Genomic DNA, 144179 nt, shown 5'->3' on the forward strand with positions numbered 1-144179 from the left:
ACCCCAGGCCTATTTCTTAGACCACGTGTTCAACCATAATTTTCAGCTTTCAAAATTGGTTCGGGTCATAGATCAGGAGACAACTCTCTTTTCACAGAACTGTTATGAATATTGTGGTTTTTCTAACCAAAGAGATATAGCAGCAGATTTTTGGGAAACAGTCAAGACATCTGACTGAGCCAAATTACGAATAACCTCCTGCCCTGAATAAAGACGTGTGACATCTACGTGGAGGGATCATTCATTCATTCATTCAGTAAATATTTTTGGTGGACACATAATGCGCAAGGCACTGTGTTGGGTGCATAAAGGAAGTGTGTTTTCAGTCCACCAGAGTGAACAGTGAAGTAAGAGACAGAAGAGAGAAAAGTAAGCAAACGCTTTACACAGATAGTTTGTAATAGGCCCAGTAGAATATAGATTCCTTCCTTCGGCAATGTTGGATATAATCCTAAAGTCTTAAAATAGTCTTCTTTATTCTGATTCCTTCTTCCTAAAATTAATAAACAGAATGCAGTTCTTGTGGCAATAGAATATTACAGATCATTTCATAAAAGGTAATAAAATTAAATTTCATCACTGTGAGTATTGCAGAAGACTGTTTAACATTTACAAGAATTTGACTTCCAAATCCTTCAAGCCCTAATCTTTGGATTTGCATAATGGGTTTCTACTTTCAGGATTTTCTAGTTGAAAGGCTTTGAAGTTCCAAGGCAAAAACTGAAATAAATTGGAAATTTGTATAATTTCAAAGTCAAAGCATGCAATATAGTGGTATAATTGGAAAGTACATGGAAGAGGAAACTCATGAAAATTTTACTACTATTTGACTTAATGCTTTGAAACTTTATAGTAGAAAGAACATATGCAAAATTCTTAATGACTATTCAAAAAGCATAAAGTAGATCTTTCTAATCAATAGTTGTTTCATCATTACATTGCTTAAGAGCAGTAGATCTTGAACTTGAACCTAAATATTTGACTCCAGGGTCCTTGCTCTTTTCACTCCTTCATGCCAACATTGACTTTTTTTTTTATTTTTGGCACACGGATGTCAGTTTATCAAAGCTACAGTGTTTCTTTGGAAATTACAAAGCTGGGAAAGCACCTTTCTATTTACTAGATGGGGTGCTGTCTGATTTCTGAATTATTGGGTAAAGCCAATTAGATCTTTTAAAAAAAAGAAATTACAAAGCTAGATTTAGTGACTAAAGTGAAATATTTATCATGGTATTGATAACGGAGATAGAACTATTTCCGTTGTCCAAGCTCAAAAACACATTCCCATAATGGGGTGGGATGAAGTCTATGTTATGTGATTGTATTAAAGTGATTGTTATATCAGCTACCAAACTGTCCAAAGTCTTACTCTCTTAGATTACATTCATGGGTTTTTATATATGAACCTGCTTGCATTTTTGTATTATTTCTTGTGGCTTTTTCTCATGATGAAGCCATCCATTCATTCATTCAACAATTGATGTACTAAATGCCTACTATATGTCAAGAACTATACTAAGTCCTAGGGGTAATATGGTGAACAGACAGAATTTCTGTGAATGTAGGAATTAAATTGATCTGGCAGTGAGGACTCCTAATAGGAGAAACTAATCTCCTCCCTCTTTTCTTTGGGCTGGTATAGGCATGGGGATATAAAGCAGCTGGCAGGCTTTGAGAACGTGGATGTCTTTTTCATGAAAGTTCAGTAGGAATTGCTAACATTTTATGTGAGGGTTCATGCAACTCTGGAGAGGCAGATTGGTTTTGAATTTAATTTTTAGTATTTTTAGAATAAAATAATAGCAATGAGTGCGTGTATGCTTCCATTACAAGTCATTGTATGTACACTGGCCTTGCTCTTTACAGAGTTGAGTTCAATTGCATTTAATAAGAGAATTTCTAGCAAATCATTACTACATATCATTGCACCTGTGGCTTCCTTCACATTTGTATTTTCTGTTTTCTGAATTTCTGAATTAGGAGAGCATAAATTTCTTAGCATGAATACAGGGCTAGAAACATGTCTGATTATAATAAGGTATCTAGTTTGGGTGTCCCATTAATTGTTCCAAAACCAATCTGTACTCCCAAAGGATACTTCTGTTGAAACATTTTGTATTGGTTTGGAATTATAAATTGTATAATTCCTGATTCCATGTTAATGAGATTTTCTGTCTCAGTCCTTGTGTTTGGGGATACAAAGAACAGTATGGCCCCAGCAGTTACAGAGCAGGCTGTAATTGGCATATTCTCCAGCCCAGTGGATTGTTTTCTTGTTTAGATGCATTGGTTTTCAATCTGTTATTTCTTCTGGTTGGACTTCCAAATATGCTTAGTTTTTTGCTGATTTTGTGGTTTGTTTTTAGCTGCTGATTTGTAGTCAGACTGTACAAGAGGGGTAACAAAAGCCTTAATTTTGCCATGTGAAAATTTTTTAGGCATTTGCTCTCAAAAGCTCTTTTTGAGTGACTTGAGATTTCTGCAGCAGCCGCAGTATCCAACTTGGAATAGCTGCATTCTCAGCAGCTTTACTGATTAAAAAAATATCCTTACATTAGCTCTTTTAGGAAGCAAGGAGACAGCTTTGCTAACAGTAATGAGTTGTGCAAACCACAGATGGTCTTCTTGTTGGAAATTACTGGAAAGGACTACAAGTGTTGGGTCTTTGGGGCACAGCCATTCACATGCATCCATGGATATATGTGTAATGTACATTTGTGTAAGTAGACAACAAGTGAATGGGCAAAAGGTGAATTTGTATAGATGCTATTGGTACTGTAGATTTCTATGGAATTTTATAAAGTGCTTTTACATAAATTAACACGTTTTATGCTCACGGTAACTCTCTTGGGTAAAGTAGGCAGATAGTACCATTATGCATTGAGACCTAGACAGTCCAGGTCCTTATCCAAAGTCCCATGACTAGTAAGGGTCAGAGCTGAAATTTATCTCTTAATTCCAATAAATACCTACCTACCTCATAGGTTTGTAGAGATCAACAAATGCAATAATGTATATATAGCATGTGGCTTATATGATGTCCATTATAAAAGCTCAATGACTGTTCATGTTTGCTTGCGTTTTGTTTAAAGCAAAAACATGTATAATACTTACTACATGTCAAGTATCCTAAGTACTTTTATAAATATTAAGTTAATCCTCATGGCAATTTTATGACATAGGTATCATTAATTCCTCCATTTTACATATGAGAAAACAGGGGCAAGGAGAGGTTAGCACATGTAATTAAGACATTGTTAAACATTTAGAAAGAGTTCTCCTTTTATGAAATTTGGAAATTGAAGGTGGCATTATCAGGTTTCCTTGTCAACCACGGCAGTCGCTTTTAGAATCTTGAAGGGAGTAATTCAGTTACCCACACAGTTCTGCTTTCTAAGAACATGCAACCTATTAGCAACATTCCAGACTCCAGCAACAGCAGTGAGAACACGATGCCCTTCAGGTCCTGATTGGGGAAGGGCAAAAAGAAGAGGGGACATTCCAAAGGGCCATTGCTGCCTGCCGTTGGCCTTAGGGGGCCAGAGCCATGTCCTTTGCTCATTCTAAAAAGGCTGTAAAAAGGACTGTGGGACACAGACATTTTGAAGTGATGTGGAACCTCATTAATTACATTATCTTAGCACATTATCAAATATAAGCCATCATATAAATTACATTATCTAGTGCTTTTCTCAAATATAAGCCATTACATAGCCCGTAACTAACCAAGTCTCCCATATGTAACTTTAGTCACTTGGATCAATTCTAAAACATGCCAATATAAAATACAAACAGTTTCAGGTGATAAAATATTCTGCTATGTGAATTTGAGATAAAACCTCTTACATTCTGAAAATAATTTTTGCCAAGGACTGGAGTGCTGTCTAAAATGGAAGTTAATGTACTTTATGTCCAAAAAATAGCAATAAAACTTGGAGGTGTGAGGATGTATGAAACTTTTTAGAAAATTGCAAATGTTCAGTTGTGAGCACCATAATTGATAAAGAAAACTGCCAACTTGTTTGCTGTAGGACAAAACAGACCCGATAAAATGATACATTGGCCTCTAGAAATACCAAGGCCCAAGAGTAATCTGGGTTTAGGGTTCAGTTACATGACAAATACCAAGTTGTGTGGCTTGAAGTACTTGAATTTAGCTCATATCATTTACCAATAATTTTTACACCAAGAAAAACATTCCCATGCGTGAGTGGGGAAAATGTTTTATGGGTAGCTTTTTGCTTTCCAAGCTAGGTCTGATGTCAGCTCTTTAGACTGTAGAAGTGGGCAGTACTTTCATTGTCACTGAGTGTCTGGAGGAACCGTGTGAGCTCCATAATTTTACAGCTGAGATGCTGTCTTAGATTACCCAGATAATCCTTTCCTTTGCTTTTCCTGGGTTGCAATTATTTATTTCTAACTAGTGTTTGACTATAGCATTGAAAAAATCCTCCTTTCAGAACCAAAAGCAATAGCCAAATGCATTATCTCTGACTCTACATTTTATTTTGCTATTATCAGAAGAACAGAGGTCCTCTATCACCTTACATTTTAATATATTTTAGTGAAACCTTTCAAAATGGTTAAGCAGAAGATTTATTTTTCCCAAACCTTTTCGAAAATATTTGAAGAATTTAAAACCCTGTGGGAAAGGTCTATAATTTCTGAATAAACCTTGTTCTATTTCAGGGCCAGACATAACCCAGTCGTTGAAAACTAAGTATGGTGGAGAGAAATGTGGAACAAGCGTATCCCTCGAATCAGCAGTCACAGCGTGTGGTGTTCTTTGCCTGTAGGTTGAAGAAAAAGTCCCAGTCGGTGGATATTACTGCTCCAGGGTTCAACCCTTTGGCTGGTGCAGGAAAGCAAATGCCACAAGCCAGTAAGCCCCCCGCACCCAAGACACCCATCATTGAAGAAGATCAGAACAGCACGGCCAATCCCCCGAAGCATCCTTCCCGAAGGAGTGAGCTGAAGAGGTTCTACACCATCGGTGAGCTCCAGCCCTTTCGTGCACGTCAGTACACCACATCTGTCTAGGCACCGCTGCTGATGGGCGGGGGACCCGTTCTTTTTCTTAAATATGGCTTTATTGATTTCCGAGAGAGGAAGGGAGAGGGAGAGAGAGAGGTGGAAACGTCGGTGATGAGAGAGTCATTGATCAGCTGCCTCCTGCACCCCCTCTGCTGGGGATCGAGCCCGCAACCTGGGCCTGGGCCCTGACCGGGAATCGAACCTTGATCTCCTGGATCCTAGGTCGATGCTCAACCCCTGAGCCTCCCCGGCCGGGCAAATGCTCCCTTCTTTATAGAATGTGCGTGTCTTTCAGATGGTTTATGTGGACTTTTCCTGATAGGTGTGGACACGGAGATGGAAAAGCACTGAAAACCTCCGGCGAGGTTAGGTAAGAGCGGGCTGGAGGACCCCTCCAGGCCTGGCCTAAGGAGAGTAGATCGTACGCGTGGTTTTCCAGCTTTTAAGCTCAGGTGCTACCCTTTGCATTTTCGCCATTCCTCAGCCAGCGCCAGTTTTGGAGTTTGGTTTTTATTATTTTCTTTTTCCCTCCTCCAGGCTCTGGAGTCCCTGGCCCTATTCTGTCAGGTCGTTGAGACAGAGGTTGATGTCAGCCTGTAACTAAGAAAATGGAAAGTTGGTACTAAGTTCTGACAGAGAACACATGGCACTGTGGGTCTGTTTGGGGCTTGCAGGGGACTTCACCTTGGACAGATGGGATCACATCCAGAGCCCATCGGGTGATAGGGGCCGTGGAAAGGGTCTTGCCGGTCAGTGTCCCTTCTTTCCCAGGGAGAGTAATAACCTGTAATTTTGAACATTAGTATTTAATTGGAGTGTTGTAGGTAATCAGTCTAAATGAGTTGAATTACCAACTTGTATGTACCAATATTTGTCAGCATGTCCTTACCCTTGCTTTTTAAGTAACAAAAACCATTTTCAGTGTCTTAGGTCTGTTTGAGACAAAAGTTGCTAAACATACCATATGGTAGCGGGTGATGCACAGAGGAGATAACTCTCCCTAGGGAGCGGAGGGGTGCTTTGGCCTTAATGTTACTTCATTTTGGAGAGATTTCGTCATATCCAAAAGCCTCAGTAGTAGAGACTGTGTCTTAATGAGTTTACCAAAGTTACATCAAACAGGTCATGTTTTATTTGGTATCTGCCACGCCTACAGCCCCAATGTGGGATGTTTGAAAGTTTTTCTGAGATATTTTAGTGTCCCTGTTTAGAAACAATAATTAGGAGGTCAGATTTCTAATTCTGATTCACACGCCAATTTTCTGTGGGATTTCAAGTCATTTTCCTATGTCTTTGGGTTAAATTAATTCCTTTCAATTTTGAAGAGATGTGGGTCTAGTAGGATTTTCCCTTTCCATGACTTTATGTATCCCCTTTTTCTATATCTACTCTCAGGCTTCGTCTTTCGAGATTAAGAAGTTTAAGTCTTGCTTTTCAACAGGCAGTGAACACAGTGTCTTTAAGGATGTCAATAGTCAAAAATGGCACAACATAAAGTCATTGCTTTTTAATGAGAATAACCCATCTTACAAGAAGTATAATAAAATTTCATTGATTTTAGTAAGTAGGTAGAAAGCTATTCCCTCTTCATGTGAAATATATGAATCTTCAGATAAATGAAAAGGAAAGTAATCACTATATCAGGACTGTGGCAAAGGAAAGAGCTTTTTCTACCCTGCCTCTGTCGTTGACGGTAGCAGCAAAATCAAGGGAAAGAGTCCTAAGTAAATGATGATGAATAGCAAAGAGCTCGTCCTCCCCATGTTTCCAGGTCAAGTTCTTGTCTCCAAATCAAAAATAAAAATGAAATCAGAGTATTGACAGAGAGCTCAGTGAGTGGTTTCCCAGGAGGTAGCCCATGTCATGAATGGTGAAACAGATGCTTTAGTAAAAGATACTAGTTTTCCATGAAATTGCATTTATCCAATTAAAGTAACTGGCCCTTTGCTCTTTTCTTATCTCCTTCCTTGAACTGACTTTTGTGAAATGATGGCACAGAATATTGGTTTGGTAGACTCTGTGTGTGTGTGTGTGTGTGTGTGTGTGTGTGTGTGTGTGTGTACAGATATTTCTTTCTCTTTTTCTTTTTTTATTAAAGTATAGTTGACATATAATATTTTATTAGTTTCAGGTGTACAACATATTGATTCTACATTTATAAACCTTACAATGTAATTACCAGAGATGGTAGACTTTGTAACCAGATTTGTCTTTTTTAATCTCCTGACTTGCCAGAATTAAGTTAATGTCCCCAAAATATTCTTTTCAAATTTTACTGGCCTGTGAAATTGTAAAATCTGAAATCCAATGATTCGTCCTTTGTCCTGCCTTTAGGATAGAATGCCTTCAGCATCCCAAGCTTAATGAAGCAAGTTATGTACAGATTTGTGTTTAGCAAATACAAATCTTACAAACCCCAGGAAGCTTACAGTTTGAAAAGAGAGCCTACAGAATTAGGGGTTCCTGGGAATTTTTCTGAGTAGTTGTCAAAATTAGAACCCTAATAACTACTTTGGAAACTCTAAAAAGAGAAAAGCAAGATGCACATTTAACTGCCTTTAAATTGCAGTATGGCAAACATTTAAAAATATCACATAACCTGCGTGCCTCTCACTTTGAAGGCAGACTTTTTAATTAGAAGAATAAAAAAGTGAAAAGACTGCAACAGGAGAGGAAAAAAAGGAAAAGACTAATCTTGCTTGAAGCTACACATTCTACAGCATAAAACTAGGTCACCACTAACCAGAGCCTTCTCTTCAAGTAAGAAGATTCTTTGGGTGAAAGCGGGAGGTCCCTGTGATTTAATCAGCAGGGCCATCTTGGCATACAGATCACTGCCTATAAGCACAGAACTGAAATGGAGAACTGCTCTTGGGGTCCAAATTAAATTATGTTCTTGAGAAAAATGGCTTTGTTTTGAAGTTTGAGCTGACAGATTGATGACTTCTTGTATTTTCTGGGTCACAAGGATGTTTAGGGAAAATGTTTCCATTGCTGAGGTCCTTCTTACGCATGGGATCTGGAGTTGCCTACATGGACGTGGGCTCTTCACACATTTTAACGACAGGGGCATGTGTACAAGTGTCATTTCTTTTCCTTTTTATGCACTTTGCATAAGAATGTGTAATTTCTGTTAAGATAGTGAATTTGAAGATCTTGAGAATTCAGGCTTAACTTTTTGTTCATTTGTACCATAAGCTGACCTTGCTCAGTAGATGAGAGTCTGGCGGGGCCTGAGAGGTACTTGATGGGATTTTTATTTTATATTTTTGTATTAATTCCAGTAAAACCTACTGTAAAACATAGGTCTAGGAAAACCCTTGGGCAGAAACCCCTTTTCAACTCTAGAATAAATATGAAACCTTTATTTCTTTCTAGAAGAATTAAATAATTTTTACTATGCAGTAGCAGTTATACTCGGAAGGAAAATGCTCAGTTGATACCTGCATAGATTGGCAGTACCCTACATAATAAGCTTGCCAACTCTAACTTTACAGGGCGAGTACTATATTTAATACATTTGCCTTACCCTGTTTTGCCCTAATTCTGGGATTGTTCTCTGTGAAAAGTCATCAACCCAGAACCAAGACACACAGCTTAATCGTGGCCGTGGTAAATGGATTAAGAAATGTCAATAACCCTGAGGTTTTCCTGAGCGACCCGTGCTGGTGCGCTGTTTGAGTTGCGCCCTAATCGTCTTACAACTTATTAAAAATAAATTATACCTGTCAATTTACTTAGTGATTTCTGAATTGCCTAATTAAACCTATACTGGTTATAATTGTGAATAATTAAAATGGACATTGTTTCATGGCTGAGAAATAATCACAGTCCTCTTTGAAATTTGCTAAGTCCCTGTTAGAATAAGTCCTTTAGCCCGGCTGGCGTGGCTCAGTGGCTGAGTGTTGACCCATGAACCAGGCCACAGTTCGATTCCCGGTCAGGGCACATGCCCGGGTTGCGGGCTCAATTCCCAGTAGGGCGCGTGCAAGAGGCAGCTGATCAATGATTCTCTCATCATTGATGTTTCTATCTCTCTTTTCCTCTCTCTGGAATCAATAAAAACAGATTTTTAAAAATACTTAAAAACAAAAATAAGTCCTTTAGCTGTGCCAGTGATCAAAACTTGCCTTTCCACCCTCAGCACATTTAGGAGTGTTCCTTTTCACTGAACCCTGGCTTGGAGAAGTTAAGAGTATTATTTTTTATTAATTTTTTTCAATTACAATTGACATTCAATACTATATTAGTTTCTGGTGTACAACATAGTGGTTAGACATTTATATAACTTAGGAAGTGATGCCCCTGATAAGTCTAGCACCCACCTGGCAACATACATACTTATTATAATATTATTGACTGTATTCCCTATGCTGTGACTATTTTGTAACTGCCAATTTGTACTTCTTAATCCCTTCACCAAAAGAAAAGATTATTTTTGAAAGACCTACTTTATTTTAAACATTTAATAATAGGATAAATGGCAGTTTGAACAGTGAGATAATACGTCCAAATTTCCCCAGTATTTTCATTTTTTAAAGGGTGTGAATTTGAAGAGCTTCTAGGATCTTGCACACACTTAGAAATAAAACTTGGTGTCTCCTGACTTTTTTTAAAGTAGGCTTTTCTTCCCAATTCATACTGAAGATATTTCTTCACAAATTAAAAAAAATTATACCTGTCAATTTTACTTGTCAAAAAGCCTTCAGGATGTATGCTCCTCAATGAAATGTGGACCATGTTCACACTCTCACCAAAAGATCACTGAGAAGAAAGTAAAAATAGTTACAAGCCAGGCACAATTGGGAGGAATGCTGCTATTGCTGTTTGTAGCCAACAGTGAATTACTTTAACTCAGTTATAAGTGTTTTGGTGTCCCGTTTAATTCTTTTTTTTTTTCTTTTTGGTCTACCTGTGTCCCTGGAGCCATGTAAGAATAAGGAATCATGATGAATATTTAATACAGAGATTCTCTGTGTACTTTGAATTCTCATGCGCAAACACATGGAGCTAGAGTGGAACTAAATAACGGAGACCAACATCAGTGCTCTTCTGTAGACACAACTCAGTCCTGCTCCACTGGGAGCCATCCCCGTGCCTCTTGCAGACCCTGAGAGTGTCCAGTTTATGAGCATCTGATGCTTCAGTAGGAGCTCAGCAGACGGTGCCCCTCCAGAGGCAGCACTGGCCCCTCCTTGAAATGCAGCCCTTTTCCTCCCCCTCCCCTTGCTGAGCTTCAGTGATTGATGGCGGACAAATCCACGGGAGGAAGAGCCTGGCAGGTCCCCACTTGGTGAGCACTGGGAGAGGGAGGACCATGAGGTCCCCACCTTGTTGTTCTCACCTGTAGTCCTTCCAAGGCAATACTTTCATGGTGTCGAATTGTTTCCTCCGGGAATGTCTCCTGCATGTGGTAAGAAGTACAGGTACAACTACGCGTCCCTGAGTTGTCACTCTGAAACAGCTGCACGCCTGATCAGGGACCTTTACTAAGGATGAGCAGGACTCCTCTGTCCTTATTAAGTAAGATGCGTTTGTTCTTACCATTGACGTTCAAAGTGAAAAGTATGTGAAAGTAAGTTTGGCACCTTATTTGAGGGCACTCAAGTCTTCTGTATCCGGTAGAAATAACTGCCCTGTCTCTTTCCTTTGGAAAACAGCCAGCACCATGCTGGTAAGGATGGACTAATGAGATCCTTGTCAGAAAGTGGTCTTCGCGGATACTTTTCCACTCCTCATGTAAGAAAAATGAATTCTGCCTATACCAGCTGTGTGTTAAACTGATAGGTTATGTCTAGATTCATTCCTATATCTGTTAAGCCAAAACAGTTGGCCAACATGTATTTTTAATGTCCCCATGACTTGAGAAAATAATTTATACATATAAATGCATAATAGATCAAGAATGGATATATCAATATATCTTTACATATCTAATAATGATATGATGTCAGTTAAATAAACTCTGAGAACTAAAGATACTTAGTAAGTTCCCTTTTCCAGAACAATCGCTTATCGCATAATGTCTAGAACTGGAATCTTGCCACAGAGTAGCTGTTGCCCTGAAAAAATTAATTGCTCTCATAAAAATGAGTTTTCACTTCAAGAGTGCATTTCACTTGAGCAGCTTTTTGATGGGAGCAAGTGTAACATGAATGCATTTGTTCACATTGTGCCTAAAATGAATACGCTCGTTATAATTAATGAGTGGTAGGCTCTGTTTTCTCAACTAATGGTAAGGAGGCTGTTTTCCAAGGTTTCAATGAAGTGGGAACTGAGGACTTTCTAGCCTCTGCTTATGACCAGCTTAATAAAACACCTTAGGACAAATTCTGACCTTAACTACAGGCTCATGTTTTGAAATAAAAGCTTTGCTACAGAGTTAGAGTTGACTATGGAGTATTGATCAGGTTGGAGATCAGTGGGATTGACAAATAATACATTTGAATGTTACATTTGCTCACCTAACAGGATACTAACTGGAGACTTACATAGTATAATTTTCTCCTTTACTTAAGGCAGTTCTAAATTATTATTTATTTTTGGCCCAAGTTCTACAAGTTCTCACCTTACTAATATGGTTCATGTATTGATTTTTAAAAAAATACAACAACATATATCTCAATGTGCTATTCCTAAGACTGGATTATTACCCCACTGAATGGAAGACATTGTTCTATGATCTTGGGGCTCCCTCAGACTAGGGTTTGCTCAACCTGCTATGTTGGAAAAGTATCTGAAGAGTCCTGCAGGAAGAAGGTGAAGTTGGCTGTAGTGTGAAGCTGTCTACATAGCTATTATAAGCGCACTTTGCCTCTGAGGAAAATTTGCAGTGTCCGCTTGGAAAGTTAGTTCCATTCAGCTGTAGTGTTAACAAAGAACAAACGCAGCAGTGGGAATGGCTAGAGAGTGCAAGGAGAAAACATGTTTTGGGCATGTTAGCAGATGCAGCAGGGGGAAATCCCCAAAGATACCAGCTCTCTTAGCCTTGCAGCAAAGTGCACCAGCAGGACCTGAGAACTCGACAAAACAAAGCAGGGGGCACGGCCCCTGCCTAGGCCCCCAGGGCCATCTTGGTAGCAGAACTGTAAAGCAGAGGGGAGGAGACGCAGGCTGGGGGAGCCAGAAGCAGCGGGTTGGACACTCACATTCCAGGCCTTTGTTCCTTGACTGTGGGCAGTTGGAAAGGTTAGTGACCAACGAGGAAGCATCACAAACCTGTTTTGCTTTGTGCTTTCATGAAAGTCTGGATTTCGGCAATTTCAAGCAGAAAGACAAACCAGGGCCCTGTGGTGTTGAAGAATACAAAGGTTTATGTTTAACACCCTGCTACCGTCTCCACATCGGAGACTGTGGGGTCTAGAGACGGGCAGAGGCACTGATAGCAGATGACGGAACCTGTGTTCAAATCCTGCCTCTGCCTCTATCATCTGTGTGAGCCGAGAGGGGTACTTGTTATCTCCCCTCATTTACTGCAGCTGCGAAACCGAGTAATAGAAGCCCCTAATTCATAGGTTCTTAGAGTTAAAGGAGATCTCATAGAAACAGCTGGGCAGAGGAAGATGTCAGCAGTCCTTGAAAAATGAAAGACACAAAGGAATTGAAAACGGACCTCAACAAAGGCTGCACAGAAGCCCTGGTGCTGCAGGGAGGACCGCCCGAGGCCGCCCGTCTTACGTAACCTGCCCTCCTGGTTATGCAAGCTGTGCCCAGCCCGGCCTGTGGATGCTTCCCCTTCCCGCTCAGCGTCCTCTCTAGTTTCCTGTTTCCTAACAGCTAGCCTGGGCTTCCTTCCCTAGCCCCAGGCCACGGCTTCCTGTCCTCTCATCCGAAACCCAGCGATTCCCTTCGCTCGTTAATTTTGTAACCTTGGAGCTGTTAAAGCGGCCTGAGCAAGTACCCGCCTGCAGTTCCCTTTTCTTCCTCAACTCTTGACATGAATCTAATTCTTTCCTTTTCTTATCACGCATCCACGTAAACTTAAACTCCGTGCTCTTTTAGAGTCTGCTCTCATTGTAGCTAATGAAACATTTGCTACATTGAGCCCTTCTGGTGAATTCAGACTTTTTTCTTTCTTTTTCTAATGAAAGAGAGAGAATCCATTGCCTGAAACGCTGATCAGTAGGATTTAAAGACACCTTCCCCTTTGTGGTGCTTAAAACCATTTTAATTTCATGCTGTCTTTAGTAAGGTAACTGAAGCATGAGAAATAATTCCATACATTGCTGTATGTTAGTGCTCAGTTTAAATGAAATTTTAATTAAATAAGCATATGGTTAAAGGTTTCGTTACCCAGAGAGGCTATAGTCCTGGCCTAATTTGTCCTATATATGACCATGATTGGCAGCCAACTCAGGTGATTAACATTTCCTGGACATGTTTATCTGACCAAAGAATTAGCAGAAAGCAGTTCTGGATCCTAGGTAGATACTCAACCGCTGAGCCACGCCCGGCCGGGCCAGATTAGATGTTTTAACTTTGAAGAAGCCGTTTTACCTCTCTGAATGTTCATTCCCTCATGTGCAGGGCGAGAATAACTATCACTTCATGGAGTTACCATGAGAATTACTTGAGAGATGTGCCCCTAATTCTATGACACCTCCTTGAACAGACCACCACTGAGCAGGGGTGTTGACCTGAATGGCTCGGGCTCCAGGTCCCGTTCAAGTCACTGCTGCTCCAGTAATAGTACAGGATGAGACAAAAGCAACTCGCAGTGTTAAAAGTCAACAAATCAAGAGGATAGGGCATGCCCGATGAAAGAGTCCCTAGCGGTCAAAGATGGAACAACTTGAATAATGAAATACACAGGGAGGTGATGGATTACAGACCAAAGTATAAAATAAATATGCATGAGTCCGTGCTGCAAAATAAAATCACTGGCCATGACAAGTTCAGCTCCTTCTCTGATCAAACCTTTGTCCTCCAGCCCATCTCACTTTTTTCGCTCTGCTACAGCTTGATTTAACTTATATATATATTACCTGCTACAAGATTATTTTGTTTTCACAACTCTCTGTCTCCTTGGATACAGGGACAAGAGGCAGGAGGGAACTTTGTCGTTTGTAACGGTTTGCTGTGCATATAGAGATATCTGTGATGTTGAATTTATTTAGATTCAAGACAGGTAGACCCAGCACTTCAGGTATGTTCCTCAGGTTTTAAAAGATTGCTCCTGGGCTCGCCAGATACTGTGCAGATGCTTTATGCAGATGCTGCCTCACACAGGAGAGATGCTGAGTTTGATGCCACAGCTTTCATTTTGTGCTTACCTCAGTGAGGGATGAGCTCCGATCCATGTTTTAGTCTCATTTGTTTGCATTGGTTTCTGAAGAGCAGCCTGCTAGAAATATCCCCAAATAGGGAGTTACTTCCCTGGAGCTGGCCTGCCCAAATTCATTTTAATACCAAATACAAGTGCAATTAAAACAGGAAACATTGGGAGGCTCATGTTGGTCTGTCAAAACAGTAAATATATTGCATAATTTGAAAGCCATGTCTATTAGGCATTCCTCCACAATGCACAGCATTCGAGAAGAGTTGATAAAGTTAACAAAAACTAAATAATTTCTATGGTTCTCCATTCCAGCTTGTTAATAAATACAGAATATCTTCAATTAAAATGCAAATGGGATTCATTGCATGAGATCATTTATCTGGACGACGTGTGATCATTGAGTAATTTGCTTGTAGCCACTGAACAGTGGCCAAAAAAATAGAATTATTGCTTAATGATTCAGATTATGATATTTTATGATCATTTCTCCCTAGTGCTGGTGGATCATGACCTGGGACAAGTTTCTTAGCTCCCCAGAGTCATTGTGTCCCCATCTGTGATATGAGGAAATTGAAACACCTGACCTACAAAACCCTTTCCTGATCTAAAATTCTGTGACTTTTTAGGTCATTGACTTTATTATATCTTGTTTTCTTCTGCCCTGCCAAGCAAGTTAATGAAAGAAGGACTGATTTCGGACCTAGATATGAACTCAAATCTTGTTTCCTCACTTCCTGGCTGTGTGAACATGGACGAGATACCTTATCTGAGATCCTTCCCGTGTGCCACGTGGAGGGCGCCCGCCTCGTGGACTTGGGATAGATAAGGAAGTACTTGAAATGCCAAGTGCACAACCCTTCCTTTATAGCTCACGACGTCCTCAATAAGTTGTATTCCTTTTTTTATTGTGCATCATTTTAGAAATCTGAAAGCTGCCTTTTCAATGAAATCTTCTGGCCTCCAGCCTCTGGTCCCTACAGAAAAAGTTATAATCCTGGATGGATGATAAAATAGAGAACCACAGCAGATAAGACCTAAAAGGTCACATCGTTTCCTCCTGGGTTGTTTTGCTTCCCATATGATAGAAAAACCTTTTCTCATTGTTACTTCTCCATTTTTTTGTTTTGTTATTACTGGCTGTTGCATATCCCAGTTGTTTTAATTAAAAATAACATGATGATCTGCCCATTATGCAAAATACTAGGAAATGTAAACAAATAGAAGAAATAAAGCATAAACACACTCTTTAGAGAGAACCGCTTTATATGATTTCCCAGATTATCTAACTACGTGTAAACCACGTAGACACATTCACAAAAAGGGCTGATACTACATGGTTCTAGCGCAGTGCACCAGAGCACGTGCACTGCAAGGGTGGGGAGATGCATTCATTTGTTCAGTGCCGTTTCCCAGCATCTAGAACGTGCCAGTCACAGAGCACATACTCAATACTCTTTTAGCCTAGTAAGGTCTATATATTTTTTGTGTCAATAAATATGATTCTGCAGCATCATTTCCAGTGACTACCTAGTATTCTGTGGCGTATCACAACTTCCTCAATTGATGCTCTATTATTGGATTTGCCATTTTGGGGCTCTGTTCAATTTTTGTTGTTAATCTTCACCCCAGGATATTTTTTCCGTTGATTTTCAGAGAGAGTGGAAAGAAGGAAGGGAAAGGGGGGAGAGAGATAGAGAAACATTGATGTGAGAGATACACATTGATTGGTTGCCTCCCGCACACACCCCGGTCAGGGCCGAGTAACAAACCTGCAACCAGGTATGTGCCCTTGACCAGAAATCAAACCCACAACCCTTTGGTGTGTGGGCCAACACTCTAACCATAGAGCCACACTGCCCAGGGCTAGACTTTGTTCATTTTTGCCTATAATAGCATTTTAATCAACAATCATGCAAATAAACCTATGGCTTTCTCCTTCTTTATGACTTTGTTAGTATAAATTCTTAAAAATGGAATTGCCAAGTTCAAGCAATGTACTCACTATTTCAGAGAATTATTACGTAATCCCAGTGGCTCTTCAAAAGATTGTCGATTCACAATCCAGTCAACAGAGATTGGCCATTTCCCTGCACACTCATAGATATTAGGTACTTATGTTGAAAAAAAATCGCTAAATCCAGTTTTAACAGCAGGTGATCATTGCATTTTAATTGTTGAGAATATCCATTCTGCACGCTGCATTGCTAGCCTGGGACACCTTTCTAAAACCTTTTTCTGAGATACAAGATCTGTTACCCAGCAAGAATAAAATCTTGCTAAAATAGCATAAAGAGAGTTCCATTGTTTGTTTCATTAACTTGGTTGCTTTAGAAAGATGACAGGAAAGTTCCTTTAAATATTCTGTTGACATTCACATAGATACTGCTCACTTTGACATTCTATTCCACATAAAAATCATTTTCGGGCCATCATATTTCACATCTGGATAGTTTGACAGTGCCTATTTACATTAATCTCAAACTGTTATGAAGCCCAGAAACACTGTAAAACCGTGTGAAGTATTCGTAGCCTGTTCTATGTTCTTTCCCCCCATATGGTAATAAATATGAAATATGTTGGGGGGGGCTGTTTTTCCAAGGTAAACAGATTATTATTTATATCTCTAGGTGCAAATGCTTGGAAATAACCGGAGCACGTTGCAGCTGAGTGTGGCCTTATGTAATTTTCACAGCTCCAGCGTTCTTGCCCGTGTGCTGTCACCGTGTGGCTTTGAGCCTTTGATCTGAGTTTGACCCCCAGCCATGATTCTTGCTCACATTTTATTATCCACTGTTAAATGAACAACACATCTAATGATAGCCAGTTGTGTTTCCTTGTTCTCTGACTTTGACATTCAGGAAAATCATTAACGCGGCTTCCACTGTGTCTGCATCTCCAGACTTGAGATTTTTTTCTCCCTTTGAAGATACATTTAGAATACATAGTCCTGGGAGTCCAAGGCCAATGGCTTTGTACTTTCTGTATCGCAAAGAACTCAAGTTGACATGATCAATTAATGGTTACCAAGAGCTTTAGACATGATTTTGCTATTTAAAAAGTACCTCAGAGAGGGACAGTTACCAACAATGAGCAATTAGGAAAGAAGCTGGGTGACAATGTGAAGATTTAGAGAAGGGGAGTGAGAATTTAAAAAGAAGAGTTAGACAGGTTGTTGAGAGAACACATGGAAAATTTGAACTTCAGTGCTTTCTAGAAAGAGATGCTCTAAGAGTAGACAAAGAGCCTGGCCTCCACCTGCAGGATGAGGTTATTATGGAACAGAAAGCTGTCAAGAAATCAAAGGAGAAATTACACTAGGAAAGTAGAAGAATGGCCCAGAATCATGCTTTAACAATAGAGACAGATTTGAACTGTGGGACTCAGGCTAGCTTAGAGAGATGGGGAAGAAATCTGAAAATAGCCCTTTAATAAAGGATCATTTGCAACATGGATGCCTACTGAGGATAAAAATGAGAGGACAATAGTTACTAGTGTCATACTGTTCAAATGAGCACATTCATGTTTTTCTCATTTTAAGAGCCAATATTACCTGCCTTATTTCAGGGACATTGACGTTATCTCCAAATGGTCCCCCAAACTCTGTTTTTCCAGAGCAAAATTTTAATTCTTAAAATGTTAGACACATTTGTAGAGGCAGACAGTGCTTAATGGTTCAACAACTCCCATATTAAATGATATTTCATTGACCTGTTTTTATTTGTTTGGAATTTTTTACTCACCTAAAGCAGTCTGGTTTAATGGAAAGAGACTGAGCTTTAGAGATTCAAGTCCCAGCAGCTGAATTAACTTTCGTGTGACCTGGAAAATCTTACCTTCTCTGAACCGCATATTCTGTGTCTATTAATGGAGAACCCTGTCTTCTCAGTTTTGAATTAAATAAGACTGTGTACATTAAATACCTGACTCAACGTAGGCAGAGAATTCATGTAGCTCTCTTTCCCATCACTTTCCCTTGCAATGTGAGGAGGATCTTCAGGAGTTTATCAAAATAAACATAATGTAAAATCATGTAATTGAGTTTAAAAATGAAGCACCACCATTAGGAGAGGGGATCAGCATGATCAGGAATGTAAAGTTAAATTAGTGGTGGAGTTAAGCCTTTAATTTGTCTCAAGTTCTTGCTTTTGGTTTCAAGCAATAGCAAACCTATCTGAAATAGATTTAAACAATGAAAGAAATTCATAGGTGCATGTGACTGGAATCCAGAGGAAGCAGATTTGAGAGCAGGCTCAATCTATTTACTAAAATGATATGGGAAGGACCGATTTTCATGCTCCCTCTTTTTACTGACTTTGCTTCTTTTGTGTTGACTTCATTCTGTGCCAAGTTCCTACCTCATGGCCTTTGTTCACATTCAGGTTTCTTCATAATCAAGATGCCTGATCTATGGCAGCCACTGTGAATGTTTGAGAGCCTGAATTTCGTGCACATTCAGCAAAGAGGAGTACAGGGTTTTTCACTCTCAAACAAACATCCTGAGCTTTGTTCTAAATAAATCAACTTAGGGCACTTACCTACCCATATCTTAATACATGTGGCTGGATATGGGGTTATAGCAATTAACTTAGGCATGAGCCATGGATTCTACTTTTGATTTGGAGGTGAAGCCAGTTACCCTTAAAGTACATGGGCTGCACTGGCGAGGGGTGGGACCAGTACAAGAATTGGAGCGCTGTTACCAAGAGAAAGAAAAATATATGCTGGGAGGCAGATATCCACCACAGTAGCTACAGCTAAATGGGCAGCATTGGGTTTCATATGTGTGTGAAACACATATACGTCCAGAAATTATATTCAAGGAAGAGTTTATTGAATGTAGCATTGCCTAAAAAAAGAAGCTGTTTAACATAGATAATATATTCAGTAATAATTCTGCTAGATGAGGTCAGAAACGCCAGTCAAATACTAAATTTTTACATCCATATTTTGTTTTCTGATGTTTTAAAGGGAGACATGATTTGGAGAATCTAAACTAGATTGCTAATATATCCATAAGCCTTTGCAATTAGGCCATTTCAAATGCTCGAGCAGTGCTCTATTACTGTCAGTTCATGATTTCGTTTTCTAAGAAGGGACTATAGTAGAGCATTCTAAGAGAGGGAAGGCAAGGTTTCTTTATGCTTAAGGTGTGAAATCTGAAGTGCTCTATTGTGAGCATTTGAGACCCTGACTCTCATTTCATCCCTGCTATGGAAAATCATGCGACCTATAAGTGCTCCCAACATTATCCCAATAAATGCTTTGAACCTTCTCAAGCAACTGAGTCGGAGACATCTGACATACAATGAGTGATTTTCAATTTTTAGAAAAAGACACTCATTTTTAGAATTTTAGATGACTTCTGGGACATCTGGCTTCAAGTAGCATGGCACTGTGCACTCTCAAATAGCTATATTAATTGCGCTATAGAATAGCTTATTTGAGGTTATCTAAATAAAACCCTCACGGACAGATATAAGATTCTTGTACATGAAAATTATGTTTCTACTGCAGTTACCATGGGTTACAGAATCCAGCATTTAAAATAATTATAGCATGTACTATTTGTTTCTGATTTTTAAAAATACACATTTTTGAACATCTGGAAAATACAGAAAAATATAAATTATGGTAACAATCAACCATAATTCCATTAGCCAGAGATAACATTGTGAAGTTAGATGCACTTCTTTCATGGCCTTTCTTCATGAGACTTTTATTTTTACATAATTGAACACAGTTTTGCATTTTTTAACCTGGTAGTATACATTTTTCTCACATCTTTGAAATGTGATTCTAAATATCATTTTAATGTTTGTATTAACTCAACCTGTAGATGTACCGAAATTTATTCAACATGTTAACCAATATCGGATGCTTAGAGTGTCCGGTCTTTGTTGGTATTAATGATGCTACTATAAGCATCTTTGTACATAGACTTTTGCCTGCTTTTTGAATTATTAAATATAGTCTTAAAAATTAAGTTGCATCAAAGAGAAGAACATTTTAAAAGCTCTAGACCTCTATTGTAAAATTACTTTTCACAAAGGGTTGTGAAAATTTCTCCAATGAGTTGTACTAGTCTCTTTGACATCACCCTCACTAGCATTATTATAATTAAATTTGTCTCACTTGATTATGTGAAAGAAAGCAATGCAGGCCCTTGGTGACTGATGAGCCTGACTATAGCTTTACATGCACAAGCAGTGTTTCCACATCTACATGAAATTCTATTATTTTGATCATTTACTTGTCCCTTGTTTTAATGCAGATATAAACTGTCATATGCCCAACTGTGTTAGTCACTAAAGCAAGTACAAAGTGAAGGTATATCTCGTTCAATGACATCTATACTTAGTGACACCAACCAACTTGATTCAGCCAAGAATCTTGGGGAATTTTTTTTTCCCTCAAGATTGAGTATTAAGTTGCTAAAATAAATGTTATCTCATTTATGTGCCAAAGCTCATGCAATTTTTTCAGACAGGCGACTTCAGATTCTCGCTTCAAAGCACATTAACTGAATTTAGATAAAATCCTAACACATTTGACTATATGATTTCTAGGTCCATAGCAGATTAAAAACAGCAAATCAGAAAAGAGCAGCAGACGTATATTAACAACAAATCTAGTAGCTGAGAAATCGACAAAAATGAGAGAGATTTTGTGTTGTTCATAATATACACATACACATACCAACAACCTGAAATTCTGTTTTTAAAAATTGTAGCATTTTTATAATAATGCTGTTTATTAAATTATAGCTCATCTACTCACGTATTAAGAAGTCCTTATATATTATTTCTACAAGGAGTTTAATATCACAGAAAAATGCCATTTATAATAAGAAAAAAGCTGGATATGGCTTTGAATATAGAAATTGATCACAAGTATGATTTTTAAAATTGAAAGGAGACATCTTAGAAAAAATGCACTAAAATATATATTAACTGATTCATTTATAGTGCTAAGATATTTTCTCTATTTTTTGTATCTTCTAAGTTTTCTAAAATATATATGTATTACTCTAATAAATAGAATTAAAATTATGTTATTTTAATAACATTCTGGAAATTTTAAGAATAGAAATTATTATTATTCTTGTACATATTATTAACATGTGGAATTACAATAATTTGTGCTTATAATGATAGCCAGATTAACAGGAAAAGATCAAATTTGGTTCCATAGATTCTTTGCAGAAGACCTGGCAGAATTATAATCTGGTTTCAAAGATTTTTATCCAGAGTAAAAATAAACATGCAGTATTTATGAAATATAAAATGGAAACTAGCAGAGAGATGCAAAACACATAATTAGGAGTGATTTTTTAAAGTCAGTATTTAGGCAGTAGCCTATTGGGATGTCTCCTGGATGCTATTTAAATTATTTGTTCTGTAAAGTAATGATCCTAATGATTTATTTTACATTATGACATTAAAAAGACATTCTTAAATTAGGTAAGTCAAGCCTAATTATATATTTGGACAGAGTGCTCATGCTCTGTAAATAATATTGAAGACATTTTGCAAATTAAAATTACACTTCAGGCCAGTAGAACTTTATTTAAACCAAAAGGTATTTAATTTTTTTTATATATGTACTCATTTTACATGCAGGAGTGGAATATTTATGTAAATTGTTTTTGTGTCACTTCTTCAATGTAAATGATTATTTCTTTCTATTTTGTGAGAGTAGCTTTTAACTACTTAGAAGAATTCATAGGATTTTCCAGAAGATCATCAAATGTATGAAGTATGCCCTTTAATTTTAGCTTGACATTCATTATCTGCAGACTTTCTACACTAATCACATGAACGGTTCAATTATATGATTTCCCTTATTGCTGAAGCTAATGCTCTTGAAGATCAGTATGGAGCCAACATATTCAAATGTTCTCCAGCCCTCTAAATGTGTTTGATTCCAGAAACTCAGTATTTCCCAAACATTCCTTGAGTAAATGAATAACTTGCTCTTTCGAACCTGAAGCACAGACTCCTTTCTTCATTCTCGCAGCCACCACTGGTGGCCTTAGCCAGCTCTGAAACCTTCTTAAAATTAGTCAGAGGGAGACAAGTGGGAAGGCGTAGACTCCAGCCTCAAGTCTGCTGAAGATGGAGAAAGAAATGGTGCTATTTGAAGGCAGTACTTGGAGATTTAGGTTGAGGATGGAAGCAGAGCCACTGAAATGGGGGGGTGTCAGCTCGCCAGGCCGCTGCGGCAGGAGGCCGAGTGACAGCAACCGTGCCCGGTGCCCACGAAGCCGAGAAGTAAGTTGCTGCAGTCATCCCTTTCTGTTTTTTTTATTTCTCATGTTCTTGAAATGCCAACCATTAGTTAGGGAAAGCAGAGCCCTGCTATTGAAGCATGGAAATTAGCCAAATGGTAGAATCGCATGCAAATGACAATAGATTTGGATATTTCTGTAGTGGCCCTTGTATGGAATAAGTACCAGAAATTGCCAACCTTTGATTTTTAAGAGGACCAGATATGTTAGCTATCTGCAATATTTTGATTCTGGGGCATGAGTTGGGGGGAAAAAGCTTCCAAACTATTTCTAGAAACATTTTTCACTCTAGCATAAGGACAGATAAATAAAATGAAATTATAACACATTAAATGTCATATTTATTTACCATAAGACAATAATATTTATATTCTCAAAAGAATTACTGGTATAGAAAAAAATCAGAAAATTGAACATTTTCCAGGCAGTGGCTGATAAATTTTCTAATGCTATCAGATAATTTATAAAAATAACTGATAAGAAAGACATCAAGACAGAAAATGTATAAAAAAGAAATATCAGTCAAAACTCAGGGTGGCTCAGTTAGAGAAAAATAAACTTAATAAAGACTTATTAGGTACAACAAGGTTATATGAAAGTCTAAGAGTAAAAGTTAATAATAAGCCAAACACAAGGTACTTGTTCTGTGTGACAGCTAAAAATAGCAAACCTGGGGACAATGAAATTTTCTTTCCCATATTTAACCAATGTTATGTTTATCCAGCATACAGAATCCATGGACATATCTATCAAAACAGAAATGTCCCTGCCACTGTAGAACTTACTATACTTTCTGCTCAGCGATAAGTATTCAACAAGGGAGAATATGCTTATTTTTAAATAAAAATATAGATTTTTTACAACACTTCAACTTAGCCTTTGCTAATCTTCAGAGTTAAATTTCTTACTGTGTTTATAAGTAAAATTTAATTTTAACAAAATTAAAAAGGAAATGGCACATTTATACAGAAAAAAATCTTATGAAGCAACAGCAGTGTTGTTATTTGCTATTTTTAGAATATAACTGCTAAAGCTTATTATTTGCACAGCAGGCTGATTTTATGAAGGAATCACGAAAATACAGAGACTTTGAATAAGTCTATGGAATTAGTTCAGGCTGGAGCAGGTCAAAATGGAAAGAGTTCAAGGTTGGCTCTGGGGAGTGGAAAAAGGAAAAGATTGGAGGAAGTGCTGTATTTTACAAGAAACCTGGGAGAACTAATGATTGGCTTCTTTAGTCCATGTGGACCTTTGATAAAAATTAAAACTAAGCTTGTAAAGAAACAAACATAATCAAGTAATCATGTTGATTAGAAAATTCACATTGTCTATAAACCCAATTTGAACAATATTCATCTCTTCATCACCTCTGCACTTCATGTTTAGCATTACTCACTCAAACAATGAGAATATTATCATCATATCCAGGCTGCTACAGCAACCCTGGTCATTGATTTGGGTTGCGGATGGTGATTCTTGGGCTTCGTAGTGCTGCTTCTAGGAAAATTCTGTCCAAGTACAGGTTAGCAAGCCAAGACCCTTCTTTTAAGGGGAATTTTTCAAGCCATCCCTCTTTCTTACAACCTAGGAAATCATATGTTCCCTCAGGCAACTGTTGTCCAAACTAATTTACTAAGTTCTATACCTATTATCCAGATTACAAGTTATCTTTTCTAATTGAATTTCTACTCTTTTGAAATTTTACATTATCTGATTACCCACCATTCTATGTACTATAGTAATTTAGTTCCTCATGGAGCTTATGTCAGTAGAGAAAGGCCAATAATAATAATAATAAAGAATGAATGAACACCATAAATCAGTTAATTGTATAGTAAATTAAGTGATAAGTGCTAATGAGTAAAGAAAATGTCCAGGCAGGTAAAGGAGATCAGCAGTGCCAGAGGAGGGGTGTGTTGGGTTTTTCCTTTCATGGTAGTAATTGTAAACCTCACTGGTGAAGCGGCACAGATGAGCACAGATTTTTAGAGGGTGAGGGGCTAGCAATGCAGATACCTGGGGAAATAAAATCCCAGGAAGAAGGAAGGAAAGGCCCTGAGGCAGGAGCTTGCTTTATGTCTCAGGAGCATCCAAGTGAGTGTGATTGGAAAGAGGTGAACAAGGGCAGAAAAGATGGGGGATGAGTTTGGAGAAATAATGGGAGCCAGGTCACATGGTGTCATCTTAGAAGCTTTTATTCTGGATTACAGCACTGTAGCTCTTGCTCAGAGTGAATGGAGGAGTGATTAATGATTTTTTAGCAAAGTGACCAGATCGGACTTATATTTTACTGGGATGTGCAGAATAGACCGTTGGACCAGCAAGGGTGGAAGCAGAGAGACCAGTTAGGAAGTTCTTGCTGTGGTGCAGGTGAGCAGTAACGGTGGTTCGGGCCAAGATGGTAGTGATGGGGTAGTGAGAAGTGGTCACATTCTGGATATATTTTAAATGTAGATCCAACGGTTTTCCTGATGGGTAGGATGTGGGGTGTAAGAGAGTAAAGAGGAAGAAAAAACACAAAATAAAGTGTCAAGTATTCCTCTAAGGCTCTCGACCAGAGCAAATGAATCCAGGTTCTCTCACGTAAAGTGGGAAAGATGGGGGTGGAGCAGGCTTGCAGGGAATTTCGGAGTTTATTTCCGAATACGTTAAGTTTGAGATGTTAACTAGGCCTCCAGTGGAAATACAGAATAAACAAGTTGAGCCTATGAATCTGGAATTTGGGGGAGAAATTGTTCTTGAAATATTAATTTGGCAGTTTATAATATATAGATGAAAACAAAACTATAGATGAGCTCACAAAAGAGCAAGCATCGACAGATGACCGGGGACTGAGGACCAGAGTCCCCAGAGTTGAGAAAAAGAAGGGCTGGCCAAAGAGGCAGAAGGAAGAAGCAGCGGAACAGGCGGAAACCAGGAGGCCGTGGTGCCCTGGAGGCCGGCGAAGACAGCGTGTGGAGGAGGTGATCCCGTGGTGAAGGACTGCGACGGCCATCGGCGTCGTCGGGGTGGAGGCCGCCGATGACTTTGAGGGCCGTGCAGTGCTCCGCCTGCCGGCCCCACTGGAGAGGCTTTAAGAGACAGCATGGGGAGGGAAGAAGGAGAAACAGCAGATGTAGGAAATTTCAAGGAGTTCTTCTGCATCGAGGTGCAGACCAAGAAGAGCAATTTATGTGGAGTAAATTAGGCCAAGGGAGAGCTTTTTTTAAGATGGGAGAAACAACAGCCTATGTTTATGTGGATGAGAGCAACACAGTCGGGAAGGGGAAATTTGACGAGGGAGAGGAGAGTGGAGAGTCTCAGAGGGACTGTCCCTTCATAGGCAAGAGAGCAGGGGAGAGAAATGAGCTTCAAACAGGAGCAGGTGAGAAGGCTGGGGGGGGAGGGGGCAGATGCTCATGGCGGGTCGGCGTGGTGCTGAGAGTCTACTAAATGCTCCACTTTTTCACTAAATGAGGTAGCGAGATCATCAACCAAGAGTGCACATGGAGGAAGGGCTCATTAGGAGAGAGGAACTCGTGCGACACTGTCCTCTGAGAGAAAGTGCCTACCTAGGGAAACACAGTACGGAAGCCACTTGAAGGCCATGGTCATCAATATCTCTGGAAAGCTTGCCTGTCGTGACTGTGTGGTTACATTTGAAAGTACCAAGGAGCTTTAATGGTGGTTACTCAGTTAAGATGGACTTTGAATAAAGAACGTTCTCAAACAGTAGGCTAAATTTCCCCTGGAAGTCCAAGCAGGTCGGCGTGTAACCGCCAGTGAGTTTTGTTGGACGTGTGTTGCGCAGATGTGGCCACTGCTGCGCCCAGACGGTCGCCACAGCCTGGCGCTCCCCCTCCCCCCCTTCTTGAAACCTCTCCGGTTTGCATGTTTGTCCTTTTGTGTCGGCATGTGTCTGGATGGAAATGTTAGTATTTAAACCATTATTTTCGAGCTGGGGAAAGGAAAAACAAAAGGTACTAGAATGCCTGAGAACAGAGAAGGGAAAGATACAGATTTAGACAAGAGATTACTCAGAATTTCAGGCCCGTGAAGGCAAAGCCAACTGAACGGTCTTCTGGATAGAAACAAAAAAAGAAAGCAGTATGGTGGTGGGAAATGTAATGTCTCAAAAGGACTCCAGACTGTCTTGAGTTACTTTGGGTGGGTCTGCTACATAGTGGGTTAACTCAGGACTGAACCTTTTGTTTACTTTTTCAAGCAAGGGGGAAAATACTCCTTGCTTCTTGGTTTTAATTTGTTTGCAAGAAAGTCACATAATCCCTCATTTACTTTTTAAACCAACCACTTCTTATGACACAGTAGTCAAAAGCTTTCTATCAGGGCTTGTACATCTGCATGATTTTAAGCAGATTACTTAATCTCTCTGGCATTTTGATAACTAACACATAGTAAACAGTGAACTGGAAATATCGCCACCACCACAATCCCTAAATTTGGTTCTTGTGTGTCCCGTGACTAACTGCTTCTCACGTGGAATTGAAATCAGAAGGCACAAATGAGTTTTCCTTGATCCTTGAATGAAAAACTCCATTTTTACAGAAATAAAAGACAGCTTACACATTCTTTCTCTGAGGAAATAGGGTTTTTTTTCCCCTTATCTCACAGGATGTAATAACTTGATGGAATATTTAAATACAAGTTATTCAGTTCAAGGGAAATGAGAGGACACCTGGGCTTTAGAGCTACAGATGCATTTCTTGACACACTGCTGCCCCCTGCTGTCTGATACATAATTTTACTTTTTCACAAGTCATACCCTTATGTTCACAAAACTGTATCCAGTATTATAGGATCACACTAATGAGGAAACTGAGGTCCTGAAAATGCCCAAAGTAACAAAAATGGTGGAAGATTCAGGATTAGACTACTGAAAAGTCACTTCTTCCTGCTTTGCCAGACTTCCTCTCCCCTAATAAATTAAGAGTTAAATTATTTCTCAGGTGCCTACTATGGGCCTGGTACTGTTAGAAGCACTCAGGGTGAAGAATCTAAGGATTGATTAGTAGAGGCAACTTCATGATTCCCCCTTTACCTTACTCGAGGCTTTGGGGGATTGTGAAGAAATAACAACAATTAATACTTAACTGTAATTTTAAGAAAGAGAGCAGTTTATTTCCACCACCAGAGGTTGATGTTAGTGGGAGGGCAGTGATATCTCTGGATTTACCTAATGGAAGTAGAAGGCAACAGCAATAATATAACTAAAACCAAGAATTATCAATTCACCCAACTGTAAACCTCTACTCTGCTAGACCTCAGGGTTCTGGTGTAAACCACTTCCACTGAAGGTGCTTCCTGGATTGTTGAGATGTGGTCAATTAAAGCCACTATTAGCAACTATTACAAAACCTCACATTCCAACCTCCTGAAACAGTTGAAACACAACCTATGAAAAGAAAATTTCAGTTAACCACCTTGATTACTTGCTCTGTAACCAAAATGTACATGAGGATGGGTTCTGCTGGCTCAAAAAAAGTTGACCAATACCACAAAGCTTAAAAAGATTCAGGCCTGTTATTTGGTATTTAAATAACTGTTGCTCCAGGAAAAAATGTATGAGTGCAGATTTAATACCATTTTAAAGGTATTTAGGCCATTAAAGATTATAGGCAAGGTGGATCTTGAGCACAAGTAATAACAGCCACTACCCAAGTAATGCCTTAAATTTTTGGTTAACAAGCCAAGTGATGTTTTCCCTTTTCCCAGTCAGAAGGCGATGGACCGTTTCTGTGATAACAAGAAGCTAAGCTGTTTGTTCTGCAACTATTCAGTATCCTATTGGCTAAATGGCATGAGGACCTTAAAGGAATGAACATCAGTTTTTAGTGATTGGGTTTTCAGGGATTCTTTGGTCATTCACAGGCTCACATCAATGAAACAAATACCAAGTACAGGTTTATTAATTTGAGAAATTTAGGGTGACATTTATTGTATTATACTAAAAAACAGTATTTTTGTTCATACAGAGAAGGGCAAAAATAGGCTTACAGTTTTCATATAGAAAATAACAATAATTAGTAATAATAATACAAGAATAAACTGTGTTTCGTGTACTCACAGCTGTAAACCTCCTTTTGCCCACCCCTGTATAATTCTCATTATTTAGAGTAAATCACCAGAATTGGAGTTACTAGATCTGAAAGGCATGAACATTCTGAAGATATTTTTTATTCAAATGTATTAAATCACCTTCTAGAAAGGAGGGCCAGTTTACATTCCCTTCAACAGTACATGAAAAAGCTGGCTGACCTCACTTTCACCACTGAGTATTATTACTTTAAAAGCATCCTTGCAAAAAAAATCTTAAAAAAAAGGCATCTTTGCCAATTTACGGGTGAAAAAAAAATCTCATTTCTCTATTAATTTATCATAGCCTCTATCTCAAAGGCATGCTTCAGTCTTTAGTTATGCTTTGTTCTCTCCTGCCTGGCCTGACCTCTCTCACTATATTGTAACTAGAGTCAGTCCCGTTGTTAGTAATCGCTGCAAGGAGAGAGAATGATGCCGCTAATTGAGCATCCTCTATGAGAACATGGGCATTTTCTCTGATATATTTTCCGAAATTATATCTAGAGTCAGAAAGCCATGGTGCTGTCATCATCCTCAAATTAGCTTTCCTCCAATAACATAGAGTGCCAAACACTTTTTATGTAGTTTGCCTATATAAAAGAAAGAACCAAAAAAGTCTTTAATAGTTTTCGTCTTTTTATGTTTTTAAAATGGTGTGTGGTAGATAATACTACCATCCTTCTGAGCTAAAATCTATCCATTAAAATGTCTACAGTATATCTTAAGAATCAGTCATTAAGTATGTGCCCAGCCTATGAGGGTATGTATTATTTAATGATGGTTTCCTGTGGGTGATGGGCTAGATTGTTATTTTATTTTTATTACTCTTCTTTATTGCCCAGATGTTTACTATTGAACATGTAATTTTTCTCTAAAAATAAAGATTTGGAGCATCTGAAAATATCTTAGACAGAAATTCCTTGAAATGTCTTTAAAAATCAAGAATACACAGAAGGAACCTGAACACTTACAGGGATTAAATGGGAAAACTTTTGAAAAAGCAGGCTTGTATGGTGTACTGATTGTATGCACTAATACTTGACCTCAAAGCAACAATTAGGCTTTATAAAAACCTAACCCACTCTTTAAATGTGTGTGTGTATGTGTATGATAGTAATCTACTTTATTGAAATGTTAACCTCATTTTTTTAAAAACCTTCACTTCCACATTTAAACTGGTATTTGAGCAAGTATCTAGGTGCCATGGCTTGGCCATGTTGATGAATAAAACTGATTATCATAATATCCCATGTCATTCTGTGAGACCAGCATAACCCTCATACTGAAACCAGGCAAAAACAAAACAAGGAAACTACAGACCAACATCTTGTGTGAATATACACATAGAAATCCTCCACAAAATATTAGGAAACCTAATTCAAACATATTAAAAGATTATATAACAGGAGCAAGTGAGACTTATCTCAGGAATGCTAGGGTGCATCAACCTCAGAAAGTTAATCAATGTAATATACAGATAAATAGATTGGAAGCGAAAAGCCACACGATCATCTCAACTGATACAGAACAGCCGCTTGACGAAATCCAATACCCTTTTTTGATAACACTCAGTAAAATAGGGATGGAAAGCAACTTCCTCAACATGCTAAAGGGCATATGTGCAAAAATCACAGCTAATGTAATACTCAATGGTGAAAGACTGAAACCTTTCCCATTAAAATCAGTAAGCAGTCAAGGATGCCCGTCATTGTCACTTTAAGATATTACTAGTATTTCTACCCATAGCAATTAGTCCAGAGAATGAAATAAAAGGCATCCAAGTTGTAAAATCTTTTTGCAGGTGACATGATTCTAATACATGGAGGATCCCAAAGAATCTGCAAAAAACCACTAGAGCTAATAAATGAATTTAGCAAAGGTGCAGAATATAAGATTAATGTGCAAAAATCAGTTGTGGGCCATAAATGCAACCACATATATCCTCTCATGGCAGAAGGGAGAGAATACTTGTAAGGCTTATTGCGTTCCACAGTCGTGGACTGCCATGTTTCTTGAAAAACGTAGGCCGTTAATAGCCAGGAGAACAGGAAAACATGGCTCTGTGAGAAGCAGGCAATTGCTGTTAGGGGACAGAGTGCAAAACTCGTTCCCCATGTTCATGCTTTACTACCATGAGCACAACATGTGTAAGTTTTTGGATGAGTCTGCATATTTATGTGAGTTTTACAAACAACTCTTCGATGTCACCATCTTTTCCCTTTCTGTCACATACAGTATTATTGAAATCCTCCAAATTGGATAGGATATTGGTTCTTAGCTTTTTGTAAAATTCTTTGGGTATTGCTCTTATGACTTGCATCATTAGAGACCATTGCTTTTGAGCTCATCCATCTATTTACTGTGGACAGATGTAGAAGTTTATGTAGTAACAGATCTCAGTTGCTTTATTAAAGTGCTGGATTGCATGATTTCAAATGGGGGACAAAGAGGAGACAGGAAGAGTTTTACTGAATAAAACTGTTTACTGCCTTTTCAGCACACAGCTGATTAACAAATGGTTGTACAGCTGTTTGCAATAACACAAAAGACATGCCTTTCTTTTGATAAGTTTGTTTGTTAATATAGAGTTGTTTCTAACAAGTTAATGTAATATGCCTGAAGGTTATACCAAGAGGGAAGCTAGTTAAACTGCCTGTGTATGTGTACAAGCATGTGATTGTGTTTGCGTGGCCTGTGAACACGTATATGCATATGATTCACACATCTCTCTACACAAAGGATTTGAGATCACACAGGATGTCATTCTAGCTAAAAAGCCACATCACATTACAGTCACTTAACAGGTCAGAGCTACATAATGCTCTCTTCAGCTTAGATTTCTTGAAACCTCACAACTTGAAGGAGGTGAGATCCTGGGACTTCTAATTTGCCTTGGGGAAGAATCCTTCCTTTGTGATGAACGGGTGCGAGGAAAAAAATTCCACTGGCAAAGGCAAGCTTTTAGAAGCGATTACTCTGTAATTCATCAAGATTTTTAAAAGTCTAATATTTTACACCCCAAAACTAAAATTTTTTAAAAGGAATTATCAGAATTAAAACTGTAGGAATTAAAACATAAGGATGGAGCGGGACTGGCTTCTTGCATTGCTTGGTTTCTGTCTGAGGTCTATTTGTACAGGTCAGATATTCTTGCTTCTTCAACCAGAGTCCATCTAGGGCCTAATGGCCTGCTTTAGCCGAGCCAACCACATTGTGTAGGGGAGGAGCCAGCACAGAAATAGCTGGGACTTAATATTGTGAGCAAGGTCATTGCTAAAAGCCTCAAGAAACAACATAAACACTAAGCTTGATGGAATGGCACTTAGTTATTTGTGACCAGGCCTTTTTTACTTTCCTGGTTGAAAGCAACTGATACAAAATAACTAGTCATCCTAAAAAGACCACAAGCATTTTTTTTTTTTTATTAGGTGTGATTATAATCCATTCTCCTTTCCTTATACTATGACATAGGTATCATTAGGTAAGTAGAACGAAGTTGAGGAAATTTCTAAGAAATAAAGATGATGAATGAAGGCACCTGTCAACAATATTCAGAAGAATTTGGAGGGGGAAGAAATAGTGGATAAGAGTATTTTTGTAAGTGGGGATAGTAATAGGTCCAGCAGGTATGGTATGCATTCACCAGGATATTTATCAGAGATGTATTAGTTTCCTGTTGCAGTTGTAACAAATTACCAAAAAAGTGAGTGGCTTGAAACAACACAAATTTATTATCTTATAGGTCTGGTGGTTTAAAGTTTAAAGTGCATCTCACCTGGCTAATATCAATATGTGGATAAGGCTGTATCCTTTCTGGAGGCTCTAGGATAGGCTCTTTTTTTTTTTTTTCCCTTTTCTAGCTTCTAGAGGTTTCCAGTTACAACCCTTGGCTTGTGGCCCCCGCCGTCTTCAAAGGCAGCAATGGCCGGTCAAGTCCCCCTCATATCCCATCACTCAGACACTGACTCTCGTGTCTCCCTCTTCCACTTATGAAAGGGGTGGGGAACCTTTTTTCTGCCAAGGGCCATTTGAATATTTGTAACATCATTCATGGGCCATACAAAATTACCAACTTAAAAATTAGCTATGAAGAGAGCTCCTAGATATTGACTTTTGAGTCCCGCCTACAGCTGCCTTGGCAGGGCCAGAGCAAATGTGTACAGCCCGCGGGCCGGACGTTCCCCACCCCTGACTTACGAGGACCCCGTGACTTCCTTGGGCCCACGAGGATAATCTCCCATCTCAAGGCCAACTGATTCGCAGCCTTAGCTCCCCTCCGCCATGTAAGGCAACATGCTCCTGGGCTCTGGGGACTAGGACAGGACACTTCCGGAGCTCACGGTTCTGCGTGCCCCCCCAGCACTGGCCATACACGCAGGGAGTGTTAGTTTTTGCCACTTAACCCCCCAAAAAGAAAGGAACCCTCTCTGAATGGCTTTTGTTGTGTTAGTAAGAAGATCCTAACTGACCAGTGGCCCAGAAACCAAGGGAGTGTAGAGCCCCCCACGATGCTTCCCACGCCTTTTACAGACAGTGGGTTTGACGCTCTGCCTTAGGGCTGAAAAATAAAGCACAGGGCTGCTTCTCCTGACCTGAACACACGTCGTCTCTGGCTCGCGTTCTTGCCTCTCTCTAACTTCTTCCTTTCTTGAGCGTAGTTTTGGCTGTGGTATCAACTCACCCGTATGCAGCTGACTCTAAATTGCAACCTGAGTGCTCACCTTTCTGTCTAGCTTCACGCACCCCATGTCCACTTTCAGCTGGACAACTTCCCCCTAATATTCGAAGAGTCCCTGGAAACATCTCCAGGATTCAAATGACCATTTTTGATTCAAGCCATCCTTTCCTCCCTGCTGGCTTCAAGGGCAGCAGCGCTCTCTCTTTAAAGCTGTCGCCCGACGTGAGCAGTGGGAGTCGCCCGTCTCCTTGCACTCCCCAGCAAGTAGTCCCCCTCCCTGGGACTGCCCGAGTTCAAGCTTCTTGTGCCCTTGTCTGGACTCCTAACTGTCTCCTGCTTTCCTTCCTTTGCTGGTTTGTGCCATCCCCCCCACGCAATCTCAGGTGCCTCCCCTCCATCCCTTCCTCCTTAAATCAGTCCTTGTGCTTTGTATTAAATCAGAGTTTGTCAGCATGCTGAAGGGCTCAGGGAATTTTTTTTTTTTTTAATATGTTTTTATTGATTTCAGAAAGAGGAAGAGAGAGGGAGAGGGAAAGAGAAATAGAAATATCAATGAGAGTCATTGATGGGCTGCCTCCTGCACGCCCCCAACTGGGGATCGAGCCTGCAACCCGGGCCTGTGCCCTGACCGGGAATCGAACCTCGATCTCCTGGATCCTAGGTCAATGCTCAACCGCTGAGCCATGCCAGCCAGGCTCAGGGAGTTATTTAAACATATGGCAAACATTGTACTTAGACAGTTTACATACATTATCTCTTTTAATCCTAATTCAATACCCTGGCAGGTGGATGTTATTTCTCCATTTTTACTAATGAGGCAACGAGGGGATAGAGAGCTTTATATAATTCAGCCAAAGCTACACAATCAATGGCAGAGAGATCATTCAGAATCAACTGTCTGATTTCAAAGCCCCTAACTTTACCAGTACATTGGAGCCCCACCATTCAACTTTGTTTTTAAGGTATCTGTTTTATGAAGGCTCTCTTGAGTTTATGTACTTTTGGGGCAAATCTTCAGTAGCCTAATGACAGATGGATCACGATTTGGACACCTTATTGGTGGTTTCTGTGGGCAACTGAAGACTGCTTTGTATATTCTCTAAGACTTAAACTTCTGCCTTTAGCATGGCTTGCAGGTTAGTCCAGGTGCATTTCTCATATCTAAGAAAGAAGGGGGGGGGGTGTGATAAGGAAAGGAAACCATTTTTCCTTGTGTGGGTAGCTTTGAGCCCCATTAAGTTAGGGCTCTTGTGAAGGTAAATAATCCTGATAAATCTGTTCCTTTTCCATTAGAGATCAGCTTTCAGTACCCAGTGACAAGCCAAGACATGCTTTTCCTCTTTGACCAAAATGCCCACAAAGGAAGCCGAAACTGGTTTAGCAACTTTGTAAGTGGGTGCAAAGGACTCCTATAAATAAAGCCTCCCATTGTTCAGCTCTGGCCATGTTGGGCTTAGAATGCTGATGGCATTTATATCGTCCCACTCCCACTCCGAACTCTGCCTGTCTGCCTAGCGAATTTAGCTCTAGGTACTGCTCTGATGCATTGCATCTTTTAGAATTCTGATTTTGATTCTTTTTAAAGGGAACCTTATCATTAAGTCTAGTGTATAGAAGTTGTTAGTGGTGAAACGGCACCAGGATGTCGCTGGACCTCTGTTTGGCAACCTCAGTGCTTGAGCTAGGCCAGATAGCTCCGTAGGTTAGAACGTGATCGTGATATGCCAAGGTTGCGGGTTCGATCCCGGGTCAGGGCATATACAACAGTCAGCCAATGAATGCGTAAATCAGTGGAGCAACAAATCAATGTTTCTCTCTCTCACCCTTCTCTCTCTCTAAAATCAATCAGTACAAATTTTTAATAAATAAAATTAAAAGAATGGGATTATTTTGAATACATTTTTTGAAACTAGCATAAAGCATGAATACATTCATTCAGTCAATACAGTTTTCCACAAATACTCATTGAACACCTGTTCTGTGTCCAGCAACTTCTGGTTGGGTCATTGAACAGAAATATATATTGACCTCTCACAGTTTTCCAATGTTTTGGATGCAGAGACTATAGCAAAAACATACAATACTTAGAGCTTACATTCGGGTAGAGGTGACTACTCACACATGTAAATGTATAATATCAGGTGTCATGAAAGAAAAATAAGGGGGTGTTTCCTTAGATACTGTCATCAGGGAAGACCTCTCCAAGGAAGAGGTATATAAACAGGAACTTAAATAAAATGATTGACCAAGGTCAGGCCAGTCTGAGGAAGAACAAAATAAGGGAAGGGGAACTGAAGGTGCAAAGGCCTTAGGACAGAAACATGCTCGATGCGTTCAAAGAACAGCAAAGAGGCTTACACGTCTTAAGCTCCATGAGCAAGAGGGTGGTGATGGAAAGTTCTTAGGGCCAGATCCCGTGATAGTGAGCAGTGAGTCCGCTCTTTCTGGGCTAATTTAGTCTGGAGATTGATTTCCACTGTACTCATGATTTTGTACTTGGCCCGAAAACACACACTGGCCTGCATTTTATGGGGAAGAAGGAATATTGGGGACCAGGACCATGGGAGAAGAGGCTCACTAGTGCAAAGATGTTGCCCTGAGAATTAATGAGCCAGAATTGAATAGAACCTGCAGAACTGGGAGGGTGATCTCAGAATGGTAGCAACAGGTGGGACATAACCTTTGTCACCAACGAACTAGCAGCCCGGACATCCCAAATCTCTTCCCTTTGCTCTTCCCCATCCCCATTCTTTCCTGATGTCCCAACATTAGCTTAGCCTACATCTAGGTTCTTTTCCAGCCGTTAGATGGTTTTGGAGAGTACTTCTGCTTTTGGACTATAGCAGTGACTTTTGTTACTGTAATACGACAAGGTGTAATACATCATTTAAAAAATAAAATAATGAATTCCAATTTTTACGTCAGTCTCCAGCCACATGGTCTAAGTAGACCAAATGTTACATAATTTTAACTTAGACATCTCTGTATGATAAAAAACATGTAAAATAAATAAATAAAAGGTCATTCTGTTTTCCAGGAGGAGTGACTTACCTCCAAGATTGACCCCTATGACTGCAAGATCTTGAATTGTTTTCTAAAATGACACCTATTCCATTTTCTTTCCCTATTAATCAGTGTCTAATCAATCAGTTCATCATTTTTCTTTTTACTTTCTTATACCTGATCTTTGTTATTTCCCTTTCTCGATGTCCATAATCTTAAAGATTGTCTCCCTTTGTTAAAAATCCATGTTTTTCGGGTAAGCCTACTCTTTCAGGTTTGTGTGAAAGAAATACAAATGAGTTAGGATAAGGGGAGAAAATGGAAAGGAGAATCATATGGAAATGAAAACAGTGTATGTAAGGCACATAATTCATATCCAGGGAAATTTTATAACTAATAATTATAATAATTTACAGGGTAAAAAATTAAAAATATACACTCTTAGGCAGTGTCTAAAGCGCCATGGGTTGATGCAAAGATTTTAATCAAGCATTAACTTTATATAACTCTTTTAGGGTATAATAATTTGCGTATGCTATATAATTGATGTGTGTAACCATTCATTTTCTTTGATAGATTTTATTACAGGCACTTGAAATCAAGCTCAAAACTAATTTGTCATTATGATCTGGGGTTTTTCTTTATTTTCTTCCTGCATCTCTTCTCTTATGACAATTTTGCATTTCATAAATCAGATAGTTAAGAAAAGCTTTGTTTTGAAGATTTCATCCTAATATCTACATTATAAAGAATGTTGTGTTAACACGGCTCATCTTGGCATGGCAGGGACTGTGTAAAGTATTTACATGTACTTTTACAGTTCTGTCTTCGTAATGGTATCTTAACAAGCTGGTATTTATTGAGCACTTACTACATGCCAAGTACTAGTCTAAGTACCTTGCCTATATTGAATCATTTAATCCTCATAGCGGCCCCGTGAGGTAGGAAGTATTAAAATCCTATTTTCATATATGAGAATTCTGAAAGGCAGAGAGTTAAAAAATTCACCTCGGGCCTCATGACTGTAGCGTGGAGGAACCGAAATTTTAACTGCTCTTTGCTCTGCAATCTGCCCTCGCGGATACAGCCCAGAGTTTGGGCAGCTTGCTGAGTAACCCAACAGGAAGGAAGGAGACAATGGGAAACGTGCTCCCTGCCCAAAGTGAGACATCTTTCCCAAAGGACACACAGAACTTTAAGGGACTTTTTCTCTTTAGCCAGAAAGTATGATCCCCGGGAGAAAGAAAGAAGGAAATAAAGGCTGTGGGTATGGGGTGGCTGAATCATCACCGTAACCCCAGTGCTTAGTGCAGGCCTGCCTGGGACACCTAGTTGCTCAGTAAGAGACATTAATGTTTGTGACATGCTCCCCAGTCTGGTTTAGTGAAAGCTCTTTCATACAGGCTAAACTTAAAGGAATGTTGTGAAGTGTGCATTTTCCATGACTCCTCACTCACTTGAAAAACCTTATATATAGCCAACGATAATGACTACTATAAGCAGTTCAAATTAAGCAGTTCAAATTTTCTTATAAGAATTGCTCTTAAAACACCCTCTCTGTTTGAAAGCAAATTTAGTTAAATATTTGGTAAGTAACCTTTCTTGTAGAAACGCTAGATGTGTTCTCTAGTCTTTCCTTACACCCGTCCCCTGGAGAACCTTCTTTCAGAACTGACACCATCCATCCCTCAGCATCTGGACCACATTTATTTCCCATTCGGTACCTCACTTAAGAGAGAAAACTCCATTTTCTTTATAATCAGTCAGTTCATTACAATGTACTAACTGCACACATTTTTTAATGATTTGTATATATATGTTTTTTCACTTGCCTCTGAAGCCCGCCTGTGTTGGGATCCAGTAGTCCTTGGACTTGGCAGGGATTTTCACCAGCTAAGGTGACATTTTTTCTGCCCGATGATTGTGATTCCCACCCCCCCCCCCAGCAAAATACAGTATTATAATATGGGTATACCTCAGTGAGCTACCTTGGAGGATTTCATAAAAACGTGATGACAGGGAAGAGTAAATGGGCAGCCTCCACCAAAATCTTCTCTAGAACTGAACGTTAAGGAAATGACCAGGGCATCAGATAGGGCCAGGCTGTCACCATGCCCTTTGCTTTCAAAGGGCAAACACAAGATATGGTTTAAGAGGCGGGCCACGTCGGAAGGAGAGAGTTACTATGACTCATCCATTTGTTCAGTTACCAAGTGTTTAACCGTATAATGGGTGTTGTGGCCGATTCTCTCCTTGTCCTCATAGGGAAAAAATACAGAAAGCAGCCTATTGCAGAGCAGTGTGTGCTATGTCACCACGATGCAGCTGAAGGCTCTGCCGGGGGCTGGGCAGGGGCAGGAATCGAACGTGTTTGGACAGTGAACTAGCAGCATTTAAATGTCTAAAGGTACAAAACACCGACACGTTACAAAAGACCCAGCCCTGTTAAAGCTGCGGCCTGTCGGTGCCATTCGAAGTAAACAACAGAGATTTGTTGGAGGGCGGCGCCGTTGGCAGGCTTTGCAATAAGACACCGTGCGAGTGAGATACCGAGCTCTGTGCTCGCGCCCGTGATGAACGAGGGGGCAGCTTCCTGAGCTACTAGGTGGCGCATGCTGGCAGCGTGTCCAAAGTGCTCGGGAGCCAAGAGGAAGCCCGGAGTCATGAGGCGGATACGCGGAGAAACAGAAAGCCCGAGTCTCGCTCACACCGCCAGCAGGGGTCAGGGACCTGGCAGTCCCAGGAAGGAAGTGCGCTCCCGGGAAGCGCAGGGACCCACATCCCTGTCCTCTGCCCCTGAGCCGGGCCTGTTGCCGGGCGCGGCCTGCAGGAAGGAGCTCAGAAATGTTCTGCTCGCGCAAAGGTACGCCAGTGCTCTAAGCCGGGACGAGGCATTTTGGCAGGTGGCGTAAGGCTGACTTGGTGTTCTGGTTTCAAAGTCCAGAGGAGCTATATGGGTCTGCTGGCCACTGCCCCCAGAAAGGGAAGGTTTGGGGGGGCAGCCGGGAAGGAGTAAACTGTTGCCATATTAACTTAAATATAGGATATCAGAGAAGACTTTCCGTGCATGTGCACTGTGTGTCTGACTTGCTGTAGGTGCTGCTGCTGGGAGTCTGTGGGAGGGCGCTCCCCAAAACAGACTCGGACATAGAGATTTGGATCTGTTTCGGGCCCAGTGGATATTTATAACAAGTCGTCAGTGACTCTTTTCATTCGTTCGCAGGAAATCATTTGTCAGGAAGGTTTCCATGTTGCCTTACCTGGTCCTCAGCTTGTGCACACCTAGGGCAGTGACAGTGATTAAGTCACAGGCTGGTGCCGTTATCACCGCTGGGCTCTGGGTGTCAAAGGCTGGCACTGCATGTCATGGTCCCCCCAACCACCCTCTTAAAAGGTCGCTCCCTTGCCTTTGATTCCCTTTAGCATTCATTTGCGTTCTCTAGGCTCCAGAGAATTGAAGAGAGAAAAAAATTGGAGGTTTTTGTCATTTTTAAAAAAGTTTAAGTCAAACAAATCAAAATAACATTATTATCGATGGATCGACCTGTGCTTTTAAAATGGGAGGAATAAAGATGTAAAAAGATCTGAGGCATGTAAGTAACCTCTTTGATTTTTAATGGCATGCGGCCGATGGAATTCATTATTGACGTTTGAAAATGAAATTGCTCTACATTATTATTTATTTATAGTTTTGCCTCTCAAAAGAAGTAATTACCATTACTAAGTTTGTTTTTCCTCAGTCACAAGCCACTATGTGACAACAGCAGAATGTATAATATAGTTCACCACTTAGGCATGAAACTTAATGATGTTGCAGGATATTATTTCTCAGATTAATAATAAATTCATGAACATAATGCACGGCTAAAAGGTTGAGTATCTTTTTTTATTTGGGTAATTCCAAAAGCAATTATTTCACGTTATGGAGTAATTTATTTATGAAGTTCTCACTGCAGAAACAGAAATGTTTTTAATTAGAAGTAAACAGCCTAATTTCATTTTTCCAGTTCAGCACACAGATTTTGTGATGATAATCATAATACATAGAAAATGCCCAAGTGAAATATTTAGAGGTTTGGTTTCAGCCCAAACAATTTTTTAAACTTTAATCACAAAATCTAAAACTTTTAAGTCATCAAGGAGGTTGATAACCAGCCATAACAAAATTTAATTTCTAAGAAATGCCCAAATATTTAGTCAATTAACATTTAGTTCTAATTGGAGAGGTATTAAAATTACCCAGTTTTCAATTTTCGTGATTTAAAAAATACTCAGGAATGGAAATATCTTCGGTATTACGAGTGAAGCTATAGATGTTACAAAAATCTGTGAAGCCCCTTTCAAAGCTGATGTTTTAAAGCATCATTTCACATACAGGACAACAAATCTATTTTATAACTTCAGATCTGGTGTGGCTAAGATTCAGACCGCTCTTAAATTTCGGTGGAGATCTTGGTTAAATTAAATACTGTACCTCCTCCCATTTTACTACTTACCCTGCAACCTACCTTCCCTCCCCTAGCTGTTCCTGCTCTTGACTGCTCCCTCCTATACCTACACCATCCCTGCACCAGCGCGCTCAGACATCTTTTTGCACAAGTGGGTCTGTTTTGTTCGACAGTGGTCATCATTGTGAAACCGAAGGACAGCAATTAATATTTCATATGTAGCACTTAAGCCTCTTTCCCTAGATGATGCATTTTGCTTCTTCGTGCGCACCTATAGGCACTTAATAAATGCTTATTGACTGTCTAGGAAGGTTGGATTATGACTGATTTTGAGAATTTTCATACCCTCTGCAGTTACCAGGACTATATTTCCTTGGTTTTATGAAGCCTTTATTTTACCTTTTAACTTTTTAAAATCTGAAAGTATCTTATCATCAATGGCATATCATAGCTTAATTGGCAAGGTTGTTGTTCTTTTTCTTTCTTGGTGGCATTTCTTATAATCAATGCTGTCTTAGGTTGGATGACATATTGTAGTAAAAAAACAGATAAATCTGCTGTATAATATGCCTACGACTGTATATTTCACATTTAAACTTTGTTAGTTTTGTGACTTACTCATAGCCAATATTGGTCTTTCCTCACCACCTTCCTCCACCCTGATTGCTTTGCCACTGTGGTTCTATCTGTTCTAGGACCAACTCTCTTGACCGAACACCTCTGGAAAATACTCAGAGAATTTTATTAGTAATTTAATTACCAATATTTAACTGTAGTGAAATGGAAAGAGTACAGGCTTTTTAAACTAGAGAGCTAAGTTCAGTTTGTGGTTCTGCTCCTATGTGTACTTACTGACCCAATAATTATTCTCAGAGCTTCAAATAATACATCTGAGAATAGAAATGTTATGAATAATTTCTCCATCACTGGATTGTGAGGACAAATTGTAAAAAATATTGAACCAGTAAAAATATTGGATATTAAATGTATATGAGAGCACTTTATAAATAATGAAGCGCTGTTCAAGTATAAATTTTAAGCATCAAGATTAAACGAAACACTATTAGACTGGCTGATATGGGAGTGTAAAGTTGGGGAGAAGAAAGAGAAATGATAGAATTTGTCCCAAACAAAAGGAGTAAGTTCTGCATTTTAATTATCATTAGAAACGATGATATGACCCACTAACTCACTGTTCAAAATCCAAGGAAAACCATGAAATCTACCTTCAGAAAACATCCTACTATAAGGGACCCATTTCAGAAATGAGGAAGTTAAGACACAGAAAGATTAAGAAATATGCCTAAGGCCAAACAAGATAAGTGAGAGTCCGAGCCAGGATTGAAACCCAAGACCCTGACTCAGAGTCTGTGTTCAAAATACTCCACAGTCCTTATTTAAGTGACTGAGTAAAATAATTGAAAAATAGAAGTATGTAGAGATTCCTCTGTTCTCTGTGATTTTCTTCAATATGTTTCCTTCCAGGTAACTGGAAATCAAGAGTAGTCTCTCTTAGACAGCATGATCTTTCTCCCATTACTCTTTGCTTTCTTTTTTTAAAAAGAAGGTATGAGTTTTTTAACATAGAAAAGTATAAAAACAAATGACCCAATTCCATCCATGATGACATTCAAATAGTAATAATAGAGTGACATATGGGCAATGGTAAAAAAAAAAAGAAAAAAAAGTTAACACTGTAGAAATATGTAAAGGTGGGCAAAAGTAGGTTAATAATAATAAGTAATACAATAATCAGTAAAACAAGAATAAATTCTTTTGCATACTTGCGACTGTAAACCTACTTTTGCCCACCCCTATATAAAGTGACAGCATTTTATTGAATGACTGTAATGAGTAAGCGCCAGGACTACATATTTAGTCATACAAGTAGGATCTAATGAGAGAGACAGACACATACAGACAGCTATAATTATGCGTCTCTAAGTATCGCAGCAGGTTATGTATAATTCTGAATTGGAATATAGAAGGGGAAACACCAAGCAGAGATCTGCCGACAGCTGGAAGCAGGGCTTGGGGCCTGAGCGGTGGGGCAGGTATGTAAACAGTGAGTGGGAAGGGATTTAAACATCTCAAAAGTAAAGAAATACTTTTTGAAAACGGAGTTTGGGGAATGCCAATAATAAATGGGACACATTAAAATGTTGCTTTAGATGATGGAACTAAGCAAGAGAGTATTTTTAAATAACACTTCATATGCTATAGAATAGAAATCGTAGATAAATCAGTTATCTGAAAGATGTGTAAATATGTGTTGAATTTAATCTGTAAAAGGATATCGTTACTTATCCAAATGCATTATATGGGAAATTGTCAGTTTCCTGTCTCCCGGGCTACGTCAATCTGTTTTTTCCATAGGATTCAGGTTGCAGGGTACTGACAAATTAGAAATTCTATTTTCCAAACTGTTATTTCTGCTAACATTTTAGGCCAACTAACGGCAAAGCAAAAAAAAAAAAAAAAAAAAAAAGTCCTTTATCCTGAGCCTCTTAAGTGCTATTCATCGTCACGTGCGTTTCCTTACCCACCTCGTTCCTCTGGAAGGTCAGGTTTCCAGCTGACGGTTTCTCTGAGTTGACAAGTCTCTGTGAACTTCCTGACTGTCATCCAAAGTGTTGGCAGTCCGATCTAGCTTGGTGACAGACTGCTTGGTCACTCGGGTCCTTTGTAAAGAGGACACTGTGCCTTTACTTGGTAGTAATTCCATCCAGAAAAAAGCAAAAAATAAATAAGATGTTTAGATAATAAGTGGTAAGAAGAAAATAATAATGCAGCCACAGGAGACTGGAGCGCGGTGGGGTAGCGGTGCCGTTAGCTTGGCTGACGATGGGGAGCATCTCTGAGAAGGAAGGTGTCATTAGAGATGAAGCCCAAACGAGGAGAAGCTACCAGGCATCCAGGGGAGTGGCTAACCAGGTAGAGAGATCATAAGTGCCACGGTCAGGAGGTGAAAACAAATGTGGTTGGTTCAAGGAACAGAAAGAACACCAGAATGGTAACAGTACAAGGTGAGCGCTCAGAGTTAGCCGGTGACTTGACGGTCACTCATCTTTAGCCCCCTTTATGCCTGCGAGCACTGGAATCGTTCTTCTGTGTGTGTCTCAGTTGTAACTCTACTGCTATTTCGAACAGAAAATAACTTGAATTTGCTCTGCACTGCACACTTGATGACAACCTTTAGCATACATTTTCATTTTACTTAAAGTTCCATAAAATCCCTATTAAGGTGACACTGCTAATGTTTCTGTTTTACAGTTAAGGAGACTATGGTATATAAATGTTATATAATTTGCTTAAAGAAGGCTATAAAGCACACACCCCAACACTCACATGCACACACATACACATACCACACACACCACACACACACACGTTCTGATTCCCCGTGCTTTATCAAAATTGTCAACAAGTCAGAACTGTCTTTTAACCCAGATTTGAAATGAATTTGTGGCCCCGGTATAACTAAGGGCTCATCATTGCTCAATGAGTTGCTACAATGAGTAAAAGAATAGGTAACCTCAGTTTGCTCTAACAGCACACGAGTGTAGATCAAGAATCTACACACTGGTTGGCCGGTGTGGCTCAGTGGTTAGGTGTTGACCTATGAACCAGGAGGTCATGTGTGATTCCCCGTCAGGGCACATGCCCAGGTTGCGGGCTCAATACCCAGTAGGGGGCATGCAGGAGGCAGCCGGTCAGTGATGTTTCTCTCTCATCGATGTTTCTATCTCTACCCTTCTCCCTTCCTCTCTCTCTCTAAAAGTCAATTAAAAAAAAAAATCTACACACTTCATTCAGCCGCATTATTAATTCTACTACGTAGCTAGTTTATGCGTTTTACACTGTTCCCCCATCAGATTTAAGCTTTAAATCATTCACTCTGGAACATGAATTTGAGAACAGGACAGGTTAGTCCAGTGAGAAATGCTGACAGCCTTACCAGAGGCCAAGAACTGAGCTAGACGTGTATGTGTATTGTCTGACTTAATCGTCATACAACCCCATGAGGTGTAGATACTTTTATGATCTCCATTCTCTAAATGAAGAAACCTTCTGAGAGGTCAGGCAACTTGCCCAAGGTCATACCTCTGGACAGAAATGGAGTTGTAATTCTATCTGCCCAACTCCAAAACTGATGCTTTTTTGTAGATTTTATTGCTGCCTGGCACATTGCCTGCTGTACAATTCGGTTGGATTAAATATTCATTTTTTAAAACCATTACTATAAAACTTACAGTACGTGAAAAGTGACCTTTCCTTGCTTCCATGGGCCACCAAGGTTAACTGGTAAACCACTTTGTTTCTAGATGCCCGTCTCCCCGACGCTGTCTTCTTTCATCTTCACACTCGCCACACTGTGGTGTAAACTTTGTTTAAATATCTGATGCTTCTGATCTGTTGGCAGTTCCTTGGGTGCAGGCACCACATCTGTATTGTGTTGTATCCTCAGAGCCGCACATAGTGTGCAGCACTCGGCAATAGTTGGGCAGATGAAGGAGTGAGGCAAGCTCTGAGAGAATTTTGAAATCTGCGGGGCTTTCCCTTTGTTTAAAAATGAGGAATTCCTCCTTGCATTTAAGGGTTAGTGTAACTGCGCTAACCCCCCAAATAACACTCAACTAGGTCATTTATGAAAGAGCATAATCAGACTTCTAGAGAGAGGAGGGGCTGAAGGGAAGACAAAAATCACCCTTTTTCCCTTCCTTCCTCTTTACCCTCTAAAATCGAGGGGTCTTTCCTACCAAATGACAACGAGACAAGGTTGAAGGAGAAAAGATGACATTTAGAAATAATAAAATTACATTTAAATTCTCTTTAACAATACTAGTTATGCCTCATGCTAGGTTGTCTAAGACTCAAGTCTTAGGCTTGCTCACCCCTGATCCTTTTAGAAATCTCCAAACACAGTTATACCCACATTCACAGCATTAGTGAATTAGGAAACCCTCCTAAATTCTAACAGCTGGAAACTTAAGGGCAGTCAACTGATAGGCGCATGGTCACGGAGTGAGTCAGTGCCAGTCCCAGGAAAAGAGCTTAGATCTTCAGTCGGCTGCTCCAGAGTTCTGTTAGCCTAACTACTGCCATGTTCCCTGAAGACTCCGGTGAAGACAGAGAATGTGACATTTGGCGAAGTTAAGCCATTGTCATTGTCAGTACTCATTCTGTTTTTCCTTGTTTGATAAAATAATAGTTTTAAACTCATAGATGCATTAATATTATATCAAGAATACCAACACAGAAATACTTCTAGAATTTACATTCTTCCCTAAAATATAGGGGGCTCACATGTATCAGCTCAAAAGCATCATCTCTCTGTATGAAGAAGAGGGCAAACATTATTTTTTTGTCTCTTCAAGGGAAAAAAAAAATTTTGTTTATCTAACAAGAAAAATTATGTCTTTAAGGAATATGGGCTTAGTAGCTTACTGGAAACAAAAGCATCTTCAGACTCAGCTGAGACCACTATAATTCTCAGGGTGAGCATCTGGGAAAGTAAACGGCCAAACTTCTCAGGAGAATTTTTTAAAGTTTATTTTCATGGTTTACACTATTGCGGATGTCCCAGTTCCCAGCCCGCTTTGCTCACCTCCACCCAGCCTCTGCCCCCTTGCTCTGGCCATCACCAGGTTGTTGTGCGTGTCCAGGGGTTATGCATATATGCTCTCTGGCTAATCCCTTCACCTTCTTTCATCCAGCCCCCTCTCCTGTCCTCTCCCCTCTAACAGCTGTCAGTGTTTTTTTTTTAACTTGTGTGACAGGGTCCTACACCCCTGGGTGAGACTCAGCAACTGTACGATCTAAAGCAGGTTTGGTACCCGGGGCGAAGACAGTAATGCTGTGAACCAAAATGACAGTCAGCGTAGTTGATCTCTGTGAGGCCAGTGTGCTGTATGTGCAAATCACAAGGCCACGTCTTCAGAGAGTGGAACGCCTGCCTCTGTCTGTGACTTTGTAGGGGAGCCTGAAAATCTCACCTGCTTGACCTCCTTTGTCTTCTCTTTGTCCAGAGAAGGGGTGGCTTAGATTTCTCTGCAGAGATAAGTCAGCCAACACCTGGGCTCGGGTCCCTGCACGGCTACCTGCCAGGCCTGCACCAGCAGACAAGTCGCCCGGCCTCCTCTGCGTCTTGTTCAGCTAAGGAGCTGAGGCGCAGGAATGGTAAATGCTGTGCTCGAGACCGTTAAGCCCGTGAGTCATACAGCTGAGGCCAGAAACCAAGCCTTTGCTCACGTGTGGTTTCATTTAAAAATTGTTTTTCCCTCCATAGGCACAGCAGAACTGGTGTGCACGTAGAAGGAACATAAACTATCACAGAACGAAAGGGGAAGTAGACTTTTACACCAAGGCGCAGGGCAGCAGATGAGAAACGGAAACAGAAAGGTGCAAGGGAGAACATTTGTCAGAGGGTTTAACAGCCTGCCAAACACACATCAAAAGGTGAAGCCCTGGCCGGCTTGCTCAGTGGTTAGAGCGTCAGCCCTCGGACTAAAGGGTCCCGGGTTCGATTCCGGCCAAGAGCATGGACCTCAGTTGCAGGCTTAAGCCCTGGGCACGTGCTGGAGGCAACCAGCCGATGTGTCTCTCTCACATCGATGTTTCTTTCTCTGTCTCTCCCACTCTCTCGGAAAAGCAATGGGAAAAAATCCTCAGGTGAGGGTTTAAAAAAAAAGTGAAACACTTTTAATTACCTGATTTGTATTCCATAGCAAAAATATCTACTAAGGATATTTTTTAAATGTATAGAGAATGGTGAAAAAACACATTCCTTGCCATCAACTTCTAGCACTCTCTGAATTCTAGATGTGGCAGTGTTCCCAGTGACCACCAAAGCCCAGCTTTATGCTGGGCTGCCCCTGTGCTGGGGGGGCAGGGTGCGAGGGAGTTTAAGGGGCCGAGTAGGAGAGGGGTAGCTGCTTGGATTAGGTGAGGAGTACCAGCGAAACCCACCTACTCACAAATCTTTGAGGTTCAACTGAATTTATAGGTCCCTCTTACAAAATGCAAACACATTCTTAAAATAATATTTACACGCCCATAAATTAGTTCAATGATAGTAATTCTACATTTCTCCTCTCACCGCATCAGCTTTGATTGGTGATAGGAATTGATAGTAGATGCCAAAGGGTACCGAGTGCCAGGAGGCAAAAGAAGCTCATTAAAAAAAAAAGAGAGAAGTGCCTTTGGCTATTTTCTTTTCTGCTTAGGGCTATAGAAGCAACCAATTAAAATCCAAGATGGGGGAGCATTTGAGATCTTGGTCCTGGGCGTATGACATCAGTTTGGCTCAAGTAAACTCTTATAAAAATTCAAAAAAATAAAATCTGAGATGTGATTCTACCCTTTTTCCATACTCTAGGGCTTGATGTCGAGTGCAGTAGCTCATGCGTGCTAGGACTAAGAAGTCAAATTTATAGTAGGAACTAGCAGACAACACAAGCCAGAGCAGATGACAGAAGATGACAGAGCTGGACCCTGAGAGCCTAAATTCAGGTTCCTGCTCTCATAGTAAGGAGTTGCATTGGTCTGGGAGTGAGGTCACCTAAACACATAAAGCTTTATTTTTCTCTTGTGGAAAGAAGTCCAGAAGTAGGCAGTCACTGGTATAGGTTGGGATGTCAAAGCTGGGGGTCTCTCTAAAATTTTCTTAGCCTTTTCCTCATGGTTCTAAGAGGGCTACTGTAGCTCTTGCCATCACATCCATCTTCCAGATAGAAGGAAGGTGGAGGCAGTAAGGAATGACACCTGTATCAGTGAAGCAAAATCTTTTTGAAAAACCTTTAACAGACTTTGGCTCATGCCTCAGTGTCTAGAACTGTGTCACGGGACTGCCTAGAAAAGAGAAAGTGAAAAATTAACTTTTTTGCTAAATACATTGTCATTCCAAGTAGAATCAGGAAGGAAGATAAATAAAATTAAACTTTTTTTCCTTGAAGAGACAAAACATCTGGAAACAAAACACGCCAAATAAATTGCTCTATTATCTGATAATAGATAGGTTGTCCTTGTTAACTAAAGCTTATTCTTGATCTTGATTTAGGTTTAGGTTTTGGTACTATACATATATATATTATAGCTTTAAAAAGAAGGTATTTTTTATACACCACTCACTTTTTTTTCATTTAAAATTTTGCTGCCTTTTGTTGTTAGATATACTTTTATAGTCTACCATATGATTTCCAGTTATCCTTTACTTGCATCATATGTAAATATGTATGATTCCAAAACACTGCACAATAGTAAAATTATGGTAATATCTCTATTCTTTTGTTTACCATATGACTGTCTTGCAAATAACTCTTCAAAAGTAATTGACTTTCAAAATAGTCCCTTCAATTATTTTGCTTTGGTCCTAGTACTCTGCCAAATCTGCTTTCTTATCTTAGTCTCTACCTCCTTAAACTAACAGAATACATCTCTGGAACAAGTATATTTATGTTCTCATAGGAAAGACACTGGGGAAAATCAAGCTTACAAGGAAAAGAAAAAAGAGCAAAGTGTAGAACAATGTTGGGCTCTTTGCCTAGTGTATTTTTGGCCCTGATCATCTGGGCCAGCGCTCGCTTGTTATGAAAAATGACTGTAAGTTACTCTGTGCTGACGGCACTTATTATAGGGGAAGGAGTAATTTACAAGTCATGGCTGCAGCTTACAATTGCAGGCTTCGTGTCCATATAAATCATGTGCTACGTTCATATAGTCAGTCATAAAATAAATTCAGAATGCACTGTGCTGTTTTGGATTGTCCAAGGCTTCCTTCCCTGGACTCTTGGATTTCTCACAGTATCAGGTTTAATTTGGGGATTCTCTCCAAACTTCCGAAGACTATTTTAAAAAGATAAGGAACTATTGGAGTGCCTCATCAGCTCAACTTGATTAATCTCCTGAAGATTTACTGTCGGATGAAACCCCAGTCTTATATCAAAACATATTTTTATTAAACATAACACACAAAACTGTATAATTTATATAGGATTTACATGAATGAATGACATACTCCTGCAAATGAACAAAGTGCTTAAGGACTAGTTTAAGGACTTAGAAGAAAAGTCCCAGAAACTAAAATATTTTAATTTAAAGGAAAAAGATTACAAAATCAGTAACAACAATAGCTTGCATTTATTGGACACTTGCCATGTCCCATTCTTACAGTTACTCTATTAGATATATATTATTATCATACCCATTTTATAGATAAGAAAACTGAGGCTTGGGGGAAATTAACTTGTTCAAGGTCTCATAAGTAGTGGAGAAGTTAAATCATAGAAATCTGATTCTAGAATCAGCTCTTTAACATGACAGTCATCATAAAGCAAATGATAGTCATACAGATTGAATAATTATTTGTATAGGGAAGCATATAGGGGTAAAATAATATGTCTTCAATTTGCTTTAAAATATTTTGGTAAATGCCTGGCCAACATGGCTCAGAGGTTGAGCATTGACCTAGGATCCAGGAGTTCAAGGTTCAATTCCCGGTCAGGGCACATGCCCAAGTTGCAGGCTTGATACCCAGTAAGGGGTGTGCAGGAGGCAGCCGGTCAACGACTCTCTCATCATTGATATTTCTCTCTCTCTCTCCCCCTCTCCCTTCCTCTCTCTGAAATCAATAGACATATTTTTAAAATATATATATTTTGGCAAAGAAAATAGTAAGGGATACAAATGTGGCAAAATCTTGAAAATTGTTGAATCTGTATGATGGACCATGCTATTCTACTTTAGAGTATGCTTGAATTTTTAATAATTTTTTAAATACCCAAAGAAATGGGCTTATGCCCCAGAAATTTTAGAAATAACTAAAAGAAGTTTGTCATAGTAAGAAAGGTTTAATCATTTAACAGGATGCCAGAGAATCTTTCTGCAAAGGATTTTAAAAATACGACACATTCATTGGCTTGGGGGCAATTTTAGATATAGTGCTGGTAAAAGCCAGAAGACAAAAAATTTATCAAGCTCCCTTTCTCAAAAATTATCCTATGGTAGATGTTATACTTTGTGAATATTATGGGCCATTGATCTTAGCTTTAATGCCTTAATTGTGATTTAAAAAAAGAAAGGGTGGCTGGTGGTGCCTCTGCTCGACCCCCTTTTCCCCTCCTCCTGGCATTCTTCCCTGGCAGTTGGTTCACTGCGACAGTTGACTGACGACGGAATGCTGAGCTACCTACTCATTCAAATCAAATATTTAATAGAGAGTCCTGTACTGGTCTTACTCTGTTGAGAGCCGATGCTGGTAAGTGCAGATGAAGGCCTTTTGATGTTGTGAGATCAATAGGAAACCCTTTAAGCTGGTGTGGATTTGTCATATACAAAGGAATTCCTTTCAACATCACATAAACCCTTAATGTACTTACCCATTACAAAGCATGTTTTTTTCTGGACAGGGGAGCAAAACAGGTTCCCTAAGCTATTAAAAATAAAAACCAAGCCCTCCTGTAGCTTATTAAGTGGCAGTACTTGTAGTAATGTTTTGTATTTTCTGGCTCCTTCCTATAGAAACCTGAGAATGGTTCTCACAGGCTAATAAACTCAGCCAGCATCCCCGACGTAGACATTATGCTGTTCGCAGATGAACCACCGACGCCTGACTGCTTTAGTAGGTGCCTCATGTTTACAGAGTGAGTCAGTGGATGAGCAAGAATTTGCTTCCAGAAACCTTCCCATTTTAACCACAAGTAGTTTTTCTGATATGGTACTATATTTGGGTCTGTTGGTTTGAATTTTGTGGAATAATCCAGAGCATCTAAGAGTTTCCAGTCTACCGATGTGTTAGGAGAAATAAATGAGTAATAGGACCATGCAGGGAATTTTCCTCTGACCCTGAATCAGAGTTGTTGCCACTCAGGTCTTGATCCTTGCACTTCTTTAATTTAGGTTATGCCCTCGAGGGGCTCCCCAGTTGTAGGACGCTGCATTGTGAGACGTGTGTGGTTTTCAGTTTCGTAGACCTAAGTTGTTTTCTCTCCCTCTTCCTTGTTTTTCCTGGTAGATGGCCAGTCGTCCATGTAGCCTCTCTGTTCCCTCCACAGAGCAGCCTCTGCATAAAATTCTCTGCATTTCCTATTAGCCCTCAGTCAGTACAAACCAACCCTGGTAGTCAAGTTGTGATCCTATAGCACTCCAGAAACATATTCCATACCCCCCTCTGCCCCTCAGCTTGTTCTGCTAGAGCACAATTATTACAACCCTTGGCTAGGGAATTGTAGTTAGAATAACTTTTTGTGTTTTTTTTTCTAAGCTTGTTGCAACCGTTAACATTATTACAAAATCTAACAACATTGCAAAAGATCTAAAATGCTTTTATTACTGTAGGTGGGTTTGAGAAGAAGCATGACGCAAAGTTTCATGGTGCAAATAATAAATAAATATAGGAAAAATTTTATTTCCTCTGTTTTACAAGAATATCATTATATCAAAAGAGAGATTTAATGTGTGTATGTGTATCCAAATGAGTTCTATCAGAGAAATAAGACAGTAAGAGGGTACTGTTTAAGGATAACTTCCCCCCCCAAAAAAGGTAAAATCAAGACATATAAAAATAAACACGTTAAATACTTTATTTAACTCATTAATAAAGGAACCAGCAAGATGTTACAACCAGTTCAAGGGAGAATCCAAACAACATATTTATAGATCAGGATTCTTAAATAAATGTGCAAATGGAGGCACATTTTCCCCGTTGGGCAACAAAGTCAATTCAAAATCTATTGGATGGAGTGTCAGAAAGGCCACACACACTGGAAAAAAACCAAGCTGGCTAACTATAGTAGGATCACTCTGTGAAAAGGGAAGTCCTGGAACAAAAGAGAACAAGATGGAAGTATGACGCTTTCTTTTTTAGGAAGATGTACATTGTTTAACAGATTGTTAAAAGGCAGAACAAGTGTAACGCCTATTGTGCTTTAACTTTCTCAAGAAGAATGAGCTACTAGAAAATACAAAACAAAAACTGTGAAATGAAAATTTGTTGGCTAAGATGGGTGAGATCACCCACATCCACTTTACATGAATTATTAACCTCTTGCTCCAGAAAACTGATTTATCGGTAAATGTTCATGTGTGGTCACAGAAACTTTGTTGGTAATACTATCTGTGAAAATTATACTCCTTTTCATAACGAACAAGCCTCAAAAAATATGTAATAGTTTAAATACAATAGAAGTTTATTTTTTGTGTTCAAGTCTGAAATTGGTGTCCCTGAGTGGTGGGTCACTCTCCTCTAAGGGTGGATTCAGGGACCCAGCCAGGTGCCCTCTATCTTGTGGCTCTGCCATCTTTAATAATTGGCTTCTCAGGTCTCCATGCTCATCTTTCCCAGGCTGTGGAAAGGAAAAGAACATGAAGGGTTACTAATGGCAGGCTCTGGTGGGCCTGGTTTGAGAGTAGCACACATCACCTTTGTAACCCTTTTCCGTCGGCTAGAAATCAGTCATTTGGAAGGGGAAAAACACTGATCACTTGGGAGTCTGTACTAGAAATGGACGAAAGACTCAAATGTGAGACCTAAAACCGTAAAAGTCCTAGAAGAAAACATGGAAAAGCTCCCTGACATTATTCTTGGAAATGGATTTTTTTGGATATGACATCAAAAGCACAAGTGACAAAAGCAAAAATAAACCAGTGGGACCACATCAAACTAAAAAGCTTCTGTAGAGCAAAAGTAATAATCAACAAAATGAAAAGTCAACCTAAGGAATGGGAGAAAATATTTGCAAGCTATCTGATAAGTGGCTAATATCCAAATTAAATAAGGAACTCATAAAACTTACTAGTAAAAAAAAAAAAATCCAATTAAAAATGGGCAAAGGACCTGGGTAAACGTTTTTCTAGAGATGACATAAAAATGGCCAACCAGGTACATGAGAAAATGCTCGACATCATATATCGCCAGGGAAATGCAAATCAAAATCACAATGAGGTATCACCTCATACCTATTTGTCTATTACCAAAAAGACAATAGATAACAGGTGTTGGTGAAAATGTGGAGAAAATGAAATCCTGGACCACTGGTGAAAATGTAAACTGGTACAGCTACTGTGGAAAACAGTATGGAGATTCCTCAAAAAATTACAAATAGAACTATCATATGAGCCAGCAATCCTATTTCTGGGTATATCTGAAGGATACAAAATCACCATCTTAAAGAGATATCTGTATCCCATGCCCATTATTGGATGAATGGGTAAAGAAAACTATATATCTGGAATATTATTCAGCCCATAAAAAGATGGAAAGCCTACCATCTGCAACAACATGGATGGATCTTGAGGGCATTATGCTAAGTGAAATAAGTCAGACAAAGAAGGACAAATACTGTATGATCGCACATGTGGAATCTAAAAAAGAGCTGAACATAGAGAAACAGCCAGTAGAATAGTGGCTGCCTGGGGGGTGAAGAAATGGTGAGATGTTGCTCAAATGGCATAGACTTCCAATTTTAAGATGAATAAATTTTGGGGATCTAATTATAGTATGGTGACTATAGTTCACAATAGTGTATTATATACTTGAAAGTTGCTAAGACAGTAAATATTAAATGTTCTCACCACAATACACACACAAAAATGGTAATCATATGAGCTAATGGAGGTGTGAACAAACCTAATTGTGATAATCATTTTGCAATATATACCTGCATCAAATCATCACACTATGTTGTTACCTTAACTTACACTGTTATTTTAAAAATAAACCAACTGTTCTACTCCTACGTATATACTAGAGGGAAATGAAAACACATCCACGAAAAATTTCTACATAGATGTTCATAACAACATTATTCATAATAGCCAAAAAGTGGGCACAATTCCAGTGTCCATCAACTTGTGAATGAATGAATAAAATGTGATATATTCATACAATAGAATACTATTTGGCAATAAAAAGGAAGGAAGTACTAATATATGCTACAACATCAATGAGCTTCTGAAACAGTAGGCTAAGTGCAAGAAGCCAGACACTCAAGACCTGATACTGTATGATTCTGTTTATATGAAACGCCTATTCAAGGCAAATCCATAGAGGCAGAAAGCGGATTAGTGGATGCCTACACGTGGGGGTGAGAATGGGGAGTGACCGCAGATGGCTTAAGCCGTTACTTTTTGGGGTGATAGAAATGTTCAAAAATTAGATTTTGATAATGGTTTAAAAACTGCATAAATATACCAACCACCATTGAATTATATACTTTCAACAGGTGACTTCTATGATTTTTAAATTGTATGTTAATCAAAGTATTTTTAAAACGAGGCAAAGGGTTGCTGGTGGAGGCAGGCATGGTATATACGGAAACTTGTTTTTTTTTGAAAGATGGGAGAGGCTGATATGGATGAAATAGGGAGGAAAGGGGAAAGGAGCCAGAGCGGAGTGGGAGGAAATAATACAACACAGAGGAATACAAGGCTGGCGGGTTACAGACAAGACAGCAGACTGAGATCAAGAGTCAGTCTGGAGGGGAGGCATTTACCAGAGTGAGGACTTCCTTCCCCCGAAGCAGAAGATGGAGATGAACTTGTAGACTGAAAAGGGGAAGAAAAAGGAGGGTGTCCCTATCTGACGGCCTACGATTTTCTGAGTCAACAAAGGTGAAATAACATGCCTGAGCGATGAACCTGGCAATCTCAGAATGGTGACCGCAGATGGGAAGAATAAAAAAGAAAGCCGATGACATGAAGCAAAACGCTTCTTGAAGCCACTACAACAGCTTCGCTGAGTTTAAGTAAAAAACAGCAAAGCACCTGGTCATCAAGGTCATCCTTTCTCTCCCCTTTTCCAGCAGCTCTAGATTTCCATGAAACCGAAGCAGATCTGGACAGGTTCCTGCTATAAGGCTGGATGTACAAAGTGCCCATGGAACCAGGTCTTTAAAATGCTCAAACACTTTCGGATACGATTATCCAAAGGTTCGGGATGTAAATGACAACTTTCAGGATGTAAAAAAACATCTTAGGGAAAAATGACAAGCTTTCAGGGTGTAAACCATCTTAGAAAAAAAATTTCCATTTAGTTTAGTTGATCAGGATTAGAGCCAAGGCACTGACGTCGGATCCTGAGCCTCAGGGAGCCCCTGCGACCTCAGAGGCTTCCAGCGGGGAGCCCCTGACCGCCCCCAGGGGGCCCCAGCGGGCAGAGGGGCGCCTGCAGCGGCCTCCCGGGGCGCCCACCTGGGCCCCGGCTGCGCTCGCCCGGCTCCCTCCTCCCCGCGCTGCGCCCTGCATCCCGAGGCGCGGGCCAGACTTAGGTGCTACTTTCAGCCACACACGGAGGTGACTGCGCTGTTAAAGTTGAGAACTGACGCTGAAAGCAGTGCTGGCGGGGAACCGAGCAATCAGACGCGGTATCCAAAGGGGGGAGGGGGCAGTCTCGGCAGGAGGCCAGGAAGCCTGGAAGGATGTCGGCGGGACGCGAGAGGCGCGGGGCGCGCGGGGCTCCGGGGCAACCACGGCGGGCGCGGGGTGTCGGCAGCGCCGGGGCCGCTTCCCCGCCTCGCGAGGGGCCACCGCCTCCCGGGCCCGGGCCCGGCCCGCGGCCGACCTCGCACGTGGCCGTCACGCTCCATTTCACGGAGACGGGCCCGCAGCGCTTCCCCCGGGGCTCTGCCCGGGCTGGTTTCAGTGCGGCTGTGGCCGCAGTTTTACCTTCCAATGGCCCTCGCGTGCGGCTCCCGGCCCCCGCCCCGAAGCCCGCCGGCGGCGAAGGCGCAGCTCCCCGACGGCTCCCCGGCCCCGGCGGCTGAGCGGGTCCCGCAGGGCCTCCCCCGGGCTCGGCCTCCCCCGCGCTCGGCCTCCGCCCCTTCCCCCGCGGTGCCGCGCGTCGGGCCGGGCCGGGGCCGGGCGGGGCGGGCTGCTCCACGGGGCCGGGGGCGCGGGGGCCGGACGGGCGGGGCCCGCGGGGCCCGGGGCTAGGCCGCCAGCTTCCCGGCCCCGCGCCGGCTCCGGGAGGGACGGGCCCGCCTTAGACACCAGGTCCCGCCCGCCTCTGCCGGACGCGGGCGGCGGAACAAACTTTTCCAAACTTGTGCCCAACTTCTGCTCCCCCGGCGCGCGCGCTGCGGGTGGTTCGCGCCGGGCCCGCCGGGCCGGCCCGTCCCCCTCCCCGCCCCCGCCCCCCGCGCGGCGCTGCGAGGCGCGGAGCCCCCGCCCCCGGTCGCGTCGGCTCGGCGGCTCCCTGCGAGCGGCGGCCCCGCTGCCCCGCGCCCCTCGGCCCGGCCCGGCCCTGCCCTGCCCCGCGCGGCCGCGGCGCCATGGACTACCTGACGGCGTTCACGGGCAAGGGCGGGCGCCTGCTGCGCGGCACGGCCAGCCGCCTGTGGGGGCTCGGCGGCGGCGGCGAAGCGCGGCAGGTGTGCTTCGAGGACTACCTGAGGGAGCCCGCCCAGGGGGACCCCGGGGGCGCGTCCCCGCCGCGCCGGCGCCCGGCGCCGTCCACGCCGGAGGGACCCGGTGAGCCCAGCCTTCCTGCGCCTCCCGGGCGGCCGACCCGACCCTGCCCGGCCGGGCCGGGGGCGGGGGCCGGGGCCGGGGGGAGGCGGGGGCGCGGCCCGGGCAGGTGAGCTCGCGGGGCGGCGGGCTGGCGGGGCCGGGCCGGGCCCTGCGCCCTGCGCCCTGCGCGCCCGGCTCGCTCTGCCTGCTTCCTTCCTTCCCCCAGAGCCCACTTTCTTCCCCGCCCGCGCCCCGAGGCTTCGGCCCCGGGGTGTTTCCCTCCCGCCGGGGCTGAGCGGGGAACCGTCTGTGACGCCCGCCTCCGAGATCTCGGCGGCCCCGGCGCCTCCCTGGGGTTTGGGTCAGTGTGTTTTGACCTTTGCCAACTGTCGGGGTTCGCTTCGGCCCCAACTAGCGTGGAAAAGGAAATGCTTCACTGGAACCGGAACCCGGTTGGCTTTTGTGCCCTGGAGTTTCTTTTTCTTTTTCTCTCTTATGCCCGAGCCCCGTGTTTTGAAAGGCTGCGCGTTGTCTTGAGGGGCAGGACCCCAGACCGTCCTCAGCTGCCCTGAGCGCCGCCCCCGTCCCGGGCCCCGCCTGGGTCACCGCCGTCGCCGTGTGTGACACCCGTGACACCCAGCGTGGTGCCTGCGGTGACCTCTCCAGGGCTCTGGGCTGCTGCTGAGCCGGCGGTGTCCAACCTGTTTCCTCTCCTGGCGCACACAGGCTAATTACTGACATTCTGCCGCAATCTGATCAAAAAAAAATAAAAAATGGGCATAATTTTGACCCGTTCCCCTGGGGCAGCTGCTGTTGTGTTGGCGGTTGTCACGCTTTTATTGGGCATTAAGGGGGGAAAGTTCAGTGCCCCTGACTAGAGGGTCGGGTGCGGCAGGTTTTAAAGGTTCTAGTGGCACCTCTTTGGGAACCCGCACTCTGAGTTATTTAGTGGCATTTATAGTTTGTTTTGCTTTTGCCCCTTGTTTTAATACGCACTTTGGAACTACGCGCGTTATATGAGCCTGAGAGTTTAGAAAGTGGAGAAAAGCACGAAGAATGTGTACTCTGTTCATAACCCCACATCCTGCCACTCATTTTATAGCAGCGAGGACGTGTGTTGATCTTCGTGTGTCTGTAACTTAAGCTTTGAAGAAACTTGAATGTTAAAATCTAACTTTAGCACGAGCCCTTTTAATAATTTTCCTCCCTTTACCTAAAGTATGTCGTCATTAGAATTCCTGTTTTATGGAATTAGAAAATGAAAAAGGGAGATGCTTTGTTTCTGCTTTGAAGGACGTTAACCAGATGCAGAATTTCCTCTTTAAAGGCAGAACCAAGGATGAGAGCTGGAACTTCAAAGTAGTTCATTAAAGGATATTTAAAAAATGGGTTAGCAGTTGCCTAATTGAAAACAACTGATATGTGACCGGCTTCAAGGTCAGGGGTGGGGAACGTCCAGCCTGCGGGCCGTATACAGCCCCCAGAATCATTTGGTCTGGCCCTGTCAAGGCAACTGCAGGCACAACTTGAAATTCAGTGAATCTAGGAGCTTTTTTCATAGCTAATTTTTAAGTTGATAATCTTGTATGGCCCACGAATGATGTCATAAATATCCAAGCGGCCCTTGGCAGAAAAAAGCTTCCCCACTCTTGCTCTAGATAGATGGAGAATTCAGAAATATTGGTATAAGTTATCAAAGGAATATGGTCAATATTTCATTATGTCCAAACATTTACATCTGATCTATTCAGAAACACTTATTGAGCACACTGCTGTATGTGACACCCTCCTTCAGGGTTGCAGCTTCAAAGTACTATACCGATTCCTCTTCCACTGAAGCTGCTTGTGCCTCCTCGCACATTCTTTATTATTTTTATTGTTTTATTAAATTTATTGGGGTGGCATTTATTAATAACATATAAGGTGTAGAATTGTATAATACAGCTTCTGTATATTGCATTATATGCTCCTTGTCTCCTTCTGTCACCATGTATTTGACCCTGTTTAATATTCATGGTGCCCCCAAACCTCTGAAACAAGTTAGAGAGTGGGCAGGTACACCTTAGCATTAATTTGTTGAAAGAATTTGTGCAAGTTACCTAATCTCTTTTGGCCTATATTTTATTTGCAAATTAGCTTAATTGGATGGTCTCAAAGTTTCTCAATTCTAGAGCTGTTTTTCATTTGGAACAGAACTAGTGAGATTGATGAGTGGTAAAGCTAGAAAATAGCACTTGGGGTTAAAAATATTGTAAGTTTATGAAGTTTTGCCTACAGGGTTCTGAAGCAGTTTAAGAAATAAGTGCCTAAGCAATAGTTTGATCACCACCTGCCATTCTTAGAATAAGTATAGCTTCCTAAATTGACTCCTTTGAGAGACAACATGCACATATACAGGTAAAGATAAATGGTTATTAATTTCTAGCCAGGCTTTGCTTCAAATTAGAACTCTATTCTTTGCAGCTGCCTACCAACTGGGTTTTGGCGGTAGTGTTTTTCTTTGTAATTTCTTTCAAAATGAGTATATGTCAGTCTGAGGGATTTCTCCAACCCTTTCTGCTTGTAACTACCCTTATTTGAGATTTTTATAACAGCTGCTAAAGTTTCCAGTTATCTGTTACCCTTCCTTCAGTTCTTGAAAATGTCCTGTGTATTATAGCAGTATTTCTTGTACTCTTTACCACACTTGTAGATTGCCTGCACTCTACTACCCCGTTTGTTGTTACCATTTCTGTTTAGTAATGATGTTGATAAAATAGTTTTACCATTTACAGATTATAAGGATGGACAGATAAAACTTTGGTCAAATGTTCCTGATTTTACTTTCTATAAATAAACCACTTAATGGATGGTTAGTGCCCCATTTTCCATGGGGCAGGCACTAGCGAATATTATTTAATCCTAATAATAACTTAAGACCATAGGTACTATTATTATCCCATTTTTCTCACGAAGAAACTGAGCCAGACGAAGCAAGGGCTGTAGAATCCATTTGGGTGCTACATTCGTATTTCTAAGAGTGATGGTTCTGTCAGACAGGAAAAAGGCATGAGTGCAAAATTCTGTCATGGATGATGTGAACATCAGAACACGTTAGGTAAAGGATAAGATGGATTGTCATTGAAATTCCTTCAGAGTTAGAAAGATATTAAAGTGACTGAGCTGAAAATGCAAAATTCAACAAATGTGTTACAACAGTTATATTTTAAGTTGGAAATTTCAGGTGCATGTTATCTGGAAGAGCTAGATGAAAGTTGTATGTTGAACCCAGGAGAGACCAAGTGGCTCTAAAGGATTTGGGGTACCAGTTATTATAGTGACTACAGTTAGGCACCGCAAAACAATGTTTTGGTCAGTGAGAGACCGTGTAGATGATGGTGGTTCCATAAGATAATAATTGAGCTGAAAAATTTCTGTTGCCTAGTGATGTAGCCAGCTTCACGTCATAGCTCAACCCATTGTGTGTTTGTGGTGATGCGGGTGTAAACAAACCCGTGGTGCCAGTTGTACATGAGTATAGTATATACAGCTATGTACAGTTCATAGGATAATAAACAGCTATGCTACTGGTTTATATATTTACTATACTACTTATCATTAAGTATATTCTTTCTAGGTATAAAAAATAAAAAGTTTGTTGTGAAACAGTGCCAGGGTACTGTGACAGTAGCCTCATACATCTTGTGTTTACCTCATCTCTTGATTGCGTCATTTTCCCTTGCTCTTGATTTAATCTGTTGTTTACTACGCTTAGATACACAAGTACTTACCACTGTGTTCTAGTTGCCTACAGGATTCAGTACAGCAACATGCTGGACGGGTTTGTAGCCCAGGAGTGATAGGCTATACCACGGAACCTAGGTGTGCAGTAGGCTCTACTTCCCAAGTTTGTGTAAGTGTCCACTGTGATGTTTGAACAGTGACAAAATTGCCTAATACCACATTTCTTAGAACGTATTCCTGTCATCAAACGACGCATGACTGTATTTAAAAAAACAAGTCAGTATTGGTCAGTATTTTGGAGGATGATAACCCTAGATGTCTGCAGTCTTTGTCTCATTTCTTAAAAGAGGTGGTGGGGGGGAGAGAAGATAATCTTAATAAACAGCAGTCTGCTCTGATGATAACTCCCAACTAAGTTTGAGTTCATAATATTGTTTCCTTAGTCCATTGGTTCTCAAGCATGACATAGATTTGCCTGTGTTAGAATTGTCACTCATCTCACAGGATAGCTGTGAAGTCTTTTGTACTATCTCTAGTTTTTTTTTCAAAAGGATATTAAATCATTTATTGATTACACATGATAATGGATGATTCACAAGGTTCATTCCCATCTATAATTTTATCTGGTACCATAATTCAATTTAGATACATTACATAGGATGTGTCAACAGTCAATAACCAAATAAACTCCATCACTCCGCTTGGGTGACCCTTTTAATGGTGAACTCTAGGTCACAACACAGTAACTGTCAATTCAACTACACCAAGGTTTCTGCAGACAATGGCTTCTGTGCCCAAGCAGGTTGTAAATAAATTTCAAATGGGACCTGTCATCACCCTGAAAGAATTCTAACTTCACACCGTTGGGGTAACTTACCAAGATGGCTTCAGAGTGGACTAACTTTACACAGCACATTTAAAAAAGACACATTTAGTGTCATGATCAGACTATGACATTTAACAATCAACTGCATGGGTGCAAAAGAAAAAAAATCTACTTTAAAACCATTTGTTGGAATGCTTTACATTTTCCACAGAAATGAAAATAACCTGTTATTCAATGTCACAAATATAGTCTTTGAGTTTTTTTCCCATTCACGAGTATGTATATATGTGTGTGTGTGTGTGTATGTGTGTATATATATATATATATTTTTTCAAATAATCAAGTTAGATATGTTGAAAGAAGTGATACGTAATTTAGTTTTTCATAACTTCCTTCCTGCTGATAGTTACTTATGTTTTGAATATATTTCCAATTAGTATTTCATACTGGTCAGCCCCTGCAGCAAGTGGGGGAGGGGAGTACATTTCCTTTCTTTTGACAGTTGATTGTATTTTAGAGCAGAGAATTCCAGGGAACAAGCTTTATTGTTAGTGAACCTCATAGATATCAGCCCAGTGAGCTCTGTTCAGCAATCTTTGACATTACTCTGAAAGGGGTTTTGCCTCTTTTTTTTCAGACACTGGCCAAAAGAAGAGCCTAGACAAGAAAGATGGGAGACGAATGTCTTTTCAGAAACCTAAAGGGACTATTGAATATACTGTAAGTTACTTGCTTTTGAAGAAGCTGATTTATCTTTCAGTAGTCTTAATTAAAATATTCTTTGTTTATGATATAAATGAAACAAGGGTTGTTAATTGCCTTATTTTAAAGATCTGTACTTCACTTTGGCAACTGTTTTATTAATAATAACACTTAAGTTTTTAATTGTATTTTAGGAATTGTTTTCTTTAAAAAGAAATTAAGTGTAATACAAAGACAGTTATTCCAAAAAATTAATTTAATATAGATGATAATTTATTGGGAGTCAAAGTCCCCATGCTACAATAAATTTTATTAGGTTAGGCTTTAAGAAAATATTTACTTTTTTAGACATGTGATCTTCATTTTATTCTCAGCAGTGCTAATGATAATGAAAATGGCAGATATAATACTTAACAGATAAGTTGATATTAATCTTCTAGAATAACCTCTTACATTGTATTATTTATACTGATTTACAGCTAAGTTCCTATAATTCTGATGATGGAGCTTCTTTCTGTCTTTAGAGAAAAGACCCTCAAATCTCCCCGCAGTCAGCTTTTCACATTTCTGGTTACTATGGAAAAGTGAAGTGAGAAATTGACTTTAGTAGTGTCTGGTGTGCTGCTTATTTGATTGAATGTTAATATTGTTTATTTAGATAAAGTCAATGTTATAAAGCATTTATTATAAGTGAGCTTAATTGTGTTATTTTGTGTTTTTCTAATATGCCAAATCCTAAAAGAAAGAAACAAATGTAATTCTAAAACTAAGATATTCTGACTTCTGTTCTTACAATAATTCTTTAAATATTCATAAAACACATTTATATAAAATTTTAATATAACGTGATTTTTTTATTGAGGAAAATATATATCCCTATATATTTTTTAAAATAAAACTTTTAATGTCACAATGTACTATCAAAATGTGTTTATTTTAAAATATTTATAATCTAGCTTAAAAATATTTCCAGACCACCTAAATGTAGTATAAACTTATCTTCTACTTTAGATAGCTTTATAGTTAAAATCATACATATATATATGTATATACACATATGTGCACAGACACATACTGTTTTGTTTTGCTTATTGATTTTAGAGAGAGTGGAAGGGAGAGGGAAAGAGAGAAACATCAATGTGAGAGTGAAACATTGATTGGCTGCCTCCTTCAAAGAAATAGTATATTGTTTTAAAGTCTTTGTAAAATAAAAATCACTTGTTTGCGTTTTGTAAATTGCATTTTGTATTTTGAAATTGCTTCAAGTAGAGGCTCACATGTAACTTGATGTATTACGATAAAGAATTTACTCTATCACAATAGATTGAAATCATTTGCTTAAAAAACAGAATTTCTCAAGTTATCCTATCTCCAAAGGTGGAAATGCCACTTGTTCATCAAATGTAAGATTGGTCCATAAACATATTAATGATCACAAAAGCTCATAGTTCAGTTTTTCTGTTTTGGCAGATTAAAATAATTTATGTTTTCTTTTAAATAGGTGGAATCAAGGGATTCGTTGAATAGTATAGCCCTGAAATTTGATACAACGCCAAATGAACTTGTTCAGTTAAATAAGTTATTCTCCCGAGCAGTTGTTACTGGACAGGTGGGTTTCTTTAATGCATTTGTATTTTGAAGCATTAAGTGGCAAGGTAGAACGTATTTATTGCAGCATAGTTAATAATATAGAAAATTTAAGGATAATAATTTTATGCATGCTTTGAACAAATCAGATTGGCTCCAGAAGAGAAAATTAACTGTCACTTATATCCAAACAAATTTTTCATAGTACATATTGAAAATAATTGTGAATTGTCTTTTAAATTTCATTCTAAGGAGCTTTTTAAAATATCCATAGTAGTACATGATAAAAAAAAATTCAAACATTTTTAAAGGTTAAGTGATCCTATCTCAGACTCATGTCTTTTTCAAGAAGCAGCCAGAGTTACTCACTTGTGTCATCTTCCAGAAACATTGTAGCCTTTTAAATTATTAATTAATTAATTAATATATTTGTTGTTAATTCTCACGCAAGGATATTTTTTTCATTGATTTTTAGAGAGAGTGGAAGGGACGGAGGAGGAAGGGGGCAGGGGAGAGAGAGAGAGAGAGAAACATGGATGTGAGAGAGACACATGGATTAGTTGCCTCCCAAATGTGCCCTGCCCTGGGCCAGGGATTGAACCTGCCACCCAGATACGTGCCCTTGATTGGGAATCGAACACAAGACCCTTCAGTGTCTGGGCCTACACTCTAACCCCTGAGCCACACCTGTCAGGACTTCTAGCCTTTTTTTTTTTTTTTAGTTTAACTTTGACTTTGGGAAATGTTTCCTATAAGCACATACGATCTCACATTCTTTCATGTGTGGAGTGTGGCACTATATATATTTTAGTTTAGGCATTGTAAACTTTAGGCTGTTTCTACTCTTTTGCTATTGTAAACATTGCTGTAGGGAACAGTCTTGTACATACCTCTTTTTCTTTATATACAGATATTTCTATAAAGTTCTTGAAGTAAAATTGCTGCAATAAAGGATATGTGCATTTTAAATTTTGCTAGCTATTGCAAAATTATTTTTAAGAGGAGTTCCCATAGTATATAACAATTATTGCTTCCCCATCCTATCCTTGGTAGTATATGTTATCAAACTTTTCTTAATTAAATTTAAATATATGTTTTCTTACTTTATTAGAATTATTATGGTAATAAATATTCTTTTAATGTGAAGATTTATTTTTTCTATTTATTGCTAAAGGTCATTAATGGTACTTGCTAATAAAACGCCATGTGAATATTAATGTTTTAGTTTGAATGTTTTCATCCAGGTTTTATATGTTCCTGATCCTGATTATGTCTCCAGTGTGGAGAGCTCTCCATCTCTAAGTCCCATAAGTCCCCTGTCACCAACATCGTCCGAGGCTGAATTTGATAAGACCACTGTAAGTGTCCCTACTTTTCAAAGATAACTACAAAGAAATCTCACTGTACATGCATATATCATCATGTTTTTAAAATCCTACTTTGAGTATTGTTAGAATAAAATTTAACCTTTTTGTTACTTAAATTTGTAAATCCCGGTTTTTAAAGTGAAACTTACTGCTGGTGGTGTTGGTCCAAGGATATTCACCAATTCACTCTTATAAATACCATGTAATAATTTAACTAATAAAGAAGTTTTACCTAATAGACATCAGAATATCATGATGGAGGAAGTCTGTGTTCAATTTCATTTTTATTTTTATTCCTATGAATATTTACATAGTACTTAGAACTCTTGAGTTTTTGACATTCTACCTTTTAAAAAATAATTTATTATTATTTTAGTCATTCTTCTAAGTATTAATTGTAAGTCATTAATAGTGGATTAATTTAGCATTTTTAAGGAATGCTTATTATTTTAAAAGACCAGATCAGAACTATTAGGTATTAGTAACAAAGTGGCAGTTCTTAGCTCAAAGCTCTGAAGAACCTTCTACTGTGAAAACTATTCTACAAGGCATTATGCATTTAATCGTAAGGTATGAAAGGCCTCTGTGGAGGTATTTGAAACAGAGATCAAAAGACATCTGTCTAGCCTTTCTACATTGTACAGAATATTGAACTTTGGGAGGAAATGTGAGTTCTAAGGGGTCTGTGAACCTGGATATAAACATTTTAAATGAAATCTAACATTTTTTAAAAATTAACACTATAAATAGCAAACTATATGTAGAGTAGCAGCAGGCATACCTGTGACTTTGTCCCCAGTAGAACTCACTGATATTTTCAGATCACTTTAGAATTGTAGATACCATAAAATGTTGTTTATAGTCATCTACTTGAAAATTATAATTATCAGAGTTACCCCTAGATCTTGTTATTTAGTGTATTAATAAAGCATACATATTACTGTATCTCCAATTTAAAAATATTTATGTTTCAATGTAATTGTTTTTCTTTGTAAACTTCTATTTTAATTCTTCAAAATAACATTTTGAGAAGAAGGTTCATAGGCTTCGCTGAGAGAATGGTTTATGGCACCAGACAAGGGAAGAGCCTGCGCGCTGATTAATACGTAGTAGAATGGTGCTGATAAAGTCTTTGTAGCTTGAGATTTTAAAGGCTCTTTCAGTGAAGGGTTCTGTTAAATTCCTAGTTACCACAAACAAGCACTACACTTGTCCTTTGCTCCCAACACCCAAGGGATATAGCAAATGGTCTTATCAGGACCAGTAGTTTAATTCAGGAGCAACTGAGTGTGTGTGTGTGTGTGTGTGTGTGTGTGTGTTTGGTATTTATATGTGTGGGGTTGGGAATACAGGAAATGTAGTTTTCAACATTCTCCTGATGATTCATGTATTAAAAAGCCATTGAAAATGTAAGTTAAGCTGTGTTCAAGGTCTTTAGTGAATGTGAAAACAGTGCCATTCTTTCTTGTATTTCTCACATAAGAATATTTTGGGCCAACCTCCAGAATGTGATGAGAAGAAAGAACACTTATTGAGGAAAGCTATTCATTTGGCTTTAATAATGTGCTTATTTTTATTTAATTCTCTGAAGTGCCTTAATTTTTTTTTTAAGAATCCTGATGTAGTGCACCCGAAAGAAACAACCCCTTCATCTGCTTTTACTGGTATTCGACCTGCACGAGTTGTATCTTCAACTTCTGAGGAAGAAGAAGCGTTTACTGAGAAGTTTCTAAAAATTAATTGCAAATATGTTACCAGAGGCAAGGTAATGAATAGCACCTTAGAAAAAACTTTTAATTATGCTTTATTGATTATAAAATATGAGAGTTGGCATTTACATTGTAAGGCACCAACATCAGCAAATACTTGAATATTTTTAAAAAATATTTAGTGGAACTACTGGTTTGGGTTAGTGTGGACTTTGCTCATAACTGACAATCTGGTGATCTGTTGCAAATCATTGAAGGCAGTGGGATATAAATATAAGGTGCAGTTAATTTGCTGTGGGTAGAGTATTCCATAAAGCTGATATAAAATGACTACTCCTGGGGACTCTTTGAAGCGTTAACTAAGCCTTGCAGAGTAGGTATGACACACAAATAGGAAGGTTGCTACTGTTATCGAGTACCTACTCTATGCCAGAAACTGTTTTGGTGTTTTAATTATTTTATCAACTCAAAATTATCCTGTATAATAGGTGGTCCTATTTCTTCTCCACAGGAAAAAAAAAATACCGTAAAAGCTTAGTAAGTCCAAGGTTTCTCTGTCAGGGCCAGAATTCAAACCAAGTTTGAATCTCTGTTTTCATTTGCTTTCTTTTAAATATATATATATCTTTATTGATTTCAGAGAGAGGAAGGGAGAGGGAGAGAGAGAGAGATGGAAATATCAATGATGAGAGAGTCACTGATCGGCTGCCTCCTGCACGTCCCCTGCTGGGGATCGAGCCCACAACCCAGGCATGTGCCCTGACTGGGAATTGAGCCTCGATCTCCTGGTCATAGATTGATGCTCAACTACTGAGCCACGCCTGGCTGGGCTTTTCTCAGAATTTTGAAGATGTTTCTTTCAGAACTCCACTGTTGCCTGGCTTGCATTGTTTCTAAAGAGAAGTCTTCTGTTATTTTTATATTTGGTGTTCTGTACAAAATATATAGTATTTTCTTTCAGTTACATTTAAGATGGTCTGTTTATCACTCTTTTTGAGCAATTTGGTTATGATGTACCTTGGTGTATTTTTCTTTTTCTTTTTTTTGAGGTCATTTCGCTTCTTGGATCTGTGGGTTTATAGTTTTAATCAAATTTATAAACTTTGGGCCATATTTCTTCAAATATTTTTTCTCTCCTATTGTCCTCTCTTTGGGAACACTACTTATGCATGTTTGGGCTGCTTGATGTTGTGTCTCATAGCCCATTGGCACTCTGTTTTTGTGTTGTTTTTTGGAAAATTTCAGTTACTGTATCTTTATGTTCACTAATATTTTTCTCCCATGTCTAATACGCTATTCTGTCTAGTGTATTTTTCATCTCTGTACGTTCAAACTGGGTCTCATATCTTCATGGTCCCTACTTAGCTTGCACAATCTTTCTTCTATATTCTTGAATATATGGAATAGGTATTAAGGTATTTTTTTATTATATATACTCTACTCTTAATTATCCATTTCTTGGATTGTCCTTGGCAGTGTAAATGTTCCTACAGCATTCTTTACCATCTCTCATTGGCTTGAGTTGGCATATGACCCTGGAATACAAACTGATGTATGTGTATCTACTTAAAATATTAATCAAAAGATGGTTTGGCTGTGGTTTATATGAAGTTACTTAAGTGGCCCGTGGTCTGTCTGAACAAAAATAAATGCTATTCCTAGTTTCAAATAGTTTCCCCTCCCCCACCAAATGCATGCATGTTTTTCTCTTCAGTGTTTCATGCAGTTACTGTAAATAATAAGCATGTTTTATTAGCTTGAACATTTGCAATTGCTTTTTTTTGTGGTTAGGTGACTATTGTTAGTAGGATTTTCTTTTTTTACTTGATTATTTTTAAAAGTAGTTTTATGTTCTTCCAGTTAAACCAGGTAAATTCACAGAGCTGAGTGTGGAATTGGAAGGAGGGTTTGATACCAAATCAAACAGGGTTTGAAGTTCTCGTTCCCATAATAGCTTTAGAAAAAAACAAAACTACTTTGAAGTATTTGTTTTATTTTTAGAATTCAGTCTGGCTTTTTAGTTTTATACTTACAGAAGGATGTAGTGGAATGGGGGTTTTAAAAACTGGGATTAAGGTATATTTGAGTTGGAGTTATTGTATAGTTTGATACTCACTTGTGGAAGGGTTATAGTCTAAGCACAGACTGCCTGGATTTTGAATCTTGGTTCTACCACTTATTAGCTAGCTGTGTTATTTATTATTTAAGACAAGTTGTCTAGTCTCTCTCAAGCTTAATTTCCTCATATGTGTACTCATCTCAGAGATCAGTGTGGTGATCAAATGAACAATAATGTATATAAAGCATGATACACACAAAACATTCAGTAAATTAGCTAATATTAGTGGGAACAGCTTTTTATGGACTTTAGTTTGCTCCTTGAAAAACGAGAAGGTTGGACTCTTCATATTAGCATCACTATTTGTATGAATATATTTAAAATTTCGTAGCTTTTCATGATTAAATTAAAAATGATTATGGGATACCTTGGAGGTCATCTAAATTGCTTAATTTTATAGATTAAAAGCCTGAGGCCCAGAGGCTTTGCTTGCCCAAGGTCACATACCTAGGTAGAAGCAGTCAAGTGAAACAGATTTTCGTTTTAAAATAGATTATATTATTTTTCTTTCATAATGGATTGAATTGTCAACATTATTTATAAAACCTGCATTGTGTACATAAAACTATATTTGGTACCTCTAGTGAGGGAACAACACAGGAAGCAGTACACAAATTAATGTAAAACATGGCTCATGCCTCACAGGAGTTTACAATCCCTTCTTACATTACCGAAGCGATCTTGCTGATGATGTAACTCAGCATTTTACTGAGGCTGCAAATCTTACACCTGACTTGGTTGTTTTGAGGGTGAATATAATATTCTTTGTATTTTGCCTCTGCTAAAGAGGAGAAATTACTGGGGAAATTTGTGTTTTATTAACGTTTCCATGAGAATGCCTTAGTGCTTGAATATACTGCTTTTCTATATACTAGATGACCTAGTATCAGAAAAAAATTAGTAAAAACAGCTAGAATACTTTTTGAAATTTTAAACTTTGAAGATTAAACATTATTTTCTTTTTATCTTAGGGCACAGTCAGTGGTGTGCTGCTAGTTACACCAAATAATATAATGTTTGATCCACATAAAACTGACCCCTTGGTTCAAGAGAATGGCTGTGAGGAATATGGGATCATGTGTCCAATGGAAGAGGTGATGTCAGCTGCAATGTACAAAGAAATTTTGGATAGCAAAATCAAGGAATCCTTACCCATGTAAGAGTGTTTTTTATGCTCCTTTGCAATTCTATTGCATTTAGATAATTGACCCTAGTCTAATACTCAAGTATTTTTATTAATTTTATTATAGCTGCTTTTCATTTTAATGATAATGAAACAAAAATATATGTAGTGTTGAAAAGATTATTTAATGCACTTAGAATAGTTAGGAGTTGTTTTAGGTATATTTGTATATTTGCTCAGAGAACCAGATATTTAAAAGTAACCTAGAGTACTCATTTAGTACAATGTATACCAGCTTTTTTATTTATTTATTCAGACATAGCATTCAGAATTCTAAATTATTTATATGAGTAACTTAAGGTAATATAAATAATCAAGGGCAGCTTTCAATTTTTTCTTACAAGAGCCTGAGGAATCGGGGGTAGGGTTTGGGGAGGCCACATAAGCAAAGACTTGACATTGCTACAACCAGAGCAGCTTGTTTTTTATTGATTGATTTATTGTATGCATCTTCTTCCTCAGAAAAGTGTAATATAGGGGAGAAGATCCACAGTTGCACAATTATAAAGAGTTAACCTTGGAATGTACTGGTCAAGGGATGTGTGGGTTATCTGATTGTGATTCAGGTAACATAGGTGTGAGACTACAGGTCAGCACAGCCTTTGCACATAATGTGCTTGACCAAAGGAATACTGGAGAGAAAAGGGAGGGGTAAGAAATAAAAGGAGAAGGTAAAAGGTAGGTATATACAAAGAAAGGAAGGAAATTGATGTGTAATAGAAAAGAACTCCTGCATTCCTCCATGGGTGACTCTGTCAACAGTTTGAAAACTGGCCTCACTTTAACTGATACTGAGATATGTATCCCAGTACTAGCCCACAGGAACGATGAATGCTAGTTTGATATTAACCTTGTGGGACAGAACTACTTAAAAAGAAGAAGGTCAAATTCTTTTTTGTTTCTGAGGCAGACCACTTGAGCAGTTAGGATACCTGTGGGGAATAAAGTTTATTTTAAAAAATCTTCATTATACCTTCCACTCAATAGATACCATTTGGGCTTGGTGAAATCATCTTTACAGTTGCAGATAATTCCTAGGATATTCTTTAGTGTCAGTTATTTTTATAGATCATTCCAAGTCAGTTTCAGCAAATAAGGATTTTTGGAGTAAGTGGAGGGATGGGACAAAAGTGAAGGATTAGATTAAAAGAGAAACAAGATTATATATGTGTGTGTATATATTGTCAATCATTGGTAAGGTTAACTTTCTGCTACCCTGCTTTTCCGTTTTCTGATATTATGAGATTATCTTATGCTGAATGGATGCGATAGAGCTCTTCCTCTTGCAGATCAGGTTTATTCAAAATGTCTCCTGGAAAGACTATGCATTTGATCTAAACATTTTTTTAAAATTTTCTCCAAAAAGAAATACTATTTAATTCTCCCTTATGAATTGATTAAAAACAATATTTGTGACAAATCATAAATGAAGTGCTTTTTCAGAGTAATGTGGTGCGTGGCAAAAATGAGGTATAAGATTTGATTGATTTTTTTGATAAACTGCTTGGGAAGTTGATTTTAAAGGTATTGTTCTAGAACTGTTTAGAGCAGTAGAAGCATTATTGGCATTAATAAATATTCAGTCCTTTGGCTTAATAACTCTGAAGATCACAGCACTTACATAAATATATATCCTGTTAGGTTTGTTAGTGTCACTTATCTAAGGGTCTTATTGAATGTACATGTACGGTTTCTCAAAACTTTGCCAAGTTCCAAGACCTTATATACAGGGTGAGACAAAAGTAGGTTTATAGTTTTTCGTATGGAAAATAATACAATAAATAATAATAAAGAACAAGCTCTGTGTTTCACATACTCAAAACTATAAACCTACTTTTGCCCCACTCTATGCAGTTTGAGTGGATCACCAGTAGATGGCACTGTTACATATTTTATAGCACAAGTTAGATGCTTGTGTTTTTTAAGGTGAATTAGATACAAGAGAGGCAGAAATATGAACTGGACTTCAACTATTTAATACTTTTGTAAAAATAAAATTTTTCTATCCTATTTAGAAAAATTATACATACTCATTATAGAAAATTTGAAAAATGCCCAAAGGTAGAATAAGAGGAAAGGAGGGAACTCAGCTTCACCATCCAGAGACAGCCATTTATTTTTGTGTTGAATTGCTTTTCAGTCTTTTTTATTTTCAAACTTGCATACACGTTAATAGTTTTTCCACTGAGAACTCATGCAGTTTCCATTTGTCAAAACTATCTTCAACCATCATTTTAAATTACTAACTTGTTTTTCATGCTATAAATGTTTGCACTTCCTCCTTCCAGAACTTAGACTATCTAACTTTTGAACGTTACTGCTTACATATCCAATGCTGTTAAACATAGAAATCTAGATGTAATTACAAACCATTCAGCTATCAAATATCTAATCCCTTTAGTTGAACAAGTTCTCTTAGAGTTGTTATTAAGAGTTGTTGCTGGTAGCCTGAAGAATTGCTGTAAGTACTTTTGCCTCATTTCTACTTAGGTTGGTTTTCATCTTTGCATTTGAGCTCTATATTTTAATCTCTTTAAATGTAAATAAGCAGGGTGTGTGTGCTATCAATGAGTAAATTTTAATTTAGAAGTACAGCTTCACCCAAAACTTCTATCATTATCTTCTCTTCAGTTAGATTAATTCAGGAAATAGTACATTGATGTTTCCCATATCTTAAGCAGTTGATGCTAAAGCTTGACTACTACTTGGTCTATATGAATAAATAAAAATTTGTGATATGCTATTAAGAGATGTACGCTACATCCTTTTAGAAAAGCCTTTTTTGGAATATTAATTTAGTGGTTAGTTTGTGGACAATAAAAGACTACAATTTTAAAAGTCTAATAACTTAAAATTTTGTTTACTGACAGAGAGATAAATCAGTTATCAGGAAGGGACTTCTGCCATTCAAAGAAAATGACAAGAAGTAACACTGATGAAATAGACTCAAGAATCCGTGATGTGGGTAATGATAGTGCCAGCACAGCTCCCAGGAGCACCGAGGAGTCTCTTTCTGAAGACGTATTCACAGAATCAGAACTCTCTCCTGGACGAGAGGAGCATGTCTCTTCAGAGGAGCTGCGACAAGGTAAATCGTCTGGTGCCTCATCAGAGTCTGTGCAGACTGTCACCCAGAGTGGAATAGAATGTTTGACAATCATATCAGAGTCTACTACTAGTCCTGATCAGTTAAAATCTGATTCTGGACATTCTGCAAATGAAGTTGGGGCTCTTTCTCTTAAAACTGATTTAAATAATCTTGAAATGACCACCAAGGAAGGACATCAGGCTACAGATAATAGTCAAGAAATACCAGGCCCTCAAGAGGGAAGCATAAATGCGAAAGGTGATGCAGGCCAGGATTTTCCTTATGAGAACTCACTACACCAAGAAGAAGGTGAAAAAGAAAGCGTGCCTTGTGAGGAAGCGACAGAACCCAAACAAAAGCAAACTGTCAAAGGAAAACAAGGAAAGGAGCAAAGGCAGGACTCGGAGACAGAGGTGGAAGAGCTGCGGAAGCTCTGGAAAACCCATACTATGCAACAAACCAAACAGCAAAGGGACAATATTCAACAGGTATCGCAGAAAGAAACGAAGCATAAAATGGCAACTGTTGATATAGAAGGTAAGTGTTAAAGAGCATGTAAAGTTCATATGATTGCATATTGTCTCCCTCTTTCCTCGCTGACTCAGAAGCTGCCATATCTTAGGCTACTCTGAAGGGTAATCTTGTGGCCCTTGACTGATGTTTCTCTGGGGACTAGTATAATAGTCTCTGGTTTCTACTGTCTTGACTTTTCTTACCCTACAGTGGGTTATACCTATAATAAGCATCTTTTCCACCATGTTTAAATATTCCCAACTCACCATGTTCTATTTTTAAATAATTTATTTATTGAAAATGCACACAAGCTCTGTAATACCTTTGATTCTCCATTTTTTTCTTTTAGTTTTTGGTATATTACCTCATTAAAATGTCTTTTTTCATTGCATATACAATATCCTAATTGCAGTTTGCAGTTGACACAGTTGTAATCTCATCTTTTTAAAAAAGTACCATTAGACATAAAAATCTATTTTTTAAATTCTTCCAAGTATCCAGAAGGTCCATCATTGTCTGATTAAATGTTTTCCTTTAAAAAGCAGCACTAAAGATAAATTAAAACTCCACTTTCATTTTTAGTTTTGTTTTTGGGAACTGTTTACTTATGGAAATTAGAGAAATAGTCTTTTATGTCTGATACACAGTGCTTCTGCTTAATAGGTTAATGGAGAGCAGCTCAGGTATCTTAGGTAACATTTCTTATAGTCTATTGGAATATTGATTCCAGGCCAATCTGATTTATATATGAACTTTTCTTTCATTTTTTTAATCGAAATTTTTATTGTTAAAATATGCATAAAATAAAATTTACCATTTGAACTATTTTTAAATGTAAAATTCAGTGGCAATAAAGTACATTCACATTGTTGTACAACTATCACCACTGTCCATTTCCAAAGCTTTTTTGTCTTCCCAAACTGAAACTGTACCCATTAATCAAAGCTCCTATCCTCCCCTCTTCCCAGCCTGATATAAGTGGAATCAGATATTTGTCCTTTTGTGTGTGGCCTATTTCCCTTACATAGCCTCGTTTCATCTATGTTGTAGCATGTGTCAGAATTTCCTTCCTTTTTAAAGTTGAATAATATTCCATTATACATATCATGTTTTCTTTATCTGTTCATTCATTAATGGACATTTCTGTTGTTTCAACCTTTTGGCTTTTATGAACACTGCTGCTATAAACATTGGAGTATAAATATCTATTTGAGTCTCTCTTTTCCATTTTTTTGGGTATAGACCCGAAAATGGGTTTGCTAGATTGTATGGTAATTCTGTGTTTACTTTTTTGAGGAACTGCCAAACTGTTTTTCACAGTGGCTGTACCATTTTACATTTCCACCAGCAATGCACAGTTTGATTTGGTTTTTAAAATACTGAGTTTTCCTACTGTCATCTTAGATACTGTGAAGACCTAAGGATTATATTCAGTAGATGTTAAGAAATGCATTTACTCAATGCAAATTCTATAAAAGATTGAATATTTCTTCTTTTGTAATATTTTTCCTTTATTCAGAACTAATGAATGTTCATGAAAGATGGTTTAACAAAAATAAAGGGGGTTTTTACAAAATTCATAAAAATTACCTGTAATTAATCACCTAGAGATTATCATTATTAATAGTTGGTATATTTATCTTTGACCTTTGGTGTATATGTATATATTCATACACATATATACAACTTTGATATTATTTGTATGAATCTATACATATGTATTTATTTTTCATATAAAATCAGGATTGTACTGTATGTAGTGTTGTATTTTGCTTTTTTCACTTAACATTTTGTCGCGAATGTTCTCCCATGTCATTGTACTTCTTTGAAAACATGGTTTTAAATGGCCCTCTAATTTAATCATTTCCATATTGTTATGACATTCCATTGTTATGAATATGAATTGTTGATAACAATGGAATGTCAATTTCTATTTTTGATCAGGCTGTAAAGAATGGTGGCATGAATATCTTTATATCTTTGTGTCTGATGGTTGCCTTATATTTAGAATCTTTGAAAAAGATAAAGTAAGGGATTCTTTTAAAACCAATATGTGGTAGACTGTAGACTGCTTTCATTGTAGTAGGTTTGTTGGGGTGCAGGGTTTGATGGGCATAGGCTCTATGACACAATACTGAAAGGAGAAAAGTTGGTATCCTGATTGTTATCATTTGGTTTTTTCACTTTTTGTGTGTAGGGGGGTAACTAATTAAGTAACTAATTTAAGTAACTTAAGATTCTATAGTAGGGAAATATTCAAAGTTCCTGATCTTTAATGACTTCTATAACATAATAAAACTATTTAATAAATATAAAACTGGAATGTAACTTGGGAAAATGGTGAGAGTTCATGTTTTAAAAAAATGTTTTTATTGATTTCAGAGAGGAGGGAGAGTGAGAGAGACATTGATGAGAGAGACACATAGATTGGCTGCCTCCTACACGCCCCCTACTGGAGATCAAGCCCACAACTTGGGCATGTGTCCTAACCTGGACTCAACCAGCGAACTCCTGGTGCATGGACTGATGCTCAACCAACTGAGCCACACTGGCTGGCAGAAGTTCATTTTTTTAACCATATGAGAATACTTGGGCTCAGATTATATGCCTTCCACAATGTTACACAGAAAAAAGCCATCACTAGTACCCATATTTCCTGAGTATAACTATTTCCTCCACACTGTGATGCCTTCGTAGCTAATTAATGTCCAGATTTCTAAATTCAACCTTATTTTCAGACCTTTAATGTACCTTATGTCAGAATCTCTAGTTGGGAGATTTGATAATTCAGGCTTAATAAACTGTCCAAACAGATGGCTGAATCTAGCATGTTGTTGTTTGTTTTTATCACACCTTAATATATATGTAAGAGCTTTAGAAACTTTTAAATTAAACTTTTGTCTTTAACAACCATATTAAAGTTAACTTTTAAAAATCTATAAACTTTAGTTATTCTAGAAGGCTGATAGAGAATGTGCAGAAAATTGTACTTATAGATGTAATTACTGTAGTTGCGGTTGTTACAAACAAAAATTTAACAAGAGTTCCTGAAGCTTTCACATATTTTCTTGACACCCTTAGACATTTTAATCTAAATTATTGAAGCATGATATATAAGAATTGAATAAATACTGTTTGTGTCTCAATTCTAGGTTCTTCACTTTTAAAAGAAAAGAGAAGGCATCAATTACATAAATTCTTATGTCTCAGAGTTGGAAAACCAATGAGGAAAACATTTGTATCCCAAGCAAGTGCAACAATGCAACAGTATGCACAAAGAGATAAGAAACATGAATATTGGTTTGCTGTGCCACAAGAAAGGTAAAAAAACAAACAACAACCAAAACTTAAAAACATTATTGGGATCTTTTGAATTAAAATGATTTTGTATATCACTTAACACCAGGGACAAAGTACTTTTGAAACATATAGTTTATGATTAAAACCTGATATTAAATCTATTCAAAATAATTTAGCTCCTATTTTATGCTCTTTATTTTAAATGTTATTCCTCTTGTGATTTAATGCAAAAAATATGAATGTATACCTAATTTTAGTAGTAAAGAAACTTACTTAAAATGTCTTAGAGCAGGAAGGTTCATCAAATCACTAACTGGTATGGTCCCTACCTCACTGCAGGTAAAAATATATAATCTCTTTTTCTAAATCTCCTCAAATACTTAGTGAATGCCTGCAGTGTACATAGTACTAAATTAGTTTCTAAAAGGGTGTGGTCTTCAAACTATTTTTGTATCCCCTACTCAATTTTTTTATCATAAATTTAAGCAATTTATAAAGGGTATCTGTCATTGCTGTATTGTAAATGTTGACATTTTAAGTTAAAACTGTTACTATGATTTTTAAAATATATCTAGTAGAATCTAGACATCATAACAGTTTGCCCTGTTCCATTATCCATTTAAAAACTACTTAAACGTGCTCTTCTTTAACAGAATTTGCATCATTACTTTTTCTCTTTGAATTTGTATTTCCATTACGTCTTCTCATAGGATCTTATTATAAGGTACATGTATATATTTATATACACACACACACATACACACACACATTTTTTTTAATCCTCTCCTGAGGATATTTTCTCCATTGCTTTTCAGAGAGAGTAGAAGGGAGAGAGACAGAGAGAAACATTGATGTGAGAGAGACACATCGATTGGTTACCTCCTGCACACTCCCCAACCAGGGCCAGGGATCGAGCCTGCAACCGAGGTATGTGCCCTTGGCTGGATTCAAACCCAGGACCCTTCAGTCCACAGGCCTAACCACAGAGCCAAATTGGCTAGGGCTGGTACACTATATTTGTATTCTCTTCTACATTTCTTTGCAACAAATTACATATACTTACACATTTGTGTGTGTGTGTGTGTGTGTGTGTACATACTGAAATTAGATTTATTTTAAAATGTTCTGTGACTGTTGTTGAAATAGTAAAGGGTCTAAGGTTTACTCTGCATGCAAGCTAACCAGTTGGTATGCCTCAGTTTAATGCATGCTGGGAGAAGCCACGAGAGTCCCAGCAATAGCAGTAGATAGAGTACTAATATTTGCATGAGTTATTTGAGCCTCAGTTCCCACAGTGTGATGTGAAGAAGGCCAGGTGGGAGATGCTTGTGCCATGGTTTATATTACAAAAGAGGAACCATAAGTTTAGGGGGCCTAAATTTTTTATAATGTACGGTAAGCATGGTTACCCTTTGCTTCAGAGTACGATACTATTTCTTTCTTCTAAGATTATGCTGCACCACGTTTCCTGTACTAACATACTTGAAAAAATGGGGCTGAACAAAGGCACTCAGTACCTCTACTTATAAGATACACAGAAATACAAGAGAAATTTTCATTAAAAAATTATTCCAAATGTTAACTAAATCTAAAAAATTTAATTTTATTATTAGAATCATTAATAACACAACTGATTATAGCAGCATGACAAAAAGTAAAATATGGAAAATGTCTTCATAAAGTAGATGGGCCTTTCTCCAAGTTAATTTATGTGTTCACTGATGAATGTTATTTATTGAAAGGGTGAGATAGGATTCAACCCCTCAGTTCTACCTCCTCCCTCCCCCCTTTTTTTCTTTTAGGTGCTGAGAAGCTTTGTTCACAAAAAAGTCTGAGTCTGCAGAGTTTTATTATAATAATGTCACTCAATTCTTTAAATATGTTTGTTTATAGTCCAAAAATTACATAATCTTTTATCAAAATTATGTTTCATGATAATGAGCAACTTCATTGAAAACTTGTTTTATAGAAATCAGTAGATTGAAAACCACCTGATATGCAAAAGGACATATAATTCAGTCTTTAGAATCTTTCCCTGTCTTAATACCAGCTTTGGGAGGCCTGGAAGTTTTTTAGGGATGTACCATTATCAAATTCTGGATAGGTGAGGATACGCTTTTTTTAAAATAAAGTAGAAAAGTGCTTTAGTGAAAGCAGAGAAGAGCAGGGACTGTGTAAGATATCGATACCACACTTTTTAAGCCAAGTGTCTTACTGGTGGTGGGCTTTGTTATCTTCTTAAAATAAAGCATGGTGTATTCCGTGTATATTTTAAGTTCTCAAGTTTTGTCAAGATATTTAACAAATGTAATTTTAGCTAACAGCACAGAACATTAGGTCTATTAATAGTCACTTGTTCTAACAGGTCAGACCACTTATATGCCTTCTTCATTCAATGGAGTCCAGAAATATATGCAGAAGATACTGGTGAATATACCAGAGAACCTGGATTCATAGTCGTGAAAAAGATTGAAGAGTCTGAAACAAATGAGGATTCTACTAATGAAGCAGCAGCCAGAGAATGGGAGGTAAGGGGAAAATGTGAGGATTTCATTCATTTTTTTCCTTTGTGTGAATTTATAGCTTTATAGTAGTATAGGAAAGTACATGAAATCTTGGTACAAAAGAACACTTTTTTAAAAAGTTTCACTGCCCATGTATGTATGTGCTTATTGAATGAATCTGATTAGTAACTTTGGTTCATTACTATTTGTCATTTTCCTTTGCTTTAAAATACTAAAGGAGCAATGTATTAGCATTAAAATGACTTGTTGAGTGTATTTTTAAATAATATTAATTGCTGCTATACTAATTTTTAAGAAACATTTTTTCAGGTCTGATTTATTACTATTATCTGCTAGGTGGAGCAGGTACAGCAGTCAAGTAACACATTCATGCAAATTGCACTCTTTTCTAAGTCTACAACCCAAGCATTATCTTGGCATGAATGTAACAGTAATGCTAGGAAAATAAGCTGATGCTAATTTACAAATTAGGAAAAATGTTACATGCTCAAATTTAATGAACTTATCTATGTGGCCAGATTAACACTAATCAACTTTTTGTAACCCCTTTTAGACCTATCTTTTACTATTAGACACTTTACATGTTTTGTCTTGTGGGATTGATGGGGTGGCAATTACTGGTTTATCTGTTGTGATTGCCTGGATTAATCTCTTCTTGATTCGTTAAAAAATATAGAGCAGATGCTAAAATGGGATCAAATTTTGATATCCATTTGGTGTTAATGTTCGTGGTTGTTTATGTGATATAAATTTATTGTGCTGTAGTTAAACATGTATAATGATTGAAGGTATACATGGCATTTCATTTGTTTACAATGTGAACCTGATTTTAAATGTCCATTCTGTGTAGTATGTACATCAGTTTCTACTCTAACTTTAAGATAATGGAGGGAAAGAGGTAACACATGTTGAGCACATATTTTAGGTTCTTTTAATACTTAAACCGGCATTATTAATCTTCTCACCAGCTTTATTCACAATAGCCCCAAACTGAAAACAACCTGAATGCCTATCAGCAGGAGAATGGATAAATAAATTTTGGAATATTCATAAAATTCCAAATACTGTAGCAATAAAAATGATCTGCTAACACAGGCAACATCATGGATGAGTCTCACAGATAATGTGTTTACTAAAAGAAGCCAAGCCAGACCAAAAAAAAGAATATATACTCTATACAGAAAGGCAAAACTAATCTAAAGTCCATCAGGCAACCTTTTTCTGGGAATTACTGGGTGGCTAAGGGCAGGAGGGAACTTCATAGAGGACTGGAGATGTTCTGTATTTTGTTCTGGGCCATGGTTCCATGGGCGTTGAATCATGGAAAATAATTCCTCTATATTTAAAATTAGCTTTAGGAGGCTTTTAAAATAGCCCAGGTGATCAAAGATGTGTACTTGTCCTCAGGTAGCAACAGTTGCAGGTAGAGTGGAAGGAGATGATAAGATTAGGTTTAGCAACAACCATGTAACGGTAAAGTTGCTAACTAACTAGGGTGCAAAGTGGATGGCAATATTTTTAATCAAATAAGGGAATTGGGAATTTTCTCTCCACTGAGGTTGGAGCACTTTGGAAATAATAGACTCTTATGATTATTTGACTATTGACAGTTTTGGTTGAAAGGAGCTGCCTTAATTCTTGTGGAAGACTCTGCTGGTTATAATTTCTAAAGTAAAAGTAAATGTCTCCTCATCTGTTTTCAACCAGAATTGATTCAAATAAAAAAAAATGGAAGAGAAAAAAATTACACACATGTTGCTGCATTGTCCTGAAACAGCGCTGTACTATCCAGTACAGTAGCCACTAGCCGCCTCTAGAGGGCTGAACATTCACTACTTCTAGCACTAAGTTGTAGTGAGTCTAATTCAGAGCCTGTGCTTTCTTTAACACACCAGGTTCTCAACCCTGGCAGAACCTTTGAATGGTGTGGGAGAACTTTCAGAAATCTTATTGCTCAAGGCCACGTGACCTCAGACCAGTTAATCAGGGTCACTGAGACCTAGTTATCAGCATTCTTTAGAGCTCCTCATTGTGCAGGACAGATGGAAAGATCACTATAGTGTACCCCATGCCACCTCTTCAGGTATGGCATTAAACTTACACAATGCCAAGAATGGAAGATTCTTTCAGAGGATATTGATCACGATATAGTTTAAGTTTCAAGTCTCTGTCATGCAAATTACATTGCAAAAAAATAGTTTTCAAAATATTCCACTTTTTTTGGTGTTGCATTTGCACACCAAAAACATAAATTTGGTTCACGGAAGAGGAAGGTTTCTTTAATCATTTGTGCCTTGATTTTTAAAAAAACGATTTCTTGTTAGTAGCAGTCATGCTGATATAATTACTTCAGGCATAGCTCCTTTACATACCAAAGGACTCCTATCAGGTCTTGATTTCCCTCTCCTTGTGGTGCCTGTGAGTACACATACCAGGCTGTAATTTATTGATCTGTACCTCTTGAACTTGTTCATCAAATATTCTTTAAAGTTTGATGTACTTGACAAGTACCCAAGAGTCCGGTGATACAGTCATAATAAGCCTGAAATATCTTTGAAGCCTGTTTTATCTTTAAGATTCGTGTGAATTTTGCATTTGTCTAGTTAATTTATTTGATGTAACATAAGAATTTTTAAGTGTCTTACCATGAAGTAAAAACGATGCTATAGTAATACTGGTCAATTGTATGCTGTCACTAGGTGGTATCATGGCGCATTACCACACCCCTTGGGCTCTGTCACCTTCAACCCCAAGTACCAACTTCAAGAGGCTCTCTAACAGAATCCTTTGAAAGTTTTAGGTTTCAAAGTATCACGTGTTGGGTGTGCCATCTCGCTGCTTGATGACAGAGGCCTTAAAAGTGGAGCTTTTAAAGCTAAAATTTCATGTTGTCTCAATTCCTTTGGGTTGAATCTCACTCCTTTTGGGATCAGAGCAGGCAGAAAAGGTTTTTCATTTTATTTCATCTCTAAAGTTAATTTTATACCACGTGTAGTTTAGTATCTTAAACCTACTTATTAAAACATCCAATGCTACTAGGATGATAAAAAACAAGAAAGAAATTGACTTTATTAAATTAACTTTAATTGATTTATTTAGAAGTTTACCTCCCAGGTTTTTGCTTATTGATTAAATTTTAGAATATGAGTTTACTAAGATTATCTGCCAATAGATTATATAACACATTAGTGTTTTTCATTTTGAAAAGTAACGATTGGTATTAAAAGAAGATTGCTCTGGCTTACTTCCCACTTCTTACCCTTGCTGAAGTATTGATAAAAATATGCTCCATTTGATTTTTGGTTTCTGAGATGACTTGTTCATTTTTAGGTGCTTGACAATGTAAATAACGTTGACTACTTGTTACATAAATCTGTACAAAGGTTTTGTACTTACTCAAAATATTTTAGATTCTACTTTCTGACTTAGATAACTTTTAAAATCACTTATAGACTTCCCATTTTGACATTCATTTTTAGTGTTCTCCATTTTAATTATATGATTATAAAATAATTAACCTACTATTAGCATTTTAGGCCATAAAATTTATTATATTATATCCTTATTGGATTTGGATTTTCACTAGTGTGGAGTCAGTTCTGATTTCTTGTCATTAATTAAGCAGAGCTATTGCCATTGCTGTTCATTAGGTTACTCATAGAAGACTTTTGCAGCAGTTTGGCATTGCTGCAATTTCTAAGAAGTGCCATTATCAGGAGGCTTAAATTGTTTAGTAAATATTTTATTTCTTAAACTGTCAGATATGAGTATTCCTGTGTTCATTTTATTAAACACATGGGTTTCTTTTTCTTTTTTTAAAGCACAAGTAACACCAAAATTAAAATAGAGTCAATATATAAAACAAAACATTTCTTCTCTCTTCTCAGCTAGCCAGCAAAATCCGTACAGAATTGATTCTGTTCAAAATGAAAGTAGTTTCTATGTCTAAGTCACTAAATAGAGTGAGGTCACATTTCTCAGAAAAAGGCAATTAAAGTAACTTTTTATATTGATCGAATCACATAGTATTACAAATCATAACTCTAGAAGAAATTCGATAAATCTGAAAAAGGGAGAAATCAGAAACATTGAAAGTGATTAGAATTTGTGAGTAAATACAAAAAATTGTCTTATGTAATATTTCTATATTAGGTATTTTTAAAACCACATTATTGAGGTATAATTGACATACAAAAAGCTACCCATATTTAATATATACAGCTTGATGAGTTTGGAGACAAATATACATCCATGAAATCATTACTACAGTCTGTGCCATAAATATTTCCATCAACTTCCAGTCTTCCCACCCTCTTTATTATTATTATTTTGTAATAACACTTAACATAAGATCTACCATCTTAGCAAATTTTCAAGTGTACAATACAATATTATTATAGGCACTATGCCGTGGAGTAGATCTCTAATTCTAGACTGTTTATATATTTCCTCTTATTAGAATTTACCACCCAGAACCATGCCTAATATGACCTGTTTTAACTACTACTAATGTTAAATGAGAATGTTATCTACCTCTGGAAAGTTTTGAACCAGTGCTTTGCTTTCCCAGTTTATATTCTTCCTCAGTTACTAGCCAAAGTCATGGGCCATAAAATTTCCATTAAAAATCCAAAATGTTAATTTAATGAAGATTGAGAAGAGATAGATGGATGAATGACAGACTCTTTTATGACTTGAAATATTAAAATTACTTTTGAAATATTACTTTAAATATTGAATGTGGTAGATTATATATTATTGCTTCTAGTAGACCAACCACTCCCATTTCAGAGGAAATAAGATATAAAGTAATTCAACAGTTTCAACCCTAATAAAGAAAGTAGAGGAAAAATGTTTATTAAATTGAATATCTGAATCCTGAGAACTGATTATGTTCAATCTTTAAACCGGTTACGTTTTTTAAAGTGCTTCATGTCATAGTCTGTTATTTTATACTAAGGATAGTTGACGTCTGCTTCTTGCTCTGGGACGTCTGGACAAATTTAAATGACTTAGCATTATGTTTCTAAACACTATGAAAAAAGAAAGGGCAAGAAGGAGATTTATTTACTAAGCTCATTTCATGTTTGCTAGATAATTTGTTTATTAATTAGGGAGCGCACTGTGCTTCACGAAATAGGAAAATCACACTTGAAATAGCTTAAACCAGTTTTTTTTATTGTGTTATAACTGACATATAACATTAGTTTCAGGTATACAGTATAATGATTTGATATTTATATATATTGCAAATTGATCATCACAATAAGTGTAGTTGAAGTTAGGAAAAAAAATTTTCTTATGATGAGAACTTAAGATTTATTCTCTTATGGGAAAGAGATCTTAGGGTGAGTGTGGTGGCGCTGGTTGGAGACACAGGGTTGGGGAAATGGCTGATGTGTGTGGGAGGGAGGGTGGGAGGATGTTTGGTGTGGAGTGTGCCCTGTCCTGTGCGTGCACAAGCTGGAATGTGGAGGAAGGAGGTGTGAATAAGTGAGTGTGGTGCAGTGTTGTGTGTACTAAAAAAGTGGCGTGTGTGGGGAGGTGTCATTGTGTGTACACAATTTTGTGTGTACACACAAGGTAAAGAGGGAGGAGCAGGTTTAGCTTAAAATGGAAGAAATCTACAGGTCTATTATGACATTGATATTCTAGTTAAATGAACACTAGATAACTAGTTTATAGCTTTAATATTTGAATCTTAAAATTTTACTTCTTTGGTTATATTCAGCATACTGCTGGTTAGTGAAGCATATGTAGGCATAGTAAATATAAGAACTTTTTTAATAAATCAAATGTTAGAAAATGCAGTTTAAAAATCGACTGCAACAGGCAGAGGAGTTTCAGGTCACTGAATATTTGTGCAGAATTTATTTGTACACAAATAAATTTGTGTTTTACAAAGTAATTCTATGAAATTTGAGGGTTGAAGCGTCCTCAAAGAACATTGTATTGTTTAAAAAATGCTCATATAAAAGAAATTTTATACGATTCTTAGATGTAAATAAAGAATAGAATTTTATGATTATGAGCAAACAAAATGTTAATTGAAATCATTTGTGTACTTTGGGAGGGACTCTGGCAACTGTACTTATTACTTTTTTATGACTAAGATATTTTTAGTATATTCCTTAGTGTACGTGGTGTTTGAAAATACGTGCACTGTGTCTTTAAACTTTTGAGCCCTTTTTTGCACATTTGGACACAGCGCAACCAAACTTACACATGGGAAACCCTGTCTCCCCTCCCAGCTTTGCCGTCTCCACTCAGGGCTCTCCCTGCAATGGATGCCACTTAGTGATTAGCTCTCTGTATTGTCAATCACATCTTTGTCTCCAGCAGACTGTTTGGTCGCTGTAGTAGGAAGGGCGCTTGTGCTGGAAATTCTACCTTTGACAGAGGAAGAATGCTTTTTACAACAGTTCTTAGAAGATCTGATGTAACTTAATTTGCCCTGGAAAGGAAATGTCTCGTCTCTGGTATGGGAAAAAAGGGAGAAGACACCAGCCAGTTAATCATAAGTATACTCTGGTAAATCTTAGTCAGTGATTTCAGTTTCTGTATTTACTAGTCTTCTTCAGTGACATTATGCAAAATTATACAATTTCTGAAAGTTTAAGCATAGAGAATATTCATAGAATACAAAATTGTATGATTATAGAAAGTGCCTTTAAGTTTTTTTCTGCTAATCCTCAATATCTTCAAAAAAAAAGGAGATGAGTAAGGGACTGTAGTTTTGTTTGGTAGAAGTGTTTGGTTTTTCTGTTCTACACAAGCAGTAAGTTACGAAATCTTTATTGCTGCCTAAATTTTTATTTAAGCTTAACTTTGTAGGAAAATATTCAGAATTTTTTTCTTGCTTAAAAATAAGTTGAGGTAGCACAATCAGAGTGAATTAACTTTAAATTTTTACTGACTGAATTCCAAACTAGATACATTTAAAATGTTGTTTATTAAGACTTATCATTTTAGCAATCTGAGAATGGCTTTTTTGATATTATCCAAAAAGTTTCAAGCAGCGCTACCCTACTACAAAACTTTAAAAGATATTTTAGTAAAGAAAAATGTAGAAGATGCACTAAGGGAATAAATAAGTGGTCTGCCTCCCAGCCAGCAGCTCCAGCCTGTCACAGGCTCAGGCTGGGGTATGGACCTGCTGCTGTGATAGTGCAAACAGTGGGCTCCTCCAGAAATGGGCCCATCTGACCCAGTCATCACCTTCCTTAAGCTGAGCATCTGTCATTTTTTAGAACTTGCCTCTTTTACTCTTTGCTAGCCATTATGTGGGGGCAAAATGTTTTTATGGGGGCTGGTGGGAAAGCCTAGAGAAACAAAGGGAGCTCTCTGCATCCCTATTTTAGATGGGTTTCTTTTTGTATTTGATATCTAATAAATTCCATATTCTCTTAAAAAAAAAAAATCTCAGTCACCCCTACTGCTTAAGAATCCTAGTTATTTATTTCTTAGTATAAATATGTGTGCATTATTTGTTAGAAACATAGTGCCAATTATTCTTTCTGTGCTAATTCAGGTTATATCTCATCTTAGGAATGTTTATTTTTACTGTAACTGTAGGTGACTTAAATAAAGCAAAGCTATATCCTTAGAAGCAGGAGTGACTTTGGAAGTTGCCCCCAAAGCAGCTTGCTGCCCTTAAATGTTAAGCATGTAAAATATCAAGATGACTTTAATCAGTGTTATTTTTAATTGGACTCGAGAGTACTTTATTATGTCCTTTTATTTTTACGTTGAATGATTTTAAGTTTTTGTTTATGTATCGTCACAGAGGGATTTAGGAATATGAAATGATTGAACTGGGTAAATTTGTGATCAGATTTATTAGAGTAGCCAATTAACACAGTTTTTTTAAAACCAAGAGCAGTGAAGCTATTCATGTATTTTTTGATTTGCAGTTAAACATTGTTAGTTTTCTAAGACTTAAATTGTTTTAATTTGTTACACATACAGACAAAAAAAACTGTGGATGTTTTGAATTTTATAGGTCATTATAATGTGCATCACACTTATTGCACTCACCAATTTCTGTTCAGCCTTATAGGAAGCTGTTACATGATTTTGTCAGGTATGAAAGCATGCTTCAGCTCTGCCATACATGTAGTTTATATGTATTATTTCATCTTCACAATAACTTTGCATAGTCAGTAGTATTAGTTCCTATTTTAAAGATGAAAAACAGGTATAGAGTGGTTACTGAACTAAGTTGTCATGGAGCACAGAGACAGCTTGACCCTAGCACATTCTTTACCCCACCAGGATGCCTTTGAGAATTTTCTAAAGCGGTACATACAGTATAGCATAATGTGTTTTCGTGTGTAGACAAGCTCAGGCCCTGGTTTTCTGTTTTAAAGTAGACATCCTAGGAACTGTAGGGCAAGAGAAAGGGCTTAAGAAACAAGGGCTAGAAGGTTCGCAGTTCTTTTACTTGTTTTGTAGATTGAGATTTCCTATAAGATTGCACCTGCCAAGGGGCTCGTCGGCTGTGAAACTGAAAGTGGGAAATGATTCTTCTAGGAGAACAAAATTTCTCACTTTTGGACTTTTTGTATTTTGCACCTTTTTTTGCAGTTCTTTCTGTCTTTGCTGAACTGATTAGCAGAATGGTATAGACCTAGGTCTTATAGTTAGTACTAATGCAGCCATATTTGTGTAAACCATGATGGTTGTCTAAATGCTCATGCATGTAGTATCATAGTTGACCTTACAGGAACCTTGTGTGCTAATCAGAGATTATAAGCAGAATATGTACCAAAATATGTCGAAAGAAGTTAAACCTTTGCCAATTAACTTTACAACACCTTATTTATTAAGCATGCTTAGCTTTTCTATCTTTATTTTTTAAGGCTGTTTTACAATTTATTCTGACAAACCACCTAAGCTTTAATCTTCTAATTATTTACTTGAAGCGATTTATGTATTTGATATACCCATTTACTATATTCTACCTTTTTAGTGTCTGTCAATAAATTGTCATTTTTTTGAAAGCCTGTTTTATAATAAGGATTTACTGTTAATCAAATTAAAGTCACAAATCATTAAATAGCAACACTGATCTCTGTCAGCATCAGTATTTCACTAGTGTAGTCGTCATTTTTTCTTTCTATTTAGACCCTTTTATGACAGGACAGATTTTTTGTGTGTGTATTTTAGATTTTCATATATGAAAACACTGAGAAAAGCTCCTATTCTGATGAATTATTTACATCTGTGTAAGAATTAGCTCACAGGTAGAATTTTAAGATGAACTAACTTAAATGTAAAAATTTTTCCAGTGACTTCGGCTCAGAATAATTATAGTAATGATAAAAATAATTATTTCTATGAACACTGTGTACTTCTAATAACACTGTGTATTAGTTTAAACACCAGTTATTTTATTTAATCCTTAACATGTGAAATGTTGCTACTGTCATCTCCATTTTATGAAACAGAGGCATATAGAAGTCATACTAAAACCGGTAAGGGTCACAGCTATGGTTTGAGTCCAGGCATTCTGGTTCTAGCCTGTGCCATTAAACTCTTTGCTGTACTCCTTCTCAAAATTTTCAAAATCTAACTAGGAGAAGTGAATTAACATTTGATTTGTACATTTAATTATCAGTATCTATTTTATATATGTCTTACATGTCATTTATTCCTCATAAAGTGCTTAAAGTGTGATTATTTCCAATGGAAAGGTCAGAAATGGACAGATTACACATGGTTGCTCAAGTTCACACAAGGAGGTCTAAACTCAAACCCAGTATTCTTTCTGCTATACTATGTTGCCTACCTATAGTATATATTCACAGGAAATTTATTAGCTGCTATATATATGCCTTATTGTATGTAAAACATCCTCTGCTTTCTAGTCACAAATATTCATGAAAGAGGACATATGCACATATATTCAGTGTAGAATATTTTTTGTTTATTTGACTTAGTAGTTGAAAAGCAATATTAATTACATATGCAAGTTATGAGGCATAGTAATAAAACGAATATCTGTGATCCCAGTACCCTACTTAGAACTAGAACATTATTAATGCATTCGTATCAGCCTGTGTTCTTTCTCTACCTCATCTCATATCTCCCCCAAATTGGTAACCGCCTCCCTGAATTTTGTGATTATTATTCCCCTGCTTTTTTAAAATTAATATATTTTATTTCCTTAGAGCAGTTTAGGCTTAAGGAAAAAAATGAATGTAAAGTCCAGAGAGTTTCCATATGCCTCCTCCCCCCCCCCCCCCAAACACAATATTCCTGTTATTCACATCTGGTATTAGTGTGGAACATTTGTTACAACTTATGAACTAATATACATTATTATTACTGTAGGTGGTGGAAACAGCACCAGGTATTAGTCCGGTGGGGTCAGACTGGACCTGGGTTCAGCAACCTCGGTACTTGGGTTCTGGCCAGGAAAGAATTCAGAGCCAAGACCCAAACTATGAGAGAGCATTTATTTGGTAAAATTACAGAGGTGGAAGAAGTAATTCGTAGAAGAAATGGGCTCAGGAAACAAGTTATAGAGGCAAAGGAAGGGCCCTTGGATCTTGGCAGTGAGGAAGCTAATGGTAACGCCTGGGGGGAGGGGGAAGCAGAAGGGGAAAGGAAAGGTACCAGTGTCCTCAGGGAGGGAGAGGAGCTGTGTCTTCTGTCCTAAGGCTTTTAAGGGTGGAGATTTTAGGAGAGGTCCCAGGGGAAGATCTCATTACAATATTCAGCAGTTTTTCTGGTATGTCCTTTCAGGGTTGTGGTCTCCACTGATGGATTGGTTGTGGCCAGGCAGGGGTCATTATTCAATGTAGCTGGTCCTGAGGTCACATATGGCTGCTTTTGTTGCTCTTCTGGGCCTGGAGCTGAAACACAACTGAGGCCTAGAGGTTATCTCCAGGGAGGGAGGAAGGGTAGGGGGGTCCAAACCACATGACCAGTGATATGCTAGGGGAGGAAAGGTCACCCTGGAGACGATGTCCCACCCTACAATTGTCCTTTGCTAGGCACCCAGGGCTTTCCACCCAGGTGACCTTCTGTACCTGGCCCAGCGTCCTTGTGGTAGTCTAACTGCCTACCACATTTTCAAAGAACTGTCTTTTGGTTTTGATTTTTCTCCATTTTCTGTTTCCTATTTTATTGATTGCTGGTCTATTTTCATTTAGTTCAAAATACTTCAAATTTTTCCCAGGATTTTTTTGACCATGCATTAATTAGAAGTATGTTGTTTACAAGTATTTTGGTATTTTCCCACTATTTCTTGATATTGATTTCTAGTTTAATTTCATTTTTGTCTGAGAGCATACTTTTGTGACTTCTGTTTGTTGAGGTGTGTTTTATGGCCCAGAATATGGTCTGTCTTGTGAATGTTCCACCTGAGATTGAGAAGAATGTGTATTCTGTGCTTGTTGGATGAGCTATTTTATTCATGTCAATTAGATCCAGTAAATTGAGGGTGCTCTTTAGTTCAGTTATGTCCTTACTGATTTTTCTGTCCACTACATTTGTTGAGTCACCTGTAGTTCTGAAGTCTCCAACTTTAATAGTAGATTTTTATACGTTTCAGGTTTATGTAATGAGTATTCTTTTCCCCTGATATGCTACACAGAAAAGATTATTCCCCTTTTTTGAGATTCACTTCTTATATTTATTGTTCCAGGAAGCTAATACAATATATGCGTATTGTAATTGAACGGTTTTAAGTAGTTAACGGGTTTCTTTTTGACTAAAAGAACAGTGAATATATCTGCCCTCATGAAAGCCTGAGTCATCTGCAAATATACTTAATAGGAAGTAATTTTAAATGCAGAAGATTTATGCAAATCAAAACTTTGATGTGTTCTATTTTGAATTCATTCTGGATTTAAGTATTTTTTTTCCTCTATCAATTTCCAGTTACATAATTCATGACTCCCTAGTTGCTCCTTTTCATACCTCATTTAATATTGTGTCATAAAGTGTCATTTTTGAAAGCAATAGCTTTAAGGCAAAAATGAGCAAAGTTTTAACATAATCCAGGTTTTATTTTATAATATGACTTTGTTGTGTATGATGAAATTATAGAACAGAAGGTTATCTGACCTCAGGGATGCTGCTGAATGCCCTTTTTGTTAGACACAACAGTCAGACTTACATTACCTCCTGTTTAGTATGTTTTTGGATTCCAAAGTAAGTATAAATGTCATCGATTAAGTAATATTTTGCTTTCTACCCCATCTCCCTTTACTAAGAAATAAAAGTAAGGAATAAAAATGGCCTGTCCACAGACATCTACCAGACTTGTTGCTCTGTAAGGCATGTGGGGGAGGAGGTTTCTGGGTTGTTTATGGGGTAATCTCAGGAAATACTGGGACATCCTGGAAGGAGGACTATTAATACCTAGAAGAACATGTGCTTATTTATGGGATTGGCAGCAGCCTATAAATATAAAGCAAATAATAACTAAACTTTTTTTTATTTTCAGCTTTTGTTCTGTTCTGGTTGTTGTTAGTTCCTTTGTAGAGATGGGTGGATTTAATCCCACCTTTAATTTGTAATTCTGTGAAAATGAATGCTTAGGAAAACACCTTCTTTTGTGAGAGTCCTTTGTCAAAGGCTGAAAAGACTCAAGAGTAAGCATTTAATTCTGTAGAGGGTAGATCATGTTGTGCTTAGTTCCTCTGGATGGGATTTAGCAGTATATGCACCACTTAATTCCTCAGTAAATGACTTTTTAGCCAGACAGTGAACACACTTTAGTTGGAGGGTCTTGGTATCCTCAGCTATGTGTCCTTAATAATTAAAAGTGTGATGTAGGACATTTTGTAGAAGAAATGTCTATTTTCTACTTAGGTTTAATCTTTTGGGTAAAGTAATAAATTCTGTACATGGAGTACGATTTACCAAGAGATAAAAATTAGGACTAAATCGAGTTCCATCGTATAGATAAGGAATCTCTAGTTCTTTATTCTTTTGTTTTCAGAGGAGGAAGTATATTTCTGTACTCATTTGATTTCAGATCCCTTGTCTTTATTCATAAACTCTTGACAGTAGTGTGTATCTTCATCACAGTGTGAGTAAATATTTAGAAGGTTAAGGAAGTGGTGAATTTTTAAGTCTCAGAAAAGAATACTTTTTAACAAAGGTATTAATGAGAAAAGGTAGATTTGTGACATTAAAGAAATTTTTAACTTACCAGATGTTTACAATGGCAGTTCATGGTTCCCTCACCAATAACTTCTGCTCTCAGTGATGTTGATGAAATTAGGTTAGAACTGTTCCATTTTGAGAGCATGTACGAACTTTAAGAAATAAGTGTAAGATTGGTCTTAACTAGAGGGATAGAAGGTATGTAGAGGTGTAGATAAATCATATAATTTGGAAATACTTGGCTAGGATAGGAGACTCTTGATTAAACTGAATGCCAAGGGAAAAAGAAAGAAAAATGTAACGCCATTAAATATCTTGTACAGATTTCTTTTGCTGGCCATAGAAAAGCAAAGCTGCAGTTTAAAATTTTTATATGTTGATATTTAATTGAATTTATTAGAGTGACATTGGTTAATTATATAGGTTTCAGTTATACAGTTATACAGTACATCACCTATGTATTGTATTGTGTGTTTACCACCCCAAGTCAAGTCTCCTTCCACCACCATTTACTCCTTTTATTTTTAGTACCTAATTTTTTTCATGTTCATTGAAAATTCTGTCATTCTCAGTTGAGAGGTCTTTAATATTTTTAGCTAATACTGAAATTGGAAATTTCAGAAAAGTCATTCAAGGTATACAAAATATTTTAATATCAAAAATAAAAACCAAAATAAATAAGGCTCTTCAGACATACTTCAGTACTTAGGGTAATAGGTAAAAAATGTTGATGTAAAAGTGGTGTTAATAGTAGTGCTCATTTGCTATATGCTGGACACTACATTCAATCCTCTCTATGTATTTTATTTCCTCATTTACATAAAAACCCTATTCAGTATGTATTCTTATTATTTCCATTGTTTTATGAGGACATAGAAAAAGAAGGGGCCAAACCCAGGCCCACCTGATTCCCCAGAGCTGGAGATCATGACCACTTTGGGTGTCTTTGTAAGCAGAGAGTTAGCTTAACACTGCATGCATTGTACTTCCCCCAGAGCTAGAGATCATGGCCACTTTGGGTGTCTTTGTAAGTGGAGAGTTAGCTGTAACACTGCATGCATTGTTGCTTTGCAAAGTCAATGTAATAATAATGGCCAGAATGGAAATCTGTCCCATTTCTTTCCTTTTTTCTATTCTCATGTCTTTCATAGCTTTTATAACAGGGTTACACAGCTCTTTATGGAGTCACCTTAAAGTCAACTGGTGGCTAATTCATTTTATTTGGCTAGAACAAGAGCCTTTTAAATCCTAAATTAGAAGTCTAAACTTTATGGGCTGATTGGTTTAACTGCATATTGTGGCCAGAACCTCTACACATTTGATCACAAGAGGAATCTGTCGTAGCTCAGGAGAATCAGCACATGTTTATGGCATCACCAGAGTTCACTATATTTATGGTTACTGTTTGGGGAATTATGTCACTATCTGGAAAAGCTGTAGTAGTTGTTGTGTCAGCCTGAGGAAACTTGTCTGTTTTTGTAGGCTTTTTGTTACAATGTTTATCTGTCAAGTACGGCTTTCAAATTTGCAAGAGACTGGTCTAGGCAATTACAGAAGAAAGAGACTTTCCCTTAGGAATTTAGAATGTAGGAAAGTCGTTAAGTTTTATTCACAAACTACTGCTGCAGTACCAACCATAAAGAAATATACAGGAGAGGCAAAAACTGAAGTGTCACTTAAAAATACCGACATAGGAAACATGCCTGAGAAGGTACTGCTGATTAGATATGCTTTAGAAAATCGAATTTCCTACTTCCTAGAGCTTGCTTTTCTTACTGCCTTAAGTTTTAAAATGTGCTTCGTATCTTTTCCTTGCTTCCTCTCTTTTTTTCTGATACAGACCATGTGTCACCTTTGCCTAGAAGGAATTTTTCTAGCATCACCATTAGGATGCAATGTTTGAACTAAACTGATTCAGAGAGGAGGGTGGAAACTACCATTTTCTTTGTAAACTGTGCAAGACATTTAGATTTTAGATACAATAATCTTTGATGTTAGCAAAGCATGTTGTGTTTTACATGTTTCCTTTATAATTCTTTTTACTCAAATTCTGTCTACATGAAACAATCCATAAAATAAACCTTATATTGCAAACTAGTTGGATGTGGTAGTTAAACTCTATGTATATTTCACTGTAGTTTGATATATACATTTCTTGGATTTTCAGCGTGGAGTTGGGGAAGGAAAGCCTGATTCTCCTTCCCCTTTTAAATCTCTCCATTTTTTGCATTTGTTTTGGCTCTTTCTCAATTGTCAGTGGAATTATTGTCTTCCTGTCTCCACATTCAGGTAGTGTCAGTGGCTGAGTATCACCGCAGGATCGATGCTCTAAATACTGAAGAACTGCGCACACTCTGCAGACGTCTCCAGGTGCCCCCTTCCGTAGTTTAAACCCCCCAGAGAGTGACCACTCCCTGTTTTAGTGTCTTTCATCAGGGCAAATCTCATTTTTAAAGGATTTGTTTTGACTGTAGCACTAAAATAGCCCATCAGAAAATTCCTTTTTGTACTAAAGAGGACAGTAATGCTTTGAAGAGCTGTAGGATTATCTTTTCTACCATCTTTACATTTGAAAAAGACTCAGAGGAATTTTCTGTCACTTTCGAACTGTTCTCAGCACTGTGTGTTTCTTTGAGCGATGAGTAGTTTTCATTTTATTTTAACATCGGAAGAATGTGTTTGGGTTTAAGATCAAATTATTTCTAAAGAGAATCTGAAAGATATGGTAGTATGGGAAAATTTCAAAAATTTTAATGGATAGTAAGATTTTACTTTCTCTTCTTTAAAGCTATTTCAGTTGTATCAACCCCACATCAAATGTTTTAATGAAATAAATTGTTTTGTTCCTGAGGTATTCCTGGTTGGTATTAGAAATACTTCAGAAAATAGTATAGGTTAGGCACCAGAACTGGATAGATTATTTAAAATTCCGTGAAATAATCTTTATGAATTTTTTTTGTAGAAAAAAGCAAGTGATACAATTGAATTCATTTCCCAGTTTGTGTACTGTGTGCTTTCCTCCTTTTAGTAAGATATGCTTTCATGGCTTTGCTGGAACTACTAAATTTTTTTCTTTTCTTTGAATGCTTCTTATGCTGCCTTGGATTTTTTTTTTTTTTACCTTTCACATCATCAAAATAAGGGTTAAATATGATGATGTGAAAGAATATAGTTTAGCTTCTCATCAAAAAACAATACAGTTCTAGAACATGTATTGGTTAAAAATATATGCTGTTAAGTTTTGGTAAGAAATCTGTTAAAGGAACAAAATAGTTTAGCCAGGTTCCATTTCTGTGTAAACTGTAAGTCGCTGAGCATTGCTACGTTTTAGTTATCTGCTCCAATAGAACTCTATTTTCCAACTTAAAAATTTTATTAATGATGGTTATGTTTCATATATTTTCTAATGTTATTGTGTTTTATACATTAAAATAAAATTAATGTGAAAAAGCAAGTACCAACAGCAGGGATTGTGTAGGAGTTTGTTTTGTGTTAATTAGTATTTTTATCATTTTAATATCAGTGAGATCATTTCCATCAAACAAAAGCATTTATTCTTTTTAATGCATCAGATTGATCTAATTTAAAACATAGATTTGTGAACGAGTTAACTTTTAAATTCGTTGTTTGGTTCAAGTAGATAAAAATTTCACTGCTTAGAACATAAAAACAATGAAAGCATTTTTTAAAATAATGGTAACTTTTTCAGTGAGGCAAACACACATCAATGAAGTTATACTTTTTTATGGTACTGTTCTTTAAATTAAAATTGTAGCACTGAGGAAATTTTCTTAATTATTTTTGACAAATTTTATATTTACCATGAAAAAAATAATTCCACGTATTTTAAATAACACACATGAAAAGCATGCTAGTTGGCCCACTTTTGTCCTTTATCAGCAAAATTAAAGTTTGCCTGTAACGGTCTCCTTTACCACAGAAGTATGGGCTTATCATTCATTACCCTTCTCCATGTACTGGATAGAAAAATGTCGCCTTGTAGTTAAAATACCTTTTTCTACATTGGGTGTTTTTAAATGGAGCATTCTTTGCCTTCTAAAATCCTAAATTAAAACTTTAGCTACCTTTTCTAAGGTATAAAGCTTGATTTCTCTCAAAAGGCTAAAATTTTTGAAAGCATGTTGTAATTTTATATTAATACGCTGCTGCTGTTTACGTCTTTAGATTACCACAAGGGAAGACAGTTCAACGCAGGTTGCTCCCGTGAAGGCAGACCTGGAGTCCGAATCCTTTCGACCAAACCTGAGTGACCCCAGTGAACTCTTACTGCCAGATCAGATTGAAAAGGTATTGCTTACTCATGTGTGTGCATTTCTGAGTGTGTCCCCCTAAGAGTAAAGCAGCCTCTGCTTAGTTGTTTTAAAAACTGAGGAAGCAGGGTTATTGCTGCTCGTCTTCCTCTCCCATGAAGTGAAAGTAGACCCAGTGTAGCAAACCAGTGTAATAGAAGGTATTATCGGGTTTAGGTGAGCAAACGTTAAAAAATTAAGAGTAGCAATTTAGGTGAGCCACTGCAGTAGCCAGTATTTAATTTCTTATTGAGTGCCAGTTACTTGCTTTACCTGGATTATTATGTCGTTGTTACAACACCTGTAGGAGTTGCATACTCTTAACTGTGTGCATCTTATAAATAAAGAACCTTGGGCACAGATACAGTAAGTAATTTGTGAGTGTCACATAGATACGAAGTATGGAAGCTTGATTTCTGTAACTCTGATAGTTTGCCTCTAGTGCCTGTTGTTTGAGAGGTTATTAATAATCAAGCTAACAGTCCATTCAGTATTTTGTCAGTTCAAGACAGGGCTCACTATAAGTTATTCATGTTTCTTGTCTCTGTTCTAATTTGTATCTTGTTCCAAATGATTCTTTCTTTTCCTACTCAACAATTAGTATTTCATGCTGAGAAATGTACAATTGCTTTTTAGGCATCTCGGTGTCTTTGAGGATGATAATCTCCTGTTTTTTATAAAGTACCATTCAGCTCCAACTGGCATTAGTATCCTACAAACTGTTAATAATCTATCAAGTAAATTTTAACATTTTATTTTTGAAAGCTTACCAAGCATCTTCCACCAAGAACAATTGGCTATCCATGGACTCTTGTTTATGGTACCGGGAAGCATGGCACAAGCTTGAAGACCCTTTATCGAACAATGATAGGTTTAGACACCCCGGTGCTGATGGTGATTAAAGACAGTGATGGGCAGGTATGAAAATAACTATATAGGTACCTTACCTTTTAAGAGATTACAGTAACAGAACTTTTAGCATATTCTTTTGATTAAAATTTTTATTAGTACATTTTATTAAGTATAACTGATAATTGTTGATTACTGTTAGGCAATGCTGAGTGCTCCAGAGGGTAGATATGAGCATGAGTAAGAAAGAGTTCCTCCCTTCAAAGGGATTATAGTCTGGTAAAAAAGAACCTTTAACTATCAGTGCCTCTAATGCGAAGCAAAATATGCCAAGTAGTAAATACCTAGGGAAACAAAAGAGGCGCTTAGAGTAGGGGCTGTTTATATCTCTTTGGGAGAGATAAGAGCTAGGTTCACAGAAAGGGTGGAAATTGACAGTCTTGAAGTGTGGGTAAAGTTTTAAAGTTAGAGATAATTGTGTGAGGGTGATACCAAGAACAAAACAGCAGGTAAGCAAGAGAAATCCCCGTGTGTTCCTCAGACAGTAAGTTCAGGTCAGTTACCAGCCCTGGAAAGTGCTGAGGGGGTGAAATAGCAATACTGACTGAAAAACAAGACAAAGCACTACTACGAGCACTACCACCTTTAGTGTGCTTATTGTGGACACTTGTCTGATCACTTTCTATGCATTATCTTCAGTAATCATCCAAACCCTGTGAGATTGCTGTTTGTATCACCCCTGTTTTAAAGATGAGTTAACTGTGACTTAAAGAGTTTTACCAGCTTTCCCAGGGTTATACACCCAATAAAAGCAGGAATGAAAATGAACTACTTTTACATGCCTTAGCATAGGTGAGTGTCACAAACATAACATGAGTTAAAAATCAGATGCCACAGAGTAACTTTCCATTTATAGGAAGTTCATAAATGGGCAAAACAAATCTATGGTATTGCCAGGCTAGTGGCTTCCTTTGGCGAGGGCGGGGGTGTTGGGGCAGAGGAGGCGCAAGGAAAGCTGCTGGAGTAATATTCTGTTTCTTGTCTGAATGAAGGTTAAAGGGCACTTTGCTATGTGGTGATTCAAAATTGAGCTGCCCCTTTATATTTTATGTATATACATATTTATTTCTTATATTTCAATAAGAAAGTCTATTTTAAAAATTAAGACTATAAAAATAGAATAGTGACTGGAGAGATCATTTGTCAGGCTCTGTACATTCCATTCATGTTGTAGAAACTTAGACCCAGAGTGTTGAAACGACTTGTTCCGGTCATTTTATTCATTTGTTCGTTTTTTAGGGTATCTGCTGTGTGTCTTGTACTATGTAAGGCCATGGCCTTCACAGGGCCAGACAATTCAGATCCAAGGGCTGCCCTCATGGAGTTTACTATCTAATGAGGAGAAAGCACGCTTTTTTAGTTGCGGAATATTCACCTGTACTGAGGGCCTTTCTCCCTGAGTGCTCCACTCCCACAGCAGCACGGTGTCCTTGTTGTACACGCATTGTGCATGTAAGCCCTCCTGAAACGTGTGAGCCACTTTTTAAGACCATCTGTTTAATTGTTACAATAAGCATCTTTTTATACTTTAAAACTAGGAAAAATCTTTTTTTCCCCTATTGAGAAACTGATACGATTTGTACTTGGTATTAATATGAATTATGTAGCAATTGACCAAGTTTCCCTTTGTAAGTACAAATTGATAAAACTATACTGGATTTCTTTTTCTCTCTTTTTGCATTTTACTTAAACATATATAGTGGAATAATACTTAATGAAACAATATGCTTTTTTTATCCTTAGGTTTTTGGTGCATTAGCATCTGAACCATTTAAAGTGAGTGATGGCTTTTATGGTACTGGAGAAACCTTTGTTTTTACCTTCTGTCCAGAGTTTGAGGTGAGGACGGTTATCCCGGTGTTTATGAATAGATGGTGCACAATGAAAGGAACTGCTCTTTGGAGTCATGTGCACTCACAGTTCACTCTCATCTTTGCCTTTTACTTACTGAAAACTGCACTTTTTTGATAATTTTTGAGCTTCAATTTTTCTGTGGATAGAATGGGGACTATAAAGTATAACCAAGTTGTTTAAAAATTAAATGAGATTCTTATATGTACAGCACTTGGCAGACACACATCATGGGCTAAGGAAGTACATCATTGTTACTCTTCTGTTTATGAGCTGTCATGTGAAATTCCTAGAACTTTTAATGACCAAGTAAGCGTAATGATACACATCTTAAAAACCTAAACAATAAATTGTTTGTGCTTAATTCAGAAGTACCCATTTTTTTCTTTATTGTGGCTTGACTAACTTAAATGAATACATTCTAATGCCAGTCAGATCTAACATGTAAAGGTATGCATGAATTTTCGTGAATGTGTGATTCTATTTCAAACATTAAGTGCAACCCTAGCATCTCAGGTGCATTAGGGCTCACCATGTCAGACCTTTCCTACGAGAGGAAATTACAGTCTTGAAAAAAGGAATCAAGAGATTTGGTGGGGGAAAAAATGAGTGGTCTCTAGGAACAGTTTCTATAATGAACAAAAAAGGAAGGATTTGATAATACAATAGGAGCTTTCTTAACAGACTTTACTTAACTGGCTCATCAGATTAGCCAGTGCTTGCCATTCCCTTCATAAAACATATCAATTGACAGCTACACCTCACTGGAAGCTTGTAGTTGTTAACAGAAATTTTAAGCTTCACTTGTGCTTATTCTCAAAACTGTTTATGCTGTTTCTACCTGGTAATTGTTATAATGTAATTAAATCTTATATAACTGAAAAAGTGAATATTAAGGTTTATTTTATTGAAAATTATAATGAATACTTTGGAAAAACTTGATAAGGGTAAGGTGCTAGAAATTGCTATTGTGGTAGGTGTAGGTAAAACTCCCATGAAAGCTTAGAAAAATAAATTTAGGCATATTAACATCTAGAAGTCTTCCCCTTGGATTTCTCAAGTATTTTTATGTTCTCTCCGCTCTTTAAAGAAATTGAAGCTTGAAATCATAAAGATGTGTCATGGGCTTATATAAGAATAATGAGAAGCAAATACATACCCAAAGAAATGACCTTGCCCTTGTATCAAAATATTACAGTATTATCAAATTAATGGACATTCATGTTTAACATTAAAATAAAAGTTAATGGCATCCATGTCAGTGATTTAAACTGATTTAAACTAAGATCAGTTTAGTAGTTAAGTGGTTTCTTCAACTACTTTCATTAACCACTTAATTCTTAATACCTATATAGTCTGAAAAGAGAAGTATGTGTGAAGAGGTAGTAAGATTTGAGGAACTGGAATTGAAGGTTACGTTGCAGTAGATCATGTGCTGTTAAATTTAGTTATACAGACACTGAAACCCAAAGCACCACAGCCTTCTGCCCGAATGCTTTGTTCTTGTTTTTGTATTTCTTACTATCCATTTAGGCTTGTTAACTATTTGCAGTTTAGAACTAACTCTGTTTAGTGACCATTTCATTTACATATTTAAAGCTTTTTTTCTTTTCATTTATGTAGGTCTTTAAGTGGACTGGAGATAATATGTTTTTTATCAAAGGAGACATGGATTCCCTAGCTTTTGGTGGTGGAGGGTAAGTCTCCTGAACATTTTGCCATGAGATTTGTAAGAAACTTGAAAAATGTATTTGCATTATTTATAAAATCAGTTATCTTTGGAAAGTTTGACATTAGGATCCTACTTTGTATATAATGACTAAGAAAATATCATTTATTTGCAAGAAGGTGCTTAAGTGCAGCATTTGAAACTGTTGGTAGAGTATTGTTTATTCATTTTTAAATGCTGTTTAGTTGATTCCCTTTTGATTAAAACCCATGTTATTAGATTACAATGACTCCTTAGTATTTTAAAAAGAAATATACCTTAGAACTTACCCAGTTTTCAAATACCACAGTGCCTTGTTATTTCTCCCAATGTGTAAAAAAGAATTGTTTTCATGTTAGTCTACCCTGGAGACTATTTGGACTGATATTTTAGGCAATAATAGAAATTGTTTTTTCAAAATATTTTAGTTATTGCCCCAACCCCCTACACAAGTTTTCAGGGTTGGTTTTTGTTTTTTCTTGTTTTGTCTTTAACAATATAAGTCCATCAGTAATTTGATTTGATTCTTTTGGCATTGCAAGCACTTTGAGAAACTTTCTTTTTTTCTTTTTTTTTTAAATATCTTTATTGATTTCAGAGAAAGGAAAGGAGAGGGAGAGGGAGAGATAGAAACATCAATGATGAGAGAGTCATTGATCGAGCCCGCAACCTGGGCATGTGCCCTGACTGGGAATCAAACCCTGATCGCCTGGATCCCAGGTCGACGCTCAACAGCTGAGCCGCGCCCGGCCGGGCGACTATGAGAAACTTTCTTAACTCTGGTATCCCAGCTTCATTTGTGGTGTTTGGAGGTAGCTTGCTCCACTACCTCCCGGCCTAGACTTCTCAAATAGTGCTTAGCAAACAAATACCAGCTTCTTCCTTTAGTACTTCTCTCTGTCCTTCAAGATCAGACTGAAGTTTGCTAAATAATTCCCAAGCTTATAAAGTGTTACTTATTTGCTTCCCATGGTTGAGGATATTCATTCAGGCCACAGAACTTACTAGCCTGTAAGGATCATTCTGAGTGGTTCTAGCAAACTCTGTGGCCACTTCTTTGTAGATAGGTGTTTGGAAGACGTGATTTCAGTGATTAAAAAGTAATTTTGGTTAGTTATTACAGCCTTTTCTGGAGAACATAACTGGGTAACTAAAAACTATGTTATCTTTAGTAGTTGGAATCAGCATATAATGTTTATATGTTCCAATCACACCTTCCTTTTGGTGGGGAAGGAGCAGTCATTTAGCCCTACCCGAAGTGATGGTCTTGCATGTGATTTTGTAAGCTCTGCTGCAGGTCTCACAAGCAAATGACCTAAAATTTCAAGCTGTTAAGAATGCCTTCAGTTGTTGAAAATAGCATACATGGTGTCAGTAGCTGTCTGCCAGAACTAGATTTTAATTATACAACATGATTCCAGCAAACTAAACTAACCTTTGGCTCATTTGGTTACAAATTAAGACAAGTTTACTGTCTTTGAAGAAAGAGAGTACAGGCTCAGAAAATGGGAGCTACAAGGACTTGGTATTCCAGAATCCCAAATAGGAGCCCCAAAGAAGTCAAAATCATGATGGTGATAGACCAAACGTAGGCTTTGGAGTCAGGTAGACCCCGTTCAGATTCCAGCGTCAACATGCATCACATGTGGGACCTTGAGCACTCAAGTCTAACGTTTCCTCAGCGGTGAACTGGAGATTGAACACTTAACATTAACCCCACATTTTATTTTAGATAATGTAGAACTTTTATGTCTCTGAGCAACTCATGTTAAATATATGGTGGAGCAGAAGTAGGTTTACGTTGCTCATGTGGTAATAATACAATAATTAAATAGTAATACAGGAATAAACTGTGTTTTGTGTACTCACAACTGTAAACCTACTTTTGCCCACCCTGTATTTCTCAGGACTTTCTCGCTGTTAAGCCAGAGTAGTCAGTAGTCTCACTCCTTATGGTCTTCTAGTCTGGCCTGCAGAGGCCCAGATTTTTAAAGCTGTTCTTAACTTTGTACTGTGAGGTTTTAGTTTGATTGAGTTGTTTATTTTTTTATTTTTTCCTAACAATAAGTCATGTTGCAAACTGTGGGGTTTTTTTGGCCATTCCTTTTTTTTTTTTTTTTTAAGCATTACCCAAATTATACATCACTGATATGTCCTATAAAATCCGCTTTTTCATAACTCAGTTTTGGTTGACTTTATTATGAAATGATTGACAGGGAAGGTTATAAATAGACCATTTGAAAAAGTAGTTTTACAGTTGTCAGTACATGAAACACAGTTTATTCTTGTGTTAAGTATTGTATTGTTTTACATACGAACAACTGTAAACTACTTTTGCCCCACCTTTTATATTAAAATCATAGAGCCAAAAAGAAACACCTTATAACAGGCAAAGAATAACAGAGGCACACTTGTCTCAAAAGTTAATTATATATGAAGTTAATTTTAGAGCTTTCATTTTATCCCTTGATCTGTATAGTAATAGTGACTGTATAATGGGATATGGACTCGAGTTGTTGGATATTGAAATGTCTCATTTAAATTATTTTACAACCTCTGCAATTACTATTTTACAACTTGAGGCATAAGTATTAAGAGATTATTGTTAAAACTATTTTATGTGTTGCAGGGGAGAATTTGCCCTTTGGCTTGATGGAGATCTCTACCATGGAAGAAGCCATTCTTGTAAAACGTTTGGGAATCATACACTTTCTAAGAAGGAAGATTTCTTTATCCAAGACATTGAGATCTGGGCTTTTGAATAAATATAATGCTCTCTGTCTTAGCAGGATACTGGCCCAAACCTGACATGGACAGGCATTGTTTGGAAAGTTCGAGAAGCAATACATTGTAACATGTTACTCGTGCTTTAAAATTAGTCCGTATCACCATTTATTGCACTTATAATTTTGGAATTCATTTTTAAAATCATGTTTCTGTCCCAGAGTTCTTTAGCTGTAGACCGTGGTGTGGGTCCATGCAGTATAAAAGTGTGGGTTTTGTTAGAATTTTGGCAGCATTTTGATCACAGTGACCGCCTCATCTACAATCCATGTTATCAGTCCCCTAAAAGGATGGTGCTCTTTTGTTGAACCTCTTTTGGTTTATTATTTTTAAAATTATATTGATTGTTTTACTAGACCAGTCTAATTGGGGCATTGAGGGAATGAAGACCTAGATACCTCTATATCCGTGAGGTTGGCACAGGCAAATTTTGAACATGCTCAACTTGGTCATTCTTAAGAAGGAAAAAACACATGCCACAGTAACGCATACTTTATGGACCCCTGTGTTCTAGTTCTAGTTCACACTACAACATCCTCTTTATTAATTTTGCAGGCACTCTCAATTTCATTTGAATAAAAATGAAATTTGAGGAGAGTTCTGGTTGAAATAGACTGCAGTGCGCATGATCTGCAGGTTTGGGCATATGCTGTCGTCATTGAATTAACTGATAAAGCGTTACAAACTGACAAAGGAGAGTGAGAACTTGGCAGTTCTAGGGGATTTAATGTATCAAGCAAGAAAATATTCTACTTATATATTTGTAGCTTAGCAGGGTATTATACGTACAAAAACTATGAAACATGCATATTTCTTCACCATTTGTGTCAGGTATACTGTTTTATAGTTCTGTTGTTTTGGCCTTATTGCACCAACTCCCAAAACATAGGTTCCTCTTCAAAAGGAAAAAAAACTTGTGATTTTTTTTTTTGAGTTACTAGTTACCATTAGCATTTGCTGTTATAAAAGGGCAATGATTATAGTAGACAATATTGTAACTCAGTAGACTTGTTGAATATGCAAACTTACTGTCGAGTGACCTCAAAAAAAAAAAAAAAGATAGAACATACTAGTAGTTCTTACCCTCTTTTGTAGGAAACCAATAATAAGCCATTATGGCAATAATTCATCAGTTAATTTCAAAGCTTCATGTTATGCAAGGAAACTCCTGCTGTTATACATGTGACAGTGACTTTGTGCTGAAATTTCAGCTATTCCAGATAAACATTGTATATTATCTTGTAAATTAATGTTTAAAGGTAGTTTTGTTCTTATAGAAAGTGTTGATTGCCAGGTTGCTTATAGCACTTTAAATTATTCTAAAAATGAAATGATAAGCCAAATATGTTGGCTTAAGTAGTTTTAGTTGTATAGCACTTGAATATATTTAGATCTTTTGAAAATTTAGATAATTATCTAAAAAAGCATAATGCTAATGGAAATAAAAATCTGATGTTCTATTTAATATGCTATTGCTGAATATGAATAGAAAGGCAGGGCATCATTTTCTTGTCTATGTAAAGCTATCTCATTATAACTTAGTAACAATATATAGATTAAGTGTTTACAAATAGGGAATTGTAAATAAATATATTGGGTCCCCCCCTTTGGTCTTCCACAGCAGTATTATTGTCTTTGTGGAGTTGACTAATCCTACGAAAAAAAAATCCTGGTTGGATTTCAACTACAATAAGGTCATAGTGGTGTATACCAAATAAAATTAAATACATAAATACAAATTTGAGTTTGGATTTATTGAAAATCAATTTATTTTCATATCTAAGAAGTCTTTGATTAAGTGTATTACTATCTTTTAGGTATAAAAAATGCTTCTAATCACGGTGGTGGTTGATGGTGGTGACAGTGATGGTGGTGGTGATGGGGGTGGCGGTGGGGGTGGCAGTGGTGTGGTGGTGGTGATGGAAGGATGCGTTCAAGCAGAGGGAACAGCACAGTTTTCAAAGAGGGAAAGTAAGAGGGCACTTGATGTGGAGAAGTGCAAGTTAATATTTTTAAATTATATTTTTTTCTTTTTTGATGGGGAATACATAGCAAGGTATGACTAATGTCATAAAGAGGTTTGTTGTGTGCAGTGCCAAGAGATTTAACTTTTTTTTTTAATCTCATAGGCGTAATTAAGAAAATTTGAGTGGAGAAATGGCATGATCAGAGTTCTACTTCACGAAGATCTCTGAAAAATGGATCGGTAGAAAAACTAGAGACAGACAAGCCCCGTTGTGAAGACCAGAGGGAAAATACTGAGGCCAGAAGAAGAGTAATAACGATGGTGGTTAAAGAAGGGGGCTGGATTTGAAAGAGATTTAGGATTCGAATGAGCAGGCTTTGGTTACTGGCTGTCAGAAGAGTCAAGGGTAGCTGTCTGGTTTTTTACTTAGAAACTGGGTGTATTATCTATCGAGCTGGGTGATAACACAGAAAGGAGAAAACAGGTGGGGAAGTTAGGTTAGGAATGGACCTGGTTATGTGAGACACTGGGGGGGATTTAATATTCTGTTCTGATGAAAAAAAATTTAAATCAACAACATACAAGTAGATATTGAAGCCATATCCTATGGATGCAATGCCTTTGGAGATTATAGACTGAGTAAAAAGAGAAATCTTGAGATAGATGTGGGGGTGTTTAGAAATATTAAATGACAGGTAGAAGAAAAGGCCCAAAGCTTCCATCTCAAGAAGCTAGAAGGACAATAAATTAAACCTAATGAAAATAGAAGGTAAGACAAAGATATGTGCAGACATCAATAAAATTTAAAACAAATATACATAACAAAAAATGTGAGAATAATAAACTGTAAACCTCTAGCAAGATCAAGAAAAAGATCACCATTGTTGAGAATGTAAAAGGAGACTTCACTCCCGAGCCTGTAGACCTTAAAGAGATTGGATATTATAAACAACTTTACATCAGTAAACTTGACATTGTAGATGAAGTGGAGAAACATTTTAGAAAATAATTTATTAAATCTGATCCAACATAAATTATAATTTTTATGTTATAGAAATTGAATCTGTTTGTTTTTTTAAAAAAAAAAAAGCCTTCCCTCAAAAATCCCTGGTCCATATGATTGGTTCCACTGGGTAATTCTTTTTAAGTACTTATAATTGTTTTGAGGCTAGCATGACTTAAACTTAACAATCCCTACAAAAAAATAAAATTCCAGAACCATCTCATACCTATCAACACTTAACTTTAAATGTAAGTGTATTGAATGCTTCAATCAAAAGAAATAGGGTGGCTGAATGGATAGCAAAACAGACGTGGGTAAGAAAAGAAGCCCTATGTGTGTGCAGTCTGCAGGCGCCGCCTCAGAACAGATACGCAGACTGAAAGTAAAGGGGTGGAAAAGACGTTTCATGCAGGTGGGACGGGAAAGAGGCTGGGCTAGCAGCACCTGTGCCTGACAGAGTAGGCTGTTGGTGGTATTGAAAGACAGACACAAAAGGCAGGCGCGGAGTAAAGGGGCAGCCTCGTTTCTCAGCGATGGGAGGAAAGAGCCCAGGCGCAGGACTTCCCTCCTGTTGGCGCAAGAGGCCAGGGTGAGCTTGGGAATGAAGTCATAAAACTTCAAAGTACAAAAGTTGAAAGGCATCAAACATTTAGAGGTCCAGAGAGAAGGGGTAAAAATGTACATGCCAACAGCCCAGAAACCCTTAAATATCTTACAGAAAGTTTGGAAAAGGAAAATCCTGAAGATTTGGAAACCAATTGTACAGAACCCATCATTGGAAATTCGGAATTACCAACGATAAAATGCTATTGATAGTAAATTTCATTTATAATTATTTTGTATTATTTTGGTGATTATAAAGATATGAGGACTTTGATGAGTTTATTTGCATCGAGTCCTACTTATTTTTTTCCTCTAAAAGCCCTAAATTTTCAACTGGGCTTTTCGATCATGGAAATTGTAGGACACACATCTGTCACATGGCAGTCATTTTCCTCTAAGGACGCTAGCTCTCTGACTTCACAGCTACACCTTATTAGAAGAGTGCTCCTTGTAAGCTCTCTCAGAAGACTTTTTAAACTCCTTCCTCAAATTCAAACAAATTGAACTCTGAAGGAGCTGTGTCAGTGCCTGAATCAACCAGTGCTGTCCAGAGTGGAATATGAGGAAACTCTGGAAGCCTTGGTGTGACTGTTCCACTGATAGCTGGAAGTAGCCAAGTTGTACTCTATGATTTTGATGTATTCCAAACACATAGTTAAAAATAGTCTAAACACAAGAACAGGAAATACAAGATGATGTCTTTTATTCTTGTACCATATCTTAAAATGTTGACATAGGTTCATGGTTATGATAGTGTACATCTTACATGAAATTCTTATTAATATTGGTCATCAATTCATAATATATTATAAAAACAAAAATGTACAGACCTTTAAGAAGTTACTGGAACTTTAAGTTTTAAAGAATCATACATGAAAACAAAAATAATTCCTATAGTAGTTTAATCCCTACTTTATATTAAACCTAACACCTAACAATTATGAACATCTCTATTATTTTGAGGTATCATAATTTGATATTAATTTCTGCATTTAACATCAAAGTGCTATATAATTTAGTAATTTTTATTGAATTCAGTAAAAATTGTAATCTCACATTTTATTGTTTGTAGAATTCTATAAGGCACATTAAGTCTGAGGAAAAATGACAAGTAGCAGGTTAGTGTCAAGTTTCTCGTTGGCATCATATTAGACTAAACTTTTCACTGTGGCAGAATTAATATTGCTCTTCTGTAATTTTCAGATATTTTATAAAGTTTGTTAGAGTATGAAGAAAATGTACATGAACATTCCACTTTATTGTAGAATTTTCTATATTACTAGTTCATTATATTTTGACATAAATGTAAGCAGCATGACATATTACAGCTTTGAGAAAAAATAAACTCCAAGAAGTCCTACAAGGGCAGGTAAAATTGATCTCCCACCTTCTCTGTTGGTTCTGAGACCACCGCTGATGTCTGTTTTTCATGGGATTTGCACAAATGAAAAGCAAAGCTAATTTAGGAAACATTAAATAAATCATAGGCCCATGGACAAATCTAAGCAATTACATTATCTTATTTGAAAACTTAATTTTTTATTTGTGTGTCTATTTTGTAAGTGATGCTATGGTTAACATGAAAGTACAAAATCAAGCTTAGAAAATTTTAAGATTAGTTTTGCCGAACTTAATGGAATTCTTTTTCCCCCGAAAAATGACATAATATGTGCTGCTGCTATTTACCTAAACTCAGCATTCTTCTTAGTTATAGTAATTATTTCATTAAAGATCTATAACAATGTCTGCAATGAATAGCCAGATATTTTTGCCTAAAAGGGTAAGTGGAATTTCCAAATCTTCAAACTTCCTCAGAAACAGAGTGCCAAAAAAGTCATTTGTGGAAAAAATTGTTTAGCATTTCCTAACTTGTGACAGAGCGTTTGCATTTTAGTTTTTACTCCCTCAGCAGTTCACACTAAGAGAACAGTGGGTCCGCGCGTTCACGCGAGCAGAGTGATCACAACGTGGTCGTCCCGGCCTTGCCACAGCATCTCGCCCTCGAAGTCCACCAGCCCGTGCTTCCTGGCGCGCATGAGGATGCCCACGACCTTGTCCGAGATGCGGACGTACCTGTCGAAGAGATCCCCGAACGTCACCTGGACCTTGCCGTCGCGGCGGCGGCGGGCCATGGTGCGGATGATGAAGCACATGTCCGTGATCTCCCTGTGGATGTGCTGCTCGGCCCGCCTGGCCCTCTCGGCCGTCTTGGTTCCCTCCTTGGGACGCCCGTAGCCCTCGTCCCCCTTGTGCAGGCGGCTGGACATGGCCAGCTGGTAGTCAAACTCCTCGCTGAAAGGGTTCAGCTTCTGGGATTGTATGTGTTCCTCAGCCCACTGCTGCCACCTCCCCTTCAGGTCGTGCACTTGGCTGTGTTCCCGCTGGGCCTTGCGGCTGAGTTTCTCGGTAAATCTGTTTGCCCTAAAGGGGAGAGAGCGAGAGGATCAACACACTGATATCCTACCACACAAGGGCTGCTTGCTCGTACTTTCTGCACTTACGCGTCATAATGGAAGCCTCTAGTTTTTTTCATTATAAAAGAAATATAAGCACAATACAAAGAAATTAGAAATGAAAGAAGAAAAATACCATTGTTTTTAGCGTGGTAGATGCCCTTCTAGATTATTTTCTCTAAATAACAGTAAGGTTTTAAGCACCATAAAATAATACTAAACTATTTTAAGATAAAAGCTTCCTTACACAAATGGAATGCAAATACATGTACCTTAAATTGCATACTGATGACATTTTAGAGCTGGAAGCGTGAGTGTATCAAGGGAATCCACTTTATGTAGTTCAGAAACCAGCTGTTTCTCCGCAAATAAGGCTTATGCCAGCACACACGCATCGTAACATTCACGCTCCTAGATTTTCATCTATGGATTTTTAATGAGAGTGTATCTATACTAGTGTCAGTGGTGTACCAGGAATTTTAAAATATCTAATTGTATAGATAGAAGACACTGGCTGGCAATAACAACACTTATTGAACACAATGCTGGCATTCTCGGGCTAAAGTCAACGCTTCCCACTGTGCCATGCTGCTGCTCAGCAGGTAAATGAGGTGTGTGTCAAGTGTGTGTGTCCTTGCAATTTGGAATGCATTTTTTATAAAAAAAAAAAAAAATACCAGCGTTGGAAAGTGTAACCCAGTAGCAGCCTGAGTGCAGGCCTAAGTTTAAAACGGGCAATTTGTCTTTAAAAGACTTGCCTGTCATTTCTGCATCTCTAATCCCCTAGACTTTTTCCCCAGATCTCTCTGCCTTCGAGAGTAAACATGATGTGTTAGACAATCTGAAAGAGCTCCGTACTCCTCAGCCTCGCAAGTGGCCCACCCTTCCTCTCCCCAGCACCCAGTGGCCTCATCTGGAAGCGGTGGGGTTGGCGGTGGAGAGCAGCTGGGAATTTGCTTGGGAGAGTGGCCTGCCTGAACTAAGCAGCCCTCCTGGCCGCACTCTCACAGTTTGCTTTTCAGAACCCAGGAACTGTTGCAGATGTGAGTATTTTCACTATACAGATTCACCTCCTGAAGCCTGGTTATCCAAACGCAGGAGGCTGATAGACGGAGAGGGCGCCCTACGTATTTGTATTAACATTGTTTTCTAAGAGGAATGACACCCACTAGAGGGCGAACTTTCTTCAATTCCCACACTTTATGTTTCCAAAAGTCCTGTCCTATTCCAATGGATTTCAGACTGGGAATGCGCTGCTACATACAACGCTGTTCTTTGCAGCCACATGGGACAATACGTACGTCACAGGATTATAAACATTAAAAGGGAAAAGCATGTAAAATACCCATAGTGCACACTAAATGCACGAGGGTTGTTAAAATGATCTAAGTTTGCCATTTCATTTTTCTTGAAAGCTTGCGATATAATAGTTCTAATTCTTTCAAAACACCTGTGAAGTCACACACTGGAAGACAGACAGCTCTTTGTCAAATTAGGTAACCAATTTTGTATTTTCTGGTTGTTTCATACATAAAACTTGAAAAGCACGCCTACACATCTAACTGTTCTCGGGGAGTCCGTTAAAGGCACTCATCACATCAGAGATGCTTCCCATGTTGTGATATCCTGGGTTGGGGACTGAGATATCCTGACTTTCTAGTATGTGGAGGTGGAGTTAAGTGTCTTGAAATAAAGCATGTGTTTCTTGTCTGAATAAGTGTGGTAGTTTGAGTGTGTGGGTTGTGTATGTCTGTGTATTTGGCACTTAAATAGTTAAGGATTGTGGTATTTTAATTACCTAGCTTTAATAGCATTTCTCTTTGTTTACAGGTGACAGTTTTTTCCTGAAAGTTTGGAAAGGTGCTAAATACTAGAATATGTGAATAACAGCTTTCGTCTATTGGGCCTATGTGGCCGGTACTGTGCTAAGTACCTGGCAGCCTCTCACTCACTTCTCTCAATACTATAGGATCTATCCCAAAAGATTGCTGTTGCCATCATTCTACAAAGGAGGAAATGGACTTGGGAAAATAATCAGGTGTGTGCGGAGAACATTTAAGATCTCTTAGCAGCTTTCAAGCAGGTGGTACAGCATTGTTAGCTGCAGTCAGGGCAGAGCTGGCATCTGAACCTGGGCCTGTCTGACTTCAGGGCCTGCTCTCAAGGTAGGCAGCCGCCTCCTGCCTGGTTACAGATCAGAGGCCTGTGTTCCACGGGCACTATTTGGGGAGACAGGGCTCCTGATAAAATTTAGACTGATTTGGGACAAAGGAAAGGCACCTCCAATCGACCTACCAGCAAGCATTTTTTTCTCTACAGAGAAGCCAGTTTACGAATTATACAGTTGATCTTACAGTTTTACCCAGAGCACACGCCACCCCTCTGGTGGTTTCACTTTTGTTGCGGCTAAAACTCGAGTGTTCAGTTCAAGCAGGGAGGAGAAACAAAGCAACGCGGGCCCCCTACCCAAAGGTCCCGGGGAGCCGGGCGCCGCCCCTTCAGCTCCGGGGCCTGCCCCGGGGACCCCCCCGCTCCCGGGCGCCGGGGGCAGCGTGCGTGCACTCACTGGGCGGGCAGGGGGCGCCTGATCCTGGCAGCTGCCGCCTGCTGTCCATCCTGCTCGGGCCTGTCCTCGCTCTCCCCGCCGTAGCCACTGTCCTCCGTGTCTATGCTGTCGCTCCTCCACTTGGGCTCGTCCTGCTCCATCGCCCTCCAGCCCCTGGTCAGCTCCGCCACCAGGCGGGCGCACCTCCTCCTGCGCGTCGGGGAGCCGTGGCTGTGGGGGAGCCTGTCAGCGGCGTCCTCGGGCTCCCCGGGCTCAGGCGTGTCACCGTCCTTCTCGTATCTGTGGCTGAGGTGGCTCACGTCGCCTCCCCTCTCGTACGCTTTGCTGACCACTGTCTTGGTCACCTCTTTCCTTTTGATGTGGGCGACCTCGGCGCCCTCCGAGCTCTGTCCGTCTCCGTGCCCCTCCGGCTTCAGGGAGGGAGGCTTCGGGGCACCCTGAGCCTTCTGGTGGGGCGTGGGGGGGGCCACTGCCTTAGGATCCTGGGGTGAGTCCTGGGTCGCTCCCGGCAGCCAGCCCGCGGGCTCCTGGGCCTGCCTGGTACTGTTCTCGTTTGCCCACTGCTGCCAACCTCGGGCCAGGTTGATCACCAGGGTGGCCGTGTGGATCTTCCGGAGGGCGCTCTTGGCGGGCCCCTCCCCTCTTCCATTTTCTCCGGGTGTCATGCTTCCCTCCTCTTCTGCGCTGAGAGCCAGGGATCCCACAAAAAGGAGTGGGGGCCCGTGGGGTGCGTCCGACTTAAATAGAAGCAGGGTGTGGGGTGGGAAGAGTTTGGTGACGACGAAAGTATGCGAAGCATCTCTTGCCAGGACGTGGTGCCTTCCCCCTGATGCTGTTCTTTTTTTAAACCCTGACGGCTCCAGTTTCATCACAGCAGAGGGATCTCCGCGGTAAAGGACAGTGATCTGCTCTCTCCCCTTCTTCTCCAGGTGCCAGAGTGCAAATGACTAGATCTGATCATGTGCTCAGCCTTATGTTTTTCTTGACCTTAAAATATGGCCCTACCATTTATAGAAGCATAAAATATGTGCACAAGTTGTACTAGGGACATTATAGGTGTGGGCTCATTTAAACCTCAACAGCCCTCAAGATAGCTCTTAGTCCCATTTTACCACCGAGCGCGATGAAATCCAGCTCCCCAAAGCTAGTATCTGAGATTCGAGCCCAGAGCCGTCTGCTTCAAAGCTCTACCTCTGTCCATTCTGCTGATCAGAGATCCTAGGTGGCCTTTTTCTGTTTCCTTCAATTCCATTCAATACAGACCTTAGAAGTCACCTCATCCAACCTCCATTTTCCAGATGAGAACATTGAGGCCCAGACGAAAGGGGGGTGACAGCAGACATGTTTTCTAGTCCCGGGTCTGAATTACTGTATAAACAAATCATATTAGCTGAAGACGGTCAACATTTTGGTCCAATTATTTTTTAAATCTTAAAGACCTACACATACATTGAATTACATAGATTATTATGAAACAATAATTCTTTTCAAATTTTGTTAAAAATGACCATTTAAAGACACAAAATAAGTCAGTGCTATCAGAAGCAACCCCTGCCTTATCTTCTGTTTTTAATAACACAACCTTCTTTGCAGAAAAAAACCCACTCTTTCGATTCTCAGAGCAAAGACGGAAATACAGTTTTTTAAAAGATGGGATAGGTAGGCCATCTGGACGGAAAAGAACCATCTGTGATGTGTACTAAACCAGGTAAAATGCTCAGAGCTCAGCACTGAATGTTCTTAAAGTAAGACAAATATATTTTCTTCATAGAGCAGTTCTATAGACTTTAATACTGTACCCTTTTCTCCAGCCTTGGCCTGCAGGTAACCATGCTGATAAAAAAACTGCTAAGAGCATACAAACAGGTATGAAAGTTAATTGCTTCTGATAGTAAGACCACTTTATTTTTTAAAATGATGCCAGTTTTCTCATCATGGAGGTCATTTACCTCCTAGGATTAAAAAATTAGGGAGCGGTTTTAATCCCCTACCTAGAAATCTGTCACGGGTTCAACATTATCCGATGTTAACGGAGTTCCAGCAATGGACAGTCAAAAATCCCTCTCGATTAATTAAGAGGAAATTGGAGCACAGGAAAGAAAGCTGTTGCAAACAAAGATTTAAGCTGAAGTCTAACATTTCTGGCGTTCGTTCTTGTTGTGTGGATACTCAGCAGGCTCTGGTTCCCGTTGAGACTCCCTTCGCCGAGCTCGGAACGCCTTGGGAAGGAATGGGGTTCCTTAGAGGCGCCCGCGAGCTTAGTCCAGGATCAGGCTCATAGACAGTTTTCAAAGGGACTTTTCTGCTTCGCTGGCCACACCTGCTGCACATTCACTTCTGATAGAGGGACGACAGATGGAGACAGCCAAGTGTTGTTTAGTCTTTCGGGCACCGCAGTCAGCTGCCGGGGCCTGGGGCTATCAGCACATAGCCTTGGCAGAAACAGAGGCCTCTCCTAGAAGAACCTGGTTCTTCTGAGATGTCCCTCCCACGGCGACTGTGGCCCTTCATCCATACTTGTGCAGAAGGGAGTGGGCTTTCCTGCCCTAAAGCAAGACCTGCTTGCCACCTTCTGATCACCACAGGAATGTTCTCCCTCCCTCCTGGAGCTAGGTCTAGAGTCTGAGGAGCGGAGTAGCCTTCTACCTGAATGGCAGGTGTAAAAGATAAAGTCCCAAGAACAGAGAGAGTGAAATAAGTAGTTTACGGTGCGGGTTTTCTATAAAACTATGAGATTAGAAACTAAGTGAAGTCGCAGACCTGATGAATGGAGTTGGTACCACCCAAGAAATTCCTCATAAGTGTGGAAGTTTTGGAAAAAAACACTAGTTATGATTTGAGCATATGGGCAATAGCAGGGAGAGTGGGGTGTGAACCCACTTCTCCGCAGGTGGACCCTGACTTCCAACCCTCATCACCGGCTCCCCGACCTCACTCAACAGACCCTGGAAACCTGTGCTTGCTCAAAGCTCATGTGAAACGGTAACACTTTGATCCTTTCTGCATAAGCTGAGCCCTTGTTTCGTTTCTGAAAGGTGGGAATGAAGAGACGTCCATGCGAGCGGCTGCTTTCAGCTGCACTTTTCTCGATGCCTGGGCGCGGGATGCCGTGGGCAGGCTGGACGGCGGGCACAGGGGGCCCTCCAGGCCCTACTTTCAGGGTGCTGCCCCTCTAGAGGGGCAGACACGCACACGGCTGCCCACGGCGTCCCGCACACATAATTTATTTTCTCTAAGATTCAGTTTCTTTATAAGATTGGCATTATCAGAGCATTTACCTCCTGGAGTCAGTGTGGGGTTTAAATGAGTTAACACGTGAAGCACTTAACACCATGCCTGGCACGTGCAAACTCTCAATAACTGGTTATTGTTATTAATATTTTGATTTTGAGGCCTGGAGTTAGAGAATTAAAGCTCCTTAAGTAGTTCTGTTTGACCAAGGACAGGATTAATACCAGAGCCGTAGCAGGGTGTCTTCAGGTGGAAGGGTCAAGTGAAGTCACTTGTAGGGAGTGGAGGCTTCAAGGGGAGGCTTATTTATAGTGTTTTATTTTAAGATACTTTATAGTGAGGCTCTTAAGGCAGTGTCTAAAAGGTCTCCCTCACCCCGGTGAGGGTCACATGAGGTCTCAGTTACTCCGGAGTGATAACCAAAGAGTTGAGCACAGACTGAATTGGTGCCTCTTGGAATATAGAGCTCAGTGGTTTACAGTCACTGAGGATCACGTTAGGATCTTAAATCACATTGGGATCACCCATGGAGCTTTAAAAACTACAGATTATGAAGTGCTGTCTCTGGATACAGGTCTGGGGTGAGGTCCTGGCACCACTTGAATCTAACATGACCTCAGGATTGAGACCCATGGTTCTAGCTTCTAGAGAGCTGTGGGTCCGGCAGACACTCAGCATGCATGTTTTAAGAGTGTAGTGACCAGTAGTATGGGTCCAGACAGATTGGTTTTGCATTCTAGATCTCCTTTCAGAATCTGTGTGCCCTTGGAGAAGTTACTTAACTTCTCTGATACTTTATTGCCTTGTCGGAAATGGCAATAATATTATTTTCCCCCCTAATGTCTGTGAAGCATCGTTTGAACATTAGAACACTCACTCCTCCTTCAAATGCTTTCTTCGCTTGACTTCTAGAACAAAGCACCCTCTTGGTTTTCCTCCTACATCAATGGCTGCTTCCTCTCAGTGTCCTCTGCTGGTATCTGCTCCCCTTCCCAGCTCCTAACCCTGGTGTGTTAAGCTCAGAGTCAACTTTGTTCTACCAGTTGCACAGGCCAAAAACCATGAAGTAATCTTTGACTCTATCTTTTCTCATATCCCAAATTCAGTCAAGGGATATGTTGCATATACCTTGAAAGGTATCCAGAATGTACCATTTCTCACCATCTTTACAGCCATCAAACTCCCCACCTCTGCCTACCTGGACCATTCGCAGCTCAAGCCACCATCAATTCTTGTGTGAATTATGCATAGTCTCCTTAACTGATCTTCCTGCTCCCACCTTGTCCAGTCTGTGCTCAACATTAGCCAGATCCTTCAAAAACATAAGTCAGAGCCTATCACTTTGGTACAAAGGGATGGTGTGTGGGAAAGAGTAGAGACTGAGATAATTTTTTTTTCTATCCAAAGAACCCCACCACCTCCAAGGGCAGGATGTTTGGGGGTCTCTGTAGGCACTCTGGTCTCTTTCCCACCCCCTTTACACATATTAATTTGGAGAAACTGGTAGGACATTCAGGGTAAGTTGTTCAGTAGGCAGGGACTGGAGCTCAGGGGAAAGGTCTGGGCTCTTATAAAGATTAGGGCATCGTTTTGGATCATGGATACTCAAGTTTGCCACATCACAGAGTCAACAAGAGTTACATGGGCTCAAACCCAGGCCCTGTGAATGACTGTGCTCCAACAAATTCCTTTTCTCCTCCTTGCACTCCACCCCCACCTTGAAAAACAGAACTTCACAGCTTGTGACACTGCTCTCTAAACAAGGAGATCTAATTATAGAGTTCCTTAGCTCTGACTTTTATCTGATCCTGTAAAACTTTCCTTTCCTTAATAGCCAAGTGTCTCTACGTGACCTGATGGAGGTGTTAGCTAACTCTACTGTGGTAATAATTTTGCGGCATCTAAGTGTGTCAAGCCAACACATTTACAGCTTAAATTTACACAATGTTATTTGTCAATTGTATCTCAGTAAATCTGGGGAAAAGGTATCTTCAGAAAGTAGTCTACACTCCTTAACTTATGACTTCCTTTTCATTTTTCAACTCATTCAACTCACAATTCTGATTTTTGCCCTGAAACTCAATTTAGTCAAGGTCATGGATGACTTCTTCATTGCCAAATCTCAACCTCTATCTTCAGTTAAATACAACCCAGATGTCCTACAGACTCTGCCACGTGTAATTTCTGCCGAAAGTAGCTGAGATTGGTTGGAATCCATGGAGCAGGAAGTCAAGGAGGGTTCAAGAAGGCCTGGAGGTGGTGGGTTGTAGGACGACTTTGTAAAAAAACGTTTTATGAAAGGAAGAGATCCACCATCTAGTGAGAAGCTGCATGGCTTGTTTGCTACAGTGAGTGCAGAAATCTGGTGCCAGACAATGAAAATCCTTCTAAACTTTGACTTTGAAAACAGTGGGTTTAAAGAGGTAGAGGCAGTAAGGTGACAGAGAGAATTGCGTGGACACACTATTTCTGCAGGTAACAGTCCATCTCTGTTGTACCAATAGGACGTCCTTTGGAGTGTAAGACCCAGGAGCTATTCTGGTGACCTCAACCCTCCTCACAGGAACTTTCTTAAATGCTCCCTTATTTAATAATGTAAAATCTGTTTAAAAGGGTAAAATATCAACCCAAAGACACTTTAAGAAAAACATGTGGAAAAGTACAGTAAAATTACCAACAAGGAATACTTACTGGAAGAATGTTGCCACGGAACAGATGGAAAGACAGTTAAATAAATTATTGCATATTTGCACAAATGATGACACTCTAGCCAACAGTGCAAAACTAAATAAGGAAACTTTCAGGTAAAGAAAGTTATCTGACAGAAAGCTCCAAGATATATTAAATTAAAAAAGCAAGATGCAGCATAATATACTGCCTTTTGTATTAAAGAAAAAAATAACAATATATGTTCAAGTTTCCTGCTCTATCCATGAAGAAAAATCTAGACAGATTCAGAAAACTCTGACACCAGGGTTGTAGGGGAGACGTTTGCTCGACTGACTCCCTTCCCTTTAGGTCTTGGCTCATCCCCCTTCTCAGCCTGGTTGAATGTGAAGGCCGTGAAGACGGTTGTTTTTGTCTGTTTACTGACGTATCCCAAGCACTGAGAACAGGACACAGCAGGCACTCAAGGAATATTTGGTGAGTGAATGAATGGGTGGTAGGAGAGGGAGACTTCAGTGCATACCTTTGTATATTTTAATAATAAACTTATGCCCTGACCAGGTAGCTCAGCTCATTAGAACATCATCTGAATACAGCGAGGTTTCAGGTTCATCCCCGATCAGGGCACGTGCAGGAGGCAACCAGTGAATGCATGAGTCAGTGGAGCAACAAATCAATGCTCCCCTCTCTCCCTTCCCCTCTATAATATCAATCAATAAAAATAATAATAAACTTATTTTAAAAGTAAAAACAAAACAACAATCAGATTTATTTCTATTTTCGCCATTTCAAAATGTGTAGAACTCATTGCCCATTTCCATGATTACTTTATGATTAAACTGGGGCTGAAAATACTGGGTTGCTCTAAATTTTCCAGGGCCACCTCTGTATATCCCTAAATGAGGGTGGGCTCCAGATCCTCCTCAAAGTCCTGAAAAAGAGCCACAGGGATGAATTCAGTCTGGTCTGGCCCCTTTCAAAGGGATTGACTTGCCACGGCCTCCTCTGCATGCTCTCCGAGGATTCCAGGCTTGCTGTATGTACAGGCTCTGCTCCCCAGACTTGCAGCTATTTCCATGGTCCAGTTCAATGAGCCATCGTAATACTACACATGGGCATTATGAATGCTGGAGGTACAGAGACAAATCAGGCAGTGCCCGTGTCCTCTTAGAGCTCATAATCTCTTCAGAGATTCAGGCACACGTGTTAATTACAGGGGACTCCACAAGTTGTCCACCTAAGGATTTTTGTTCCCTAGGTATGTATTATTTTGCTAGGGCTGCTGTAACAAATTGCCACAAACTTGGTGGTTTAACACAAAAATTTATTCTCTCAATTCTAGAGGGCAGAGTCAGAAATCAAGGTGCTGGCCTGGTCAGGCTCCCTCTGAAGTCTCCGGGAGAGGACCTTCCGTGCCCCTCCCAACTCCTGGTGGCTCCAGGCTTCCTTGGTTTGTGGCTCCATCACTCTAGTCTCTGCCTCTTGTCTTTCCAGGGTCATCTCTTCTGTGTCTCCATCTTTCCCTCTTCTGTCCATGTGAAATCTCCCTCTGCCTTTCTCTTATATGAGGACACATCACTGGATTTAGGACCCACCAGAGAATCCAGGATATCAACTCAACTCCTCAAATTAATTACATCTGTAAAGATCCTTTATGCAACATTCACAGATTCCTGGTGTTAGGATGTGAGCATATCTTTGTGGGAGCCACCACTCACCCGTATGGCCCCCTTGCAGGGTGCTCTCCTTTCCTGTAGCATCCTGTTGTGCTTTTAGTCTTCTCTGTTTGCATCACGCAGGCTGACTTCGAATCAAATTAAGCGTAGTCATCAGCTAGCTGTGTGACCTTTGAGGATACGTGACTTCCCTCAGCTCCCTGAGTTCTCTCTCCAAATGGGAAGCATAACTGTGCATTTGCCAGGATTGCTGGAAGATCAGAGGGGACACGGATGCTCACTGTGGTCATTAGCACCTGTGGCAGCAGAGATGGGACAGCTCCGGCTCTTCATTGTGTGGTTTTACAAGGAGGCATTTATCTTGTCCTGCCTTCAGTGTCCCAGTGCCAAGGTAAGCACTGGAGACTCGCTCCGATCTCGGGCACGGGCTCTGCTTTGACACCTTGCAGCTAGCTGGCAGGCAGTTGGAAAATTCACTCTTTTAAGTTTTAGGTCACTGGCAGGAGGTCAGAGTTATGTAATTTCAGAACCCTCTGACAAGCTTACCTTCAGGTTTTCGTGGGGGTTTTTGCTGTCTTTTTTAAACAGAGAATGGAACTTACTCAAAGGGTCAAAGGAAGCCCTGTGGGCGGGTGCGCTGTTCAGCATCTGCCTGCCATCGACCACCTGTGCCCCACGGGGAGCGAGGAGAGGCCGCCTGAGAGCTCAGTTCAAGCCCAGGGTCTAAGCCGCCTTTCTAAAGGAAGGGAGATAACAGCTTCCTGGCTGGGAGGGATTTACTGAAAGAGAAACTTCCATTCACATCTTTACTCTTTTCAGGAGACGAATTTCCCCCTATCGAGTCCAGGGAGAGTTCTCTGTAGTTAAGTAAGATGTACCAAATCCTTGTCTGGTCTTCAAGGTAAACAAGGAACATTTAAAACCTGTACTACCGTGGAGACTCAATTTAAAAAATAAGGAAAGAAGACTCTTCTCATTTAGGGAGGGGAGTGACGGTTGAGAACATAAAGCAACACTCATCCAACACTCCCCGGGGAGCAAGACCTGAGCCAGAGCAGGCCGTCCCTCCCCGGCGGTGTGCGTGCAGCCCTGGCCACCTGACAAGTATGCGAAGTGGTTCAGAGCAGGGGCCAGGAGCTCAGGCTGCTGATTCCTGCCTTTATGGGGTCTTGGTCCCCGCACTAGCCAGGGGCATCAGCATCGCCGGGGAGCTTGTGGAAATGCAGACTCTCAGGCCCCGGCCCAGACTTGCTGAGTCGCAGTCTGCACCTAACAAGAGCGCCAGGGGGTTGCTGTGTATTAAAGTTAGAGCAGCACTGATCCCGTGTGGCAGGCAGACCCAGGGCGACCCCCATAAGGACCACCTCCTGGTGTGTGCGCCTTCCAGTGCGGGTGGGACTTGTGTCTTACTTCTCGCCCGTAGGATGTGGTCAAGGTAAAGAGATTTTGTAGATATAATTAATGTCTCAAATTGGTTGAATTTGAGTTAAAAGGGAGAGTACCCTGGGTGGGCCTGACTTTATCAGGTGAACAGCCCTTGAAGGAGGGACTGAACCTTCCCTGAGGTGAGAGGCTCCCCTTCCGGCTTGATGATGTAAGTGGCCATGTGGGAGAAGCCACCTGGCAAGGGATGGCTAGTGGCCTCTGGGACCTAAGGGCAGCTTCCAGCCAAAAGCCAGCAGAAAGGGAACCTCTCCATCATAAGGCTGCAAGGAGATTGCTTCTCCCAGTCACCTGAGTGACCTTCCCCTGCTGAGCCTGGGGATGACTATGAAGCCCAGCTGGCACCTTGGCCACAATTTGTTATATCAATAGAAACCCAATACGTCGAGGGCAACATATTTATCCACTTTGTTTTAGTTTGCCTAAATGTAAAAAAAGGCGCAAAACTAGTATTAACCATGGGATTATTGTGCAGATGAACGTGTAATAAATGTAAAGAGCTCAAACTGTGCTCGGTAAACATGGTAACTGCTTCAAAGTTGTGTTATTATAGCATATCTCCAATATGAAGAAATACATGGTTATAATTCCCTGTCTTCTGAAAACTGCTTTTTAATGAGGCTGAAGCCACATAGACGAAGTGACTGAAGGAATGAAGTTGTATCTCGTGTGTGTGAGCTTCCAGGACATCCCAAGTGTGCCTTTTGAATTTCCGTGGGTAAACATGTAAATGCTTCCAGAGCCTATGGAGCTTCTTGCGTTCCGTCTGTTCACTAACGAGGATCTATCTGAGCGCCTCCTGGTTCCGACGCGAAGTGGAACACATGCGTCTTATCTTCATTTTACAGACAGGTTAGTGGAGCTGTGGAGGAAATCATCTTTGCATGTTGTAGGAGAAATACGTGACATAAATGGGATTGAAATCTAGCAACTGGATTCAAGCTCAGGTTCTCCAAACACCGGAGGCCATTTGTTATGCGGCACCGACAGGCTCAGGTGGAGTATGGAGTGTGGACAGACATCTCCCGGCGCAAATTCCAACACTTGTTTCTTTCTTCTGTCTGCCCCCTTAACCTGCCAGTCAGTGAACCATCCGTTTGTTTCCCTTTGACAGAACCTTTGCTCTGGGGCTTTCGAAACGTTACTTCTGATTACAGGCCCTCTTGCAGGTCTGCGTGATGCAGAAGCAACCGCAGGCCCCTGAGCCTTTGAGTAGCAGCAGGGCGGCTGCTATCGTGACAGTAAAATCAGAATGGGAGAGGAATGCGACCCCCTTTGCTGAGACGTAATTTCATCGTTTAGCCCCTACCCGAATCTTCCTGTGCAATGTAGTCCAACCATTAACTTTCTGAGTGTCCCTGTCATTCATTGTCAATGCCGATGTTACCATCTCCTTGGAACGCCCGTGTGTGTTGTATTTAAAACACTGTTCAGACACTTTTATTACGATGCCTGTTCAGGAGACTTGTATCTGGCAGCTCCTGTTAAATTGCTCTTTGTTTCGAAGCCCAGTCTGCCTTCGGGAGTGCTTTCTGTCCCTAGGAAGGACACTCACATTTGCTTCTCGGCAAGTAGCACAGATGAGGTCGCTCTATAAGGGAACTTTCACAGATCACCCTCTCCCACCACTTCTTCCCCCAGAAACCTTCTCTAAGCCTCTGAAGGAGGAGACAGGGAAGCGGGTTTACCTCCCCCAGCCCCTTTTCACTTTCCCTTCCTTTATCGGCTGCGGGTTTAGGTTCTGCTGCTGATGCCAGTGGGCTGTTCTCACCGCCATCTGCCGAGGAGGCGGCTGAACTGAGAAAACTGCATCCGCAGATAGTCAAGATAATGTAATAGAATATATATTTTTTGTTATTCATTAATCAATTTAATATGACAGTCTTGATATTTACAAGTTGCATCTCAATTAATATACAGGTATCTGCATTTATATATATAAATATTTATGTCCTTGTATTAGAAGTCCCTGGATTTCTAATGTACTCTAACCCTAAGATCCAACATCAGTGATAATTTTTTTATTGTGTTAAGAAATAATGAGAAGAGAATATTTTTAACCCATTCAAAAATACCTGACTTAGGGTTAGTAAAAAAAGAGTGAGCATAAATTTTCCTTAAGCACATTATTAGGGCTGAATATACCTAAATAGCCAATACAATACGATGATGATGGTAGCTATACCTTCTTTTAATCTTAATCCAACTAAGTTAGTATGTATTCATTTTTAGTGACTGTGTAGAAAAGTTACATGACAAAAGTTCTTTAAGAATCAAAGACCAACAACGCTCAAGAGTAAGAAAGATATTTTCAGATAACAGAATTTCCTTCAGAAAGCTTTGCCAGTCACAGTGTTTTCATGGTATCTTGACTAAGGGTGGGAAACATCATTTGACACAAGGAAAATTTAAGACAATGAGCTTAATTACGCAACTGCACAAGAAATTCAGCAAAGGTGCGGAATCTAGATGATATTCTAACTGTTTTCTGTTGTGCCTTGTAATGCACACTTTGCAGACGGCATGGGCTATAAACAGGCGAAATAAGATGCAGCGTCCACGGACACAGCTAGGACAGTTGCTGGAATGTTGACACACATGTAAGCACCGCTTGTTCCCCACCCCACCTCTGCCCGGGGACCCATAGACACCCCAACCCAGCACTAAAGGATCAGCACCTGACACAGGGTGGGGCCTTCAAGACCCAGCTCCAATTCAGTGCAAAGGCTGTCCCAGTGGTTCGCTATTTTGAATGTTACCCACGGACACAGTTTAATAAGTAATTGTGATGCTAGTGAAGCTTTAGTGACTTGTAGCGGCCTTTAAAAGGATAGTGCTACGCCTGCTCTTCTGCCAGTTGCAGTGGGTTTTGTTACACTTTCATCTTAAAACTCTAAAAATGTCTTCCTCTCTGAAAAGTTCCAACCTGGAAAGCTACTTGATGGGATCTGATATTTGGAAATCTGAGTGCCTTACTGAGGCTGCTAAAACACTCTTGCTGCGGCAGGAAAGGGAGATGGGAAAGAAGTGGTGTCTCTACACTTTAAAGCAGTCGTCGGAGGAGACCAGAAATATTGTCAGGACGGCTTCTTAGAGGGCGCAGGGGTTTGGCTACAGAGCTGCAGGCCTTGCTGGCTTTGATAAGCCGGCCTCAAAAGCAAAGGAACAAAGGAGTTTGTGATCTTTACTGGAAGATAAAGGCAGTCTGTGCGTAGAGTTGGATGAACCTCAGGAGTTGTTTATAAGTGAGGAAGGACTAGAACTGATGTCTCAAATATCTGCGAATGAACATATGACACGGTTAGAGCAATATTTCAGGCAGTAAAGATCCACCGTAAATTTCTAACATCTCAATGTCTCCAATTCAGGACTAGTTCTTAGGGAAGGAGACTGAAGACTAAAAGTTCAGATGTTACTATCTGTCTCAAAGGCTGCTCAGAAATGCCATCTTAGGATAGGTTAATCTCAAACTTTATCTTATCCGGAGTCAAATTGATTATTTCCCCTTTATGACCTTGACTCGTTTGCATTTCTAATCCTTATTTTCCAAGTCAAACTTTCTTCTGGTTTGCAACAGCTGGCCCACATCAACAAGATGCATGTATTGCTGATTGGTAACCCGTTTAATTTTGCTCTTTCCCGGGGCCACGTGTACTCTGATTTAGCGTGAAATGCACACACACCCCCATCACATTTCCTCCCTACTCAGGTGGCTCCCCAGGTCTCATTGCTGAATGCTGTTGGTGAAATTTTGTGGTTTCTGATAGAGCAACAGACCTGAAGATCACAGCCTGGTTTTTCAGTCCATGGTTGGATATCATGATCGCATTTTCCCCTCTTGTTATAGTCTCCCTCTGAGGTTGGCTTCCAGAAACGACTCAGGTGCATTTTAGTCCAAAAGTACAGCTGTGTGGCTTGGCCTTTCTATTCTGCAAAGCCTCTGGGGCACGTTTGGCTATCAGCTACCCCCTTTCACATTTTGTAGCAACAGGCAGAACATGTCCTGATTCACTGCTCTTTCAGCTACTAACTGCTTTGCTCAGCAGGCAGCTATGTTATGGTTGGGAAGTAGCCTTCTAACTGACCTAATATTTATTTAACCAACAGCAACCTCTGGGGCTAACCTACAATCAGAGTGAGCCTCAAACGAGCACTTTGTTTACACCCCGTGTGTATTAAGCATGTCAAGAACTTGTGATTAGAAACTTCGATAGGGAGAGGTTTGCATTCACTCAGGCTCCCGGAATACCTTTGGGGTTCTCAACTTATAGCTGGGACATTCATGAAATATGGAAAGGAAGCAGCAGTGCAGTGAATATTATAATATAGTTCAAGCCCAGATCTGGGTTAGAGGCAAGCCCTTTGGTTAAATTAATACTTTTAGTGCAGTTAAGTGAAAAGCAGCCTTTTATTTTAAAGCGACTAGGTGTAAATAAAATCAAACAAAAATTTTACTTTTAAGAAAAGGGTAAACCATGAACTTGTTATGTTTTAGTCTTTTATAAGGTCAAAGTATAAAAATATTTGGGCAGATTTTCTTTTTTAATCCTTACCTGAGCATATGTTTTTATTGATTCGAGAGGGAAAGGAAGGGGGAGAGAAAGAAACATCGATGTGAAAGAGAAATATCAGTTGGTTCCTCCCTTACATTCTCCATCCGGGGATCGAACCACAACCTCAGTATGTGCCCTGACAGGGAATCAAACCCATGACCTTTTGGGGTATGGGACTATGCTCCAACGGACTAAACCGGTCCTCAGTTTTTCTTTCCTAGAAGTCAACTTATTTCTTAATCAAGACAGTTCTTATTCTCAAAATTATCCTAGAAAATCCATATATCAATTCAATGTAACCCCTAACTCTCCCACTTTACCTAGGACTTGGGTCCACCAAAGATAGCTGTCTGCCAGCCACCACTTATCTATTTTTATAATTTGCCTGCACACCGGTCCCTCTGCCCCTTTTCTGCCCTCACTTCACGTGCTACTCTCTGGCCTCTCTTCCATGCCCTTCTTTTCTTACTCATTGAGGTAAATGTGGTCCTAGAGAGCAGGAGCCGTGTAACAAGCACCACAACACTATCAATGATTTCTAAGACGTAAGTGGTGTTGGTATCAACGAATTCACTGAGTTTGCTTAGTTGGGAGATAAAAGCAAAGGATTTAGCTCTTGGAATGCTCATTCTTGAGACGATCTCTAGGAGCACAGCCACCATGCCAGGAGAAGCCCAAGCTGAGTGGATTAGACACACTTCAATCCATAGTTTTCAGCTGAGCTCCCAGTCAACAGCCAGTTATGAGTAAAGTCTCTTGGGCCTCCAGCTGAGTTGAGTGATTAGACATCTCTAGCCCCAGCAGCCATGTAATTGCATGTACATGAGAGACCCTAAAAGGGAACCTCCCAGATGGCCCTGGTCAATCCATAGAACCCTTTTCTAGATGGCAAAAATATCTCCCTTTTTAACTGGGTAAAGATCATCTGAAGGTTGCAGTTTCGTTAAGACTTCTTATGGGCCCTTTCAAGTAGATAAATCTTCTAAGAATCTTCAAGGTATTTTGTCTTACCTATGGTTGCCAGATAAAATATAGGATACAACATTTGGCAACATTTACATTAAAAATTTATTCTTCGTTTATCTGAAAAGCAAATTTAACTGGACGTCTATTTTATCTGCTGAAGCTGGCAATATAGCATACCCTGAATCTCTACCCAATAGAGAAAGGAGCTGGTCTCTAAGAGACTATTTACCTTCCCTATCTGTATTTCATTCCTTGGCCCCTTTTTAGATCAATACAGGAAGTAGAGTCCCTGGATCAATCAAATCCAGTTATTAAAGTGTTGTAAACCTTTCTCCAAGATCCTCCAAGCAAACATTCACCCCAACACTGCCAAAACTTTTATAAATATGTAACTCAGTCATACAAACAAATCCAAAAGCAAACAGGAACTTGGACTTTGGAAAAACCAAATGCAAATAAAAGTAAGCTTTGACTAAAACAAAGCAATACTCATTTTACTTTGTCTCTGAAGGATACAGTGAAGGAAAAAGAAACCAAAGAATTTGGACGATTTCGAGCAACCGAAAAAGACCTTAAAGTTCATGCAAAAATAATACCAATAGAGTTTAATTTTTCATTGCTTCATAGTTTAAAAAAGAGTCTCATATTATCTCATTTGAGTGTCACAAGAACCTATGTGAAATAGAAAAAATGATAGGTCATTTTTGAATCCTATGGACCTTAGCACTGACTATCATTCCATACATTGTTTTTAAGTTGAATAATTATTTCCTTTACCTAAAAGGAAACTGAGGTGCCAAGAAATTACATTAATTGCCCACTGCCAGAACTAAATAACGTGTGACAAGGCCAAGACTTCAACTTGGTGTTCTCACTCTTGATTAAGTGGTTTTCCCAATATGCCATGCAACCTCGGAAAATTCTGTAGCCAAAGAAAGTCCATTTAAAAAATAAGCAAAGATATAAGGCAGCATAGGTGAGGAAAGTGCTGACTCAACTGATATTACTGAGCTCCTACTATTCTATGTATCGAGCACTAAGCTAAGTGGTTTTGCACACATTCTCTCACTTTGCAGGAACTATCAGAACAGTTTATGCAGAATTGACATATCTAAGCCTACAGAGCCAACAATATGAAAATAAAAGTTTCAGGGCAGACAAAAGTATATTCATGTAGTCATTCAACACGTGCTTACCGAAGGCTGATTATATATTAGCCACTCTGGTAGGCTGTAAGAAGGCAGATGTGACCCTCCTGCCTTAGGTTTTTGAGTTGAGTGGTTTGATGAACATAAAATGCATCCCAGGCAGTGAAACCACTTTTTCTTATTCTTTGCAGAGCTCCTTAAATGACCACATAGAATCTGTATATCTTGGACAAATCCTAACAAGCTCAGTTATGTAATCCCTTCTACACAGGTTGGAAACTGCATTAAGGAAGATATATTTAGAGCACTTAAGAAGCCACAGTTGAGCATCTGGCAGTAGAGGACACAGCAGACACATTCCACTGCATGTGAGCTTGAAGTTATCTAATGTGTTGGTTAAACAGCCATACAAACCCCAGTAAGTTATAAGCCCTGAGGCTGCCATTGAGTTTTGACATATTAATTTAATTGATGTTTTTATCTATGACCCAGATATATATGCCAACTAAGCTACTAAATAAAACAATGCATTTTAGAAAACTATTTCAATGTGATACATAATTAAAACAATTATCTGGGAAATTTTCCTATATCGAATACCTTATTCTATGACAAAGTTAAACGAGATAGTATGGTTAGAACGTCAAAGGCAATGACACATGTAAAACAATGAAAGTCATTCATTTCTACTCTCTACCCTCACTTTAAAGCATGGATCTTTCTGCAATTTATTTTGTTGATGTGAATAACATCCTTGGCAATTTCTACATTATATGCTAGTATAGGTTGAAACTCTAAGGAAAAATTCCAAAATAAACCCAAACAGCATCAACTGAGCAGCCAGAAAAATCTTCAGAGGGCTAGAGTCTTCCTTTTGTGGAGCTGGGCTACCTGAGGCTTCAGAGACGCTCTGAAACTTTTACCTGCTTTCACACAACACTTAAAGAGACACTGATTGTAAATTGAAGCGAAGTTTGCTATAATGGCATTAGAGTCAAGATGAATGTGGATATTGTACTTGCGCCCCCCGCATTTTCCCTCGCACTCTTCCTTATGAAAAAGGCGTCTGTCAATGAAATGAGAAGACAAGTCGCTAGGATTTGTGAACTTGTAATCCACGAATACCACCATAAAGTCACTGCTGGTGTTGTCAGGCAAGAGAGTAAAACAAAGCTGCATTTGTCTTCTAAGTGCAGTTGACAATTGCTTTTGCTAAAACCCTACCTTGCTGCTCAGAGTTAACTACTCTTGGTTTTGTCTACTTGGCTCTCATTCTCCTTTTTTAAAAAAATATTTTTTAATTGCTTTTTAGAGAAGCAGGAAGGGAAAGGGAGAGAGAGAGAGAAACATTGGTGCAAGAGCGAAACATCGGCCGGCTGCCTCCCGCCCGGCCCCCCCGGGGAGGGAGCCTGCAGCCCAGGTTTGTGGCCTGACCGCAGGTCAGACTGGGAACCCCTCGGTGTGCTGGATGACGCCCCACCAGCTGAGCTACACTGGCCGGGATCCATTTTTCTTTTTCGCTGGGAACCATCTTATTTTCTCTCTCAGAAATTATCTTGCCTCCTGCCTATATAGTTTAATGGGGCTGAAACCCCACCACCCGACCAGTTTATTCCCTTCCAGTGAATGATTTACCTAACAAATCAGCATCTTTCATGCAGAATTACTGGGAAGGAAAGGTTTTCTTTTCATTGGCGTTGTTAAGTTACAAGGGAAGCTGTTGAGCTACTCCATGGGGAGAGCCTGTGTGCAAATGAAATCAGCGGGAAGGGAAGCAAAGCCGGAAGGTGGAGAGCGTTAGAGTCCAAATCACGCTGTTTTAGCACCTTGGTCAAGCCATACCTGACGATGTTACTCTCTTAAGACTCTTCAGTTATGTTAACTAATAAATCCTTATTTTGTTTAAGACCCCTTGAACTGGAATTTCATCATTTAAAATCAATCAAAATTTAGAATTAAACAAAATATAACTCAGTGAGAATGACTTTATACAAAAAACATGATTCTGCTTTAGTTTCAGAAAAGAATTGCATAAACTTTTTGATTCCTTAATGCAATTAGGTATTACTCATTTGTGCCACTCACCGCATAGCTGTCTGTTAGGGAGAGCATGAGTCTAGGCCATTATTTGTCTTTTCCACATGTTTAGTTAAAGGAGGGAATTTACTACACCTAAGAATGTCTTTTTTCTGAGCATCATTCATAAGAAAAAGCACTACCATTCATAAGAAATCCCAGCACAGAGTACAACCAAACACTAAACCTAATGGGTAACATCTTGGAGTACATCATATGATACCCAAAAGCAAAGCGTTCTTGGATTGGATTTAATGTAGCCTACGCACGTGAGCTTCAAAATCCAGGAAACGAGATGCCTTATTTTGCCTTCAAATGTTTCCAGTCAACTAGTGTGAAAGCTGTGCCACGGAGAAGATGCCAGCTCATTCATGGCAATATTGGGCCCAGTACTGTGGTAAATCTTTGCGGGGAGTGTGTTGTTCGCTGCAAGGGTCTGGTTCCAATGGCATTAGGGACGTAAACGCTTATACCCCTCAAAGGGGAGGATCGCGTTCCGTTTTCCTGCCAAGTAACGTGTCCTTCAGGGTGAACAAGGGCATTGTAATTGGATCCACTTAAAAGCCATACACTAAATCCTGGTGATCACATTAGCTGATGAGTTTGATCTTGCCGGGGAAAGATGAGCCCTTCCTCTCATTCCAGAGAAAGCTCCAACCTGAAAGGAATTTCTCCTTCCCTGCCTCTTTTATCGAGTCACCTGTAGCCAGCTTTCCCAGATGCCTGCAGGTCTCCATTTACTTCCTCCCTGGGCAGGAATTAGTTTCCCTGGCAGGTTAACAAGTCACCTTTGCCTTAGATCGGGCTCATCAAAAGTTATGTTTCATCATCGCAGGCAACCTTCTCAGGGATTCTTTCCCTTTAGCTTAGTCTCTAGCTTCCAACCCACCAAAGTCAGTGTGTGTGAGTGTGTGTGTGTGTGTAAAACAAGTGGCTGCTTCTACACGGATGAGAGGCTCTTTGCCATATCCCGCATTAGAGTCCTCCTGAGCTTCTAGAAGCAGAGGAATTTCACGGCACTAAGGTTACCTGCGGTGAGAGGCGGAGGGCCCTGCCCGGTGAGCCAGCAGAGGAGTATGTTCGCTTGGTCTGTGCAGAGAGACCAGCATCTCCGATATATCTTACTAGCCTCTGTTGTGTTTAATAAGATGGGCTAGTGTGGATGCTGTGGTCAGAAAGACCTGGCTATAAATCCCAGCTCAGCGCCTTACTGGTTAATTGTATGCCCTCAGGTGCCTTTCTGAACCTCCTGCGCCTTGGTTTCCTCCTTGGTAAAATGGGAGGTATTAAAACTGCTGGAAGGTTCATTTTCGGCAATGTTGGCGAAGCCCCGAGCCCCCACGGGCACTCAAGGTCATCGTTAGGCTCCGACCCCAGCGGACAGTGGCGGGGCGCTTGCTCAAGGGGTCAGTGTCTGTCCTCGGAGGCAGCTCCTCACTGGCCGTCGAAGTGCGACATGAATGAAGCCTCGCACACTCTGTATTGAGCTTAGTGCTAAGGATTTGGATTGTGACAGACACGGCGGCTCTGAGTGAGAATGGAGCGGCCAGCTCCCTGCATGCTGAAGCAGACTTGAAATATCCCCCTCTACTGAAGCAGACTTGAAATATTTGAAGAGAGGTTAAGTTGTTGCCATAGTGCCTTTATCTGTGATGTAACTGAGACATCACCTTGAATTAACCCAAAAGGACAGTGGGAATTATTAATAATTTTGAAGGAGAAATGGGAGCTTTTTTCCTAATTGTATAGTGATTATTAATTACAGGGAGTATATTTATAAAATCATCTAAAACAGAACCCTGCTAAAAATAACTCATTTGTGTATCCCTTTTAAGTCACTTTTCTGTTCCCAAATACTGCTTCCATCGACAATCACTGCATATGACAACTGGACATTACAAATGTGCTTTAAAGAAAATTCTAATTAAAAAGCCTCTGTCCCACAAAAGAAACCCAGCCAACTGTCTCAAGAGTCTGAAAGAAATGTCATCCAGTTCTTTGCAGTGTTGCTATAGAATAGGACCTGGGGTCATCTGCTGCATTAATATATTAACTAGGTTTAAAATGATTATGATGATGAAATAAGTTTTGCTCTCAGCTGAGTTCTTCATTTTCAAATTGTTGTCAGCTAAATTTGTAAACTGACTTATTCAGAGGTTATAAACAACTAACTCAGTTGCTTTGTTTAGATCCTAAATCACTTCCCTATTTTTAGATCATTGCTATACTTGAGAATAGTGGATAACCTTTGATTTCTTATGCATGTGGCAGCCTGCGGCGCCAGCACTTAGGGCTGATGTAGCTAAGTCTCGCTCCTGGAATGAGAGTAAGGGACTGCTTGTATGTGTGACATCTAATTCAATGGATTTTTTTTTTTTTTTCTGAGAATAGATCCATCTAATAACTTTAGCGGAAGTTAATTTGGCTGTGTTTGAAGCCCCTGCCCCTCTCAAGGAGTAGCTCTGCGGCGACACCCCCTCCTGCCCCCGGCCTGTGCTCTGTAACTCGAAGCCACCTGCAGCTGGTCATGCTGGCGTGTGAGCTCCAAGAAGTCGCCGTGTGCCCTTACTAGTGGAGCCCAGTGCCCGGCTCTGCTTTAATGCCATCCCAAGGTGGTTTGCCAGGAAAAAATGATTGACTCATTGAAAGAGAACCTGTATTAAAAGTGGAGGAGAGCACAGAGAATTTATCCCAGAAGGTCCTGACACCTAAGGCACTTCAAAATGGATACTTGGATCCCTGACACTGTGTGTTCCATGTATCGAAAATACAAAGGCCTATGGGATTGATAAACACCCTACCAGTGTATACTTCTCAAGTGAAGCCTTCGATACCCTGGAATCAAAGTTCTCCTTATGAGACAGTTTAAATTCCCCCCTCACCCCCAAGATATCATTGGGACAGGACAGCGGTTCTTAACCAGGGGTGATTTTGTCCCCCTGGGCCACTTGGCAATGTCTGGAGGCATTTTTGGTTGTCACAGATGGAGGGTTGCTACTGGCATCTAGGAGGCAGAAGATAGGGATGCTGCTAATAATCTTACCATGTCCAGGACAAACCCCTCCCCCCACAAACAAGGAACCACCCCCCCCCAAAGTGCCAAGGCTGAGAAACCCTGAGTTGGAGAATTTCTTTCTGAGTGAATTAAATTATTCACTGTTTTAGATGATTGTCTTGAGTCCCAGAAGGACTAAGGTCTTCTTTCCCTGAGGCCTGAAGGCTCATGGAGTAGTCATACTTTTGGGCGTAGGATGAAGCTCCGTGTCTGAGCACGTGGCCAGGGATAGAGGACATGGCTTAGACCTTCTTTGTAAGGGACCTAGAAGGGGCTGGGGACTGTGCAGTGCCTTTGAATTCCTTTTAGAATGTCAGTGTCGCTCTTGTTTAAGCAGTTTGCTTCTACAACACCGTGAGAAGCGGTGGGGAGGGGCCTTCTGCTCCACTTGGGGGTGGCTCACATGGAATGAGAAGCCCGGCTTACAGAGTCCAGATTCAGACTGGTGACAGGGAGATCAAGGGAACACAACAGACCGAGATATTCAGAAAGTGCTGGAAGAGGAAATCCTGCGCTGTAGACCGGATGTTTGTGTCCCCCCCAGCTTTGCATGTTCAAGCCTAATCCCCCATGTGATGTTATGTGGACTTGGGCCTTCGGGGGTGATTATGTCAGGAAGGCGGAGTCCTCAGGAATGGGATTAGTGTCCTTATAAAATAAAGAGAGCCCTCGCCCCCCTGGGCCATGTGAGGGGGGACAGGGTGAGAAGACGGCTGTCTAAGAACCAGGTCCAGGTCTGCAGGCGCCTTGATCTTGGACTTGCAGCCTCCGGAACTGGGAGAAATAAATGTCTGTTGTTTCTCAGCCAGCCGGTCTATGGCACTGTGTTATAGCAGCCAGAGCCCAAAGGGACCGAGACAACCTGGAGAAGACTGCAAGTCAGAGGGCGAGGGGTTCCAGCAGTTGTGGGTTGCGTGTTACAGAGAAACGTGTCCTTTGGGAGCAGAAGTCTGGGATACCTGAGTTATGTACCCAAATCTGTTCTGTAGTAACCAGTAGAAGTGTAAAATTTTAGAGCATTTGGTAATAAATTAAACATCATTCTCATGGAAGTCTCTAAAATCACAAGATTTTGGGTTGTAATGCTGTGAAGATTACACTAAGTTTTTATTTTGAAGGTACTGGCTGGGTTAGGCCTTGTGGAGATGACCTTGGACTGCCCGTGAGGAGACCGGGTTTTGTGTCTCCTGCTTTCCCTCGGCACATTGTACTGAATGAGCTCATCCCCTCCTGGATGTATCCACCATCCCACACCAGTGATTCTTGGTTCGATCCTTCAGCCTTGGCCTCCCTGTGGGAAACCACAGCCCCAGCCCTTGAGGAACTCAGAGTGAAGTTGATGTCTCCTTAGTGCCCGCAGGTACCCAGCACCATGCCTGGAAAAGTAACTAATGATTTTTTGCTAAATAACTGCATCAAAGTTACCAGTCTTACTAACCAGCTTACTGACCTTGATGAACTCACTTTGAGTCTTTGAGTCTCAGCTTTCTCACCCAAAATGAGAGTTATGAAAATTTTAATACTAAGGTAATGTCTGACTCTAATATTTCATGTTCTTTTCAGTGTACACAGTGTTACTTCAACCCAGTGATGGTTTTACCTACTCATTGTTATTTGGTAAAGTAAAAAAGGCACCCAATTGTCTTCCAGTAAACTGTTGGATGTTTCAATTGACAGGTAACCAAGCTGGTTAGGATGGCTCTCGATTTATATGTGTATGTATACGTATATGTATATCTATATCATCTATATCTATATATCTATGTATCTATCAAATATGCATCTACATTTGGCTCCTTCAGTTCCAATCAGTTCATGCTATGTCTATACAACATAAAGTGCATTGGAAATTAATTCCACCCCTGTGCCTTGTCTGGCAGAATCAAGGACACAGCTTCTGGGCGTTGCATCAGGTAAAGGTTTGAACAAAATGAGAAATGGGACAAGGCCCTGGTTTCCTATCATTCCCTTCTTCTCTGCTATCTCCTTAAGCTTCCTAGTCAGATTCATGTATCTGGTTCTAGAGAGTCTGTTCCTCTGGCCTGAATCCCCTCTGCTCTCCAGCTCTCCTTTTAATTCTCCAAAGGAAGTGCCGAGGTTGTTGCTAAGAGGTTTCTTAATTGTATTTTCCCCCAGAGAAAACGGCAGCTGTCTTGCCTCCAACGCACTTGTAGGTTTCTTTTGAGCTTTGGCATGTGGGCGATGACAAATATACTGGCTTACAAATGCCAACACCCAACGCCACGCCAGGGATGCAGAATTCACCTGCCAGAGCATTTGACACTTGCGTCAGAAACAGGCAACAGCTGAGAAAAGCCCTGTGAGTAATACTTTCTCACATCCGTGGGAAAGGCTGTCCAGAACTGTAGATCAGTGGGATGTCTATTCTTCTAGCTAATTCTCCCTCAGGTGGAGGAAACTGGAATTCTTTCAGCTCATTTGATGGTTGGATGGAAAACGATAGCATACCAATGATGTGGGAGTAATTTTTCACCGTGGGGTAAAAGGCCTTTGGTTCCAGGTCCTTAGATGCGGCTGAGACTGGGAGACCGATCGCACCTCGCTGTAGTAGGAGGGCCGAGCCACTTGGCAAGGTTGTGGTTACTCAGCGGTGGTGGGCACTATGCAGAGAGACTATGGTATCAGTGTGCCCCGGGAAGAAAGTTCTCTGCTTGGGAACTTACTATGGTTAACCCTAGAGCTCTGCCCCACAGTGACCCTAGGGGACCTGCAATTCTGGATGAGACCCCTTTGAACCCAAACAGCCCCATTTAAGTAGCAGTTTAACATTCAAAACATAGAATCCAGACTCCTGAAAAAGAATCTAGAAAAAAACGAAAATATTTCAAGTGTGCTATTTTGAGAATATTGATAGGGGGATTTAAATAGTATTCCTTATCAAAATATCCATTCTTCTCATCAGTTACCTAGCTTCTCCAGTCTCTCCCGAGAGTCTCACTTCCCAGTCTAGAATATCCTAAGTCCTGGGTAATAATCATCTTCCTGCCCTGGCCGGTGTTGCTCAGTGGTTAGAGTGTCGGCCCACACACAGAAAGGCCTCAGGTTCCATTCCAGGTCAAGAGCACACCTGGGTTGTGGGTTGGCCCCCCACTTTCCAGTCGGGGTGCTCCGGAGGCAACCAGTTGATGTGTCTCACATCAATGTTTCTCTCTCCCCCCCCCTTCCACTTTCTCTGAAAAGCAATGGAAAAAATATCCTCAGGTGAGGACTGACAAACAAACAAACAAAAATCATCTTCCTCTAGGCAAAAAGGAGAGAGCTGCTGTGTTTTTGTGTTGTTTTTTTGTTTTTTTACTAGAAGGTGGGTTCCATACTACACTCACTCTAAGATCTGGCAAGAAATGTAAGGGGTAAATAGTAAATTTGGCCTGGAATTTGCTATCTTTTCTTAGTTTCAGGACCCCATTCTACCACCGTTCCTCTGATTTTTATTGCAGGACTATATATAAACAACAATTTGGCAGTTTGTTTGCTTACTTCATGCAAATTGATGTATTAGGCCAATGGACTCCCAAACTTGCTCAGGAGATAGAGTGCCCAGATTTTTCTGGGTAAAATTTAAAAAGTACCATTTTTCTTGGTACTTTTCAGAACACCATGAAGAAATGGACATAGTTCTATTATATGAACTAAGAATATACTTTAAGTTTATGCCGTAAAATTATAATATTTTTTCTTTGATCCTCACCTGAAGGTATTTTTTCCATTGCTTTTCAGAGAGAGTAGAAGGGAGAGAGGGAGAGAGAGACATCGATGTGAGAGAGACACATGCATGCACCCCAACCGGGGCCAGGGATCAAGCCTGCAACTGAGGTACGTGCCCTTGGCCGGAATCGAACCCGGGACCCTTCAGTCCACAGGCCGACACTCTCACTACTGAGCCAAACCGGCCAGGGCATAAAATGACAATCTTGAACATAACTATCCACGAAATAAAAAGTCACCAAATCAACACGGTTAGTTCCCTCTACTGTCGCTATTTGCCTTCCTCATACAAACTGCAATTATTTTATTCATATAACTTATATTTCTTGCAACCTGACAACATGACAGCGAAAGTACTGTTTTCTCTGCCCTCAAGTTTTTCATGGTTTCTTGTGAGAGACAGTTTTCCTGACTTCTCTTGAATGTGAAATCCTTGGAAATAGAAATTGTCTTTGTGTGTGTCCAGATTCTACCCGTAACTGGCATGTTGAAATGCTTAAAATATGTTCACTGAATTAACCCATGACTTAACAGACATTTGAGGGCAAATGGAATCTTACTTCCAACCACTGTCCCAATTAGATACTTGATTCCCCCCTAACATATACCAATAATTGGTTCCCTGGTTTCCTCTGGCACCGGAGGGTTATTGTCATTGGTGTGTATAGATTCCTTGCAAAATGGCTTTTCTGGGTTTCTTCTTTCATGATGAGAAAGAAAGGAATACTGAACCAAGAAAAGTCTGGGGGAGCATCATGCAATGAGGAAGCCACATAAACAGGTTAGAAAAAGAGACTGAACTGTTCACCCCACACAGCACCCATTGAAAACGAGGGTCAGCAGCTACAGCTGTTTCAGTTTTGCCAGATCTGCCCTCCAAATTAGACACGTGCCTTCCATTTACTTTAATAGGAGCCACATGTGCGCAGTTGACGGAGGCACTTATCGCTAAGGAAGCAAAGTGCTGAGTTCCTGCCACCCACCCACATCTGTGGCTTTATAAGCCACAAGCAAATGAAAACCAAACGCGCTGCGGGCGTGTTAGGAAGCCACGGGCTCGACCAGGCCGCGCGGGAGACGGGCCGGCGGTGCGGAGGCTGTGCGGGGGCCGCTGGACCCCACAGGTCAGCTCTGAGGTTCACCCTTCATGGGGCTCGCTCTCTTCTTTGCTGGCGTCTGTGGTTGAAAACGAGGGAGAATGTTTCTGAGACTCGGATTTGGGGCTGAAGCACAATGCCTGGTTAATTAAGACAGCCATCAACTCCCTTATGGAACAAAGGCTCGTTTGCGATTCTGGCGGTTGGCGGCTAGGCCGTGGGGACCCTTCCCAGAGAGCCAGGTTTGCGTTTTAAAGAAAAACCTGTTTTCCTAGTACAGTCAAGGATACTCAATGCAGAATTTGTTATGTCTCTAACTTGGGCAGTAGTTAGTGGTCAGCAACAGTGGAGTCGATAAATGTAAAGTCTTCAGACGGGGCAATACCGTTTGCAGGAGTTAGAGGGTTAGTTAAGCCAGTTGGCACTGGTATGTTCTTCCCAGGACCTACTGCTGAGAAAAGGAAAGCTGCCGACAAATAGCTGTGTTCTACAGGCTGGGGGTTCTCTGAAAACAGCTTGGTAGGGTCAGGATCTGTTTGCTGCCAGCCAGTTTTAGTATAAGACAAAGCCAATTCTCTTGTCAAGTCAGTGCCCAGGATTTAGATTCTGGCCCTCTGGCCCTAGAGCCTGGCGAGCTCTGCACATTGACCAGAGATCCGCTTGGTACTCTCCAGGTTGGCCTGTCTCAAGGCAGTTCATAAGCCCATCTCATCTTTCCCTTCCAGCCTGTAGTAGGCCAAGGACTGGCTCTTATCCTTGGGGTTTATTGTCTTCTTTTTAGAGAGGGAGTTCACAGGGGGAGGTTAAGTTGTTTAAAAGAAGCCCGAGGGAGAAAGCTGTTGCTTCTCCCCGGTATCTTACATATCTTCCGCTCCACTTCTAGCCTCAATTCTAACTTTATCCCGAGGCGGGGAATTTTGTATCTCTAACCCTGCAAGTCAAAAGAGGACCTGAATTTAAAACATCTGCAAACTTGTATGCAGAAAGGGTCTTAGCAAGGTTTTATTTTCTTCCGTTTCCAGATGGGTTAGCATGCATAGAAGTTCTTTGTAAAAGAAATTTGTTTCTTGCTGGAGCTTAGTGATGGCTGCAAGGAGTAACCTAAATTCTACAAGTTTTCTGCAAAATTTTCTAATATTCCAGCCTTGTTAGGTATACTATCTTTATCCCCAGGTATAATAGGTGGCTGGTCAACCACCTTGTAACAAACATTTCCAGTTTCTTAGCTTAGTAAGGATAGAGGTGTCCTTACTAAGGATTCCATATTTTATGGACTCATTTATGATACCCTACTTCTAAGAACTGGTTTCTGTGTTCGACATAACTCTTTCAGTTTCAAGGGACAGGAACCTAACTCAATGTAGTTTAAAATTGTCTTCTATTTGTGAAACAGGGTAGTTTTCTTGAAGCACGGCTGTTTCCTTCTTTTTCATTTTTTCAAATATATCTATTGATTTCAGAGAGAGGAAGGGAAAGGGAAAGAGAGAGAGAGAAACATCAATCATGAGAGAGTCATTGATCGGCCTCCTCCTGCACGCCCCCTACTGGGGATCGAGCCCGCAACCCGGGCCTGTGCCCTGACCGGGAATCAAACCTCAACCTCCTGGATCATAGGTTGATGCTCAACTGCTGAGCCACACCAGCTGGGCCACAGCTAGTTTTCATTAAAAGCTTAGTAGGTTGGGGGTTAACCTAACCTGCTTGAGGATGCTGTAACACCCAGGGGCACTTTCTTTCTAGCCCTAAGTTCTACTTCCTTGTAGTAGGCTTCATTCTCAGACTTTTATACTCAGTGTTGGCAGGTATAGACATCTATTTCTAGGGCTGGTATTCTCAGGAGAAAGAGAGCAGCAGCAGTTTTGGAATTGTTCCGTTGCCTCTGACTGGCCCGGCTGAGAGGTGCTCATCCTGAACAGATCGCTGTGGGTCGCAGATGCTGGGCCAGGTCTCCTGCTCAGTCCTGAAGGCAGGCTTGCCCAGCTATAGCTGAAATACTTTCAGGGAGGAGGGAGTGATTGCCCAAGGAAAAGTGCTTCTTATTACTAAAATTAAGAAATTATAGATTCTGGACAGGAAAAATAAAAATCTGAATGGTGAAATATTGAAGTGACAGCTATTCATAGGAGGAAGGAGTGGATTTAAGGACTTAAATAAGAGAGATGGAAAATGCTGAGTAGGCTGAATTTTTGAGAGCCGGTGTTTTGAAGAGCAGGGAGGAGATATTAGAGACATTTGCTACACTGCAATGCAGGATTTGGGGGAGGCAGTATTTTAAAGCATATTTTGCTATATTTTAGGCTACATAATTTTCTCTCACTTTTCAAGAAATATGATTAAAATACACCCTTTGTCAAGGCCTTTTGGAGATATATTTGTTCTGCTTTGTACATATAATACAATGCTAATTCTGGTGACCATGAGGACTTATCATTCATAAACATAATATAAAACAGAAGTTCAGCGAGCTGCACATTTGAATCATGAGATAGCTTTAAGAAATGCCAGTGCCTGGGCCCCCTCCCCCTAGTAACTTTAACATGATTGGTCTGGGGCAGCCTGGCCATCAGCATTTTCTAAAAGCTTCCAATGACTTGCTCATGTTGAGAACCACAGCTGCAGGGGTTATGCCGTCAGACATGCAGATTAAGGCCAAGGTCAAATGAACTGCATTTGCTGAGAACTCATATAGTAACACCCTTGTGTTATACAATAACACCCTTCTGTTATTTAATTAGTTAACATAACATGGAAAGGCCTAACTGGAATGCTTTTGTTAGGAAGTAAAATAATGTCAAGTAAGCTCTTCTGTTTGGTATGAAGACCCAGGAGTTGACCTGCAGAGTACCCAAACCCAACAAGGTACTTCATGACCACATTTTCACATTGCATTTGTAATAGACGGCAGAGCTGGTCCAGAGCTAAAGGCCAATAAAGCAAAATACCAAATCCTGCAGCAGAGGCCTCTGAGAACTACGGGGCAAATCAAATATTCAGTGGGCTTTCAGTAAAGATGTTCTGGTTTTCTGTACCTGTAGAAAGGAAGACCTGGCTCACTTAGTTCATATTTGGCATATGGGGAACACTAGTTCCCATGTGGGGCCCTGCCACAGACTTACGAAGAAATAGGTGATGTTCCCTTGAGTTACAAGCTAAGGTGTTTCCTTTCTTTACCCCACCTTCCCTCCCAGTCCCTCTTGTCTGGTTTGCTGGCTGGCTGCCACCCACCACCTGTTGCCTTCCCCACCTAGATGATGGTGTCTCGGGGCTGGGGCGGGGCTGGTCTCATTGGCAGAGGCCGTGCTTATTCCTGAGGCTGCTTGGAGACCTGCACAAGTAGCCTCCTGTAGATTAGATCTGAGGAACAAATGCATTGTTGGTAATTGCCTGCATTTGGTGTCTTTCAATAAGTCAGACACCTCCCGGTGTGGTGTTTGAAAGGATCCACCCGTGAGCGTTTTACACATTTCTTACAACAAGGCTAGTGAGAGCTATGTTACTGCTGGTTTGAAAATGGCCCTTTTGATGCTGCCATCTTCCAGAAAAACATTTCCTCAGTCTTTTTGCAGTTTTCTCCTTCAAAATAGTCATTTCTGAAGGCGAGGGCCACTAGAATTTTCAAACGGAGGGATTAGAATGTGATGTTGGTCTGCCATATCCAGATGTTGTTTAGGTCCTAGCGTAAGTATGCTGTAACCTTATAAAATCTTTTCTTTTTTTCTGACAAGTTATTAGGTTATTTTGCTATTCATAGTACCTATTTCTTACTTACCCACTTATCACTTTTTAAATTCAGTTTACTTGGTATTTGGGGGTTATAAAAATATTTTAAAGTAGGTTGATTTTTACTACCCAATTACTGTGCTGTGATTTTGAATTCTGCCTTAGAGGATATACATTAATGTCTGAAAGTAATTTTTATGCCATTTGATTCTCGGTTAAATGTATTTATTTTGGATCTCTAGTGCCCAAATTATTCCTCCTATTATTTACGTAGAAATGTGCTAATAATTCAGTGAAACCTAAGTCAAACCAGGAAAAGCGCCTTGCCCAGATTTCTTTTTGGTAAGAAGAGGTAAAAAGGTAAGTGAAGACATACATTCTGGGTAATTTTCCTAGATACTTCTCACCTGCTGAAACTCTCACCCAGGATTGCTATCGTTTGGGGGCGCCCTTTCTCCCTAGCTCCATCAGTCCACTCCTGGCCCCTCTTGCCCCCTCGCTTATTCCTTTGTGAAGGAATCATTGCCTGATGCGAGTCTGGGTGAGGAGCTGGGCGTGCGTGGCTCAGTCCCTTTTTCTAAGATCTGGTCTGCTCTTGGCACTAAGCTTAGAGCTAAGTGCCCTGCTGGGGAGGCCTGGGCTTGGGCAGTGCTACCTGTGACTCGATGGCCATAGCAAACGCTGCGGCTGACCCACCCCTCTCCTCCCAGAGCTCACCGCTGTGGGCAGAAGGTTGCTCAGGGCAACACTTGCACTTTCTGTCTGAGTGTCTTCCTGGCCACAGGAGCTGCGTGGCCCATGCACGAGACAAGCTGGAAGTGCCCTAGAACTGATGTGCTTAGGGGCAGCTCTTGCACAAGGATGGAGTGGGACTTGAACAAGCGTGCTAGCCTGACACTGAGGCAAGAGCACCTTCAGAAGTGGGTGCCCTGCTTTCTCCCGAGCTCCCAGAGGGTAACTGCCTCTAGAATGAGTTCTCAGCTGGCTTTCCTCCCCTCCCTGCCTCACGCCCCCACGCTTCTGCTTGGATTGATTTCCAAATAAACGATGTACAGGCAAATCCTTGTGTCAAGTTCTGCTTCTGGGTGAATCTGTCCAGGGGACATTATTAGGAACCTCTGTCACCTCCCACCTAAGTCACATCCTCCAATAGCTCATGAATGATAAAGCTGACAATTCCAGTCCCATCTGCCTGACTTCTGTTGATGTCAGTGCAGAACTCAGGAGGGTATAAATGGTTTATATTATTGGGGCTCCTTCTCAAATCCCCATCACTTTTACTTTACTTTTCCTAGTTTCCTTACAATAAAATTTAAAAATAATGAAATTAAGCCTTACACACAAACATTAAGTAAATTTGGCTCACAATCCACTCTGTTCTGCCAAAGACTTGGAGGAAAAGTATGTATACATATATCTATTTTCTATTGTGTTTACAGTGGTATAATTGTATTACAAGTTGAATCTCCTTAGCTAGAATTGGACAAAAATTGCTTTAGTAACAGTATTGACTTTTAATTATTTTTTCTGTTGGAATGAAGAGACAAATGTGAATGTATTTGTCCACCTTTGTTTGGTAGTTTCCTCTGGAAATTGAAAACGTTTTTAATAGAACATGGATCTTTGTTTATTTTTATTTGCTCTTAGAGCTGAGTCAGA

The 144179-nt window shown here is 39.5% G+C and overlaps 2 protein-coding genes and 1 long non-coding RNA gene across 9 annotated transcripts; 1 reads left to right on the forward strand and 2 right to left on the reverse strand.

Moving 5' to 3' along the window:
• The first annotated feature begins 4909 nt into the window (after positions 1-4909).
• Positions 4910-105499, forward strand: OXR1 (oxidation resistance 1). Of its 6 annotated transcripts, none has more exons than XM_016224266.2 (15): positions 4910-4993; positions 62432-62514; positions 63998-64105; positions 65328-65441; positions 67063-67215; positions 70250-70434; positions 73332-74086; positions 77215-77383; positions 79728-79890; positions 95299-95379; positions 97195-97317; positions 98085-98237; positions 99972-100067; positions 101703-101776; positions 104417-105499. In XM_016224266.2, exons 2-15 carry the CDS (start codon positions 62476-62478, stop codon positions 104550-104552), a joined length of 2349 nt encoding a protein of 782 aa, XP_016079752.2. In that variant the 5' UTR covers positions 4910-4993; positions 62432-62475; the 3' UTR covers positions 104553-105499. The 6 variants fall into 6 exon arrangements, with proteins under 6 accessions (XP_016079752.2, XP_016079753.2, XP_087681483.1 ...); XM_087825357.1 differs by lacking the exon at positions 4910-4993 and adding an exon at positions 57068-57266; XM_016224267.2 differs by lacking the exon at positions 95299-95379 and having other exon boundaries at positions 4911-4993.
• On the reverse strand, positions 52358-57137 carry LOC148091334 (uncharacterized). 2 transcript variants are annotated; one of them, XR_015715782.1, is made up of 2 exons: positions 57077-57137; positions 52358-53143 (listed from the first exon to the last, which is right to left on the reverse strand). It is a non-coding gene; the product is annotated as an uncharacterized LOC148091334 (long non-coding RNA). The 2 variants fall into 2 exon arrangements; XR_015715781.1 differs by lacking the exon at positions 57077-57137 and adding an exon at positions 56463-56505.
• A 4121-nt stretch (positions 105500-109620) lies between the features above and the next one.
• Positions 109621-113842, reverse strand: ABRA (actin binding Rho activating protein). The gene is made up of 2 exons (XM_016224261.2): positions 113163-113842; positions 109621-110564 (listed from the first exon to the last, which is right to left on the reverse strand). Exons 1-2 carry the CDS (start codon positions 113825-113827, stop codon positions 110087-110089), a joined length of 1143 nt encoding a protein of 380 aa, XP_016079747.2. The 5' UTR covers positions 113828-113842; the 3' UTR covers positions 109621-110086.
• Between the last annotated feature and the right edge of the window lie 30337 nt (positions 113843-144179).

Source organism: Miniopterus natalensis, chromosome 16 (assembly GCF_054644295.1).
Source record: "Miniopterus natalensis isolate mMinNat1 chromosome 16, mMinNat1.hap1, whole genome shotgun sequence".
Taxonomy (NCBI): domain Eukaryota; kingdom Metazoa; phylum Chordata; class Mammalia; order Chiroptera; family Miniopteridae; genus Miniopterus; species Miniopterus natalensis.

What these genes read in the sequence shown, in the direction of transcription:
- OXR1 (XM_087825357.1), top strand. Translation starts at nt 57,068, where the DNA reads ATGGACTACCTGACGGCGTTCACGGGCAAGGGCGGGCGCCTGCTGCGC. An exon ending in ATCAAGGAATCCTTACCCAT is followed by an intron (nt 70,435 to 73,331) that starts GTAAGAGTGTTT and finishes GTTTACTGACAG; the next exon opens with AGAGATAAATCAGTTATCAG. An exon ending in CAGCAGCCAGAGAATGGGAG is followed by an intron (nt 79,891 to 95,298) that starts GTAAGGGGAAAA and finishes CTCCACATTCAG; the next exon opens with GTAGTGTCAGTGGCTGAGTA.
- ABRA (XM_016224261.2), bottom strand. Translation starts at nt 113,827, where the DNA reads ATGACACCCGGAGAAAATGGAAGAGGGGAGGGGCCCGCCAAGAGCGCC. An exon ending in AGGCGCCCCCTGCCCGCCCA is followed by an intron (nt 110,565 to 113,162) that starts GTGAGTGCACGC and finishes TCTCCCCTTTAG; the next exon opens with GGCAAACAGATTTACCGAGA.